The sequence below is a fragment of the Ylistrum balloti genome, unplaced genomic scaffold, assembly GCF_031769215.1.
Source record: "Ylistrum balloti isolate Yb309-2 unplaced genomic scaffold, AGI_CSIRO_Ybal_v1 Utg369640, whole genome shotgun sequence".
NCBI classification, from domain to species: domain Eukaryota; kingdom Metazoa; phylum Mollusca; class Bivalvia; order Pectinida; family Pectinidae; genus Ylistrum; species Ylistrum balloti.
The window spans coordinates 2,536,993-2,681,171 of record NW_026781901.1 but is presented as its reverse complement, the minus strand read 5'-3'; the positions used below and the strand labels follow the sequence as shown (position 1 = coordinate 2,681,171).

General features: G+C 37.6%; 2 protein-coding genes across 3 annotated transcripts; both read right to left on the bottom strand.

Moving 5' to 3' along the window:
* Positions 1–23,909: 23,909 nt before the first annotated feature.
* On the bottom strand, positions 23,910–35,191 carry LOC132553952 (activating signal cointegrator 1-like). Of its 2 annotated transcripts, none has more exons than XM_060218250.1 (11): positions 35,115–35,191; positions 33,700–33,844; positions 33,045–33,191; positions 31,967–32,069; positions 31,161–31,461; positions 30,570–30,909; positions 29,676–29,851; positions 29,313–29,434; positions 27,444–27,541; positions 25,966–26,062; positions 23,910–24,124 (listed from the first exon to the last, which is right to left on the bottom strand). In XM_060218250.1, the coding sequence occupies exons 1-11, from the start codon at positions 35,189–35,191 to the stop codon at positions 24,075–24,077; spliced, it is 1,656 nt and encodes a 551-aa protein (XP_060074233.1). In that variant the 3' UTR covers positions 23,910–24,074. The 2 variants fall into 2 exon arrangements, with proteins under 2 accessions (XP_060074233.1, XP_060074241.1); XM_060218258.1 differs by having other exon boundaries at positions 35,111–35,175.
* Positions 35,192–41,745: 6,554 nt separating this feature from the next.
* On the bottom strand, positions 41,746–126,867 carry LOC132553659 (myocyte-specific enhancer factor 2C-like). Its single transcript, XM_060217922.1, has 9 exons — positions 126,805–126,867; positions 80,192–80,324; positions 65,230–65,433; positions 55,160–55,300; positions 52,323–52,518; positions 51,922–52,103; positions 51,131–51,242; positions 50,750–50,873; positions 41,746–50,320 (listed from the first exon to the last, which is right to left on the bottom strand). Exons 2-9 carry the CDS (start codon positions 80,243–80,245, stop codon positions 50,032–50,034), a joined length of 1,302 nt encoding a protein of 433 aa, XP_060073905.1. The 5' UTR covers positions 80,246–80,324; positions 126,805–126,867; the 3' UTR covers positions 41,746–50,031.
* Between the last annotated feature and the right edge of the window lie 17,312 nt (positions 126,868–144,179).

Below are 144,179 nucleotides of genomic sequence, written 5' to 3'. Positions count from 1 at the left end.
GCTACAGACTTCGTGATATCGAGCTGTACTGCCAGAGATTGAAAGCTACAGACTTCGTGATATCGAGCTGTACGACCAGAGATTGAAAGCTACAGACTTCGTAATATCACGCTGTACGACCAGAGATTGAAAGCTACAGACTTCGTGATATCGAGCTGTACAGCCAGAGATTGAAAGCTACAGACTTTCTTCGTGATATCGAGCTGTACGGCCAGAGATTGAAAGCTACAGACTTCGTGATATCGAGCTGTACGGCCAGAGATTGAAAGCTACAGACTTCGTGATATCGAGCTGTACGACCAGGGATTGAAAGCTACAGACTTCGTGATATCGAGCTGTACGGCCAGAGATTGAAAGCTACAGACTTCGTGATATCGAGCTGTACGGCCAGAGATTGAAAGCTACAGACTTCGTGATATCGAGCTGTACGACCAGAGATTGAAAGCTACAGACTTCGTGATATCGAGCTGTACGACCAGAGATTGAAAGCTACAGACTTCGTGATATCGAGCTGTACGCCCGGAGATTGAAAGCTACAGACTTCGTGATATCGAGCTGTACGACCAGAGATTGAAAGCTACAGACTTCGTGATATCGAGCTGTACGGCCAGAGATTGAAAGCTACAGACTTCGTGATATCGAGCTGTACGACCAGAGATTGAAAGCTACAGACTTTGTTCCTAGATTTGCTAGTCAGGGTACAATGTAATTTAGTGTATATACATGAAGATTGTGTAACATATTATATCTCGTTGTTTTGTGAGTTAAGTGTGAGAGTGTGGTGTATGGTATGTCTGTTGGAGTTGCTTTTATGTAAGAAAATAAAAATATATTATTGTATTTAGCTGTTATTCATGTGTTGTTTCGTAGTTCTAGCAATCCATTACATTAACACAGCAGTACGAACATATGTTTGTGAACTAAACTGAAGCGTGTTCAGTGAATAAGATGTCCAAACGAAAGAAGGTTCTTCGATGTCACAATTAGATGTACAGATGATGTCTTTAGGTAACACGAAACATATTGACCATGCCAATCATAAATACCCAACATAATTGGATATCAAGAACACGACCTACTCTTTTACATCACCCACTCATCTCGATCTTCTCCTACAAGGAAACCAACAAGGTAGCTTTCCGCCAAGCCGTGAAATAAACGTGATAATTGTTATGACTTTTTTTCTTTTTCTATAAAGCAGCAAGGAAACTTACCCACTTTATGTATGCATGGTGTTTATATGTCGTAGTTAATTATGTATTTAAGACATTGTTTCCAATATCACAGTTCGGTACAAGGTGATAGATACACTCGTTATACAGGATTTCAAGCGATGCAGGTTGATGAAATATACGGCGAACTTTTATGGTTGCCATAATGATCTTATTGGGAGTTTGTTTTTTGTTTTACGATATGAGCGTGTTTGATTCTTGTCAATGTACTATAGACTTTTGTTCAAATATAACCTACTTGGAATGAACAACATTGACATGACAGGTGTCGTTGTTTGAACAGAAGACGCTTAACCTTCCGGAACAGTTTCAGAGGTCGTCATGTTGTTCTTTCCATTGTTTATCTTTTGTCCTAGATTCTGCCGGTATTTGTTTAGTATCGGATACAAAGGTTTTTACTTGTTTGAGTTAAAATTTATCACTAAAAAATCATTTCTAGTTGGACCAACTCAATTCTCACCATGGAAGTGAATCAAGTATGAGGGAATAAAACGTAAAATCAGAATATTTTGTTATGAAATAAAAGGATTGAAATAAAACAAATAAAACAGATAGCCGACAATGATTGGAATGGAGAAAACCCAGAAAGAATGATCAAATTATAGAAACAAAGGAGAGAGCAAGCAATTACGAAAATCGTTTTTGGAAGTGACGAATTTAATTGCCTAAAAAAAAGAACTTGCTACTTGAATTGAATTAGAGCTGAGATAGCTGATAATTCGATTGTTTTAGAATAATATATATATTTTCCAGATTCATTTAAGCAAGCTTAAGTGTACATAAACACGGTGCACGTGTACCAACACACCAGGTACCTATTGTATTGTATTGTAAAAATCAATGGTACAAGTGTTTATTAAGACAATTCTAAGTGCATGGCAGCAATTGTTTCCAGAGTTAAGTAGAGTTACTAGACCAGAGTTCACGACAGGGAAGCCCCGAACGAGCAAGTCTATCGCACACACAACACATGCTCACTTATCTCCAGGCAACGAGTCGACTAATCGGAGTTGACGTTTCAATAAAGAACACATCGCGGACCAGTAATGTTGTATATTAGGTCTGCCTGGCTCTTCATATTGAATTTTTACAATTTAATGTAATTGATAGAGGCCATGGTATCTTGAAGTTCTGTTCTCCTGTCACGCGAATTTAATTGAACAAGTTTCTGAAACGTGGAACAAACATAATGCAATATAAGAATTTGTAAGGTAAACATGCCACAGTTATTGTATTAGGCTGCGGACTCCTGTGCAGGCGTAATTTCCAAGACAAACGACAAAGCTAATGTCTGGTTTTTCACCGAATGCAAATTTTCGCTTTACGATATAATTGGATGAAGAACATCAAATCAAATGTGAAGAAGTAGGACTACAGAAACAACAAGGGGATACCGAAATGTCTATGTGTTGTGATTCAAATATACAATAGGTTAACGGGGACAATTCATGAACAAGTGAAGATTTTACACGCAGACTGTCGAAAAATAACAAGATGTATACCAAGTGTTCTGCAAGGGTAAGCGTCTTCTACTTTATAGACGACAACCAAATAATTAAAGTTCTGATATAGAATTTTACAGTGTGATCTCATGAACGATAAATTACACGATTTCAGCTGGAAAACATATGTCTTCGTAGGTTCATTTGTCCTTCATTTGCTTTGCGATGAGATCAAAAGGGCAACGTAAACATGTCCGTAAAGATGGAAATGATGTGAAAATGCCAATATCTTAATGTAATATAATCAATATTAATTAAAAATGAAATATCAGTTATTCAGATTTTGATTGATATTTATTGCACTATTTTCTACAAAACATACTGTCAACCTGTCAAACACATTGCCTGTCCTGTTTGCTCATTTTTCCCCTTTCCTCTCTATGAGATTTGGTCTCGATTCGATGTTATTTAATTTTTAATTAATTAAACATAGGAGTAGTGAACTCCTCATCTGGCTGGTCTTCAACAAATTTAGTTTTTTCTTGATTAGCTCTGAAATTTCAATACTTTGGTCTCTCAGCATGCCAGCACTCGTAGTTGATATATTATTTGGTTTCAATGTATCTAATTCTACGTTAATTTGTATAGGAACATGTTATATACTCATGTGCTGTTTGTACATAACTATTTCAGTAGTATCTATTTACTTCTAAACAAAGGAGACCAAGAACTTCAGGCTAATAATTGGAGTTTAATTAACAGCCGATGACTTCCTAAATAGTTGCTCAATTTAATTATATGAACATATAATTAGGCTTCAACGTAAATTTTAACTATGTGTGCTTTATTGGAGTTGAACAGTACCAAATTCTCCATAACTTTAAATCAGGGAACGACTCGGTGCCCCTGTTACTGTCGTTGGCTTAGTAGCAAACATATTTCCTGAGTAGTTTACCTTGAGAAACATTATACAATAGCCGTGGCTGACATTAATGATGCTCTTTTGTTTTGTTAATTAATTGCAACGCATTAGCAAAATTCAATACACGGAATTTAGATAAAATAACTTTCATTGTGTTCATAATCTCCGCCACGTGACTTTTATATCGTTTGGAACAAAAGACTGTAATATGTGATTTGTACCACTTCCTATCTCTTACACTTCGTAAGGTGATATAAAGACATACACAGTGGCCATTTTATCAGTATCACGATTTCATATGAGTTTATGTTCGAAGGGTTCAATACATAATATATCAGTTTGTTACTTACTGGTATTCCAAGCGCCTTTATGAACAAAACATCGATAAAGCTTTACTTTGTTAGAGTTAAACACGAAGAAGGCAAACATCCCCATGAAGTCCTTTAAAATGAAAAGATGAATCGAACCACGTGTCCTATATAAGTACGCGTTTGCTGTTTCTGCAACAACACCTGGCATATACCGTTTAATCTCAGCAAGACCATGATGCCCTTGAGGTGGAATAAGCTTACCGAGAGCATTGACATTCCTAGAGGTATTATTATAATGGTACAAAATGAGCTTGTTCTGCAAGAGCGGACATCTTACCAGAAATTCCGATGTTCGCAATCAACCATTTGACACTGACCCAACTGCAATGTGAACATGGCGTTTGACAACAAGATCTTAGAAATCGTCAAGGAGATTATACAACTTCGAAGTAAGACGTGTCTGTTGCGTAAGATGGCAGCGAAGGTTGGTTTAAGTAGCTGACTTAGAAATGTCCTGGACATTACCAGCAATCATCAGTACCATCAGTTCTCAGCCATGTTTTTTTTCTGTTTATAGTTTGTCAATCTATGAATGTACATGTAAACAGACATTGACATGTATAAGAGTATTGGCATTTTATAAGCTTTTAGTCAGGACAATGTTTCCTGATCTCCTGATCAGCGTCTTCTATGCTTGAGTGCCAGTGAATCCAGGAAGCATGAGAAGATGGTGTGTAATTGATTATTTGTAATATCACCCTATGTATGTACCATCCCTAATCAAAGCTTGGGCGCACTGCATGTGGTGTTGTGACCGACGATAATGGCTATTAGCTGTGTTTGGACATCCTTTGATTCCAAACTCGCTACTTCTCTCTTCCACTTGAACGGATAAATCCTTTTGATGGAGTTGAAATTATTCACCACCTAATGTGTTCATATTCTTGAAACGTCGGATGAACTGCAGAGATTAATTGAGTAGAGTATATCTGAATATTCCCGGAGGATTAAAGAAGACATCTTATAAAACCTTGGGCAGTCTTATTGAGAATGTCTAGACCATATACATACGTTGTTGTGTCGATCAAGCCAATGTATAGCTACAAACACTAAATGTCGGTTAACGAAGAAAGTGTGTTATTGAAAATGCTAAAATACTATTAACACTATCAGTGCCCTTTTGAAGAAGTTTGCTGATATATTTACTAATAATCTTTTCAAAATCGGTTAATTGTCTATGGAGGATATTATATCTAGTAATATCATACTTTTTCTTACTATGTTTAACACTAATCACTGTCTACAATCATATTGTATTGTGTCTTTAGTAGATCTGTTTAAGACGTATCACTGTCTACCATCATGTTGTATTGTGTCTTTAGTAGACCTGTTTAAGACGTATCACTGTCTACCATCATGTTGTATTGTGTCTTTAGTAGATCTGTTTAAGACGTATCACTGTTACCATCATGTTGTATTGTGTCTTTAGTAGATCTGTTTAAGACGTATCACTGTCTACCATCATGTTGTATTGTGTCTTTAGTAGATCTGTTTAAGACTAATCACTGTCTACCATCATGTTGTATTGTGTCTTTAGTAGATCTGTTTAAGACGTATCACTGTCTACCTGCATGTGGGAATTAGAAGTTAGAAGATCTGTTTAAGACGTATCACTGTCTACCACCATGTTGTATTGTGTCTTTAGTAGATCTGTTTAAGCGGTATCACTGTCTACCATCATGTTGTATTGTGTCTTTAGTAGATCTGTTTAAGACTAATCACTGTCTACCACCATGTTGTATTGTGTCTTTAGTAGATCTGTTTAAGCGGTATCACTGTCTACCACCATGTTGTATTGTGTCTTTAGTAGATCTGTTTAAGACTAATCACTGTCTACCATCATGTTGTATTGTGTCTTTAGTAGACCCTTTTTAAGGCTAATCACTGTCTACCATCATGTTGTATTGTGTCTTTAGAAGATCTGTTTAAGACTAATCACTGTCTACCACCATGTTGTATTGTGTCTTTAGTAGATCTTTTTTAAGACTAATCACTGTCTACCATCATGTTGTATTGTGTCTTTAGTAGACCTTTTTTAAGGCTAATCACTGTCTACCACCATGTTGTATTGTGTCTTTAGAAGATCTGTTTAAGACTAATCACTGTCTACCACCATGTTGTATTGTGTCTTTAGTAGATCTGTTTAAGACGTATCACTGTCTACCATCATGTTGTATTGTGTCTTTAGTAGATCTGTTTAAGACTAATCACTGTCTACCATCATGTTGTATTGTGTCTTTAGTAGATCTGTTTAAGACTAATCACTGTCTACCATCATGTTGTATTGTGTCTTTAGTAGATCTGTTTAAGACTAATCACTGTCTACCACCATGTTGTATTGTGTCTTTAGTAGATCTTTTTTAAGACGTATCACTGTCTACCATCATGTTGTATTGTGTCTTTAGTAGATCTGTTTAAGACTAATCACTGTCTACCATCATGTTGTATTGTGTCTTTAGTAGATCTGTTTAAGACTAATCACTGTCTACCACCATGTTGTATTGTGTCTTTAGTAGATCTGTTTAAGACTAATCACTGTCTACCATCATGTTGTATTGTGTCTTTAGTAGACCTTTTTTTAAGGCTAATCACTGTCTACCACCATGTTGTATTGTGTCTTTAGTAGATCTGTTTAAGACGTATCACTGTCTACCATCATGTTGTATTGTGTCTTTAGTAGATCTGTTTAAGACTGATCACTGTCTACCATCATGTTGTATTGTGTCTTTAGTAGATCTGTTTAAGACTAATCACTGTCTACCATCATGTTGTATTGTGTCTTTAGTAGATCTGTTTAAGACTAATCACTGTTACCCTCATGATGTATTGTGTATTTAGTCTTTAGTAGATCTGTTAAATACTAATCACTGTCTACCATCATGTTGTATTGTGTCTTTAGTAGATCTGTTAAAGACTAATCACTGTCTACCATCATGTTGTATTGTGTCTTTAGTAGACCCTTTTTAAGGCTAATCACTGTCTACCATCATGTTGTATTGTGTCTTTAGTGTCTGTTAGTAAGACTAATCACTGTCTACCATCTGTTTATGTATTGTGTCTTTAGTAGATCTGTTTAAGACTGATCACTGTCTACCATCATGTTGTATTGTGTCTTTAGTAGACCTGTTAAAGACTAATCACTGTCTACCATCATGTTGTATGGTGTCTTTAGTAGATCTGTTTAAGACTAATCACTGTCTACCATCATGTTGTATTGTGTCTTTAGTAGATCTGTTTAAGACTGATCACTGTCTACCATCATGTTGTATTGTGTCTTTAGTAGACTGTTGTATTGTGTCTTTAGATCTGTTTAAGACTAATCACTGTCTACCACCATGTTGTATTGTGTCTTTAGTAGATCTGTTTAAGACGTATCACTGTCTACCATCATGTTGTACTGTGTCTTTAGTCTTTAGTAGATCTGTTTAAGACTAATCACTGTCTACCATCATGTTGTATTGTGTCTTTAGTAGATCTGTTAAAGACTAATCACTGTCTACCATCATGTTGTATTGTGTCTTTAGTCTGTTTAGATCTGTTGTATTGTGTCTTTAAGATCTGTTTAAGACTACTGTTGTATTGTGTCTTTAATCACTGTCTACCATCATGTTGTATTGTGTCTTTAGTAGATCTGTTTAAGACTAATCACTGTCTACCATCATGTTGTATTGTGTCTTTAGTAGACCTTTTTTTAAGGCTAATCACTGTCTACCATCATGTTGTATTGTGTCTTTAGTAGATCTGTTTAAGACTAATCACTGTCTACCATCATGTTGTATTGTGTCTTTAGTAGATCTGTTAAAGACTAATCACTGTCTACCATCATGTTGTGTTGTGTCTTTAGTAGACCTGTTTAAGACTAATCACTGTCTACCATCATGATGTATTGTGTCTTTAGTAGATCTGTTTAAGACTGATCACTGTCTACCATCATGTTGTATTGTGTCTTTAGTAGATCTGTTTAAGACTAATCACTGTCTACCATCATGTTGTATTGTGTCTTTAGTAGATCTTTTTAAGACTAAGACGTATCACTTTCTACCATCATGTTGTATTGTGTCTTTAGAAGATCTGTTTAAGACGGTAATCACTGTCTACCATCATGTTGTATTGTGTCTTTAGAAGATCTGTTTAAGACTAATCACTGTCTACCACCATGTTGTATTGTGTCTTTAGTAGATCTGTAATCTTTAGTCTTTAGACTAGACCATCATCTCACTGTCTACCATCATGTTGTATTGTGTCTTTAGTAGATCTGTTTAAGCGGTATCACTGTCTACCACCATGTTGTATTGTGTCTTTAGTAGATCTGTTTAAGACTGATCACTGTCTACCATCATGTTGTATTGTGTCTTTAGTAGATCTGTTTAAGACTAATCACTGTCTACCATCATGTTGTATTGTGTCTTTAGTAGATCTGTTTAAGCGGTATCACTGTCTACCATCATGTTGTATTGTGTCTTTAGTAGATCTGTTTAAGACTAATCACTGTCTACCACCATGTTGTATTGTGTCTTTAGTCTTTAGTAGATCTGTTTAAGACGTATCACTGTCTACCATCATGTTGTATTGTGTCTTTAGTAGATCTGTTTAAGACTAATCACTGTCTACCATCATGTTGTATTGTGTCTTTAGTAGATCTGTTTAAGACTAATCACTGTCTACCATCATGTTGTATTGTGTCTTTAGTAGATCTGTTTAAGACTAATCACTGTCTACCATCATGATGTATTGTGTCTTTAGTCTTTAGTAGATCTGTTTAAGACTAATCACTGTCTACCATCATGTTGTATTGTGTCTTTAGTAGATCTGTTGTAAGTGTCTTTACTAGTAGATCTGTTTAAGACTCACTGTCTACCATCATGTTGTATTGTGTCTTTAGTAGATCTGTTTAAGACTAGTCTACCATCATGTTGTAAGTAGATCTGTTTAGATCTGTTTTATCACTGTCTACCATCATGTTGTATTGTGTCTTTAGTAGATCTGTTTAAGACTAATCACTGTCTACCACCATGTTGTATTGTGTCTTTAGTAGATCTGTTTAAGACGTATCACTGTCTACCATCATGTTGTATTGTGTCTTTAGTAGATCTGTTTCTTTAGTCTTTAGTAGATCTGTTTAAGCGGTATCACTGTCTACCACCATGTTGTATTGTGTCTTTAGTAGATCTGTTTAAGACGTATCACTGTCTACCATCATGTTGTATTGTGTCTTTAGTAGATCTGTTTAAGGCTAATCACTGTCTACCATCATGTTGTATTGTGTCTTTAGTAGATCTGTTTAAGACGTATCACTGTCTACCATCATGTTGTATTGTGTCTTTAGTAGATCTGTTTAAGACGTATCACTGTTACCATCATGTTGTATTGTGTCTTTAGTAGATCTGTTTAAGACGTATCACTGTCTACCATCATGTTGTATTGTGTCTTTAGTAGATCTGTTTAAGACGTATCACTGTCTACCATCATGTTGTACTGTGTCTTTAGTCTTTAGTAGATCTGCTTAAGACGTATCACTGTCTACCATCATGTTGTACTGTGTCTTTAGTCTTTAGTAGATCTGTTTAAGACGTATCACTGTCTACCATCATGTTGTATTGTGTCTTTAGTAGATCTGTTTAAGACGTATCACTGTCTACCATCATGTTGTATTGTGTCTTTAGTAGATCTGTTTAAGACTAATCACTGTCTACCATCATGTTGTATTGTGTCTTTAGTAGATCTGTTAAAGACTAATCACTGTCTACCATCATGATGTACTGTGTCTTTAGTAGACCTGTTTAAGACGTATCACTGTCTACCATCATGTTGTATTGTGTCTTTAGTAGATCTGTTTAAGACTAATCACTGTCTACCATCATGTTGTATTGTGTCTTTAGTAGATCTGTTTAAGACTAATCACTGTCTACCACCATGTTGTATTGTGTCTTTAGTAGATCTGTTTAAGACGTATCACTGTCTACCACCATGTTGTATTGTGTCTTACTTGTGGATTACTATTTTTGCTATGTTTACATTAAACATGATTAGAAGTATTTAGGGACGAGATTGAAAAATTGAAATAAATTGATGATTATAGAAGTCGTGTAAAAGCTCACTAGAATGAGAAAACCCCGTAATCAGATAAAACAAGACACGATAAAACATCTTACGGTTTAAAAGAAGTCATATGAACGAGATAAAAATTGTCTTTTGGTGGTTCGACGTTTTTTATGATACGGGCAAGGATATGAGACCCATTATTCATTTATCTACCGTGTGAACACCTTGCAGAATTGTCGATTTATCAACCTGACTTTCCAACTGAATCCTTTTTTCTCTAGTAAATTACGTACCATCATGTGGTTCTTTGTGATGTTCAGGGCCCGAAATTCCATTCTTCCTGATGGACGGTGAAATAGAAGAATTTAGTAAAATCTTTTTCACCCTCTCTGATAGGCTCGAACTGTTGAAACCAGGCCTGAAATTTAATCATTCTCATGATGTCTCCTTTAGCATATTACATCTCCGCTTTTACGATATAAACCGCATCTCGTAACCAGTTATTTTAACCACCATTCGCTTCTCTTTAAACACTCATTGCAAAAGAATTGAAAATGTTCCTTTAATTTCGAATGGACAATTTATGTGAGAGATGTTCAAGAAGGGACAAAAGCTCTGTGGAGTTCCTTTATTTAGAGTACAAAGTTTAGCAATAGGACTTGATTTGATAAAGATTTCGTAGATAAACTAGCTGATACAACACTTGTGTGCTATTTGTATAGAAAGAGAAAGTAAAACTAATTATCCAGTTATATTGAAGGAAGATTAGTTAATATTTCGTCTCTGTGTAGGTAGAGTTTCTCAGGAAATCAAGTCGTTTTTGTAAGTCAAAAATACAACAATGCCTTCAGACGGGGATCAGGTCACTAGATGCCGTATATGTACATCCTTTAGACAATGAATACCAATTGTAATTTTAGTATTGACCTATAATCCAAGAAATACATATATGTGTTTTTGTCTTTTTATTTTCTGATTTTGTCGCCTCTAATTTTTGATTTTTGTTAAATTATAGACTGAATGAATTAAATCCAGTTTGAAATATAATCAACTGCAAGTGCTCTCATTAAAATAACATCTATATTTTTACAGTGAATCTTTAAGTATCTTAAGATCACATTCCAGATAATGGAATAAGTCTCGAGATATCCGAGATTCCGTATAAAAAGTTTTCGTAACTGCCAACGAAATAATGATCATAGCAGAAATTTATAGTGATTAAATGAAACCGTAGTTACTCGTCCTTTCGGATCTCGTGATCCCTGTTTATTCTATATGTACATTTTTTTATTTTGTTTGCCAGAAGAGTCAATGAAAATAAAATGAAAAAAAAAAAAAAAAACGGAAATAAGCATTGTAAAACTTGACATGACAGATCGGTTCTCTACATTTTAACACGCCAGCGGATATTTTAATGTGTTTTACCATCTTTATTTAGATTCAATTAGATCTCGATACAAAACAGACGTTTACATTTGATACTTCAACTACAAACTAATGTTCCGTATATATTATTTATGAGTGCGTCTAGTGTTGAAAAAAGTTCTATATAAGGTTTTGTAAAGCTGGAAATATTTTCTGATAATATAGCTGTGAAATACTCACGCATATCCTTTCAAATTTGGGATCAGAAACATTTTCATCATGAAATATACATTAGTTGTTATTTTATGAGTAGCTGAATCAATGATTACAAAGGAATTCATTCCCCTGCAGTATCACCAGAGGGGCTGCGATCGGAGTTATTAAAGGTCATAGATCACCAACGGGGCATCGAATAGGACGCACATCAGAAAGCTTTTGAAAGGTCGTTCGTGAATGATCAGTTTTCTTCAGACTTCAGATAAAAACATATATTGGAAATACGTGTTTTATTGATCGACAACATGTTGCACAAACATTCATCTTTTGTTTCCATTATGGTAAAATGTTCCTTTATTGATTAATAAATTAGAGCAAATTATTTGGCTGGATAAACTAAACACGTACCCCCGATGACACTTCAGGTCTGACCAGTTTGGCATCTAACTGTTGAATTGTTTTGGGTTGGAGTTCCCGGTAAGTTCCAAGCTACATATACAAAGATAGGTATACATACATGGCACTTCCTAAGAGTCTGCTTCAGCATGCATATCACAACTTGGGGCCGGTCATACCTCCATTGTAAAAGGCTACGACTTTTTCCATCCAAGAGGAAGATAGACTTGTGTACCGCTATTTCGTCTGTTCTGTATGCCTCTCTGCTCGTTAGGGGTTCATCATCGTATCATTCATGAAGCCTCTTTCTCCCAAAAATGGGATTGAGTACCTCATTATGTACATAACAGAATGGAACATCACAACATAAGGTTATACAACATTGTTATATTCCCTTATTCGATGTTCTATAATGAAATGTGAATTTATCATTAAATGGTACTTATTTCCAATATATAATACTAAAACATTGTCATTTGTCCAAAATGTTGCCAAGCAAGCATTCTTGGAGAGCCACTCAAACTTTCACGGCTATTAAACATCGACATGGTTTGAGTATACTGGTCCATCAGACCAGGTGTTCTAAAATGTTATTCCGTAGTCGATGTCGTACAATATTAGCGTAGACAGGCAGATAATGATGTATTCATACCAAATACGTAGATGTTATTTGGTGCCTGGAGCAGGTGCGATGTTTAAATAAGTTCCCAGTCGTGGACAACAACGTTGATTTCCCCGCGGAGATGCCACGCCTACATGAGCGGCTGTGCGCTAGTAGATATCTAGGAAAGATTTGTATTCCTCTACCCCGTACACGCACAGAGGGAGTAACTCTCGTCATTTACAACAATAATCTCCTCGTTTATCTTCCTAATTGGACCAGCGAAAGCTATAGGTATTTATTTCATCAAAAGACTTACGAGACCTAAATCCGCTTCATTGTGGAGTCGAACCGTCGACATACCGTAACTAAGTATATGAACATGAAGGCCAACTATCTGGTGGAGTATTCAGAACAAATTTTTAGAAAATTGTGCAGGATTTTAAAATGAGATATCTGTGTTTAATGAAAAAAACATCCATAAGTCCTTAAGAGATAGTGTTCATGGTTAGAAAAGTTTTCTCTCTTATTCAGTGCGAGATACTTTTAGGATACAGAAATCCCTGAGTCAGTGTAATGATGTGACTCTGGCTTATTAACTATACCAGACTGTTTGTGTCTAGATAATGAGATACACCAGACTGTTGGAGTCTAGATAATGAGATACACCATACTGTTGGAACCTAGATAATGAGATACACCAGACTGTTGGAACCTAGATAATGAGATACACCAGACTGTTGGAACCTAGATAATGAGATACACCATACTGTTGGAGTCTAGATAATGAGATACACCATACTGTTGGAGTCTAGATAATGAGATACACCAGACTGTTTGTGTCTAGATAATGAGATACACCAGACTGTTTGAGTCTAGATAATGAGATACACCAGACTGTTGGAACCTAGATAATGAGATACACCAGACTGTTGGAGTCTAGATAATGAGATACACCAGACTGTTGGAACCTAGATAATGAGATACACCAGACTGTTGGAGTCTAGATAATGAGATACACCAGACTGTTGGAACCTAGATAATGAGATACACCAGACTGTTGGAGTCTAGATAATGAGATACACCATACTGTTGGAGTCTAGATAATGAGATACACCAGACTGTTGGAGTCTAGATAATGAGATACACCATACTGTTGGAGTCTAGATAATGAGATACACCAGACTGTTGGAGTCTAGATAATGAGATACACCATACTGTTGGAGTCTAGATAATGAGATACACCATACTGTTGGAACCTAGATAATGAGATACACCAGACTGTTGGAGTCTAGATAATGAGATACACCAGACTGTTGGAGTCTAGATAATGAGATACACCAGACTGTTGGAACCTAGATAATGAGATACACCAGACTGTTGGAGTCTAGATAATGAGATACACCAGACTGTTGGAACCTAGATAATGAGATACACCAGACTGTTGGAACCTAGATAATGAGATACACCAGACTGTTGGAACCTAGATAATGAGATACACCAGACTGTTGGAGTCTAGATAATGAGATACACCATACTGTTGGAGTCTAGATAATGAGATACACCATACTGTTGGAGTCTAGATAATGAGATACACCATACTGTTGGAGTCTAGATAATGAGATACACCATACTGTTGGAGTCTAGATAATGAGATACACCATACTGTTGGAGTCTAGATAATGAGATACACCATACTGTTGGAACCTAGATAATGAGATACACCATACTGTTGGAGTCTAGATAATGAGATACACCAGACTGTTGGAGTCTAGATAATGAGATACACCATACTGTTTGTGTCTAGATAATGAGATACACCATACTGTTGGAGTCTAGATAATGAGATACACCATACTGTTTGTGTCTAGATAATGAGATACACCATACTGTTTGTGTCTAGATAATGAGATACACCATACTGTTTGTGTCTAGATAATGAGATACACCATACTGTTTGAAACTAGATAATGAGATACACCATACTGTTTGTGTCTAGATAATGAGATACACCATACTGTTTGTGTCTAGATAATGAGATACACCATACTGTTTGTGTCTAGATAATGAGATACACCATACTGTTTGTGTCTAGATAATGAGATACACCATACTGTTTGACCCTAGATAATGAGATACACCATACTGTTTGAGTCTAGATAATGAGATACACCATACTGTTGGAACCTAGATAATGAGATACACCATACTGTTGGAACCTAGATAATGAGATACACCATACTGTTGGAGTCTAGATAATGAGATACACCAGTTGGACTGATAATTACACCAGACTGTTTGTGTCTAGATAATGAGATACACCATACTGTTTGACCCTAGATAATGAGATACACCATACTGTTTGAGTCTAGATTATGAGATACACCATACTGTTTGACCCTAGATAATGAGATACACCATACTGTTTGACCCTAGATAATGAGATACACCAGACTGTTTGTGTCTAGATAATGAGATACACCATACTGTTGGAACCTAGATAATGAGATACACCAGACTGTTTGTGTCTAGATAATGAGATACACCAGACTGTTTGTGTCTAGATAATGAGATACACCATACTGTTTGTGTCTAGATAATGAGATACACCATACTGTTTGATAATGAGATACACCATACTAGATAATGAGATACACCATACTGTTGGAGTCTAGATAATGAGATACACCATACTGTTGGAACCTAGATAATGAGATACACCAGACTGTTTGTGTCTAGATAATGAGATACACCAGACTGTTTGTGTCTAGATAATGAGATACACCATACTGTTGGAACCTAGATAATGAGATACACCATACTGTTGGAGTCTAGATAATGAGATACACCATACTGTTGGAGTCTAGATAATGAGATACACCATACTGTTGGAGTCTAGATAATGAGATACACCATACTGTTCGAACCTAGATAATGAGATACACCAGACTGTTTGTGTCTAGATAATGAGATACACCATACTGTTGGAACCTAGATAATGAGATACACCATACTGTTTGAGTCTAGATAATGAGATACACCAGACTGTTTGTGTCTAGATAATGAGATACACCAGACTGTTTGTGTCTAGATAATGAGATACACCATACTGTTGGAACCTAGATAATGAGATACACCAGACTGTTTGTGTCTAGATAATGAGATACACCATACTGTTGGAACCTAGATAATGAGATACACCAGACTGTTTGTGTCTAGATAATGAGATACACCATACTGTTTGTAATGTACACCATACTAGATAATGAGATACACCATACTGTTTGAACCTAGATAATGAGATACACCATACTGTTTGTGTCTAGATAATGAGATACACCATACTGTTTGAGTCTAGATAATGAGATACACCATACTGTTTGAGTCTAGATAATGAGATACACCATACTGTTTGTGTCTAGATAATGAGATATACCATACTGTTTGAGTCTAGATAATGAGATACCCCATACTGTTTGTGTCTAGATAATGAGATACACCATACTGTTTGAGTCTAGATAATGAGATACACCATACTGTTTGAGTCTAGATAATGAGATACACCATACTGTTTGTGTCTATAATGAGATACACCATACTGTTGGAACCTAGATACACCATACTGTTTGTGTCTAGATAATGAGATACACCAGACTGTTTGTGTCTAGATAATGAGATACACCATACTGTTGGAACCTAGATAATGAGATACACCAGACTGTTTGTGTCTAGATAATGAGATACACCAGACTGTTTGTGTCTAGATAATGAGATACACCATACTGTTTGAGTCTAGATAATGAGATACACCATACTGTTTGTGTCTAGATAATGAGATACACCATACTGTTGGAGTCTAGATAATGAGATACACCAGACTGTTTGAGTCTAGATAATGAGATACACCATACTGTTTGTGTCTAGATAATGAGATACACCATACTGTTTGTGTCTAGATAATGAGATACACCATACTGTTGGAGTCTAGATAATGAGATACACCATACTGTTTGTGTCTACATAATGAGATACACCATATTGTTTGTGTCTAGATAATGAGATACACCATACTGTTTGAGTCTAGATAATGAGATACACCATACTGTTTGAACCTAGATTATGAGATACACCATACTGTTTGAGTCTAGATAATTAGATACACCATACTGTTTGAGTCTAGATAATGAGATACACCATACTGTTTGAGTCTAGATAATGAGATACACCATACTGTTTGAGTCTAGATAATGAGATACACCATACTGTTTGAGTCTAGATAATGAGATACACCATACTGTTGGAACCTAGATAATGAGATACACCAGACTGTTTGTGTCTAGATAATGAGATACACCATACTGTTGGAGTCTAGATAATGAGATACACCATACTGTTTGAGTCTAGATAATGAGATACACCATACTGTTTGAGTCTAGATAATGAGATACACCATACTGTTTGAGTCTAGATAATGAGATACACCATACTGTTTGAGTCTAGATAATGAGATACCCCATACTGTTTGAGTCTAGAAAATGAGATACACCAGACTGCTTGAACCTAGATAATGAGATACAGCAGACTGTTTGAGTCTAGATAATCAGATACACCAGACTGTTTGAGTCTAGATAATGAGATACACCAGACTGTTTGAGTCTAGATAATCAGATACACCAGACTGTTTGAGTCTAGATTATGAGATACTAAAATCCCTTTAAATGTTACATAGCGCGATATGAAATGGGAGCGATACTTTTTTGTTATTACCGTGTGTTTTAATGTTGATACATGTTTGTTATTACCGTGTGTTTTAATGTTGATACGTGTTTGTTGTTCCTGTGTTTTAATGTTGATACGTGTTTGTTGTTTCTGTGTGTTTTAATGTTGATACGTGTTTGTTATTACCGTGTGTTTTAATGTTGATACGTGTTTGTTGTTCATGTGTTTTTTAATGTTGATACGTATTTGTTATTACCGTGTGTTTTAATGTTGATACGTGTTTGTTATTACCTTGTGTTTTAATGTTGATACGTGTTTGTTATTACCGTGTGTTTTAATGTTGATACGTGTTTGTTATTACCGTGTGTTTTAATGTTGATACGTGTTTGTTATTACCGTGTGTTTTAATGTTGATACGTGTTTGTTATTACCGTGTGTTTTAATGTTGATACGTGTTTGTTATTACCGTGTGTTTTAATGTTGATACGTGTTTGTTATTACCGTGTGTTTTAATGTTGATACGTGTTTGTCATTACCGTGTGTTTTAATGTTGATACCTGTTGGTTGTTTCTGTGTGTTTTAATGTTGATACGTGTTTGTTGTTCCTCTGTGTTTTAATGTTGATACGTGTTTGTTATTACCGTGTGTTTTAATATTGATACGTGTTTGTTGTTTCTGTGTGTTTTAATGTTGATACGTGTTTGTTATTACCGTGTGTTTTAATGTTGATACCTGTTGGTTGTTTCTGTGTGTTTTAATGTTGATACGTGTTTGTTATTACCGTGTGTTTTAATGTTGATACGTGTTTGTTGTTCCTGTGTTTTTTTAATGTTGATACGTATTTGTTATTACCGTGTGTTTTAATGTTGATACATGTTTGTTATTACCTTGTGTTTTAATGTTGATACGTGTTTGTTATTACCGTGTGTTTTAATGTTGATACGTGTTTGTTATTACCGTGTGTTTTAATGTTGATACGTGTTTGTCATTACCGTGTGTTTTAATGTAGATACCTGTTGGTTGTTTCTGTGTGTTTTAATGTTGATACGTGTTTGTTATTACCGTGTGTTTTAATGTTGATACGTGTTTGTTGTTCCTGTGTGTTTTAATGTTGATACGTGTTCATCGTACCTGTGTGTCGTAAGGAGCGATACATGTCTGTTGGGTCTACGTTTTAGGAAGAATCTGTATTTTTTGTCCATTTAGATGTTGGGAAGATTAACTTACTGTTAAATCTGTAGGTTTAAAATAATTTGAATATAAAGTGGGATCTTTCTTAAGGTGACGGATAATGTTCCTTACCATCGTCCAGAATTGAAAAGAAATATGTAAATCGCGAGTGAATGCAGTTATTCGGAAGAACTTAACGTTCCAATTATAGACCATCTTTTTTCGATAAATCTCACGGGGTTAATTAGAATGTCTCGATTGTAATCATCTGACAAAACCATTCCCGCCAACTGTGGTAGCATTGACCTTGAGCAGAGGATCCCACACTGGGGACTGCTAGACGGAGCAGTGATAGGATATGAGAGAAGTCACATCCGCCAGCTTAAAACGAGATAGCTTTAGGAACACAGAGGCTAAACTTTCATTAGTTAGAAACGACAATGCTGTTGACTTTTAACATCACATGCGATAAAAATACAACGAACACAGAATTAAAACTATTATTGATTATACCAAAATACTAAAATCTTTCATGGATATATAGTTTGGTGCTTCGTTTGAGCATTTCATGTAGAAATATCGACTCAGTTTTCTTGTTTATAAACCGTAATGGCGCGCTTTGACCTATTGACCTTAACACGTTGAGTTAGCAAACCATGTTCAGGCACGTGTAACATTATGTATCGTATATGAATAGCGGCTCCCTACAAACTAAGGAGGCATTGGAGTCTTATACACGTTTATCGTATACGAAGCATGCTTTTGTTTAAATTCTATTACATGTTCACTTATGTGAACAAAGCCATTTCTTTTGTGAGACATGAATTTAATTTTACAAAAATAATTCATGTTAGCCATCAAGTTTCGTCCTTATTTGATAAACCTCAGGATTTCGATTTTCTTATTTTGAATTAAGACTAACAAAAAGAGTTAATCACGAACACGTTGGTAAAATCGTTATTATGTTTCCTGGTACAAAATCGACTTGCTGACCTTGTTGTGTCCTTGGTTTCAACTCAGGGGCGCGACTATAGTGGAGATTTTTATAAATAAAACAACTGCGATACATGAATAATAACCCACATTATTCCCTCTTTGTAGTCCTGACTGAAGTGAAACAAGAGTTACAGGTTACCAGATAACTTGTCACAGATTCGAGCCCCAGTCTTCATGATGTAAAGCGAATTCGTTACCGCTGCCATCAGCCCACTTTGTCGATGATTTTCTCAAAATGCAGAACGTTTTTCCAAGTCACATACGTTCTGGTAACCAATAGCGAAGTCACAATGCTTAATATTTTAAAGAAAAATATGGCGAAGGAATGTCGCATTGTCCTAACTGGCATGGTTTGTGAGTGTAAAATTGAGTTGTAAGTAGGGTTTCCGGAAAATAATTTTGCATTTCTGAGAAAATGAAGAACTTGTAGGGGTTTATCTAATTCCTCTCTCGATTCCGTACAATTTCGTTGTACCAATAGACATGGTTAGCATACTTCAGGTTTATTTTTCTTTTATCCATTCTCTTTTCTATTCTTTTAGATGTTATCAAAGCAAGGGGCCCATAGGGCCTGTATCGCTCACCTGGATCGTAAAGCCTAGCAATGTACACAGGTTGGTTATTTCTAATATTTCCAAATTAAAGTTCAGTCACTAAATCTCTTTGATGGGGCTAGACCAATGGGTAAATTCTTATATTATCACTGTCTTTTTCTTTTGATTCCTGGTAAGAGTTTATATAGTCATCTGGTTAGTATTTCAACTTAATCAAAATTATGACCCAGAAATAATGTCCTTGGAGGTGTGCCACACCAAAGGGGCAATTCTTACATAACAAATGTGTTAATCTCTTGATGCCAAGCAATTCTATATCTAGTTATGGTGTGGGTACTGTTTCAAAGATATCAGCCAGAAATTAAGTCCAGAGGGGTGGGGCCACACCCAGGGCCAGTTCTTACATTGTGGATGTGTTTATGTCTTTTTGCCAGCATTGCAATATATGGTTTAGGATTAGGGATCTCGGCTGTTTCAAAGATATAACGATGAATCGGAGTCCCTAGGGTCGGGGTCAAAAGCTAATGCTCCACGATTGCGTGTATCTCTTTATGCCCCGCAATGCTATACATGGTTATAGGATTTCTTCCACACATTTCTTCCACCGAGTCCCTTCCTTGCCACCCAAGTGGGCCGGGATCCATTGTCTATACAAATAGGATTCAGACAAAATTTAGACAAAAGTCAATTATTCCTATTGGAGGAGTGGGGTTTAAAGTATTTGCACTACTTCCCCTATTGGGCCCCGCTCCTCACAACCAAGCAGGCCATGATCCACCGTTTAAACAAAATTGATTTTCACCCAAAGATGCTTCACAGACAAAATTTAGGCAAAATCCAATCATTCCTACTGGAGGAGTAGGATTTTAAAGGACATGCCAAATTTCCCCTTTTGGACGGCTTCCCTCAGGCCATGGGAGCCGCGACACGCCATTTATACAAAAAAAGGTTCTCCTTCCCCAAGGATGCTTCTTACCAAAGGTTAAAATCCCATCAGTTGTTCAGGACTAGTAGAATTTGTAGAAAAAGTTGACAGACGACAGACGACGGGCGCCGTGGTATCCCTATTGCTCAATCAGTCATTCGGGCAGAAGAGCTAAAAATGATAAAATTTCAACATGCCATGTGGTTTAGGACTGGCTTATTTACAGTGACACGTGGGCGTTTGTGTTATTTCGCGGTCCAGGGAAGACAACTCCCGCCCAAGAAATTACTAATCTAATTCATTTTACAATTTTCCCGACTGATTATGTGTTGCAGTGAACAAAACTCGAGGACAAAGAACATGTGATCGTATAGGCTGTTACAGATGGTTTATAATGTAGGTGTATAGGGAATTTTAAAAAAGTATTACACGTAAAATTTTCATTAATTTATGTAAAATCGGTTGATTCCCTTGTCTCCGAAATACTGGAAATCCAATACTGTACACGTAGCGACATTAAAATGCCATCAAACAAAAAAGTTGAATCGATTCACAATACCAAACGATTGGTGTAAGATAAAGATCGTTAGATCCCCATTTCCGACAATAGATACCATTACCGTTTGAAAGATTGATCACCAGAGGCAGATTCGTCCTCGGTATTCATGCTTTACTATCCACAGCCAACGTGAAGTAGACATAAATTGTTCTCATTATCGATTTTAATGCACACTGCACGGAAATGTCAACACGCAGGAAAATAACGAATTGTGAAATTATTATTAATAATAAAATCAATATGGGTACAAGGAAAATAACAACATTTAATCTGCAACCTTACATACACATTTCTGTTTCATCATCGCCACCTTCAATGGAAATCATGATTCAGACCAAGCAGTCCCAGAGACGACGAAACGATTACCATAGAAACAGAATATATCCCATAAGACCACTTTGGCGAACATCCAATGTATAGAACTATCTATATGGGAACTAATTATGCCCCACAGTTAGTCGACTTGGTTTTATTTTCATACCAGGCTGAATTTACCGAAGAGCTTAGTCAAAACAGGTCACACAGACCTTGCAAAGTCCTTCCATTTCTCTTTCAGATATATTGATGACGTCTTGTCTTTAAATAGCAAGAGATTTATTAATCATGCCATACATATGCATGTACCTACAAGAATAAAAAATCAAGAGCACAACAGACTCTTCTACGTCAGCCACTTATTCCCATCTTTTCCTATAACGAAACCAGCATTGACATCTCCACCCGTAGGATAAATGTGATGATCTCAATTTCCCTAGTAGGATTTTTCATATCTGAATAGCAATAATCCTACATCCCTAACATACGATGTTAACATGTGCAGTTGATTCAATATTTTAGGGCATGTTCCATATATTACGATTTCCGTGCAAGATATGTCGACAACTGATAGACAAACTCATAAAACAGGTTTCGAGAGATGCAGATTGATTGATTAGGGGAAACACATGGTCTTATTCTCATTGTACTATTCCAGGAGTCTTCGTATAAATGTTCATATTTTGCACTATTTCATAGAATTTGAGTTTGAATTATTATCCTGATCACATTTTGGTATTTTTATTATAGATCCGTGTTGTAAGGGAATACTATGAGTTAAAAGTTTGCCAATGGTATGTTAACTCTTAAGGCCACGGCGAGGCACTTCTGTAATTCTCAAAGCAGTGTACCTTCGAAAAGGTCCAATGCATATAAACTTGTATACTAGAACAATGGACAATGCCACGAAGATGCCTTTGTTGGAAACATAGGTACTAGTATCAAGTATAGGACAGTCCGCCTTAGAAACCTGAAACCTGTGCAGACTTGCCAATTACAATCTAATTGATAAAGAATTTCTCACCCAAGTCTGAAACGACCATGAGTTTTAATGCTGAGAAATTTACACACAATTGACGATGTAAATAAAGTCCATGTTTGTGCTTAATTAAAAGCAAGGCACTTGGGAAAGTTCTCATTTTCTGTCTTGATATCATCTGTAATCAAACATCAGTCGTCCATGAGATCAATGCTCTCTTGGGTGTCAACTATCACCAGGAATATCTTGTGTCTCAATTAATCTCGACATCTTGTCAATCAGAAAATCTCACGGCTGCATCCTCAAAATATCATCAACGTCTACATCCCGTAGTGCTATCGCTTGGTGAATTGATTGAATAATGACTTTGTAGAGAAGCTAGCAGAATTGATAATAAATATATAATAAATAAATATGAAATTTCACACTTATAATAGAGTAGATCCTTCACCATAGCAGTAATTATGAAGCAGAATAACTCGAATTTGGACTCTCCGAGTGTTTTCCTAAAACCCTGGATCTTTATTCAGCAGGAAACAGTGCAGACAAGGAGTTATATAACATCTTGTCTGCTGACGCCAAAACTAAGAATTTCATTACAAATATAGATCTTTGTCAGGATATTGTATGCTTCTACACTATATAAATCTTTATGTTTAATAAAATCTTTCATTAAATCTGACAATGTCAAGTTATACATTTACACAATTATTTTCAGCTCCTTGTAATCAATATGTGTGTGTCCAAGAGGCTGACAGGATGTGTGACTATTCAGAAGTAACTACGGTGACTTAGAAAGTGGTTCAGTGTCATTCATATAATCAAACATGATAGTCATGCTAACGGCAAAATATCATCACCCTTTATAATGGTTTCAAAATATGAGGATGGAACAATGCAACACATTGATATGTCTGATCTTAATGGTAATTAATTTAGAAATATTATCAGCCAAGTATCATGACCTTGGGCCATGCTTATTAAAATGATTAGTTGAAAATTTCAACATCTTTAAATCCCTCTGAACTTAAAAGTGGGCCAAGGTCATTATATTTGAACCATTTGATAATTTTTTCATCCAAGAAAAACAAAAACACAAAACAAAAAGGTTTAGAGGTATTTTTTATTGCAGCAAGTAAGTTTCTGGGCATATGTTAAATGTACCCGATACCCCGCATTGCTATAAATATTTTCTCTCTCACTTTCATTCTAAGTTCCTATCTTATCACAGTAAGCACTGTCCAACCCCATCCTAAGACCTCTGGACTGGTCATCTTAAGCCTTTCTTAGCTGCTTGATGTATATGGGATTCTAGTTTATCTGTAATAGAGAGAAAAACACTTGTTTCAATTCTGGCTTTATAACACGAGATCCCTTAAAACAGACAAATGGCAAATTCTACTTCATACAGTCATTTATAAACCTCTAGTGTATCTGAAATATAGTGTAAAACATCCACCAGTATAGTGAATTAATACTCCCTCACCTTAGAAACAAAAATTTCTAAACTGGTGTGGGAAATTTTGGGAGATTTATCTCCCTTAAGCAACTATATGACATGTTAATTAATCTCTGTTGTTTTAATACACAAGTGTATATTTTGTTAATTGTTTGGAGAGCTGGACCAGTATTCTTGATTAACAACATAAAGAAGAATCTGGGATGTTATTTTGCTTTCTTATGAGCCTAAAAAAACCTTTTAGGTCCTGTAGTGTAATAACATCTGAAAGTTGTCCTGGTAACTGCCTGAAATGTTACATTTGAAATGTTGCCTAACAGTTTTTCCACTTAAACAAAAGCAGCCTAGGTGTTTCCATATAAAAAATACTAGGATGGAAATATGAATAGCTTACCAGCTGAGGAATAAAGTTAACTAATCATAAAATGGTTACTGCACACTGTAACATACCAAAAGCATTTAACATCTTATAATGGGAAATCTATTTTGCTGAATAAACAGAGAAAAATAATGATATGTCATTGTATCTAAGGAAGTGTACAGGCATCCAAGGTTATTAAAGGCCTGTGACCTGTCAAACTTGTTATCATTACTTCAGTGACGGCGCAACCGGTTATCATTACTTCAGTGACGGCGCAACCGGTTATCATTACTTCAGTGACGGCGCAACCGGTTATCATTACTTCAGTGACGGCGCAACCGGTTATCATTACTTCAGTGACGGCACAACCGGTTATCATTACTTCAGTGACGGCACAACCGGTTATCATTACTTCAGTGACGGCGCAATGCATACATAGGTATATTGCACGAACACATTTACTCACTCCCACTCTAACAAGTGACTAAATAACCCTGACATGGATGTTAAACACATTTCTATGACAAACAGATACAATATTAGCCAAAATGCAGCAATACACATTCATTTACGTTACAATTTAAACACCTTGAGCAATGTGTTTTGGAGGAAAAAACACAAAAAATATCAACAAATGAATAACTACAGCAAACCCTACCTTGATTTTTATGATTACAGCCATAAATTCCTGTGTAATAAGTTTACTATTTCCAGTTAGGCATTTTCTTCAGAAAAAGTAAAATTTCATACAATCTATGGCATGTCACTATTTTGCACTGGTTTTACTTGTCAAGCATTTACACGATCAAGATTGAGAAAATAGAAACAAATAATCGTCATATGCTATACAGCATTTTCCAAGTGCTGCAGTATCACTGTAAAATGGACGTGTCTAGAGTTAGTGCACATGTTTTGAGATATATACGATGGACTGCAAGGAGTTAGCTATGCTTTCAGTTTTATTATATTTTTTTAATATATTTTTGAATAGCTGAGAAGTACTGAACAACATCAGGCGACTTCAAAATCCTCAAGTGAGTGCACTCTTCTTGGGTCGCATGTCTGTATAATCATATAATACGCAAGCAAGTCTCACTTTGGGCGGTCAATGTTGCAATGATAACTGGTTTGACACGTTGTAAGCCTTTTATACCCTGGGATGCTGTACTTGTTGCCAAGCAAGGCATGGACTAAAATGTTGACAGTTTCCTTAGGTACACTGACCGGAAGATATTGTTCTCATAGAGGAAGTTTTTTTTTTTAATCTCAAGGTGAAGTCTTTTTAACTTGCATTGTCTGATTTAAAGGAAATTTCTGAAAACTGTTAATTAATCAACTTACAGATTTTGTGTTTTCCCTTGATAGGAAACTTGACCACCAGTTGTTGTGGAACCTCACAGATAAAAACATATGGAGAGGCTGACTCTCCGTCTGGAAACTGTAATGTAACGTAAGCAGAAAGATATAACAGAACAACATTGCAAGTATAAATGAAGTATATAACAGTATAAAAACAGTCATAGAAAAACAACACACAGGGACACACAGAGAGGCCTCATATAGGGACTCAGGAAAGCCTCACACAGATAGAAAGGCCTCATTCAGGGACTCATAGAAAGGCCTCATTCGGGGACTCATAGAAAGGCCTCATTCGGGGACTCATAGAAAGGCCTCATTCGGGGACTCATAGAAAGGCCTCTCACAGGGACCAATAGAAAGGCCTAATACAGGGATTCAGAAAAGCCTCTCACAGGGACCCATAGAAAGGCCTCATTCAGGGACTCATAAAAAAGCCTCACATAGGAAAGCATAGAATGGTTTCCCACAGAGACCCAGACAATGCTTACACAGTGACACATAAAAAGTTTTATTAAGGAATATACAGAAAAATCTCACACTGAAACCAGTAGACTGGGCTCATACAGGGACCCATTGAAAGGCCTTACTTAAAAACCCATCGGCAAGACCTAAACAGGGACCCATACAAATGCCTCATACAGGGACCCCATTGAATGGCCTTACTTAAAAACCCATCGGAAAGACCTAAACAGGGACCCATACAAATGCCTCATACAGGGACCCCATTGAATGGCCTTACTTAAGGACCTGTTTGAAAAGACTCACACTGGGACCCATACAAATGCCTCAGACAGGGACCCCATTGAATGGCCTTACTTAAGGACCTGTTTGAAAAGACTCACACTGGGACCCATACAAATGCCTCATACAGGGACCCCATTGAATGGCCTTACTTAAGGACCTGTTTGAAAAGACTCACACTGGGATCCATACAAATGCCTCATACAGGGACCCCATTGAATGGCCTTACTTAAGGACCTGTTTGAAAAGACTCACACTGGGACCCATACAAATGCCTCATACAGGGACCCAATTGAATGGCCTTACTTAAGGACCTGTTTGAAAAGACTCACATTTGGACCCATACAAATACCTCATACAGGGACCCCATTGAATGGCCTTACTTAAGGACCTGTTTAAAAAGACTCACACTGGGACCCAACAAATGCCTCATACAGGGACCTGTTGAATTGACTAACTTACCCATTAGATAAACCTCAACAGGGACCCAAAGAAATTATCTCTGCATGTGATCAATAATACCTACTGAAATATCAATATGCATTTGTGAGGTTCTAGTTATGAAATTAGACAAAATTTTTGCTTAAATGCAATGTCATTAATACATGAATCAAACTCAGTTGATTTTCCCTAATGTGGTGTTTTCATGTTTTATCTAAGTTGTAATTAACTAATATTTTACTGGAGAATCTAATTCACTTGTATAAAGTATTGTTTACCTTTTCTCTGTACTGGTCTTGAGCCAGACAGTCAACCACATCCACACATCCTAGTAGGCATCCAACCGGGTAATGACTGGGAAATTCCAATCGTGGGTCTGAAACAAAACAGTAATTAATGGCAGGCACACTGTAGGGTAATGACTGGGTAATTCTAATCTTAGGTCTGAAACAAAACAGTAATTAATGGCAGGCACACTGTAGGGTAATGACTGGGAAATTCTAATCTTAGGTCTGAAACAAAACAGTAATTAATGGCAGGCACACTGTCGGGTAATGACTGTGTAATTCTAATCGTGGGTCTGAAACAAAGCAGTAATTAATGGCAGGCACACTGTAGGGTAATGACTGGGTAATTCTAATCTTAGGTCTGAAACAAAACAGTAATTAATGGCAGGCACACTGTAGGGTAATGACTGGGTAACTCTCAATGTGGGTCAAAGACAGATAGAACAATGTGTTTACTAAGAGGCACTCCACAGGGTAATGATTGGGAAACTCTAAGCATGGGAATGAAACCAACAGTATCTAGGCAGAGGCACCCTGAAGGGTAATGACTGGCAAACTCTTGCCATGGGACCGAAATAAAGGTCATTTCTAATTTGAAAATTGTTAGAAATATAACTGGATCCTGTGATAATTAGTATATGTTTATATATATTTCATACCTCTGAGAGTAGCGAGTGGTGTGTCCTAGACATTAATGTATATGGGTAGTCTATATTGACTTCAACATATCACAATACTAGAAAGTTCCCTGAATATATATATATAATTCTCTACAAAACAATAGAAAATAAGAATGCAGTGTTTTAAATGATTCAATGTGAAGACAAAAAGAGGCACTTTGTTAACAGAACACTCTTACAAGTGTAGGTAGGTATATAAGTATTTTGCATGTACCTGATCAATTTACATGTTTATGACTTATATAAATCCTAGGGACTGAGACAATCACAGCCTGGTAACAATGTACCAAGACAATCTTAGGGACTGAGACAATCACAGCCTGGTAACAAAGTACCAAGACAATCTTAGGGACTGAGACAATCACAGCCTGGTAACAAAGTACCCAGACAATCTTAGGGACTGAGACAATCACAGACTGGTAACAATGTACCAAGACAATCTTAGGGACTGAGACAATCACAGTCTGGTAACAATGTACAGAGACAATCTTAGGGACTGAGACAATCACAGCCTGGTAACAATGTACCAAGACAATCTTAGGGACTGAGACAATCACAGCCTGGTAACAATGTACCAAGACAATCTTAGGGACTGAGACAATCACAGCCTGGTAACAATGTACCAAGACAATCTTAGGGACTGAGACAATCACAGCCTGGTAACAATGTACCAAGACAATCTTAGGGACTGAGACAATCACAGCCTGGTAACAATGTACCAAGACAATCTTAGGGACTGAGACAATCACAAACTGGTAACATTGTACCCAGACAATCTTAGGGACTGAGACAATCACAGACTGGTAACAATGTACCAAGACAATCCTAGGGACTGAGACTATCACAAACTGGTAACATTGTACCCAGACAATCTTAGGGACTGAGACAATCACAGACTGGTAACAATGTACCAAGACAATCTTAGGGACTGAGACAATCACAGCCTGGTACCAATGTACCCAGACAATCTTAGGGACTGAGACAATCACATCCTTGTGACAATGTACCCAGACAATCCCAAGTCTTGTTATGAAGGACTACGACAATCCCAGTCTTATTCTGATTGATAAAGACAATCCTTATCTTGTGACAGTGGACTTTGGCAATCTTAGTTTTGCTATGACAGATAAAAGGATCCTTGTGCGGTAACAATATACTGAGATAATGGAAGAACACTCACTCTTTAGTAAATAGCGGTAGGTCTGTTCCATATCTGCAGTTTCCTCGGGGGAGGGGGTTTTCGCAGTCGCTGCTATCCATAGTCTCCCTCTGTGTGCAGTGTACCATGTCCTTCCTTCATGCCTTCAGAAAATCATTAGAATATGAATATGTAAAACAGGATTATTTCTAAAATCCACTAGAAATGATGGGGAAACTTTCACATCAAGTTTAATAGACACTTTTCCATAATGTCTAAAATTCCAATTGAGTGATGATTAGAATCCATTTTACCCTAAGTACTCAAGATTTCATTCCACTCGATAAATGACAAATAATGAGGTTCACTGGGATGATCATATTGATCATAATCATACAGACTTACATTTTGATGCCACAGACAAGAAGAGATGCCCAGGGTTGGTGCATACTCATACACATCCCCTCATCAGACATTTCTTGAAGCTCACGATCCTGCAGTCGTAGACCTGTCTTCTTCTTCGATTCATCTGACCAGACTTTGTTACCAGATCTCTGATCACTGGATAAGGTACTGACAAACTGAAAAAGAAAACACTTATCCATAACCCAGTGCAAGCAGTTGTGCTAAATCTATACAATGATTATTCTATTTATCACAAATTTTCACAATTCAATGTCAACTACCACTCTCTGACATGTGTGCTCAATTATCATTTATTTGTTAATATGTAGTTTCAAATCTAAGACAAAGCTGATCAAATTATTTAACATAAAGTAAGTATTTCAGACGACATATATGAAACACTTTAATGACTGATAAATAAATATTGGACACAAAATTTCAACAAAAGATCATGACTCTGTAATTGAAGGGTTGCAGGCCCTGATATTGGTACACTACACATCCTCTTAGTATCACAAATGTATACACCAAGTTTCATGATCCTCGCTTGACTTTGAATAAATTTATGCTCTGGATATGAAAAGACAAAAGAACAAAGTAGCAACTAAATGCTCCCCAAAACAGTTTTTAGGGAGCATAAAAGTATGTCTTACATGAAACCATTCATTTAAAAGCTGTCACAAATATGAAGGATTCTGTTTGATATATTGAGATACTGTATTTTTATGGGGATATTTCTGCTATACCAAACATCAATGGGATGTATTCAAGCTGGACAAAATAGAAAACTACCACTTCACTTTTAACTACTGTTTGACAGTCTTGTGAGAATTAAACCTGTCAAAACAATCAGCTATATGATATGAAAGGAACACATACTAATGTCAACTGTACCTGTGGTGATTGCACATTGATTAGGGGATTGACTAAATCACTGAAGTCTGCTTCCTCCATTTTGAAACTTTCAGACTTTGGTTTAACTCCATAGTGAACTTGCTGAACTACTGCATCATTCATATCATACATTTGTTTACCAGCTTCATGTTCAGCTTCCAACACACGACGACCTGCAAAGTCTAATGTCACTTTCATGTCCCTTCGTGAAGCAAAACGTTCTGCACGTAATTCCTCATTGCGTTTTCGTAGTGCCTCTCGCTGTTTTTTACTTAGCCACTGGTTAGAATCGGTGGAAAAATAATCCGACTCATCATCAATAACCTTAGTCCGCTGTACACTGAAAAGTAAAGGCACAAGCTGTACTTCTTATTACAGATGTGGGTTTAGTTAATTCTGTTTCATCTACTTTATTTCTTATCTATTTATATGTACCTTGTATCCTCTGATGTCTATTTATAGATTATAGAGGAGAATTTGCTTTATCCTATTTCATCTCTTGTATATTTTTTTCAGTAAAAGTACAACATCTTTACCAGGTTACTTCTTGTCAGTATTTATACTATTTTTCACCATGACCCACTACTGTACCTGGTCTTGTCATAGTCCAACAACTTGTTTTTATGTTGTATGGCCTTCTCAAGCCCAGCATTGACCCGACTGTTCTGGTGAGGTAATGTCTTCTCTCCTGCATCCTTCATCAGTCTTTGACGAAGCTGTTCACTCTTACGTGAACCCCGCGATAACACTTCCTGTTCTTCCTGTGTACATACCAGATTACCACAGTGAAAACAAGGTCCCGAGCCCTCCTGGTCACAAACTACACGCCCACACTGGAGACAGTTGTTCACTAACTTGTGTTTTGCAGCCTGGCACTCACAGCTGTGTCGACCTATTTCAAAAAATAAATTAATTCAAAATTCGGTTTAAATGACTATTGCTTCAAATCTTTAACACAAGTAATATGAATAATGTGATCAGCACTAAAACAGAATTTATTACATGATAAAAACAAGCATATCTTTATCTATTTTCATTAAAATATTTAGGTGAATACCTTAATTATTTCAATAATCTTGGTTCTAGATATTTACATTTCATGCCTTCCCTTTATACACTAAACAAACATACATGTAAACCAGATAATTTTTTTATCAGAACCATACAAGTGGTTGTCAGAGTTCAAATGTTTTCCTGTTAAAGCTTTTTGCTAAGTTTTTTGTAACTCCCTCATTACTCGCAAAAGCTTCTTACAGTAGGAGTGCTTCTACCTACTGAATAATTTGTAAGCGTTTTCTGAAATTTTGACTTTTTCAAAGTTATATATTCAAGAACAGATTTAACAGGAAAAGATGGCAGCTGAAAGTCTTGATGTTATCTTTAAACATTCTGTATACCTGGCAGCTGAAGCACAGATTTCTCCTGTCCCTCCTGGCTGTACAGGGGAACAAACTTGGTCTTTTTCTTTGGGTCCACTACATTGGTAAGAGGGGTGTTGTCCTACATAGAGAACAATTTGCAATTAACACATTAAAAATATCTAAAACCTGTTACCAGTGAAGTGTCTTTGCTTTCTGTAAAAATGTTTTCAGTATGATAGATGGGAGATAACTCTAACTTTTTTATCTGAAAAAAATGTAATAATTTATCTTATAGGTCATGAACATAATTTTTGTAACTCAAAACGTACTGTACATGGCGATATTCCTCTTAACTTTACAATCCAAATGTAAGCTTTTCGAGAAGCAATTTTTTGTAAGTAGTAAAGGTGACCTGACATTCATACTTGGCCTCTGTGCTGGTCATTCAATTCACAACATTGAGAAAGACCCAGTAAGGTACTCAATTCTCAGTGGTGTTGTAACATCACTGATGTTAAACAAAGCTCTCTTCAGCAGATTTGGTAATGTCATTGATGGCTTACAAAATCATTTGATCTCTTTTGTAGGATAGGCGTTGCTACTGATGGCTAACAAACTATTAGATCTCTTTTGTAGGATAGGTGTTGCTACTGATGGCTAACAAACTATTAGATCTCTTTTGTAGGTTTGGCGTTGCTACTGATGGCTAACAAACTATTAGATCTCTTTTGTAGGTTTGGCGTTGCTACTGATGGCTAACAAACTATTAGACCTCTTTTGTAGGTTTGGCGTTGCTACTGATGGCTAACAAACTATTAGATCTCTTTTGTAGGTTTGGCATTGCCATTGATGGCTTACAAAACTATTAGATCTCTTTTGTAGGTTTGGCGTTGCCATTGATGGCTTACAAAACTATTAGATCTCTTTTGTAGGTTTGGCGTTGCTACTGATGGCTATCAAACCTTTAGGCTTTGTTTTGTGTATTTAGTGTCACAACTGATGGCTAACAAATCTGTAAGCTCTCATACATAAGTTTTCTATTGTGATTGCTGATAAAACAAATCTGTAAGCTTTGTTTTATGTGTTTGATGTTGCAATTGATAATTAAACAAACCTGTATGCTTTGTTTTGTGTATTTAGTGTTGCCATTGACGACCTGTTTACTAATGGAAGGTTTGCTGCTCTTGTCATTGGCCTTCTGTTTGCCTGTCCCACCTCTGCCACCAAAGTAGATATCATCGTCTGTTGATTTACGGTACACCTGAAGTTTAACATTGTAGATATAATTAACTTGTCAAAATATTGACATGTCAAGTAGTTTAAGATATGTAAAAAGTAATCAACTTCAAATTGAGTGAATTCAGTGATTTTCCTGATCCACAAGGAAGGAAAACAAATGTTATCCATTACAGTGAGCAGGCAAAATAGCCACCAAGCAGGAAAAGAATCTGTTCAATGTTTGATGTAAACTTCTCCTTCAAAATAAAACAATCATACTCAATAAAGTAACAGAGAAAGGTAACCTTGCAAAAACTGATAAGTAGTTATGATTTTATTCACGTAAAAGCCTGTTAGTGAATAGATTTGAATTAAATCAGGATACTCTTTGGCCTTGAAACTGAAAATTTAAACTTAAAAAAAAACAACTGCATAAATAAAAACCCATTACTGACATGAAACACCAACAATTTTATATTGGAAATAATCATAAATAACATTATCATCCATAGACAAATTAACAAGATTTTAAGAACACTAATTCAAACAACCTGTATGTCCTCTGGTACAGACACTGTCGCTCGCCACCTAATCAGCAACTCTTTGATAAAAGCTAGTACTTTAGGATTGCTATTGCCAAGCAACTCATGCATATACTCCTCTAAATCTTCTGCAGTTTGAATACTTAGTATGTACCTGAAAATAACAAAAAAGAATGTTGCTTCCTGAAAAGTACACTTTTATTATTATAGCACCAGAAGCAAAACACTTGGATATAGTTAACTATGAGTCTGTAAATGTATAATATTGAAAATTAGAAGACAATCAGGTCATTCTGCATATAAAAAAGTGTCTGTACATTACACCACTTAAACAAGTTACTAACTATTAATTCATTAATCTAGATGTTCCATCTTTGTTCATTATAAAGTTCAAAGTTGTAGTAATGGGGAGAAGCTTGTGTGCCAACAGAAGAAATTAGGGGTAAAAATCCAATGAAAAATAACAGAATAATGCAGCTATGCATCAAGCAATTAAAACTGTGCCTATTTTGAATCAACTTACCTTTGCTTTTACGTAGTGCCTATTTCATATCAAAATATATGTAGAAAATGGCCTATTTGTATTATATATATTCACATATTACCTATTTGCATTGTATATATATTCACACTATAAGACATGGTGATTAACTCAAACTGGATTTCTTGCTAACCAAACAAAATATTGTCTCAACATCGGATCCGTAATGTTTTGTGTGAGCCATTTTGTTAAGCTGTATCACAAGGCAAGTCAACTATTGACCTGCGTGACCTGACAGATGAAAAAATAACTTTATTTAAATAGTTTGTGTTATAACGAAGAACACTACCAAGTATGACTCACTTGAGGGAAAAGGACCAAACTATTAATATCCGATCTCACTGGTGATATTTGGTTTGTGTTATGACTGAAACTTACATTGAGTGTTTTTATATTTTTTTTATTTCATCGCCCTGCATACCTTTCACTGGTCAGTCTTTCACATAAATCAATTCAATTCATTTTGTGTATTTATTTAGTTTCAATTCTTCGATGTAACGTAGCTAACGAGATAAGATTATTAAGGGACCCGAAACAAATAATATAATTCGCCAATTGTAGTTATAATGTGTAAATATGTATAGATCTGTTATATACCAGGGACGTGGATATACATATCTAACCTTAATCGAAACTTTATGGTCTGCATAATCTTTATAAATCATATGTACCTCCATCTTATAAGAAGTTTCATTTTGAGATTCTGGACATATCTTTTCCCAAGCATAGTAAAAAAATCTGCAAGATTGCACAACCAGCTGGCCACGAGACCGCAATGGGATAACGCAACCTCCCTAAATACAAGTTTACGCGCGAAATTGAAATACGAACGTCATTTTCCGAAAAGTCGTAACATTAAATAAATACAATAAATCATACAAACTTAGCGTTATCCTCTGAAGCTGGCAATCCAAGCTTTTCCAGTTCCACACACATCCACTCTTCTACCGAAGTCGACATGTTTCCTCCGGAACCACTCGGACCTCTCTTACTTCTACAAAGTTTTGGGTGAAATATATTAAATTTCCGAACAGTAAGGCCAACAGCAGACGATATATTGATGGTAACTGTAAGCTTAACGGTTATACCGGAGACATGACAGAAATGATGTGACATCTATTACAAAGGCATGCGATTTTGATAACAAAACCTTTAAAGACGCTTAAGCCAGTGGTAATGGGAAATTATTATTTAATCACAGGCGTGTAAGCTCATTTTAGCAAATAGACGGGGTGTACACAAGGTTTCATGACTAGATTTATATGGACAGGCACCTTGGGCCAAGATGATTTAAACAAATCAGGCCATCATATGTACGTACATTTAGAAATGCTTTTTGTAAACAGGGCCTTTACCGGCAAATATGTGATCACTATAAACCAGACCTTTATAGACAGGTAGTTGATCTGTAGACACCTACAGTATATATATAGACATGTTTGGTAATCATACTTTATAGACAGGCATGTGACTTTGATAAAGAAGACTTTTGTATACATGTATGATGTTATGATTAACAGATAATTTATGAATAGGTATTTGATATTTATAAACCAGACCTTCATAGGCATGTAGGTATTTGATATGTTAAACCTACTGTTATGTCCTTGGCACATTAGTTTCAGACCCCATGATTATTTTTTGCTAGCTACACTATGTTGATGAATGTTAATAGTAAAAATTTCTTTATGTTCAGAGGACAACATGTTCAGTACAAGTATAATTATCTTCCACATGGCCCTCTCAAATGATTAATCATAAACAAATACTAACAATCAATCACATTTTTACATATCAAACATCGTCCTAGATATCAATTCATCCTCAGACGCCAATGTTTTGTTGTCATCTGTCATGTAAATAAAAATTGACCACAAATAATGGGCCAAGCCTTCTTACAATGTTTTGGCTATGAAAGTCCCAACTTGCATGTCTTTTATTGAAAAAAAGCAAGAGGTCCAATGGGCCTGCAGCACTCACCTGGCATGTGTATATATATATATAAGCAAATTTGACCCCTGTGATCTTGAAAATACGCCAAGGTTACTTCTTTACACAAAGTTTGTCGGGCTGCATCCTTGGAACATATCTGCCTAATATCTTGCCTATAGCTCTAGGCCTTTGAGTTAATGAGAAGAAGTCATTTGAATGATTTAACAGTGTCCTTGAATGTAAGTCAAGTTCATTTCTTTTAATAAATTTTTGTTTGGCTTGATCTTAGGAACATGCCAGCCAAATATAATGCCTTTAGGCCTTTTAGTTCATGAGAAGGAGTTGTTTGAATGTTCTAACAAGTCTGACTCTGTGACCTTGAATATATGTCAAGGTTGTTTCTTTTTGCACACTTTGTTGGGCTTCGAATGTGTGATCCCATTCAAATGATGATTATATGTAATACATGTGTATTTCTGGGTCACTGTAAGCTATCTTAAGTGTCTCTGAGATTATGTGATGTCATAAGCCAGACCTCTAGTGCAGGTGTCATGCATCCAAACTAATCTTTACAGTGTAAGCAGACCTTATGACAGGTGTGATCTCCAAATATTGTTTATCTATAATATGACATATTGATTAATCTTTACTAGTGTAAGTTAGACCTCTATTGACCTCTATTGACAGGTGTGATCTCCAAACTAATCTTTACTAGTATAAGTCAGACCTCTATTGACAGGTGTGATCTCCAAACTAATCTTTACTAGTATAAGTCAGACCTCTATTGACAGGTGTGATCTCCAAACTAATCTTTACTAGTGTAAGCCAGACCTCTATTGACAGGTGTGATCTCCAAACTAATCTTTACTAGTGTAAGCCAGACCTCTATTGACAGGTGTGATCTCCAAACTAATCTTTACTAGTGTAAGCCAGACCTCTATTGACAGGTGTGACAGATCCCCAAACTAATCTCTACATGTGTAAGCCAGACCTCTATTGACAGGTGTGATCTCCAAACTAATCTTTACTAGTGTAAGCCAGACCTCTATTGACAGGTGTGACAGATCTCCAAACTAATCTTTACTAGTGTAAGCCACCTAATGTGATCTAAACTAATCTTTACTGTAAGCCAGACCTCTATTGACAGGTGTGATCTCCAAACTAATCTTTACTAGTGTAAGCCAGACCTCTATTGACAGGTGTGATCTCCAAACTAATCTTTACTAGTATAAGCCAGACCTCTATTGACAGGTGTGATCTCCAAACTCTAAAGCCAGACCTCTATTGACAGGTGTGTCTCCAAACTAATCTTAAAGCCAGACCTCTATTGACAGGTGTGACAGATCTCCAAACTAATCTCTTCTAGTGTAAGCCAGACCTCTATTGACAGGTGTGACAGATCTCCAAACTAATCTCTTCTAGTGTAAGCCAGACCTCTATTGACAGGTGTGACATATCTCCAAACTAATCTCTACTAGTGTAAGCCAGACCTCTATTGACAGGTGTGACAGATCTCCAAACTAATCTCTACTAGTGTAAGCCAGACCTCTATTGACAGGTGTGATCTCCAAACTAATCTTTACTAGTATAAGTCAGACCTCTATTGACAGGTGTGACAAATCTCCAAACTAATCTCTTCAAGTGTAAGCCAGACCTCTATTGACAGGTGTGATCTCCAAACTAATCTTTACTAGTGTAAGCCAGACCTCTATTGACAGGTGTGACAGATCCCCAACCTAATCTCTACATGTGTAAGCCAGACCTCTATTGACAGGTGTGATCTCCAAACTAATCTCTTCTAGTGTAAGCCAGACCTCTATTGACAGGTGTGACAGATCCCCAAACTAATCTCTACATGTGTAAGCCAGACCTCTATTGACAGGTGTGACAGATCCCCAAACTAATCTTTACATGTGTAAGCCAGACCTCTATTGACAGGTGTGACAAATCTCTAAACTAGTATAAGTCAGACCTCTAACTAATCTTTACTAGTGTAAGCAGACCTCTATTGTGTAAGTGTAAGCAGACCTCTATTGACAGGTGTGATCTCCAAACTAATCTTTGTGTAAGCTCTATTGACAGGTGTAAGATCAGTGTTATTGACAGGTGTGATCTCCAAACTAATCTTTACTAGTATAAGTCAGACCTCTATTGACAGGTGTGATCTCCAAACTAATCTTTACTTGTGTAAGCCAGACCTCTATTGACAGGTGTGACAGATCTCCAAACTAATCTTTACTAGTATAAGTCAGACCTCTATTGACAGGTGTGATCTCCAAACTAATCTTTACTAGTGTAAGCCAGACCTCTATTGACAGGTGTGATCTCCAAACTAATCTCTTCTAGTGTAAGCCAGACCTCTATTGACAGGTGTGACAGATCCCCAAACTAATCTCTACATGTGTAAGCCAGACCTCTATTGACAGGTGTGACAGATCTCCAAACTAATCTCTTCTAGTGTAAGCCAGACCTCTATTGACAGGTGTGACAGATCTCCAAACTAATCTCTTCTAGTGTAAGCCAGACCTCTATTGACAGGTGTGACAGATCTCCAAACTAATTGGTACTTGTGTAAGTCAGACCTCAATGAACAGTTATGACAGATCTCCAAACTAATCTTTACTTGTGTAAGCCAGACCTATATTGACAGGTGTGACAGATCTCTAAACTAATCTTTACTAGTATAAGTCAGACCTCTATTGACAGGTGTGATCTCCAAACTAATCTTTACTTGTGTAAGCCAGACCTCTATTGACAGGTGTAATCTCCAAACTAATCTTTACTAGTGTAAGCCAGACCTCAATTGACAGGTGTGACAGATCTCCAAACTAAACTGTACTTGTGTAAGTCAGACCTCTATTGACAGGTATGACAGATCTCCAAACTAATCTCTTCTAGTGTAAGCCAGACCTCTATTGACAGGTGTGACAGATCTCCAAACTAATCTTTACTAGTGTAAGCCAGACCTCTATTGACAGGTGTGACAGATCCCCAAACTAATCTCTACATGTGTAAGCCAGACCTCTATTGACAGGTGTGACAAATCTCTAAACTAATCTGTACTTGTGTAAGCCAGACCTCTATTGACAGGTGTGATCTCCAAACTAATCTCTACATGTGTAAGTCAGACCTCTATTGACAGGTGTGACATATTTCCAAACTAATCTCTACTAGTGTAAGCCAGACCTCTATTGACAGGTGTGACAGATCTCCAAACTAATCTCTACAAGTGTAAGCCAGACCTCTATTGACAGGTGTGACAGATTTCCAAACTAATCTCTACTAGTGTAAGCCAGACCTCTATTGACAGGTGTGACAGATTTCCAAACTAATCTCTACTAGTGTAAGCCAGACCTCTATTGACAGGTGTGACAGATCTCCAAACTAATCTCTTCTAGTGTAAGCCAGACCTCTATTGACAGGTGTGACAGATCTCCAAACTAATCTCTACTAGTGTAAGCCAGACCTCTATTGACAGGTGTGACAGATCTCCAAACTAAACTGTACTTGTGTAAGTCAGACCTCTATTAACAGGTGTGACATATTTCCAAACTAATCTCTACATGTGTAAGCCAGACCTCTATTGACAGGTGTAATCTCCAAACTAATCTTTACTAGTATATCAGACCTCTATTGAACTAATCTTTACTAGTGTAAGCTCTATTGACAGGTGTGACAGATCTCAGACCTCTATTGACAGGTGTTATCTCCAAACTAATCTTTACTTGTGTAAGCCAGACCTCTATTGACAGGTGTGACAGATCTCCAAACTAATCTTTACTAGTGTAAGCCAGACCTCTATTGACAGGTGTGACAGATCTCCAAACTAATCTTTACTAGTATAAGTCAGACCTCTATTGACAGGTGTGATCTCCAAACTAATCTTTACTTGTGTAAGCCAGACCTCTATTGACAGGTGTGACAGATCTCCAAACTAATCTTTACTTGTGTAAGCCAGACCTCTATTGACAGGTGTGACAGATCTCCAAACTAATCTTTACTAGTATAAGTCAGACCTCTATTGACAGGTGTGATCTCCAAACTAATCTTTACTAGTGTAAGCCAGACCTCTATTGACAGGTGTGACAGATCTCCAAACTAATCTCTTCTAGTGTAAGCCAGACCTCTATTGACAGGTGTGACAGATCTCCAAACTAATCTCTTCTAGTGTAAGCCAGACCTCTATTGACAGGTGTGACAGATCTCCAAACTAATCTGTACTTGTGTAAGTCAGACCTCTATTGACAGGTGTGACAGATCCCCAAACTAATCTCTACATGTGTAAGCCAGACCTCTATTGACAGGTGTGACAGATCTCCAAACTAATCTTTACTAGTGTAAGCCAGACCTCTATTGACAGGTGTGACAGATCTCCAAACTAATCTTTACTAGTATAAGTCAGACCTCTATTGACAGGTGTGATCTCCAAACTAATCTTTACTAGTATAAGTCAGACCTCTATTGACAGGTGTGACAGATCTCCAAACTAATCTTTAAGGACAGGTGTGATCTCCAAACTAATCTCTACTAGTGTAAGCCAGACCTCTATTGACAGGTGTGATCTCCAAACTAATCTTTACTAGTGTAAGCCAGACCTCTATTGACAGGTGTGATCTCCAAACTAATCTTTACTAGTATAAGTCAGACCTCTATTGACAGGTGTGACATATTTCCAAACTAATCTCTACTAGTGTAAGCCAGACCTCTATTGACAGGTGTGACAGATCTCCAAACTAATCTCTTCTAGTATAAGCCAGACCTCTATTGACAGGTGTGATCTCCAAACTAATCTTTACTAGTATAAGCCAGACCTCTATTGACAGGTGTGATCTCCAAACTAATCTCTTCTAGTGTAAGCCAGACCTCTATTGACAGGTGTGACAGATCTCCAAACTAATCTTTACTAGTATAAGTCAGACCTCTATTGACAGGTGTGACAGATCTCCAAACTAATCTCTACTAGTGTAAGTCAGACCTCTATTGACAGGTGTGACAAATCTCCAAACTAATCTCTTCAAGTGTAAGCCAGACCTTTATTAACAGGTGTGACATATTTCCAAACTAATCTCTACTAGTATAAGTCAGACCTCTATTGACAGGTGTGACAGATCTCCAAACTAATCTCTACTAGTGTAAGCCAGACCTCTAGTGTGATCTCTTAATCTTTAGGTGAGACATCTCCAAACTAATCTTCATGTGTACAGGTGTGATTTTATCTTTACTAGTATAAGACAGACCTCAAACTAATTTTCCATTGTGAGCCCTTTTTTCTGTATATATATTACCATATAAATATTTGAAGGAATATTTTAAAAGTCAACTTTTTCACCAATTCAATAGGTCGGAAAATCAGTCTTCTCTGCAAAGTGTCAGTGAGTCACCTGTCTAATGCTGCATGATCATATTTGCATTTTGTTTCAGTGTATGAAGGTCATTGTCATAGGTTAATATAGTTTGATCATTTCAGTAAATTTATGTCAACATCACTGGACAACATAGCCTAAATATATCAGTGAATGTAGGTCACAGGTCATAGTTCAATATGGTCTGAATATAAGAAATAACAAGACAAACAAGGCAGATTGTGTTACAACAATTTAATGACCAGGATATCTTGCAATAAAAACAGGTACAACACACAGCAATATGTTGATCCATAAAAATAGTTATCTAACGTCCACAGACATGATGATGACCTATAGAGAGACGGTGGTACAAGGGTAAGGCAGAACAGCTTTGTGTCATCATACTAAAATAACCGTCCCAGTGTCTGTGCAGTATCTAAGGCATCGGACACAACACAGTGTGTGAACAAGTCGTTGATGAACTCACACTAACAAATGTTCAGGGGAAGTGCTACCCTTTCAAATAATCCTTTACAAAAATGATATACAAATCATGTAACAGTGATCCAGCATATGTAATTACACATATTCAAACATTTGATTTCTCTTTATCCCAGAATACAAAGTGACATTTTATATAATGTATATATAGCCTTAATAAAAAATACCAGTAGAGTATGCTAATTTGTTATCTATATATAGAACATCCTTTCAATCACATATTACGCTACTGTAGACACACAAAGTCAAACAATAAGCAGTTATGTCAGCAATCGGTCTCGGTGTTACAAGAAAATAGTCTTACTGTTAAAAACCAAAATTTCAATAAAAATCCATTAATTCTCTGATCTACACCATGACAACCAACATGAAATACTTTTTCAAACAAAACATTCAACATTTGAAAATAATTCCATTTCAAAAGTTTACAATAAAAACTTAACAATTACCAGGTAAATGTTTAACATTGTTAAAATGATAACTGTAACCCTGATCTTTAGACATCTAAACAAAACACTTCATTTTTCAAAAAAAAAAAAAAAATCTGGTGGTAAAAGCAAACAATATTGAATTATAGTCTGAATATAAAAATATCATTCCCTGTAAAATGATTAAGAACTAATTATCTAACAAGCACTGTTTTGTAACAAGTAACAAACCTGACATGTATACCATCAATGTAATGCAGGCCAGTGAAACCTCCAAAATCAAACACCGTTATGCAGGCCAGTGAAATCTCCAAAATCAAACGCCCTTACACAGGCCAGTGAAATTTCTAAAATCAAACATTCTTACACTGGCCAGTGAAATTTCTAAAACCAAACACCCTTACACAGACCAGTAAAATTTCTAAATTCAGACACTGTTACACATGTACAGGCCAGTGAAATCTCTAAAATCAAACACTGTAACATTGACCTGTGAAATCTCTAAAATCAAAAACCCTTGATAAATAACACAATCAACATCTAATATGGTATACAACATCATCAAAGCTAATCTGTATGACAGTGTAACTGACCAGACATACTGAGTTCAGGATCTATATTATCTTACATTGATAGCATCTCCATTCCAAAAGAGTTCCCACTTGGACATATGTATATTTTGCAAACTAAATGCAACATTTTTTGTTGATAAACTTTTTAAAAATTGTCTAAAGATCTGAAAGAATATGAGAGCCAATCATGCTTAAATGACAGTAATTGTTCTGAATATAACGCTTTTAATGTTTTTAACAAAATAGCTCAAAATAATAACTTCAAGGTATATGATGGCAAATTCTCTTATACCATTAAGGTTAAATAACAAAAAAAAAAAAAAAAAATAATATCCTGGAAAAATCATGTGTGACCATTGGATGGTTCAGTGAAAGTCTGTTTCAAAATCATCTAATGCCTGAACAGGTGAATTAAAACTGAAATTTTAAAGCAACCTTTTTTAACATAAAAGTATGGCACGTGCAGATTAAGTAGATTTCTTTCCCTTGACTAACATATCCTGTTAATGAATATTTTCTATCTGAATTTCATACATCAGATAATCATGATTTTATTTTTTTGATTTAAATGATAATAAAGGTGTGACTATTGAACACTTCATGAATATTCCTTTGAACATTTCTTGAGAAAACTTAATTTTCCAGTGAGTCCTAACTACTAACACCACAAAAACTAACAAGTACAACTTAATAGCAAAATAATATGTAAAAATGAGGAAACACAAACATAAGTCCAGCTTATGTCATGAATTACGCTTACACATATATCCAAATATTTTAATGTTACATCGTCAACATAATTTCTACTGTATGTAACCCTTCAAGGTAGATAACATCACTATGATTTACATACAATCTTGTCAATGAACAGGTTACTAAGGTAGATAACTCCTCTGTTACGTAAACACAGGTGGTACGAAAGATCTCATCTATGTATCAGTTACTAAGGAAGATAACTACCCTGTGACCTATACACATGTGTTACAAGAAATCTTTGTATAGGTGACTAAGGTATATAACTCCTCTGTGACCTATAAACATGTGGTATGGGAGGTCCCATCTATGTATCTGTTACTTAAGTAGATATCTCATGAGTGACCTATACACACACATGGTATGGGAGATCTCATTTATGTATAGGTTACTAAGGTAGATAACTCCTGTGTGACCTATAAACACCAAGTGGTACGGGAAGTCCCATTTATATATAGGTTACTAAGGTAGATAACTCCTGTGTGACCTATACACACCAAGTGGTACGGGAAGTCCCATTTATATATATATATAGGTTACTAAGGTAGATAACTCCTGTGTGACCCATACACACAAAGTGGTACGGGAAGTCCCATTTATATATAGGTTACTAAGGTAGATAACTCCTGTGTGACCTATACACACCAAGTGGTACGGGAAGTCCCATTTATATATATATAGGTTACTAAGGTAGATAACTCCTGTGTGACCCATACACACAAAGTGGTACGGGAAGTCCCATTTATATATATAGGTTACTAAGGTAGATAACTCCTGTGTGACCTATACACATGTGGTACGAGAGGTCCTGTCTATGTATAGGTTGCTAAGGTAGATAACTCCTGTGTGACCTTTACCCACCAAGTGGTACAGGTGGTCCTGACCATGTATCGGTTATTAAGGTAGAACTCCTTACTGATCTATACAAATTAACAACTCTTGCCAAAGTTTCACATGAAAATATAACCTATTAATCTTCAAAAGGGCAATTAAATAATACATATAACAAACTACCTCCTGCACAAAATTAATCAACATAGTTATTACAATAAATTAAGTATCAAGCATAAATATATTACAACTCGCAAAAAAAAACAACTTATAAGTCGCTGTATCACCTTTAAAGTGCCACATTCTAATGATACAGTGTATGTACAATCAGCAACATATTCCTAGAATAACTTTTTGAAGTCTTATGATAGGGAGGATCAAGTTGCAAGTGATCCTGTAGTCAAATGCAGCAATTCAGCCATACAGAGGTAACAAACATACACATGGCACTACGATATGCAAGGAACTGGTATGATATGCAGGGTATACAGCACACAATATGTTAGATACTTGTTGAATAGGCAGAGCATGTTAAAATGTGAGATACTGGTACAATACCCAAAGTCCTGGTATCATTCCTAAGGTGTTGGTACAACTTTTGGTAATGCTGTTACTTTTATATGAAATCTTCCTACAGTTTCAATGGTAGACAATTAACTGTAAACTTATGTTTTGAATAACTGATTATCATACAATGTGCACTACTTTGAAAACAGGTGCTTGTAGTATGTGATAACCAGTACGGACCACACATTTAGTTGACACTGTTTATCTTGGAGATTTGACCCCAACAACATATTCAGAAAGATGGTATTTTCCCATCAGGTAACATACACAGTCAATATCAGACAACAAATATTGTTAATGGGACACTTGTGGCAACTACTCTCGTATGACACAGTTTGTTTAAACATTTCTATAGAATAACAGTCATTATACTTTATAAATAAGCAGTTGTCGCTTGTGGGAAAATAAAATATGAAGTGAAATGTTTATGATAGACAATTTACAATAATAAATATTCTCCTGTTGACCTTAACATATGTCAAACACATGCTAACCTTGACCTTCAACCTTTACATATGGTATTTCTATACATGGTAAAGTACCAAATGTTTGCTTGTGATTTTTGTATATGTATTGAAAGCTTTTATTGCGAAATAACCAAAATTATGTACTTTGTAGTTTAATGCATGCCTATCTTGTGACTGGTTAGGGCCAGTCTACCAGTAAGTGTTTGGATATTTGTATTGGGAGTCAAACAATTTCCATAAAATACAGGTATCTGTGGTCTGGGGATAAGACTAGAACTGTGCCTTACTTGCAGGATTTCTGGTGAGGAGGACAAGGTCAAAATTGCAGCTAGTGCTTATGAGTGCATTTTTGGAAAATAAGGGTGGCCTGTCTATGGCAGATTATTTGGAACTATGCCACTGTGCTAGGGGTACATGAGCTATATGTGGCATAATGACATTGCGCACTGGGGACATAAACTATGTGATATGAACTATATGATAGGAATGCTTCTGTCTAATTCAAAGTCAAATCTAAACTTCAAAATTTACATATTTGGCACAAAGCATAATGTTCTGCATTTGTTGTGAGAAAACATGATGACCTGGTCTTTGATAGGATTACATGTGGGGAAGATGTGAATTTTACTATTACAGTCATAGACATATGAAATGGCTCATCAATAATGTTCCACATGCATACCTACAGTTCTCAGTATACATAAAAATAATATTGAGTTTTCCTTTTAAAGATAAATAGATTTTGATTAAGACTATTACACCTGAGCTCTAGTGGCAGTCTTTGCCTCTGATAATCACAGCAGAGTCTGCCCAAAATACTCAATTGTATTCTCTTTATGTTATGTAAATGTACCTGATGTACTGAAGTTTTCTTTGCCAAAATGCTTTAATGCTCAATCTAATGGGATCAATTTGTAATTGAATGACTGAGTTTGGAGTCACACACCATTTTTTAAACATTTTGTATGACCTTCACCTCGAAATTTAAAACACATTTTTTTAATTCAATATCTAGAAATATACAAGGTCATGGTCATTCCATTATAAATTTGATATGTGACCTTGAAGTACATTATCAAAAATACTAACACAAATGTACGACATGTAGTTAAGTGCTAAATTTTAATTGATTACCTAATGCCAACTGTATAATGATATAAAAAACAGGAGGCTTAAGGGCCTTAACGGTCACCTGAGTTCTATGAAAATAACTGTCATTTCAGCTATCAAATCATGTGATCAAGAATAACCTGAACTACGTTGTACACCTGACATTACAGTTTCATATCATGTTAATAATTCTAACCAAATCTGAATTATTTCCAATGGAAATTAAACGATCATATAAATGAAAATGGTAGGTAATTTTACCCTCTGCTGGGATGAGGAAGGGAATGAAATTCGACCCTGGATTCAAAGAATGCCCAATGTGATAATGCACCTTTTGACCATTTTCGCTACTTAGCCCCTGGAGTTCATCCAGGGTCATTTTGTACATATACTTATAATTCACATAAACTATAGTAAACTTTCCCTCCTTTTCAGGGGTCATGAACTTCACAATTTTGGTAACACATCTCAAGACCCACAGAGATTATTGAATTCTACCTACCTAAATCTAAAGAAGAAAATTTGTGAAATTTCAGTCAATTTGATACTGTTTGACTCCGCCTATGAGTTCCTAGGGGTTAGCCTGAGTCAATATGTGCATACCATCAAACTGCTATCCAATATAGTATTAATTCTTACAAAGTTTGAATTATTTCCAATTAAAATATTTTCAGGACATTTTATAGTCTGAAGTAGAAGATTGTTGAAATTTTGGCCAATATTACTCATTTATAGCCTGTCCTGTAATCCAGAGGCCAGGTCAGGGTCAAAACTGACAAAGTATCAAAGTTTCATTTCATTGGTTAAATACCAGTCAAATATGATTGATTAATGACAGGAAATAAATAAAATATAACCAAAAGGATCATTTTCTTATAGAGAAATAAATAGCTTTGATATAAATAACCTTAAGACCCTCCCATCTATTCAAGCCATTTTGACCCCATTCCTCAGAAACCCTCAGAGATGAGGACCATACAATAAAAAAATTGGTTGCAACTTTGACCAAGGAATGTTCCCACCAAATTTCAATGAATTGGTTCAAGTAGTTTATTAGAAGATCAAAAATGTAAATTATTTAAAAATGTATGATGGATGACACACGACAGACAAAAGGTGATTAGAATAAGTCACTTGAGACTTAATCTCAGGTGACCTAAAATCCCCAACAGTTAACATATTGGTCTCCTAAATTGTGTATGTTGTTATAACTAAGGCCGATGTTCCAGGAGGATGCCCTGGATATTCAGTGATGTTATGCCTGAAGGTTCAAGGGTCTCGGTCACCAAAGAGACCATGACCTACTGATATGTTGTCGCTATTGACTTCTGGTAGATGTATTATAATTGAACAAATTTGGTAGCACTTCATTTTTCGGGCAGGCACTTGTGAGAAACATTTTGATCCTGCAGTATAAAAGTGTGTAACAATGATGTATTTACAGGCTTATGTTTTGATGAGGGCCGTGAGAGGAGGGAACCCCATAAACATTGAGGCACCACAGTCAATGAGGCTTCATTACTAATGAGGTACCACATTACTAACAGGAACCAGATGATCATTGGGCATCACTTAACTGATGCAGCAATATGTCATGAATGGAAAGCACATCACCATTGAGGCACCACATCACCATTGAGGCTCCACATCACAGACGAGGCACCATAATACAGACTACAGGTACCAAACAACAGCACAAACAAAACACTACATGACTACCATATTTTACCCTTGTCACAGTATATTTAGTTCAAACATTACTGTATGTTGTATGTCATAACCTTCCTGTAGAATTCACCTCATGTACATAATATTGAAACTTTAACATACTCTTAAAGTCATCAGAATCACAGAGAATGTGTATACTGAAAAATATTAAACTAATTTGTCCAGATTGATCTTTATCGTTGTGGACAAAAAACAAGTCATCAGTATAGAACCCTCAGTCAGTCATGACAATCATGTTTTACCTGAGGTGGAAATAAAGGTAATAATAAATTGATTGACTAAAGATAACTTGTTGATGGAGTGTCGCTATTTCTAAGATAACAGTCTAATAACTTCCAATGTCAGATATCAACATTATTACATGATATTACTGAGGAAATAGTTGAGGAAAATTTTGTGAGGTATGAAACACAATACAACACCTTCCTGATACCACCAACAATAATGTGCAAGGGCCACAACAGGGACAACCATCATCACAGGATTTATGAAACATCCTTCATAGGATTATCTCATTGAGTCATACAAAAATAGGCAACAAATCATTTCTCATCATTAATGGATAAAATTTGATTAATGCAGATTCATATTTTTGGCAGCATGCACTTTCAAATAGCACTGTGTTTGAGAAATATCTGTTTACTGTATAGAAGCACTATTAAACAATTGAAGAGACATGTCTATCATATCATATTTACAAAGGCATTGTTGTCACTGCTCAGGAAAGCCAGATCTACACGTCTGCCACATTATATATATTACTGAACCATCTAATCAAAAATGTCTTTCATCTGCAATTCTTACATTGTATCCTGTGCAATTTTTTCATTCATACTGATTTAAACGACTTTTTAATCAATACTTAAGTAATAATTGTCTCAAAATTCTGAAGGAACACTTTTCAACCATGCATTATGGGATAGATTTTCAGGTCATCGTGACTACACAAGTCATCAACACAAATACCTACAAACATCGATTACACATTGAGTTATTTCCCCTCACTAACATTATGTATACAACCAATACAGTGGTAATGACATTACAGGACCATGTTGGTCCATTAATTATGGCATTATCCTTAATTGTGTTTTTTTTTTTTACAAAATGAATTATAAAGCTGACCTAAGTACCAAAACTTATGACTGGTGACAGGTGAGAGTGAAGGGAACATTGTCGACAAACATGGTTACTATATACAATGAAATACACCAGGATGAAGGCACATGCACTTAAAAATGTAACCATGGTAACACAAAAAATATACGTAGCAAAGGGGTCCAAATCTCTTTCTTCCACATGGTAAAGGCCAAGGTCAATTCAAGGTCAGGACAAGGTCAAGTATCCAGGTATGTACTCTGGGTTTTACCCAGCAATCTTTCTACATTATATATTTTTACATACATGACAAGCACCCTGCTGACCTCAAGAATCTTGTGATCTCGCACTTTTTATACCCCAGGAGATCCAGCAACCTTGGCACCCACTGTCATTCTCACATACAAGTTTATTTATATATATGTTACAGAGGAGAGACATTTTTGACCCCTATAATTGACACGGGTCTCAGGTTGTCCATCCATGGTCTACACGAGTCCGCTTTAATAAAGGTCCATCATATTCCAGAGACTGTGAGTTTGCGTTTGGAGATGAATTGTTACTATGTGTGTGATTCATGTGTACAGGTGATAGATGGCCTTGACCTGATGAAGGTGGTCGCAGTGAATGGAGATTTGATGGTGTTGTTGAGTCTCGCGGCGGCGATATTGGCTCACTCTTGATGTGCATCGGCATGTTGTGATTCATTGTGTTGATAGCCAGTGGAGATAGATGCCCGCCACCAGGGTTATTGGACCTGTGGAAACAGAATTAAAAATGTTTATATAAAATTCTTGGGTTATTAGACCTAGAGTCTTGATTAAGTAGAAAGTAAGAAGAAATACTATGAATATAATAGTATCTTAGAAGAGTTATGCCCCTTTAGTTGATAAACTAAGTGCCTAATTGAACAACACTGGATTAAACCTTTACTTCAGTTTTTTGATAGACTTTCAGTTTGGAACAATGACTGTTGATGTCATTTGTAGTGTAGGCAAAGAATCCTATTACAATCAAATTCTATGAAATGAATAACACCTATACTAATGTATATATAAGCTAGATACAAATATGAATTGCAATTATCACTTATTCCACACATAATCATTCATTTTTTTCTTGAATGATCCAGATTAAGTCATTCACTCTGTCTATCTTTTTGAGTGATTTTCACTGTGACACCTACCCAGGCGGTACTTGGAGGCCCCCAGGAGGAATCCCTGAACACAGCGACCCCTGACCACTCCAGTGTAGGTGTGAATAGTTGGACATTGGAACACTCATGTCGGAATTGTTTAAAGGATAATCATCTGAAAGAATTAGCAACATTCTAATTACTTAACATGAAACAAAATTTTCAAGAATAAATTTTAACTTGCCATACATGCCTTAACAGGCAAACTCTAAGCCAATTGGAAGTGGTGAACCATATCTTCACACTGAACTCTAAATCAATGAAAATGGGTGAATCAGATGATAGTTTAACAGAAATTGCTTAGAAAGTCAGTGAACAACTTTTAGCATTCAATATGGACTATCCGTACTAACAATAACAACAAGGACTTACTCGAATGGTAGGTGGTAGGGAGAGGGGACGGATAGTTGGAGCCTTGAATACTGGGTGTTGTTAGAGATACGGCGGGTGTGTGCATGGAGGCGTTCGTAGGTCTGGCTTGTGGCTAAAAAAAAAAAAACATTCACGTAAGCGTCATAATTCATCAACATTTAACCTGAGAACACTGTTGAAATCCATCTATAATATCATCTCCTGTGATTGACATTGAAAATCCAAACAATATTATGTTGTATATGTGATTACATGTGTTCAGTGTTATAGCATATCTGTAGTTGTCACATTCTGTGTGATTATTCTGGAAGACTTGAACAACAGAATTTCTTCTGTCTGAAGAATTTTACTTTTTTTCTTTCTAATATTACATATGAAATGTAATTCAGCAGGTTGTTGTCTCATGGTAAAGTCAATTCTTCAAGTCAACAATGTTTGTAGCTGTCTACTTAGCATTCTAGTACATCAGTTGTGTTTGTGTACATGTACTAGTCAGTGTTTGTTAAATAACTCCTCCAACAATTTTCTTGCGGCCACACATCCTGAGGTTCTCTGAAGGTCATTCACAATGATAAGTAACAAACATCTCAAAATTCTCTTATTACTGTTATTTGCAATCGTAAGCACCAACATCCTCAAGATTCTGTGACAGCTATTTGCAATCAAAAGTACCAACATCCCCTGAAATCTGTGACAGCCATTTGCAATAAGTTACAAACATCACTTTAGATACAGACATAATACATTATGGATAACTACACAGAGGATAAAGAAAGATAACTCTGGCTTACGTCTGGGCTCATCATGTCATTTCTGTTGCTGTGGATCATAGGTCGTACACTGTGGGGCCCTCTTGAAGGAGGTGATTGTCGAGACATGCCTTTGTTTCCCATCGCCCCTGGGGAGGGGCATGGAGAATTGTGATGATGGTAACCATTAGCTGGAGAACTCACAGACATATCCACCATTCCACCTATATCATACAAAGTAACAAAACATTACTGAAGAAACAGTCAGTGGTACACATCTATGTGGTACTTGTAAAATATATCATGTGCTATCCAACAATGATTGAAGGAGTTGGATTTGAAAAGAAAGACATCTTGATTGAAAATTTCCTCTTTGTTACAAGTTTAGATGTGATGATATATTTCTGTAGAAAACATCTTGGTCATTGGAGAGGTATACTAACCTGTGGAATTTGGTCTGGGGCTGCCACTGGGGTGTACCACGGGTGGGTGGAGCAGGTTAGGATTACCATTGGGGTTAGGAGACATCCCATGACCCTGAGGGATAGGTGACTGACTCATGTAGGTGGGGTTGTGTATAGGCATCCCTGAGGTGACACCAGGAGGCATGCCTGGGTTAGGATACGGTGACATTCCGTGCTGTAAAACAATTCGTAAAGAGTTAGACACTAAGGAAGTTTTTTTGTGCTAATAACTGAAAAATCAAACAGTAAAATGATATGGCTTCTTGTCAAGGTGACATTACTAACAAAGATTCTTTTATCATTGACTATAAGATAAAACTACAGCCTGATTTATTAGCCTGATGCTGTTAAATGTTTGGTTAAGGTTAAGGTCTGATTCTTCTGGGAATGACACCATTAAGACTATAGTGCTGGTAGTCCTTACTCAATAGGGTGTGACACTGTTTTATGTGAAACAAGAATGAATTTTTGAGGGTTGTGTCCCTTAATATGAATTAGGTATCTCTGCATTTGTATACCTATTGATCAAAATCTAAGTAAACTGTTAGTGGGAGATTGTAATCTATGTGCCATGAATGTATGGCATATGTAGTTTGAGAGAATTTGTGTATTTTAGAAAAGTTGAGAGTGATAGCAGTTGAGTTGTACGGGTTGTGATATGTAACATCATTATCCTGAATATGTAACTGAATATATGAGAAAAATGTATTGAAACATGGGAAGCAGCTGAGGAAGCTGGGAAACTATACAGAAGCTAATGACTGGTATTTCTTCAATGTTTGAAGTGTGGTGTTATTCCCTGGATGTTAAGCTGTGTGGTTTTGATTGTCTCAGTTGGTTTTTCTTTGTGTTGTTGTAAGTTGCCATTGTAGATGCTGTTCTGTTTAGTAAATAAAATGTAGAAGTTGTGTAGACATTTTACCTTCAGTAGTGTGCATATCATTCATTGAGTAGATGCTTAAAAGGAAAACTCCAACCTGGGTTGATCTAAGTACAGTACAGTATTTCACAGCTGAGTTAGTTGTGAAAATCAAACCAAAAGCTTATGTATGGTGGTGGTATACCTGATTAGTGAATGATACTATTAAGCGTTTGGTATTGGTGTAACTGATTCTTTGGAATACTGTTAAATACTGCAGCTGCCCTCGTGAAAAGTTGTCATCATCTCCATAGTGACTGAAGAAAATGGTAAGGAGCAGACAATAGCAGGTGTGTGCATGCAAGTATAGATGGCCCACTATCTACCATGTAATAGTGTTTACTGAACACTAATTCTGTATGAAAAAATGACAGGATCAAGTCCTTTGGCCCCTAATTGTCCTAGATAAATAACTTGTCCCCTTCAGCTTGTCACAGGTAAACACCATGAACACCTCTGAGCCAATATTTACCAAGAATGTGTACAGGACTCTCATGGCCTCTGTGTTCCTTTCTCAGGCTAACAAAAGATTTTCAACCCTTACAAGACACTCTACACCTAAGTTATGCCGATGTCCAACCACGGGCAAGATCACCCAAAAAACACTCCTACAAATATTGACCTTCACCAGTTTAAACAATATTTACCTGAATTTGTACAGTGACTTTGTTCTATGGCCTATTAAAATTCACCTGGTTTCAATAACCCTAATCACTCATTACACATTACTTGTCAGACCACAGTTGTCTTTGCTTAGTAGCTGTGCTCCTACCAAGGGTTAAACCCTTGGCATCTGGATCAAACTACAATGTAGTATAGAGGTGACATGTTATAAACATGAATATAAAGATGAATAGAGCCACTAGCAAAGCTAATCATTTTCACAGCCAAACTTATGGAACCCTACATCAAATTAGAACACCATAATCAAAATTTTCAAAGAATGTGTTTGACTTAAGTGTAGTATCAGTTGTGTTGTATACCTATCCTCATAGTTCTGTAGTGTACTTGTCCCTAATGAGTTATGCTGTGTATCTACACCCACCGAGTTGTGCTGTGTACTTATGCACATTGAGTTGCATTGTGTACCTATCCCCATGGAGTTGTGCTTCGTGCCTACACTCCAATTGAGGTAAGCTATTAACCTTTCCCAATTGAGTTGTGCTGTGTATCTACACTCACTGAGTTGTCCTGTGTACATTGAGTTGCATTGTGTACCTATCCCTATGGAGTTGTGCTTCGTGCCTACACTCCAATTGAGTTAAGCTATTAACCTTTCCCAATTGAGTTGTGCTGTGAACTTGCACCACTGATTTATGCTGTGTTCCTCTACTCATTGAGTATATTGTTGCGTACCTATCTCCAAAGAATTGTGCTGTATATCCTAATGAAGTTGTGCTGTCCACCTATCCCAAATGTACTGTGGTGTGTAGTTATTTCATTAAATTATATTGTGACCCTACACTCATTGAATTGTGCCGTAAACCCTACACTCTTTGACTCGTGGAATTGCTGCTGTGTACCTACACTCAATGACTCATTGAATTGTGCTGTAAACCTTATACTCCTTAACTCATGGAGTTGCATATGTGAACCTAAACTCATTGACTCATGGAGTTGTTGCTGTGTACCTACACTCATGGAGCTGTGCTGTAAACCATGGAGGAGAGCTTTGTATCTGCATGTTTAAACTTGTACTGTGAACATGAACTTTTTAAGTTGTACAGTGTACATGAACATTTTGAGTTGTACTGTGTATGTGAACATTTTGAGTTGTACTTATATGTGAACTTTATGAACTGTACAGTGTATGTGAACATTTTGAGTTGTACAGTGTATGTGAACATTTTGAGCTGTACAGTGTACGTGAACATTTTGAGCTGTACTGTGTATCTACCCTCATTGAGTTCTGGTGCATGGCTCTCTGATACTCCTCATTCATGCGGCTGTATTTCTCCTCTGGGGTCAGTGGGTGGCTGTAGGGGTCAGTATCTGGGTCTGGGCTGTCGCATCCCTTGTGGTCCTTCTTGTTTAATGACTGGAACATAGAAGGTTTGCAATTTCTGTGAGTAAGCATCTAGTGACTATTACCATGGTCAATAATTCATCTACATGACTAACTTCCAACCTATCTTAATCACAGAAGAGTGACGTATCTTATTCTAATTGTATCTCAATCAAAACATATAGTGATTTATTACATGGCTGCCTTGTTATTCAGTGAAAATACCCATGTAATAATTTGGTGTATTACACATGTATAATATGGCTTATTGTGACATCACTTGAAGATAATCAATTGATGCCACACTTTTACAGATGTCATTGTGAAGTAACAATGGTGACCATAGATATAGTGCAGACAAGACTTCCATTTTGATGCAGAAATGTCCATTTTCTACTACATTTGCTTGTTAAATTGATCGTGTGTTAGAAAGGATCTTAAAACTGTTTGCATTTATATATGTGATTTATGAAAAGAGTCACAAATTTTCATTATAACATGCCAAGGGGTTGCTTGAATGGAAGATTCTTTAAACACATTTTCATAGATTCACATCTCAAACGGAAGTTCATGTGAAATCCTATATATGTATGATATATAGTTGTATCATCAAACATAGGTAGCACTCAATTATAGTCCTGCAGATACACTAATAGACCCTGAATTAAATTGTGTTGAGTAATGTTTTAATTTCATATTTACAATGCCATCTCCCACTTGATTATAAGGATAACATCCATTATGATAATGAATGACTTGATCAGCTATCTACTTTCTTGCATGGCAGCGTAGAAAATGTCTCTATAACTCACCGCAGTCATAACAAAATTCTGAGAATTTATAGACAGGTGTGACCTGGAGCTCTCCTCCCTCAAATATGACAAGGTGCTGTTCCGTTATCATTACTTAATCAGGACTAATTTTTCTCCATTTGTATTCACTAATTACTGTATAATTTGTCAGGTAAATATATCCATCACGATAACACACTTGCTAATGAGTAAACGGTGGCTTTCTAATTGTCACACGCAGTCTAGTGACTTATGAGTGTTGATCATATGCATATTAACACCATAAATTCCAGTTTTATATCTCCATATAATAAACAAACAAGATGTCTGTTATTCCTAGAATGACGGCTAATACGACACCTGCATACAAATGTGACTATCATATTTTATTACTTCATCGTCTACCTGTACCTTCAGGTTCATGATTTGAGTTTCGTTAAAGGCAGGTATCATATATCATACTGTGGTGCATTAAAGTTACCCACCACAACAGGTGTTATATCAGACATTCTAATGAACATGCCATTGTAACATGCATGTCAAAAAAATATTTGATATTAAGATCAGTTTCAGAAATGCGCAGATATTCTTGTCCAGTTTCAAAATTGCCAACAAATGGTGTATTTAACATTTAGTAGCAATTTTACATCTTTTCATGATAGAATGAATTCAGTGTAAAACAAGTCCTTGACATAGTATATCAATTTGTATTCCAAAGAATTAATGTAATTTTGTGGTAAATATCAGTCACTTCCTCAAAGTAAACTTATCCATTGAACATGACTGTGAAATGCAGTACTGAAACCCTAAAGATTGTTGTGGTTTACCACAGCATCTGAATGTCTGCTATCAATTTAAGACATCTCTCTATAATGTATCATTCTATTCTGAATACTCTTGAAAATTTACTGGTTTTAGACAGGAAACAAAATTACAAATTACAGGTGTGACAATTCTTGTGGACAAGTTCCATGAAATTGATAAATAGATTTCTGCCAAGGCTCACGAAACCATGCCTCATTTTAATCGTTAAGTCATTCTGAAACCAGTCAGGTGGAATCACCCAGCACCAAAGCTTGTGCAATAGTGAACCTAATGCAAAAATACATTAACGGGGAGACAGGTTCTGAGCGGCGATAGATCACGGCAGCACAGAGCATCAGCCACATAGTCGCCAGAGAATGCTCTGTCAAAGGTCACATTAATTAGCACCATCTATGTCCCCATCCAGGGGACATAACTCACATTGACAAGTCTTTAGCATTGGACTTCTGCGTGGCAATATGTTATCCGTCAGAATGCCTTCCTGGAGAGGGATAATTTCAGGACGGTGTGAAGATAATGTTTTTGTGAGTTAAAGCTACAAACTTAATTGCTGCGGTGATGAAGAAATTAAGTATTGTAATTTCTACCGGTGTTTCTGCCCAAGTACACACATCTACTTTTTAGTAAAAACAATGGGTACTGCATTAAGGCTAATGCAACAAATACACACATGGAAAAATTCAGGATATCTATCACTTGTAATTGAGCAGGCTTTTATCTACGAATTCTACATTTCCTAAACAACAAAAGGATTTTCGCATTTAGACTGTCCTAGCCACCCTGCCTGATTGGTTAGAAGTAATGTTTTACCACTCCAGAGAGGAGAAACTTTAGTGCTAGTAATTAACAAATATTGGCAAGATTGGTCTGGAGAGGGTCAGTATAATCATGGACTAGGACATAAGCCATCGGGTGTCCTTGGGGATAATTCCTAGGTTTTAAATCTAAGTAGCAAGTTTGGGATCTGAGTAATATTTGTTAGTTCTGTCAAGTCATGGTAATTTTTTAAAGGCTTTATTAACTCCACACTACTGCTGTAATACTTATCTTACAAAAACAGGTTTTTCAGTGATGCGATGAGAGTGACGATCATACAGTTGAAGACACAGACTGTCATGCTTATATAACATGACACCAAAGCGATATGTCTACATGTTTATTTATCAAAAGGATCAAAATCATAGAAGATGAAGGATTCTGTACCATTGTTTAATGTGAATGTGGGATAAATAGGGTTACTCCACAAGATATTGTCAAAAGGGCCTGGATGCATATATAATGATCTGTATACCATAAATATGTATCAGAATTAGAATGCTAAACCATCCAGAAGGGTATTTGTGTTTCCTTAAATAAAGCTATCTTTACAACACCTAATTTTTAGAACAAAAATCTTTGGGGCAGACCTTGGAAACTAAGCTCTGCAAACAAAACAAGAATGAAATAAAGAAAAAGGGCTTGTAAGTCTAAACTGATGACAACTGGTTGGAAAAGTATTAACTACAATTCATGTATTACAGCAAAGTTTAAAGTAAGTTGTATGAATAAAACATTGTCATAGTTGGACCTATGTATTATAAATCTGTGTCAAACCTAACATAAGTATACACTGAATCTAAAAAAAGGGTGCAGGTTCATGGTTGTCAACAATTTACTGATATTTTTATAAATGTAGAATCTCCACAAATATTATGTAATGTCTGCTAATTAATTGCATGTTAACTGTGAAAGTAGTGGCAATCAGCACCTCATTTAGGAGGCAGGCACACCTGCTTACTGTAGGTTCAGGTAAATCAACAAGACACATGACAGGTGTTAATGGGCAGGTACAAGGACTGATGGCTATTTGGCATGAAACTCCTACAAAACATGCAGGTAATGGTGCAGCAAAAACAAACACACACATGCACTAGATAGTCCACCTTCCACTAATGTTTGAGTCACAGGGAAGCTATTTTAGACATCCGAAACTCTTGGGTGTAAAAATAGATGTTGCTCAGAACTCTAGTGCCTGTTTTAGGTCTCGAGCTTGGCCTATCTTGGCAACTATCTCAGTATACCGGATCTGTCTGTAGCTGGTAACGCTGAGGTAAACTTATATATAGCTTCTCTTCCAAGCTATATTAAGATGCCAGTTATTTCTGTCGTCCCAGTTTCCAAATTTTCTTTATTGCATATTGAGTAAATCATTCTGTCATAATGGGTAGGATTGTATACAAACACTGGGCTACTTGTACCAGACTGCCTTGTCATATCATTACACCTCTGTTTTAACCAGGTGAGTTGAATACCTTGTGTAATGTTCCACTGGCATTTAACAAAAACATCACACAATACTCCCACAACTTATACAATGACTACATTATGGTTAATATAGAGTGTTTGAAATCAGCCAACACTGGTCCAAATAAATAACTCAATAAATATACAACATTTATCCAATTTACATTTCTGCTACCTTTATAATGTCCATGTCTGGAATACATTACAAAATGGCCAACATAAGACTACTTGTTCTTTGAAAACCATATTTCACAGAAGATAATTTTGTTTCAGGATATTGAATAAATCATTTGGAAGTAATTATATTTGTTGTGTATACAGTGCAGTAAATCTATCAGAAGAAGCTTAATGAGGACAGTTTGACAACATAAATTAAAAAAATTATCATATCCCACTCCTTTTAAAAACATCTTCCTGAATGGGGTTCCTGTCGATAACTTGCTAGCTCACAGGATCTAACCTTCCAAAAGCATTGTTAGTTTACTAATAAAAAGATATACACTGGATACTTAAATGACTGTATAGTAGTATAGATTTGGTGCTACCCTTCAACTATTCTATTCATAAAATAACTAATAAGATTCAAACCATGTTACCATTGCTTGTGACTTGAAATGTGGTATTTGTACAAGAGTTGCTCAAACATTGACAAAACCCTGTTTGAAGCCTAAATTACATTACTGGTTGCGACCTCATCGGTTGTGTTTGGATGGAGGCATGACTTTGGTACAGAAACAAGGTATACTGGCCACTCCAATTCAATATCAGTGCCACCTGACTCTGGTTGTATACAGCCCACTCCAGGTGAGGGAGGGTCCTGCAGAGAGTGTGTTCCCACCAGAGAGTGGAAGCCCTCTTCACCTGATAGTTAGTGAGTCATACATACACTTCTTCTACTGATGCTCTCAATACACTTTTTTCATATTTTTTTTTATCCAAATTGTTATGTGTTGAATGTTTGTGTTCACTATCACATATTTTATATCCCATCATTCTGACCTTCCATTAAAACATAATAAAGCAAACTTTTAAAATGATGTTTGATTTATTTTCTGTTATAAAGGTTTACAAAACCAAGTGTTGTCTGAACATTATCTGATCTGATCCCCTGTTCTAACACCTTTCATCATAAGAATGCAATGGATCTTTCATAATTAATTGGTTTTCATGCAGTCCTTAAATTCAGCAACTATACCTTTACTTTAATTCTGGTTAAGATTTTCGAAAGGTAGTGGTTTGATTATCAAGGCTAGAATGCATTGCCAGGCTTTGGAATTTTAAGGCAGACTTAAAATAAACATGTATGGCCATTATCTGGGAGCAATTACCAAAGTTCCTATAGTGTGAGAAAGGGTTGATGTTTAGAAGTACTATGGTACTGTAGTATTTCTGCAGTTGTTAGCTTGAGCTGGTTACTTTAAGAGTATTACGGTAGAATTACAGAAGAGACTGAATTACAATAATTCCATACATAGTTATTTATGCCTAGTAAACAACTAAGGTAGTTAGTAGTTAGTATTATGGTAGAACAATGATTTAGTGTACATTACAATAATTCTTAGACCAGACTGATGACTTTATATTCATTATAATAGTTCTGTATGATAGGTAACCTGACATGGTAAATGTTTAGGAGTATTACGGTAAGAGCAATCAGATGATTTTTGAGTAAATTATGGTAGTTCTATACAGCTGGTAGCCTTAGGTGGTTAGTTGGCAGCTCGCCTAGTTGACATGCCTTACTGATTTGTGTTGGATTTTGTTCCCCTGCCTATAAAACAACAAGATACCTTCTGTTTTCTATACCGAAGTAATCTGGTGCCTTCAATTAATTATACACACAAGATATCCACATTGACCAAGTTGACAATACTTTACATTTATACAATGTTTACATCCCACCACTACCACCACCTCCCCTAAATGCTAGACATCTCAACACTACAACCTAGAGATGCTGGCATTATCAATTATGTAATATCCAATAGACTATGTTTCATAAAACTCCAATGAAAATTGATGACTGTTCCTACAAGCTGTGTTGGAACCATGCATTTATTTCCATTTCTTGCTCCAATCAACTCCACACGATAACCATATAAATTAATTGACAACTTTAAAATGTAGAACATCACAAATTTCAGCTGACATTGTGGTTAGTTGTCTTCACACCTCTATAATTGTAAGTCTCTTTTCCAGTCTGCCCCTGACAGGTTGTCTCCTGACAGTGTTGCAGTGACTGGTTCCATTGGGATAATGGAGTCAGTATCTCCACAAGATACACCTCAACATGCATTTTCCGGTCATAATATTCCCTAGGCGATTACAGAGGAAGATATCGGCTTCAGACATCTCAAGTTTAACATTTTATGGTTGAACTGTTTGTCTCTCCAGAGTGAATTACCAGTTATCAGCTTATGTCAAAAATAACTGCTTAGAATAGTTAGGTGAAGACAGAATATTATCCATTGTCTTTTCATTATTATTGTCTCCAAGGCCAAGAAATTCTAAACACAAATGACCTTCATCATGTAAAAACCAACATCGAGATAAGGAAGAACAACTTTCATGCTACAACTATACAACAGACTGCAAGACAATGACCTTCACATTATAAAAACATTGACCTTCACCTTGTTAAAGCTAACATCAAACACTTGAACAGGACAATGACTTCAGTGTGTCAGTGTTTAAAAAACTAACAGCAAATAAGTGCCAATGACCATTATCTTCAAACAACCAGATACTCACAATGGAAATAAAATTCACATTTTTGACACTATAATTACATTAAAGAAATGGACAATGACCTTCACTTGATTACTATAGGACAATGACCTTGTTGAACGGGACACCAGAGGAAATGTTTTTATTCATCTTTACTTAAAATCAATAATTGTTGATTAACCTCAGGCTAAACGACTTTTAAATGAAGATCACTTTTAGGTTTAAACTCAACCTTGGTGATGACACGAAAGAAAAAGATATTAGCGATATCTAGGATATCTCCAGTTCCTTTCTATCCTTGCCTTCCTGTATGAAGTTCCTTTCCTCTTAATATTACTGATCCTGGTTAGATATGTAGGAATCTAAACATACCACAAACAGTGAAAAACTAGATTTGAATTGCCTAAATGAGTTTACTGGGCCAGAAGATAAGCCCTGATAGGAGCTTGAGGTCAGAAGCAGGAGGATCAGCAGGCACCAAAGTGGAGAGGAGATAGGCAGAACATTGGATAATTACTGACTACATGTGTGCTTAAAATTACAGCCAGTTCTGTACCTTCCAAAATTGATTTGTCAGATAGCCCTTGTGTCAATTAGGACTCCTTAATGAGTATAGATGGCATTTCCGAACACATCATCTCATGGCTTTCAAATGCAATACGTTTTTTGCTTGAAACCATAGTCTGCCACTCCCAGATAATTCATCATCAACAGGCTGGCTTCTACTTGTACTTAGACATTTCTAAAATAACCTTGAAATGACAGCAAGATTTTCATATTTAGTTAATGGTTGATATTGTATGACTATTTTGACTTTTAACTTCCAAAGTACTACTAAGTTTGTATAATTCCTTCACATGGACCATCCCATCGCCTCCCTACCTCTTAACACATGATTTTAGCAATAAGTTTATCGTATGACAAGCACTCATATACTTGATAATTACTCCAGGTTGTTAATTACATGTACACATATTTGACTTCAAAACACACCTGAACATAAAAAAAGTTACAATTAAGAATGGACAACGAAATTACCAAAGTGAAATTCAATAGCTAACTGCAACCTTTATTGTGGTTTTTCTTACAGTAACAATTACAGCAATATTCCCTGATCAGTACACAGAAATTACAGCAAAAAGTTATGACCATTCCCAATATTACAGCAATAAGCCCTCATTAGAATCAGAATTAGAGCATGAAGACATTACTATACTCAATATTACAGCCATAAGCTCTCATTAGGATCAAAATTACAGCAAAAAGTTATGACCATTCCCAATATTACAGCAATAAGCCCTCATTTGGATCAAAATTACATCAAGAAGACATTACTATACTCAATATTACAGCCATAAGCTCTCATTAGGATCAAAATTACAGCAAAAAGTTATGACCATTCCCAATATTACAGCAATAAGCCCTCATTAGGATCAAAATTATAGCAAAAAGACATTACTATACTCAATATTACAGCAATAAGCCCTCATTTGGATCAAAATTACATCAAGAAGACATTACTATACTCAATATTACAGCAATAAGCCCTCATTAGGATCAAAATTACAGCAAGAAGACATTACCATAACCAATATTACAGCAAGTAATGACTGTAATATCAGAACAATAATTAAGCCCTGATCATGAATACATCAATATAACAAAAACACCAGATCAATGCTAGCAAAAATCTCCAATATTTTTTCTTCACTGGCAGCCAAGATTACCACATCATTGATACATGTATATAAAAATATTTTTGTTTTCTAAATATAATGTGTAAGTGCAGGAAATCACTACCCACAATTCCTCTACCACGTTTCCAGTAGGAACACTAACATAAATATATGACTATCGTTGTTTTTTCAATTAAAGTAACACCGATTTTATGAGGATGTTTTACAGCAAATATTAATGGGCAATATTTTTTTTCCCACTACTTGTTTTGAAATAAATGTCAACATCAAAGGTCTTTCAGACCATTTCAAAGTGAAAAAATAAAACATGATGACATTTATCATGCTGTAACATGAAATTTAGCATAAAGAAATATATTATATTTTGAAATAAAACCTGTATCATTCAAAGATACTAAATGGCTGGTTTCAGGGGGGAATAACCGAAATAATCGTTACGTGTTGTAAAAATTTTACTAGGAATATGGAAGTTTTGTACTTATTCCCTTTAAAACAAGGTTATTGTCAATGGTAAAAAAGCTCTCATTACATTGTTGATCATTAAAAACTTAAATTAGCATTATGCTGTGGTTTCAACTACTAAAATCTATATCCCAAATATACCAATAGATGAACAGGAAACGACATCTTTCAACACTGGCACCAGTTGGTTTGAAAAGATTAGACTTGACACAAAAAGTTGAAGTCCAAAAATTAAAAAAAAAAAATAAAAATAAAAAGGACTTGTTTCCAAAGAATTATTCTGACATAAGAAAGTAACAGATAACCCCCACAGTAACCCTCAAACCAAATATCAGTACCCTCCTACACTTATAAAGGAGTTTACTGATGCCTTTCAACACTTGCACAGAGACATTTCCATTTAGAAACTAACACTGATGTCAATGTTAGGTTGACAACATTAGCTCCCTGTCTCTTTGAGAGGCAAGCTAAAAGCGCTTATAAGCATCTGTTTGTAAATATTTTTTAGGCACTGTGGGTGCTAATCATAGTGAATACAGTAATAATTTTTACAATTGCAGCAAGCCCTGATCCTAGTTAAAATTACAGAAGTAAATGCCAAAAACACTGATCATTAACTAACATGTAAAAGTAAGCCCTAATCATGCTTTATAAAGAATGCCTAAATTTCACAGTCACATGTGTCTCCCCCTAATTAGCCTAATATGGTGCTTACAATCAGGAAGACATAGTGTAAGAAAACCCTCCCAACGGGCGACCCTTCCTCTGTACATGGAATATTAGACCTAGGGGGAGAGTCATACAAGTAGGTGACAGACAATCTATCAGATGGCACTTCATTTTCTACATCACAGACCTTGAAGCTTTCTTATTTGAGTGATTTATTTCATCTTCGAAAAAAACAGCAAATAGCAATGACATTACCTGTTTTATAAGTTTTTCTCTTGTTTGATTCAGGTACAGACCCCCCCCCCCCCCCCCCCCCCCCCCCCCCCCCCCCCCCCCCCCCCCCCCCCCCGAGTCAAATATAAACATATTAACTGGAAGTCTGGCAGCATATTGGATAAACAAACTCACCTTTCATCAAGAGAACTGGGGTTATATTCTACATGGAAAGGACTAGAAAGAAGACATGGGTAATGTTAAAAGTTTAAAAATGAAACACACTCAACCTTACCTCAATGATATCCTTGTTTGTGCGACTTTCGTGTGGTTCGTTGTACTCGGTGTACTTGAGGAGAACTTTGTCCATGTCAGTACTTGCATACTGAAACAACTTGTTGGCACTGTTGAATATGATGAGAGCAATTTCACAATCACACAACACACTCAACTCATAGGCTTTCTTCATCAGGCCAAACTTGCGCTTTGTAAATGTCACCTACAAAAAACAAAATTCAAAGCTGTTTACTAATTTTAATCTCAATTAAAAAACAAAACCTTAGTTAATATCATCTACTGCAACATTTTAAGTTAAAATTCAATTTTCTAAGTTTTGATGATTATTTTTTTCAACACTTAAACTAATTTCTTCATAACCAGAAAATATCTGTAAGATGTGAATACCCATGCTCCCATTCTCGTATTGTTATCATTGTATGGTGAGTTTGGGAAAGTTATCAGATGTGACCTGTGACCCTTTAGCCTTGGCTGATGACAACCTTAATGTGAAAAGGTGTAGAACACGATGTTATGATACTATGGTGATGACAACCTTAATGTGAAAAGGTGTAGAACACGATGTTATGATACTATGGGCGAAAGCATTGACTAGATCTGTTGAAACTGGTTTTTAAGACAAACAGATCAGAATGGGAGGCAAGGAACTGATCTGAAGGTAACACAATATGCATATGTCCAAACCCCCATGAACATAAAGGGGACATAATAACCCAATTGGATACTGCTTATTAACAATTCATGCCATAGTTTAAAGAAAAATAATTGATTCCTTCACATTTAAATGAAATAACAAGGGGAGTCACAAACTGTCTGGCTAGACAATTTAGTCATGATGGTTACAAATCTAAATTATCAAAGAGGGCAAACAAACTTAGTAGTATTTTGGCAGTCCCTTTAACTTCAACTGTGTAGTTTTCTTTTTGTTACTTTCAATATTCACAAAATGTAAAATTGTACATGATTTGATTTAGAAGTATATAATGGAACCTCGTCTTAGTTAAGTCAGAAATTTATGAAACTTGAACCTCGTCTTAGTTAAGTCAGAAATTTATGAAACTTGAACCTCGTCTTAGTTAAGTCAGAAATTTATGAAACTCGAACCTCGTCTTAGTTAAGTCAGAAATTTATGAAACTCGAACCTCGTCTTAGTTAAGTCAGAAATTTATGAAACTTGAACCTCGTCTTAGTTAAGTCAGAAATTTATGAAACTTGAACCTCGTCTTAGTTAAGTCAGAAATTTATGAAACTCGAACCTCGTCTTAGTTAAGTCAGAAATTTATGAAACTTGAACCTCGTCTTAGTTAAGTCAGAAATTTATGAAACTTGAACCTCGTCTTAGTTAAGTCAGAAATTTATGAAACTCGAACCTCGTCTTAGTTAAGTCAGAAATTTATGAAACTTGAACCTCGTCTTAGTTAAGTCAGAAATTTATGAAACTTGAACCTCGTCTTAGTTAAGTCAGAAATTTATGAAACTCGAACCTCGTCTTAGTTAAGTCAGAAATTTATGAAACTTGAACCTCGTCTTAGTTAAGTCAGAAATTTATGAAACTTGAACCTCGTCTTAGTTAAGTCAGAAATTTATGAAACTCGAACCTCGTCTTAGTTAAGTCAGAAATTTATGAAACTTGAACCTCGTCTTAGTTAAGTCAGAAATTTATGAAACTTGAACCTCGTCTTAGTTAAGTCAGAAATTTATGAAACTCGAACCTCGTCTTAGTTAAGTCAGAAATTTATGAAACTTGAACCTCGTCTTAGTTAAGTCAGAAATTTATGAAACTTGAACCTCGTCTTAGTTAAGTCAGAAATTTATGAAACTCGAACCTCGTCTTAGTTAAGTCAGAAATTTATGAAACTTGAACCTCGTCTTAGTTAAGTCAGAAATTTATGAAACTCGAACCTCGTCTTAGTTAAGTCAGAAATTTATGAAACTCGAACCTCGTCTTAGTTAAGTCAGAAATTTATGAAGTCAGAAATTTATGAAACTTGAACCTCGTCTTAGTTAAGTCAGAAATTTATGAAACTTGAACCTCGTCTTAGTTAAGTCAGAAATTTATGAAACTTGAACCTCGTCTTAGTTAAGTCAGAAATTTATGAAACTTGAACCTCGTCTTAGTTAAGTCAGAAATTTATGAAACTTGTTGAAGGCTGATCCCTAAAACTTTGATGCTCCATAGCTTATAATTTGAGATCTTCAGCCTTACAATCCAATTTAGTGGTCTCTTGCTTCCTAAAACTCTGATGATATCCAACTATTTCAGATCTTCTGCCTTACAGCACCTTTCAACTCTTTCCTGATTAATAAAACTGATCCTAACTAATTATTTGAGATCTTCTGCATTACAATGCCATTCAACTATCAATACAAGCACCTTTTGCCTCTGTAAAACTGGCTGTAGTTCTACCTTTACCGGCTACCAAGTGAAATAGTTACACCAAACCTCTACTTACTATTTTTTTACCTTTAAGCATTAGCTGTCAAAACAGAGAGACAAAAGACTTCAAGGATGGTTGCTATGGAAATGATTAGTTTGAAGAATGATTTCTTGTGAAACAAATTTCCATAGAAATATACATAAAAATATGAAGCCCACACTTATCAATATTTCATGATGTATTTTGTGGGTGACATGTGCATTTGTAAGAATAATATCTCTACAATATGGTACTGTAATCAGTTTGAAGGTCGGTTACCATGGAAATTCATAATATTCAATAATGATCTCTTTCAGTAAGACGTAGTCAATTTTTCATAAATTTTTTTATCACAAGCACTCAAATCTATTGTTTATCATTTCTTTTATTACATCTAAATCTATATTAGAATAACAAGTCTCAGTTATCCTTGCCATTCATCCTATGATTGTCAACAACAGGACACAGACAAGTCTGGCCATTAGTCCTATGATTGTCAACAACAGGACACAGACAAGTCTGGCCATTAGTCCTACTACCATAACATATGATTGTCAACAACAGGCCTCAGACAAGTCTGGTCATTAGTCGTACTACCATAACATATGATTGTCAACAACAGGCCTCAGACAAGTCTGGCCATTAGTCCTATGATTGTCAACAACAGGCCTCAGACAAGTCTGGCCATTAGTCCTATGATTGTCAACAACAGGCCTCAGACAAGTCTGGCCATTAGTCCTATGATTGTCAACAACAGGCCTCAGACAAGTCTGGTCATTAGTCGTACTACCATAACATATGATTGTCAACAACAGGACACAGACAAGTCTGGCCATTAGTTTTACAACCCGAACATATGATTGTCAACAACAGGACACAGACAAGTCTGGCCATTAGTCCTATGATTGTCAACAACAGGACACAGACAAGTCTGGTCATTAATCCTATGATTGTCAACAACAGGCCTCAGACAAGTCTGGTCATTAGTCGTACTACCATAACATATGATTGTCAACAACAGGACACAGACAAGTCTGGTCATTAATCCTATGATTGTCAACAACAGGCCTCAGACAAGTCTGGCCATTAGTCCTATGATTGTCAACAACAGGCCTCAGACAAGTCTGGTCATTAATCCTACTACCAAAACATATGATTGTCAACAACAGGCCTCAGACAAGTCTGGCCATTAGACGTACTGCCATAACATATGATTGTCAACAACAGGCCTCAGACATGTCTGGCCATTAGTCCTATGATTGTCAACAGGCCTCAGACATGTCTGGCCATTAGTCTAACCACCCAAACATAATAACTGTCAACAATTGGTCGCAGATGAGTCTGACCATTAGTCCTACAACCCAAACATAAGGTTGTCAACAACAGGCCTAAAAAAAACATGGCCATTAGCCCTACTTATGTCTCTGATCAGACGGCAGGCTTGGCCATTAGCCCTACTAAAGTCTCAGATCAGACACATACATTTATTGTTGTGTACAATCAAGGAATATAATAACGAAAGCCTCATTATGAGATTATAATGTTAAGACTTAAATATTTTTCATTTTCAATTTGAATCAATTTAATATGTGCAATCTTCATGCTTAATCAAGTAGAAATAAGTTCAGCTTTCAAACAAATTTAATTTCACACAAATATGTTAACAAGGCTGTCGATTATTCCTCTATTGATGTAGGGCTGTTACTCAGGTGTCATGACTCCAGATTGCATGCTGTCGTAAATAAACCAGAACAGCTAACACATTTATACACAACTAACTGCCCAGTCAACCAGTCACCATGTTATCTTATGTAATGAGATTTTCTCTAACAGGTATATGTATGTTTGTATTACTTTTCTTGTACAGGTATTCTGTGTGAAATGAGAAGGCAGGATTCCTAACAATATAACACCCAATGCAGTGCTACAGATGACGCGTGTTCGACCTTGGCCGACATTATTCATCATCAGTTCCGTATCAAGGTTAATCAATATTTTTCAATAAATCAACATGTATCTAATCTTTCTCCTTTTTTTGTGAAATAGCTAAGGATTAAGTTTAAAGTAATCAGCAAATGAATTTCTTCTTAAAGGATAACAGAAACTTAAAGAATAGGTTCTTCTGAAAACCTAGTTTTACATCTGAAAATATTTAATGGCATTTACTGTGATTTCTCCTTTTCACATATCTGTTTGGATTGCCAGCTTAGCTATTGAATGTGTTAAAAGGAATGACATGTATCCGGATACAATTACAGTTTTTGAGTAGGTTTTAAGATTTCTATCGATATGACTGTGCATATCCAGCTCTTTCTGAACAGTGAGCTCAGAGCATTTTCTACAATATGTACAGGATCCCAGATATAAGGAAGCAATCTCTGCCAAAGTTCGCAGACAAAAAAAAAAAAAAACATCAAACACCTCCTTAAACTCACAAACAAGGAGTTGCCCATCTCATAGTTCCCAAGGCCGTGTAGAAATTTAAGAAGTAATGTGTAAAACCTTTAAAGAAAGTCATATATGTATTGGAAGATATTCATTTCACAAAGGATAGTGTGTTTTCCTTGTCTCTTAAATCTGAACATCGCAAAACCTTCCCACCCTACCTAAAGCTTGTGTCTCCTTCCCACCCAACCTATGGTTGGAGTCTCTTCCACCACTCCACCAACAGCGAGTGGCTCTTCTCCATGCCACCTACATCTGTGTAATCTATCATCCCACCTACAGCTTGTGTCTCCTTCCTAATCCATCCACAGCTGGTGTCTCCTTCCCATCACACCTACAACTTGTGTCTCCTCACCACCCCACCTATAGCTGGTGTCTTGTCACCACCTCACCTACAGCTTGTGTCTCCTCACCACCCAACCTACAGCTGGTGTCTCCTCATCACCCCACCTACAGCTGGTGTCTCCTTCCTAACCCACCTACAGCTTGTGTCTCCATCCTAATCCACCTACATTGATGTCTCCTCCCTATCACACCTACTGTAGGTGTCTCCTCCCCATCACACCTACTGTAGGTGTCTCCTCCCCATCACACCTACTGTAGGTGTCTCCTCCCCATCTTACAATGACTGGTACCTGGTTCCATTCCACCACTGTATTACACACAGCTTATTACCTGCTCTAACTAGGTCAACCTGCAGAATGCTTTTAGACAGTTATACATAGTACAATATATCAAAATAGATTTATCCCTATATTACTTACTATTTGTAGCAATGGTGTGGCTATTCATAAGTCTAATGAAGTGTATGAATGGATAGTTATAATATACCTCAACATGAGTGTATTGTATCCTTAACTCCTGTGTACTTTTGTATAGAATTGTATTTACAAAGTGACTTTGACCTTGTGTAAATTCAAATACGACACTGAATCAATTATTACATAAATGAAGCATTATTAGCGTGTGAGACTGGAGATAATGGCACTGAGAGTTTTACACTGGTAGTCACCAGTATACCAAGCCATTGCCCTTCTCTACCCACAAGGTCAATATTCTATGATTTTATGGATTATATCAAACCAACTTGTCAACCTTCCAAGCTGCTATTGACATGAATGTCAGGCAGTCATTCACAACATGGCCATCATGTTAGAACAGTACAACTTGGGTCTGTAAACTCAGCAACACAGCCATTGTTTGTTAGGATCAGTGCAACTCGGGTCTGTAAACTCAGCAACATGGCCATTGTTTGTCAGGAACAACAGGAGTCTACAAACTCAGCAACACAGCCATTGCTTGTAGGGATCAGTACAACTGGGGCCTATATATACTCAGCAACGCAGACATTGTTTGTCAGGATCAGTACAACTGGGGCCTATATATACTCAGCAACACAGACATTGCTTGTCAGGATCAGTACAACTGGGGCCTATATATACTCAGCAACACAGCCATTGCTTGTAAGGATCAGTACAACTGGGGCCTATATATACTCAGCAACGCAGACATTGTTTGTCAGGATCAGTACAACTGGAGCCTATATATACTCAGCAACACAGACATTGCTTGTCAGGATCATTAAAACTGGGGCCTATATATACTCAGCAACACAGCCATTGCTTGTAAGGATCAGTACAACTGGGGCCTATATATACTCAGCAACACAGACATTGTTTGTCAGGATCAGTACAACTGGGGCCTATATATACTCAGCAACACAGCCATTGTTTGTCAGGATCAGTACAACTGGGACCTATATATACTCAGCAACACAGACATTGTTTGTCAGGATCAGTACAACTGGGGCCTATATGTACTCAGCAACACAGACATTGATTGTCAGGATCAGTACAACTGGGGCCTATATATACTCAGCAACACAGCCATTGCTTGTCAGGATCAGTACAACTGGGGCCTATATATACTCAGTAACACAGACATTGTTTGTCAGGATCAGTACAACTGGGATCTATATACTCAGCAACACAGACATTGTCAGGATCATTAAAACTGGGATCTATATACTCAGGGGTTTACTAACAAAGTAGGAACATTTTATTTACAGTTCTTTTTACAATTTTCTATGTCTATAGCAGTATCTTCTAGAACCCTACATACAAAACATGCTGAGTGGCAATGTCTACAACAATGTCCTCTAAAGCTCTACATACAAAACATGCTGAGTGACAATGTCTACAACAATGTCCTCTAAAGCTCTACATACAAAACATGCTGAGTGGCAATGTCTATAGCAGTATCTTCTAGAACCCTACATACAAAACATGCTGAGTGGCAATGTCTACAACAATGTCCTCTAAAGCTCTACATACAAAACATGCTGAGTGGCAATGTCTACAACAATGTCCTCTAAAGCTCTACATACAAAACATGCTGAGTGACAATGTCTACAGCAATGTCCTCTAAAGCTCTACATACAAAACATGCTGAGTGACAATGTCTATAGCAGTATCTTCTAGAACCCTCCTAAAAAACATGCTGAGTGGCAATGTCTACGACAATGTCCTCTAAAGCTCTACATACAAAACATGCTGAGTGGCAATGTCTGCAGCAATGTCCTCTAAAGCTCTACATACAAAACATGCTGAGTGGCAATGTCTATAGCAGTATCTTCTAGAACCCTCCTAAAAAACATGCTGAGTGGCAATGTCTACAGCAATGTCCTCTAAAGCTCTACATACAAAACATGCTGAGTGACAATGTCTATAGCAGTATCTTCTAGAACCCTCCTAAAAAACATGCTGAGTGGCAATGTCTACAGCAATGTCCTCTAAAGCTCTACATACAAAACATGCTGAGTGACAATGTCTATAGCAGTATCTTCTAGAACCCTACATAAAAAACATGCTGAGTGGCAATGTCTACAGCAATGTCCTCTAAAGCTCTACATACAAAACATGCTGAGTGGCAATGTCTATAGCAGTATCTTCTAGAACCCTCCTAAAAAACATGCTGAGTGGCAATGTCTACAGCAATGTCCTCTAAAGCTCTACATACAAAACATGCTGAGTGGCAATGTCTACAACAATGTCCTCTAAAGCTCTATATACAAAACATGTTGAGTGGCAATGTCTACGACAATGTCCTCTAAAGCTCTACATACAAAACATGCTGAGTGGCAATGTCTATAGCAGTATCTTCTAGAACCCTACATACAAAACATGCTGAGTGGCAATGTCTACAACAATGTCCTCTAAAGCTCTACATACAAAACATGCTGAGTGGCAATGTCTACGACAATGTCCTCTAAAGCTCTACATACAAAACATGCTGAGTGGCAATGTCTACAACAATGTGACAATGTCTAAAACAATGTCCTCTAAAGCTCTATATACAAAACATGCTGAGTGGCAATGTCTACAACAATGTGACAATGTCTACAGCAATGTCCTCTAAAGCTCTACATACAAAACATGCTGAGTGGCAATGTCTATAGCAGTATCTTCTAGAACCCTCCTAAAAAACATGCTGAGTGGCAATGTCTACAGCAATGTCCTCTAAAGCTCTACATACAAAACATGCTGAGTGGCAATGTCTACAACAATGTCCTCTAAAGCTCTATATACAAAACATGTTGAGTGGCAATGTCTACTACAATGTCCTCTAAAGCTCTACATACAAAACATGCTGAGTGGCAATGTCTATAGCAGTTTTTCTAGAACCCTACATACAAAACATGCTGAGTGGCAATGTCTACAACAATGTCCTCTAAAGCTCTATATACAAAACATGCTGAGTGGCAATGTCTACAACAATGTCCTCTAAAGCTCTACATACAAAACATGCTGAGTGGCAATGTCTACAACAATGTCCTCTAAAGCTCTACATACAAAACATGTTGAGTGGCAATGTCTAAAACAATGTCCTCTAAAGCTCTACATACAAAACATGCTGAGTGACAATGTCTAAAACAATGTCCTCTAAAGCTCTATATACAAAACATGCTGAGTGACAATGTCAATATCAGCATTAATGATTTCCAAGCAAATACAATCATCAAATGTTAACCTGACCATCATCATATCATTATAAATTCATGACTACATCAGATACTAATGGGCTGTACAACCCTCCCTACCATACCAATATCATTTTATCTTGCAAGTGTCACTGACATGGTCGGAATGCATCTGCCACATATATTTTTGCTGTATTTGGTAGCACGTGTATTAATTAGACAGAATTCCTTTCTAAATTTACTTAAACATTATTCTTAAAAATATAAATAACTGTTGTGAAATAAACTATTTTTCATGTTGTAATGAACAAGTTTATTTAGGAAAATTCATAAAATCCTCACTGAAGTTAATTGGAGCTATATTTCTACATGAAGAAACAATTCAGCAAACCACGAATGTAAGGTAACATAGATTGAACAACAAAACTGCTGAAGTGTTAAATGATCTGATTTTCAAGCAATGTTACAGGATAAACAGAATAAATGGTCAATGTCTTAAAATGGCTTGCCACATTTGTCCTTCTTCACCAAAATATAGCTTATATTTCAAAACAATGAACTTGTACTTTCTATGTATTAAATCTGGGAATAAGAATTGTGATCAACTGCAATAAGATAATCTATAATAATACACCCATTTCATTCCATAAACAATGAATATAGTTTTCAATGTTAAATGACAGAAACAAGGGTAGACAGAGACGCCTTATGTTCCCTGATTGTTACAAAATTTATGTATAGAAATAACAAAGGGCAATAACTGCTAAAATATTGAAAAGAGTGTGATGGTTCTGGTGCTCTGCACTTCTCCTTGTTCATATTTATCTACTTATTAAGTTCTATGTTGATACCTCTAATAGTTTTTTTTTAATGCTCCACACAAATTTAAAGTATGAAATATAACAAAGGGCAATAACTCCAAAATTACGCAAAAGCAAGTGATGGTTCTGGTGCAGTGCACTTCTCCTTGTTGAGATTTATCTAGCTATGAAGTTGCATGTTAATACCTCTTATAGTATTTGTGTTATGCTCTGGACAAAATTATGATGGATGGAGCGACAAAGTGGCGACTATATGCTCTCCCTTTGAGGACATAAAAGGTAAATATTAGGGTGCTTTCTAAACCCACGAAAAGTTGGATTGATGAGTTTGATACAAGTTGTATTTCCTATCAGGAATTTTGTGCAATTTCTACCAGAAGAGATGGCATTGGAGAGAACAGGTAAAAAAATACACTGACCATCTTCACTGTCTGCTATTGCTCGGAAACAGAGAGGAAATCTCACACTAACAGAACCTTATTGGATTGTTCCCAACCTTGAGTCAATGTTTTGTAATTTCTCTATCTGTCCTGTAAATCAGAGGAAATGAATAGCATTGCAGTCCAAATGTCATTACACCCATCATCTACAGTTACAGGGACCTTGGTTCAAATCCTAGTCTAGCCTATTACATTTTAATCTCCAGACAGATTAGCTCGATGCCTGCATATACTGTATGTAATGATAAGAGTTCAGAGGTTACAGAAATGTCTGCACGATCAATAGCCTAAAGCCATCCAGCAGCTCAACAACACAGCAATATCACATTCTTCAACTCGGCTTTTTAAGCGAAATTTGAAAGGCAGAATAAATGGAAACATCCATCTTCTAACCCTGTATTAGTTTAAGACACATCAAGTCTTGCTTTTACAGCTGAATTTCTGTGTTTTCAAGATATCATTGTGGCATCATCTCTACAATGACTGCAGAGTGACAGAAATCAAAGCATCTGTGGCTGTAGGTATGATGGCTACCTCCATACACAGCACAGCCTGTCTGCCAGATCTCTAACATTTTAATTTTATTGATGTTACCATTAAATGCTGTAACACCGGCTTGTTAGTATAATTACGTCTTTAACTTTGAGAATTAGTAGCCTCCAGTTTGTCAATCGTTATGTTTTCAGTTGTTGACACAGTCAGTACTTTTGCGTGTAACAGATTGTTGAACAAATACATTTCAAACTTCATTTTAATTATTTTTTCAAGCTTGCATCCAACTGAATTCATAAAGTGTTGTTCAGATTAAAACACCAGTAAACTTAATTCTTAATTTTCTTTCATATCTAGAACTATATCTATATGTAGGAGTTGACCAGAGAGATCTTCAATTAAGGTGCCTACCATTGCATGACCATCAGTAGATCCAAGACCAATCTTTATTCTTCTGGATCATAACTGTTTTTTGTACTGATAGTTATAATATAAGTAGTAGTCCTTTAACCACTAGTCAACTAAAATTTGGTCATAGTACTTCAAAATCAAGGGTAACAGGGTGTTTTAAAAAGTCAACAACAAAGGAAGACCCTGTAATTGATTCTAATGTATTGTCATCACATTTATATTTAGATGATGTTATGTTTAGGTTTGAACATTCCTTTGACTCTATCTGATCCAAAAATTGTTTTAAAAATTTTTAAATACTGATAAAAATGTCAAGATATTATCAGAAATGGATGCTGTAAGAGACTGAAAGTAGATACATGGGGATAGTTGACCTTTGAACATGTGGAACTTTGACCATAAGCAACCATATCTTTGGGTATGCACTGAACAAACTATGTTCTGAAGATAAATTAGCTAATTAATTATTCCACTCGGTGAAGCGAAACGCTTTAGATAACATAACCTGTTGTAGGTTTATAGGTAAATCTGAGGTGCCTAATTAAATTGTATCAAACAATTAGAATTTGTGCCTTGCGTAGAGCACTGTACTGGGTGCCACCCTGATAGGGAATCACAGGTCTCCATAACAAGTTTAAACCATGTGTCAGCCTTGTTCTTATGTAGGATATGTTACCATATTACACCTAACTATTACCGTAACAGTGTATAGTGTCAGTATAACAGGCGTCAAGAAGTTGTGAACTGGTGCTTAGCCACTGAAGTACTTAATGGAAATGCATTAGAAGTAATAAAACATCAGAATGAAAAAGGACATCTTCATTAGTTCTACTCACTGCTAGGCTATAGCAATTATAAAGAAACAGTTTGATATGGTGGCTTATATTACAGTTTAATATGTTGGTTGGTGGGTCAGTTTGATTGGTGGTGTCTGGGACAGTTCAACATGGTGGGTCGTGGGTCAGTTTGATTGTTGGTGTCTGGGACAGTTCAACATGGTGGGTCGTGGGTCAGTTTGATTGGTGGTGTCTGGGACAGTTCAACATGGTGGGTCGTGGGTCAGTTTGATTGTTGATGTCTGGGACAGTTCAACATGGTGGGTCGTGGGTCAGTTTGATTGTTGATGTCTGGGACAGTTCAACATGGTGGGTCGTGGGTCAGTTTGATTGGTGGTGTCTGGGACAGTTCAACATGGTGGGTCGTGGGTCAGTTTGATTGGTGGTGTCTGGGACAGTTCAACATGGTGGGTCGTGGGTCAGTTTGATTGTTGATGTCTGGGACAGTTCAACATGGTGGGTCGTGGGTCAGTTTGATTGTTGATGTCTGGGACAGTTCAACATGGTGGGTCGTGGGTCAGTTTGATTGTTGATGTCTGGGACAGTTCAACATGGTGGGTCGTGGGTCAGTTTGATTGTTGATGTCTGGGACAGTTCAACATGGTGGGTCATGGGTCAGTTTGATTGGTGGTGTCTGGGACAGTTCAACATGGTGGGTCGTGGGTCAGTTTGATTGTTGGTGTCTGGGACAGTTCGACAAGGTTGGCGGGTCAGTTTGATTTGGTGGTTGGTGGGTCAGTTTGATATGATGGTTAGTAGAAAAAGTTTGATATGGTGGTACAAGGAACAGTCTGACATAGTGGTTGATGGGACAGTTTGACATGGTGGGTCGTGGGTCAGTTTGATTGGTGGTTGGTGGGTCAGTTTGATTGGTGGTGTCTGGGACAGTTCGACAAGGTTGGCGGGGTAAGTTTGATTTGGTAGTTGGTGGGTCAGTCTGATATGATGGTTAGTAGAAAAAGTTTGATATGGTGGTACAAGGAACAGTCTGACATGGTGGTTGATGGGACAGTTTGACATGGTGGGTTGTGGGTCAGTTTGATTTGGTGGTTGGCAGGTCCGTTTGATATGATGGTGGGTGGGACAGAGTGATATGACAGTTAGTTGTACAGTTTGACGTGGTGGTTGGTCGGATGATTGATATGATGGCTGATGGAACAGCTTGTAAAGATTATGGTTGGTTGAAAGTTTGATATGGGGATTGGTGAGAGAGTTTGGTAAGACAGTGGATTGGTGGAACAGACAGCTTGATAAGATGGTGGTAGTGGTTGGTGAATGATTAAACAAACTGCATTTTAGCATGGTGGTTAGATAGATAGGGTGGTTGGTTGGGCAGACTACATAATGTTTGTGCTGCCGACAGTTATTATTATAGACAATGTTTGATTACAGAGCAGGACAATTTGATGGAGCTACACTGACTTGATGCAATGGTTATAGAATCCAGGTTAACCAGCCATGTTCTTGACTACTAGTGTCACACATTTCATTTCACATCATTACAGAGGATGACTTTCAGTCTAATATCTAATGATGCTGAGAAGCCATGCTATTTCTGCTCATTCTCAAAAATGTAATCATAAAATTTGTGGATGAAAGTACTTTTTTTTTCTGCAAGATGTCATGTTTAACTGCAGGTGGATGTGAGGTCAGGAGTGTGATAGGCACAGATTTAGGTATGGAGGTTTTTGAAGCATTGGTTCATAAGAATTGGTTTTAATACATGGGCTCTGTGAAAGAAGTTTGTGAGAGATAGCTTTGTGAGGCCAAAGTTTCTGAAGCATGGGTTTGTGAATAATATATCTACAGAATTCAAGCTTTATGAGGCAGACCTTTGTGAAGGGGTTAAGCTTTTAGAGGCAATAGTTTGTAAATGATAAATATTTGTTGAGTCTGAACTTCATGAGGCAGCAGTTTGCCAAGGATGTATCTCTTGAGTTGGAGCTTTGTGAGGCAGTTGTTTGTGAAAAATGTGTTTGTTGACTTGGAGCTTTGTGAGGCAATAGTTTCTGAAGGATGCATCTGTTGAGTCGGCAGTTTGTGAGGCAGTAGTTTGTTTAGGATGTGTCTGTTGAGTTCAAACTTTGTAAGGCAGTAGTTTGTGAAGAATGCATTTGTTGAGTCAGAACTTTGTATCTGTTGAGTTCAAACTTGGTAAGGCAGTAGTTTGTGAAGAATGTATATGTTGAGTCGGAACCTTGTGAAGCAATACTTTTTTTAGGATGTATCCTGTTGAGTCACAGATTTATGAGGCAGGGTTTTGTAAGGATGTATTTGACAAGTCCAAACTTTGTGAGAAGGGTTTGTAAAACACAGGTGTCTGATGCATAAGTTGATCTACATGTTTGCTGTAGTATGATTTATTACATTAAATCAATAGGTGTCCAACAACAGTTGATGTGGTAATCAGATTCTGATCATTAGTTTTACAAGGGAGCTGCAGGTTCCATGCCAGTAAAACATTTGTCTGATGTAGACAGGCTCCTTTCACCTTAAGCAGAGAAATATAGTTGTGTTTCCAACTTGGAAGTTTCTCTGTACTTGGTCTGACCTCATATGACCTTGTGTTCAGACACAATTCCCATGACACTAGATTCTTATCAGGCCTTGGAGATAGCAAGCAGGAGAATGAGACATTCAGAGAAAGTAATCAATAAATTCACAGTTGATTGAGTGCTTTATGTAAGAAATGATTATAAACAAACCATGATGTAAACTAGTTGTAGTGTCTTTGTTAACTATCTAAATAAGTAAGTCAAATGTGAGATCTGATCCATGATCACATTACTATGGTTAGTGTAGTGATGGTCAAAGAAATCTGACTCTAAAACTAACAACAGGTACAATTATACATGACCTGGGTCAAATCTTGAATTTTGCATGATTAAAGCAGGGAGTTTATATAATTACACATCTATAGCAATGTTTGTGACTCTATAACAAAGTAATGAACATCAGAATATTTGTTTTCAATAATTACACATCCATGTAACTGTCTGTATGTGACTCTTATTTTGTGCTGCTATAAAGAATACTACCCACACTTACGTATGTTCGTTGTCACTGTAAAATAACCTTTTATAATATTGTAAACACGAAAGTTAATCTGAAACACTTACCTGTCGGTTGCGTTCATCGCCGATGCGGGATATTTGAATTTTTTTGCGCCCCATCCTGACCTTATCCACCCCACTCCCAGTGTTACTGCGTTCCTGAGCCACTATTGAAGTTTCTCCTACTGAACTTACAATCCTGAAATATACAACACAAACAGCTCTTCATTCCTAGAACATTCACAGACAGTAGGATGCACTGTATTGTTTAATATCATAGGGCTAAAGATTTGGGTAGTTCACAGATGTTAATTTTTGAGTATATCTATACAATCAAACTGGTATCCATATATAAAGGCATATAGCATAGATTTCTCTTTATTTCTATTAATGTTTAATGTATGCTGTGTGTCAAATGTTGCATATCATTGATAACCATGAATATAGCCAATTTAAACCTCCCCAGAATATTACCAACAATATAGAACCATATGCACTGATAGAGATTTCTGTAGACAGTACAGTAGAATGTAAATGTAGAATGTAAAGATTTCTGTAGACAACACAGAATGTACCAACACAGCTGATACAGATTTCTGTAGACAACACAGAATGTACTAACACAGCTGATACAGATTTCTGTAGACAACACAGAATGTACCAACACAGCTGATACAGATTTCTGTAGAAAACACAGAATGTACCAACACAGCTGATACAGATTTCTGTAGAAAACACAGAATGTACCAACACAGCTGATACAGATTTCTGTAGAAAACACAGAATGTACCAACACAGCTGATACAGATTTCTGTAGACAACACAACACAGCTGATACAGATTTCTGTACAACACACACACAGCTGATACAGATTTCTGTAGACAACACAGAATGTACCAACACAGCTGATACAGATTTCTGTAGACAACACAGAATGTACCAACACAGCTGATACCGATTTCTGTAGACAACACAGAATGTACCAACACAGCTGATACCGATTTCTGTAGACAACACAGAATGTACCAACACAGCTGATACCGATTTCTGTAGACAACACAACAGAATGTACCAACACAGCTGATACAGATTTCTGTAGACAACACAGAATGTACCAACACAGCTGATACAGATTTCTGTAGACAACACAGGGTGTACCAACACAGCTGATACAGATTTCTGTAGACAACACAGAATGTACCAACACAGCTGATACAGATTTCTGTAGACAACACAGAATGTACCAACACAGCTGATACCGATTTCTGTAGACAACACAGAGTGTACCAACACAGCTGATACAGATTTCTGTAGACACCACAGAATGTACCAACACAGCTGATACAGATTTCTGTAGACAACACAGAATGTACCAACACAGCTGATACAGATTTCTGTAGACAACACAGAATGTACCAACACAGCTGATACAGATTTCTGTAGACAACACAGAATGTACCAACACAGCTGATACAGATTTCTGTAGACAACACAGAATGTACCAACACAGCTGATACAGATTTCTGTAGACAACACAGAATGTACCAACACAGCTGATACAGATTTCTGTAGACAACACAGAATGTACCACAGCCGATGCAGATTCATGAAGACAATACACGAGAATTAACCTCACTTCATACAGAATTCTGCCATAACACTTTGAGTGCTCTGGTCAATAGATTCTGGTCATGTCCGACATGAAATATATGATTTTTTCAACCTGAGCTAATAGCTGTTATTGCTGGGTATGATTAGGTAATAGAGAAATACACAATATTAACCCAACAGTCGATGTTTTTTATCAGACTTTACTGTTATATGTTCGTCTGCAACCAAAGTACACATGACCAGTAAGCACAGAGGTCCAAACAAAATTTGCAGTCAATTATGGTGGTCAGGACAATATGTGTTTAAAAAATCTCAAAGATATGTTGATATAGGCAGTACTGTAAATGTTTTTTTTTAATGATTCTTATTTCTCCTTTTTTGCAGCAAGCATTAAACAAAACGCTGATGTTTTAATGTATGTAGCAGTCAGAGGTTATAACCAGACAGTGTATACAGCAGTCAGACATTATAACCAGACAGTGTGTACAGCAGTCAGAGGTTATAACCAGACAGTGTATATAGCAATCAGACATTATAACCAGACAGTGTATACAGCAGTCAGAGGTTATAACCAGACAGTGTATACAGCAATCAGACATTATAACCAGACAGTGTATACAGCAGTCAGAGGTTATAACCATACAGTGTATACAGCAGTCAGACATTTTAACAAGACAGTGTATACAGCAGTCAGACATTATAACCAGACAGTGTATACAGCAGTCAGAAGTTATAACCATACAGTGTATACAGCAGTCAGACATTTTAACAAGACAGTGTATACAGCAGTCAGAGGTTATAACCAGACAGTGTATACAGCAGTCAGAGGTTATAACCAGACAGTGTATACAGCAGTCAGACATTATAACTAGACAGTGTATACAGCAGTCAGAGGTTATAACCAGACAGTGTATACAGCAGTCAGAGGTTATAACCATTATAACAGTAGACAGTGTATACAGCAGTCAGAGGTGTATAACAGTCAGACCAGTGTATACAGCAGTCAGAGGTTATAACCAGACAGTGTATACAGCAGTCAGAGGTTATAACCAGACAGTGTATACAGCAGTCAGACATTATAACCAGACAGTGTATACAGCAGTCAGACATTATAACTAGACAGTGTATACAGCAGTCAGAGGTTATAACCAGACAGTGTATACAGCAGTCAGAGGTTATAACCAGACAGTGTATACAGCAGTCAGAGGTTATAACCAGACAGTGTATACAGCAGTCAGCAGTTATAACCAGACAGTGTATACAGCAGTCAGACATTTTAACAAGACAGTGTATACAGCAGTCAGAGGTTATAACTAGACAGTGTATACAGCAGTCAGAGGTTATAACAAGACAGTGTATATAGCAGTCAGAGGTTCTAATACTTGAAACAGTAAAATCCAGGTCTACCATTTTAACAAAAAGGCTTGATTTATATTCCAGTACTAATCCTGAAGTAGTGTAAATTTTGATTTCTGCTGTATCAAAACAAACAGGGAGTAATCGGAGCCTCCCACTCTGTCAACATTGGTAATCAGATGTCCCTGATCCCTCCGCTATATCTAGGGTTTCATTAGTCTGGTCACACAGTCTGGCCTATAACTATGGGGTCACACAGCCTGGCCAGGAACTGTGTAGTCACACAGCCTGGCCATGAACTATGTAGTCACACAGTCTGGCCTATAACTATGTGGTCACACAGCCTGGCCAGGAACTGTGTAGTCACACAGCCTGGCCATGAACTATGTAGACACACAGCCTGGCCTATCACTATGTGGTCACACAGCCTGGCCTATAACTATGTAGTCACACATCCTGGCGATGAACTATGTAGTCACACAGCCTGGCGATGAACTGTGTAGTCACAGAGCCTGGCCAATAACTATGTAGACACACACACAGCCTGGCCTTTAACTATGTCGTCACACAGCTAGACCTATAACTATGTAGTCACCCAGCCTGGCCTATAACTATGGGGTCACACAGCCTGGCCAGGAACTGTGTAGTCACACAGCCTGGCCATGAACTATGTAGTCACACAGTCTGGCCTATAACTATGTGGTCACACAGCCTGGCCAGGAACTGTGTAGTCACACAGCCTGGCCATGAACTATCTAGACACACAGCCTGGCATATCACTATGTGGTCACACAGCCTGGCCTATAACTATGTAGTCACACATCCTGGCGATGAACTGTGTAGTCACAGAGCCTGGCCAATAACTATGTAGACACACAGCCTGGCCTTTAACTATGTAGTCACACAGCTAGACCTATAACTATGTAGTCACCCAGCATGGCCTATAACTATGTAGTCACACAGCCTGGCCTATAACTATGTAGTCACACAGCCTGGCGATGAACTGTGTAGTCACAGAGCCTGGCCAATAACTATGTAGACACACAGCCTGGCCTTTAACTATGTAGTCACACAGTTAGACCTATAACTATGTAGTCACACAGCCTGGCCTATAACTATGTGGTCACACAGCCAGACCTATCACTATGTGGTCACACAGCCAGACCTATAACTGTGTAGTCACACAGCCAGACCTATAACTATGTGGTCACACAGCCAGACCTATCACTATGTGGTCACACAGCCAGACCTATAACTATGTAGTCACACAGCCTGTATCAACAATCATCAATCTGCCTTGATGATACTTTAAGATAGACATGTAACACAACCTGCCTAGTTGATATTTTACACACATGTCAATACAATCTGTCTTCTTGTTTATAACCCTTTATAAATAGTATGAAACTTTTGAATTTTATCAGAAAAGGCTTTAGAATTACATTTACATGAACAGATAATGTATGTTGATAAAAAGTGGTCATTGAATAAATCATACATTGACCAGTATGACAAATACTACGAATTAATAGTACAGATGTCTAAGATTTAGTCCAGAAAGGTCATCATAAGGTGTGACCTTAGGTTTAGATGATCTACCTGTATATAAGAGAACAATAGTGAAGTAGCCACTCAACTACTGGATTAATAGTACAGAGTACTTTATTTAAATCCTCTTCTAATCCTATTCTTTCATCAAAGTATACAAATCTACTCCAGCCATATAAATATGTTAAGTATGTACCACCATGTTTAATGTTCCTGGGCTCACGACCTTCTATCAACCCCAAGATTTAAACCAATTTCACTAAGACACCAACAGATCATGTATGCTACAACCATTTCTTCTTTTTATGACAGAATACAAGCTGACAGATATGTAAGGATGCAGGTCTCTCTGATGGCCTAGATACCTGATGTTGGAGCTCTGGGGAAAGCTCTGTCAGTGTCATCAATGTCTAAATTAAGTTGTTGCCATGAGATCACAGCTACGTGGCTGTAATGTCTGAGGCAACTCCAGAGGTAGTATCAAATTCTGAAAATTCACACATTTCTACTGCGTCTCAACTACCTATTAAAGTTTGTACTAATTCTTCAGCTACTATACTCACCCTTCCTCTAGAAAATGCATAATTATATAAAAATATCTCCTAGAAAATCTGCTCAATCTGACTTCTAACAATATAATGAATGAAAGTGATAATTAATGTTGCATTCATTAAGTAACAAACTATTATCACCTCTGTTTACAGTTCTATAAAAGTTGCTAATTAACAAAGAATATTTTCATGTGATAATCCCACCACTGCCACACCCCCCTCTGCTTGCCTCTGTTCGATGAACTAGTTAATGGACAGAAAAAAGAGATCAAGTTTATACAAAAACTTTGTTGGAAAATTCACATTTCGATAACACATCAGTACCAGGGCTACAAAATGATATATCAGAACTCCATGTATTAACAGTATAACGAGGTATTTTTAGTAAAGATTTCAATATTTGTTTATAACGGTAATGATACATTACAACATACGTTTTTTATCGGTTACAAAACATCCAAGCATTAAGAAATTCTATGGCCATTATGTGGGGAGTCTGGAATTAAGCCTGTAAAGATGTTAGTCCAATGAAGTCTAAGTGTGCAGCACAAAACCTGGGATTAACTTACAAAGTCTTACCATAAAAGACATAACCCTGTATCCCTGCACATGTAATGTTCATCGTTAAAACTGACATGATTTATGATAAACTTTTATTCCATCAAGCATCAGTTTTGGTTAAAAGTGAGTGTGATTCGGATTACACAATACTTTCTCATTACTAGCCAACATAAATTACATTTGACCAATCAGAGAAGACTGGATACATAGGTAACAGGTTATCATAAAAATTTATATCCATATAAAATATTAATATATCATCATAAAAAAATTTCAAATCATAAACTGAAAAGATATTTGTCAATGCAAGTTTGTTTATGAGAGATTAAACTTGTGAAAAACTTCTGCATACTGAATGTTTCAAATAACTTCAGATCGACAAACTACTAGGTCTTCAACCTCCTTCACTTTTATTGGAATGTCAAAATGACTTCTGACCTCAAAACACCATGACACAAAAAAACTGTCAACACATAAAAGTGATCTGCATCTCAATAGATTTGTTCTGAGTTTCCTTGTTGACCTATGTTGACCTCTGTCATGGTGGCTGGTAAAAGGTGACACCTTCCAACGTAATGATATAAACCTCACTTTATCCCCTCCTTACTTTCCAAACCTCATGAATATTCACCAACTCTAGTCTGGTGATAAATCAGCACTGAGTTTGATGTGTAGAGGGCTGGCGGCTGCCTCCATGAGAACTGTCATCCGTTACCCATCACCTGGTACTAACCAACCTTTTAATCAAGGAGCTAATGAGTGACATGAGAGCCCTTTGATTTATCTCCCCTCCAATAACAGGGCTCACAATGTCACATATCCATCAAAAGCTTCAGCATTCTTCCTACGGCACACAAAGATTTCCTGTTGTTAACACCAACTTGTTTTAAACAAATGTATGTATGTATGTATGTATGTATGTATGTATGTAGAGTTGTATGTATGTTATGTATATTATGTATGTATATTATGTATGTATGTATGTATGTATGTATGTATGTATGTATGTATGTACTGACCATTCCATATTACCGATCACTATACTTATTAGGGACCACCACAGAATTAAATGGCCACCAGATCTTTATGAACATTGTATTGTATCACTGACCACCTCATCTAATACATATTATTGACAAATTGAACCAATGGACATAAAATACAGTGTACAAAATCTCTGAACATTGAGCTGGTGGACGTACAGCATTGAGTTAATTGTACCTACATTGAGCTATTGGTATATACATTTAGCTGTTGGATATATAAGTTTAAGTTTGTGGTACATTGAGCTGGAAGATGTAAAGCATTTGAATCAATTGAGCTGATAGATGTAAAACATTAAGCAGGCAGTACCTATATTGACCTATTGGTACTACATTAAGCATGTAGATGTAAAAATTTTAAAACAATAAGCTAGTAGATGTAAAAACATTTAAGATATTGAGCTAGTAGATGTAAAAACATTTAAGATATTGAGCTAGTAGATGTAAATCATTGAGCTAGTGGTACCTACATTGAGCTGGTAGAGGTGACAATTTAAATCTCTTGCTACTTCCTGTAATACCAGCTCTAGGTCTCCTACTGTGCATTCAAGTCATCTACAGCTTTACATCTATAGATGACAAAGTAAAGGTTGGATGTTGATTCTGTTAGTGATAAGTTGTAGGATACTATAACACAACAAATCAGTCACCACTACATAATCCTCAGTGATCCAGTTGGAATTGTAGACAATGGTTTAGTTATCCACTATGAAATATAGTTCGCCCAGTGTTGTGCAGTTTTACAATACTCATAAAATTGCATTTCCAGCATTTGGAATTGAACAAAGTGTTGTTAAAATATTATATCCGTTGGAGTTGACTTGGCATAAGGACACGTGTATAGTAGACTAATATTTCTGAACTGACAGCAGAATTTTTTCAGCTATAACTGGTGATGCCTTAGAAAGAGCAGTGGGGCAGTGTCAGAGAACGTCCAGCAGAGACATGCCATAAAACGTTATGTCACAGAATGTCCGGTAGAGCAGTGTCACAGAATGTCCGCCCAGTAGAACTGTCACCACCAGCTATGTGAGTAGGACTAGTGAGTACAACTGCCATGAACAGCTATGATAGTAGGTCTGTCTCCGTGTCCTGATGCTGGCCTCACTGAGGGTACCAGATCTTACCTATGTATACACATGTGAGACTGACCCATATATATTACCTGCAACTGCCCAGTCTTACCTGTACACTCAGATACTAATGTATCGACCCTATCCCTCGTGTTCCTTATCTACAGCGGTATAAAATCCCATACACTTTACAGCAGTTAAAGGTTTAGAAAACAAAACTGGTTTTCTTAAGCACTTGCTCACCCTAGATATAATAATTTCCACAGAAATTCTGAAATCTATTTAGTCTTCCTTTCCTCTTGTCAGGTATTTTTTCAGGTGATGGTTTGGTGGATTTTGCACACATTGATACACCACAAATTTATAGAAATTTATATTGCTGATCATTAGCGAGGCTCCCACCAGACCTGTCTGGGCTCTGCTGCTCCTTACTCATACCTGCAAAAACACGCTAATTACCCTTTGCCACTCTGCAGGTACCAAACTGACTAACGTCTTTATGCTAACATCTGGTACTATTCTTATATAAATTTTCCATTTCATATCATACTGAAAAGAGTGGAAATTTTTTTTGGTATGAAGAAACTTGTAACCTTCCTCATTGGTTGAGTTCAAAAATATGAAACATATACATTTTTTTTCAAGAATATTTTAAATCATCTGTTTTAGTAGATGAAAAACTTTTATTAAGAACCAATGTTTTATTAGTCAGTATGAGAACCATTTGACCTGAAGGTTGTATAGATATCTGTGTTGTGGACTATGATTAGTGATGACCAGCAGACATTGATGACCTGATAACACTGCTACAGGTATATCTGTTGAATCAATGTACTAATTAGAGCTAACTCAGACCTCCACAGCTTTCCTAGTCCACCTGACCCATCAACAAATACAGCACAGTGAATGACAGATACTTGTCAATCACTGTGACCATTACAAAGGACATTAAAAAAACATTCCTATTGTAAAGGTGGTATACCATTTCCCAATTTTTAATTTGCTAATGAACTGTATCAGTATGAATGTTGGTGGTGTTAAGTTAACCATGCTTTACATCCGGCTATCCTGACCCTGAGGTAAGAAAGCTTCATTGTATATTACACAGAACCAGTCAGGCAGGAAAATAGAAAAATTTCTTAAATAGGCTCTCTTTCTTCACAAGTTTTTCTCTCCCTTGTCTATCAACTTGTCACAGCCATGTTTATACTGCTGATGAAGGTTCTTCTCACATAACATTTTTATAGTGATGACTACAGTCAATAACATTAACTGTTTAAGTTTTAGTAGAAACACCGGATGTAGCAACAGGCATTCACTCAGCATCAGTATAAAACAAACTGAAATTTTTGCATATTATCTCCTACATCTCATTTTCCACAGAATATTAGATAAAACCTGAGAAAAAATAGAGAATAAATGAAATATAATGTTTGTCTTTTTTCTATTAAATTTCACTTTCTATTCCAACTCTCTAAAGCCTTCTATAAAATTCATTAAAATTTTCCCATCTACAAAGTTCATACTTGAGTCTTAGCCACTGCCTAAAACTGCATGTACTTTCCACCCGCATTCCAGACTTCACAGTTCACTCGAGCTTTTCTGACTACAAAGTTTACTTGAGCCCTTTTGTTTACATAGTTCACCAAGTTTTCATGCCAATAAAGTTAATTTAAACGTTCCTGTCAATGAAGTTCATCAGAGTTTTTGTGTTGAGTAACTAGTTCACTTGGAGCCTTCCTGCCTACATAGTTCATTTGGGCCTACCCAATTCATTGGAATTCATTCTGCCTACAAAGTTCCTTCAGGCCTTTTCGTCTACCCAATTCATTTGAATTCATTCTGCCTACATAGTTCATTATGGCCTTATTACCTACACAATTAACTTGAGGTTTTCCGACTATAATGTTCACTGGAGCCTTCCTGCCTTTACAAGTACTTTGTTCTGTGTGTGAGCCTTTGCTACGTTATTGTATTGTATCCTATCTACAGGTTGTGCAGAAGTTTTCAGATTGCTATCTGAGCAAATATCACTTTGAAACAATGTGTAAAAACCAAGGTGCTAGATGATAAGATAATAAAGGTTTATGCCTCTTTGTGTATCCAACACAAGGCATGTCCCTCTCTCTACATCTATACATCTCACTCCAAACACACCTGACAACATTGCTCAGATGGTTTCCACCAATGTACCGCCATCATGTGGATCCCAAATATTCTTCGTTTAATCAACCTGGACAAGGATTATGCTAGATCTAATTTCCATCCTATTTAGTCATTGCATTTATGACAATGAGGTTCTCTGGTCATACAATAAGATGGTCATGAAATGTCAGATTTCTTGCTCCTAGCAGGCACACCATATTCTGTTTTATTACACTTTTGTTTGTATTCATCAGTGACTGTTTATAATTATAGCAGTGACAGTGAATGTAGGTAGTACAATACACAATGAGTTCATCTCAGACGGAGTAGCTGACAGTGTGGTCCCAACAGGAAGAAAAAAATAACACTACTTTTAACAACAACTGCATTGCAAAATAAAAACAAAGATTATGTTGGCTGTTAGCATTAACAGGTCAAACTAACAACCAGCAGTCGCTAGTTGGTCAGAAAATCTAATCCCTTGTCATTACAAAACTAACAGTTTTCCTATGTCAGTATGTAATTCTTTGGGGAACAGGAAAATTTGTGTCAAAATCCTATTAAAGTATGGTGTCTTGTACCAATCATGTGAAACAGCAATTCCATGGGTGATATAATTTGTTATATCCACAATACTCCTGTTATTTACAATTCAAATATAGAACTCTATGTTTGTGGTATGTAAACAGAAATAGAATGTTTCTAAATATGAATTTGCAGAATTCTAAAACAATTTCAAGCCGGCCACAACACCCTTTTATAGAAACCCTATCTGTGGTAAATGTGTGAGAATCACTTTTGTATGTAAAGCTACTGTAGATTCCTCTCACACGTAGTACTCAGAGTACCAATCACACTGATAAGGGTACAGTATTATCAGAGTCAGTGTAATCCTGACAGGAAGTTAGTACTCAACCCTGTCCAGGCTAATATCTACATCACAGGAAACTGCTCCTCCAAAGATGGTTTGGTCTTGTCACTGACAATCACACAATAACATCTCTACAAGGTATCAACACTGTCGTTCAGTCATTAACACGACCATTTTATAATAATAAATTTATCCCCTAACTAATCTCCAATTCATCTTATTCTCAAAAATTTAAATCTAAAATAAATGTAAGCAAAGTTCACAAATAAAATTCAAACAATTTCATGTGTAATTGATCATTCTAAACTCAAAGTTCACTTATGTACTCTCATGTTTAATTTATCATTCTAACCTCAAAGTTGACTAACCTCATCTCCCGATTATATCACTCTTGCCTCAAGAAGCCCATGTCTGGTAATAAGCCCATCCATCTACTGCTCTCAGCAGATTTACCAATCAATGAGAGGTAATTTGTTGGCACCTGGGCTTATTACAGGACAGATATGGTAATTAGAGGATACTTATTGGTATGTGAGGGTACATATCCTGTATGGGTTGTTGGGCTTTCCCCATCAAGTGCTAAGGCTGAGCTTTCATACATTCAAGTAGGTATTTTGTTGGTCACTGAGGAAACTTTCAAACTACTCTGTACAAACATGTTGACAGGTCAGAAACTAAGTCTGTGTAAACTGACAGGGGACTGCACAGGTAGGATTTCCCAATAGTATTGAAATGTACCCCCTGTATTTGCTGGGTGAGAAGATTTGACTGTGGCAGGTGAAATAGGGAAGTTAAAGGGATCAAGGACTGTTAGAGCGGAAAGAGGTCAAATCAAGTAAAATAGATCTTACCATTTACTTAAGTATAAAAAAAAAAAAAAAAAACAAAGCATGAATGAAACAGAAATTAAAGCTAGTGTACTCCCTATTTGTGGAAAGAACGTATGTCTGAATATTTCCACGATATAAACCACACAACAGTACTGACAGCCACACAAGAATCTGATTGGCTTGTAAGTCCATACCATCCCATTTCTTCTGCTGTGGAAGATTTTTGTTGATTCAAGGACAGACAAGGGGTTATGTAAGATGATGCTCCCTCCCTCTTTTCTTTTTTCCATCCCTACAATGCATACCACCCACTGGAAGCTGACCTTGCTTTGTGAAGGTCACCATCTGGTTCGTGTTTTGTTGCCAGGTGGCAGATTATGACCAGTGAAAAAGATTCAGTTAGTTTGTTGTCGGCAAAAATTATATAGATAATAATTGTCATCATTACGAAACAACTGCTTAAATTTCTTTCAGCCCAGTATTTCTTGGTAAAGATGACCATCATACAGCTTGATGATGGTGAAAAATGTCCACAGACCCTCCCCCCCACTTCTGTCCCTCTGATTAGTGTTACAGATAGCCTGACAGGAAGGGTTGGGTAGCTTTGCCACCTGTGTTTGTGGGTGGTACATCACATTTAATATCTGTTAAAGGTATTTGCACAGATTCCAGGCTCATCATGACGATCAACAATTCCAAAAATTACTTTAATGAAAAAGGACACTGCATTTATTCAAATACACAGATATTCAATTGTAATTCTGTATTACACATGTCATCATCAGGGTTGTTATGTTCTGTGTTACACATGTTATTATCAGGGCTGTTATGTTCTGTGTTACACATGTTATTATCAGGACTGTTATGTTCTGTGTTACACATGTTATTATCAGGGCTGTTATGTTCTGTGTTACACATGTTATTATCAGGACTGTTATGTTCTGTGTTACACATGTTATTATCAGGGCTGTTATGTTCTGTGTTACACATGTTATTATCAGGGCTGTTATGTTCTGTGTTATACATGTTATTATCAGGGCTGTTATGTTCTGTATTACACATGTTATTATCAGGGCTGTTATGTTCTGTGTTATACATGTTATTATCAGGACTGTTATATTCATTGTTACACATGTTATTATCAGGGCTGTTATATTCATTGTTACACATGTAATTATCAGGGCTGTTATGTTCTGTGTTATACATGTTATTATCAGGGCTGTTATGTTCTGTGTTATACATGTTATTATCAGGACTGTTATGTTCTGTGTTACACATGTTATTATCAGGGCTGTTATGTTCTGTATTATACATGCTATTATCAGGGCTGTTATGTTCTGTATTATACATGTTATTATCAGGGCTGTTATGTTCTGTATTATACATGTTATTATCAGGACTGCTTTTAATTTTGAATTTGAAATAAACAATTATCAAGCATATACAAGGATAAGAAAATAATGAAGTGGCCCATCCCAGTGAGTTGCAGTAAATTGACTGGTAATACCATGATTTCCAACAATATTTTGATGAGGGATCAATTTGCACATGAATATGATACAGCCATTAGACAACACTACAACACTAGCCAATAGTAGATTTGAAAACAGTAATGTCACATTATCTCCTGCCTAAATTGGTGACAGGCTTACATCTGTGGTTAGGCGAGCGACCAATTTCGCCCTAATAAGGCCGGTATAACACCCACACACAGCAACAACAGCTATAATTGGACACTGCACGAGTGCAATGGAGTCTATATGTGTTACCTTTTCAATATGATCGGCTCTAGAATGATTGTGACTTGGCGGAGGTGGGAAGACTTAATTAGGGTAGAGTCAGAGATGTGCTACTGAAGCTGACAGGAGTCGAGTGGACAGTTAACATCACAACTGCAATCAATAGAACAATACTGTCATACAGCGTCCATCCTGCCTACCATGCAACTTTCATACAGCATCCATCCTCTCTCTACCACACCAATGTCATACAGCATTCATCCTCTCTCTACCACACCAATGTCATACAGCATCCATCCTCTCTACCACACCATTGTCATACAGCGTCCATCCTGCCTACCATGCAACTTTCATACAGCATCCATCGTCTCTCTACCACACCAATGTCATACAGCATCCATCCTCTCTCTACCACAACATTGTCATACAGCATCCATCCTCTTTCTACCACACCATTATCATACAGCATCCATCCTCTCTCTACCACACCAATGTCATACAGCATCCATCCTCTCTACCACACCAATGTCATACAGCATCCATCCTCTCTACCACACCATTATCATACAGCGTCCATCCTCTCTCTACCACAACATTGTCATACAGCATCCATCTGCTACCACACCAATGTTATACAGCGTCCATCCTCTCTACCACATGACCATCATACAGCGTCCATCCTCTCTACCACATGACCGTCATACAGCGTCCATCCTCTCTACCACATGACCATCATACAGCGTCCAAATCTTGTTTACCATCTCACTGTCATACAGTGTCTGTCCTGTCTACCATCTCACTGTCATACAGCGTCCGTCCACCATCTCACTGTTATACAGTGTCTGTCCTGTCTACCATCTCACTGTCATACAGCGTCCGTCTACCATCTCACTGTTATACAGTGTCTGTCCTGTCTACCATCTCACTGTCATACAGCGTCCGTCCACCATCTCACTGTCATACAGTGTCTGTCCCGTCTACCATCTCACTGTCATACAGCGTCCGTCCACCATCTCACTGTCATACAGTGTCTGTCCCGTCTACCATCTCACTGTCATACAGCGTCCGTCTACCATCTCACTGTCATACAATGTCTGTCCTGTCTACCATCACACTGTCATACAGTGTCTGTCCCGTCTACCATCTCACTGTCATACAGCATCCATCTGCTACCACACCAATGTTATACAGCGTCCATCCTCTCTACCACATGACCATCATACAGCGTCCATCCTCTCTACCACATGAGCGTCATACAGCATCCATCCTCTCTACCACATGAGCGTCATACAGCGTCCAAATCTTGTTTACCATCTCACTGTCATACAGTGTCTGTCCTGTCTACCATCTCACTGTCATACAGCGTCCGTCCACCATCTCACTGTTATACAGTGTCTGTTCTGTCTACCATCTCACTGTCATACAGCGTCCGTCTACCATCTCACTGTTATACAGTGTCTGTCCTGTCTACCATCTCACTGTCATACAGCGTCCGTCCACCATCTCACTGTCATACAGTGTCTGTCCCGTCTACCATCTCACTGTCATACAGCGTCCGTCCACCATCTCACTGTCATACAGTGTCTGTCCCGTCTACCATCTCACTGTCATACAGCGTCCGTCTACCATCTCACTGTCATACAGTGTCTGTCCTGTCTACCATCTCACTGTCATACAATGTCTGTCCTGTCTACCATCACACTGTCATACAGTGTCTGTCCCGTCTACCATCTCACTGTCATACAGTGTCCAAATCTTGTTTACCATCACACTGTCATACAGTGTCTGTCCCATCTACCATCTCACTGTCATACAGTGTCTGTCCCATCTACCATCACACTGTTATACAGTGTCTGTCCTGTCTACCATCTCACTGTCATACAGCGTCCGTCCACCATCTCACTGTCATACAGTGTCTGTCCCGTCTACCATCTCACTGTCATACAGCGTCCGTCTACCATCTCACTGTCATACAGTGTCTGTCCTGTCTACCATCTCACTGTCATACAGTGTCTGTCCTGTCTACCATCACACTGTCATACAGTGTCTGTCCCGTCTACCATCACACTGTCATACAGCGTCCGTCTACCATCTCACTGTCATACAGCGTCCGTCCCGTCTACCATCTCACTGTCATACAGTGTCTGTCCCGTCTACCATCTCACTGTCATACAGTGTCTGTCCCGTCTACCATCTCACTGTCATACAGCGTCCGTCCCGTCTACCATCTCACTGTCATACAGTGTCTGTCCTGTCTACCATCTCTCTGTCATACAGCGTCCATCTACCATCTCACTGTCTTACAGTGTCTATCCTCTTTACCATAGTAATACCTTATATTGATGTTGTCATTGTAATGTTGATATGTGTCCAATATAACATATCTTCAGCTTTATGTAATGTTAAATAAACAGTGGTATGTGGTTGACAGTCATCCGGCCCCCTGATTTCTAAGAGCAGAATTAATTTCTCAGTTACTAATTACTGCACATGCATAAATACACTGCCTTGTAATTATCAACAACCCACAGTACAAACATGTGGATCTAACCTTCACAACAATTTCGGACACAATGGATTGAAAATTGTTCATAATATTCAATACATGGTAGAGGTTAAAATGGATACAGGAAAAAGATGACTATATAAACCTCATTAAAAATTCATATCAAATCTAGAATAGCTTGCACAATATAATACACCAGACACGTCAGTGTGGCCACTACACCAGACACGTCAGTGTGGCCACAACACCAGACACGTCAGTGTGGCCACTACACCAGACACGTCAGTGTGGCCACTACACCAGACACGTCAGTGTGGCCACTACACCAGACACGTCAGTGTGACCACAACACCAGACATGTCAGTGTGACCACAACACCAGACACGTCAGGTCAGTGTGACCACAACACCGGACACGTCAGTGTGACCACAACACCGGACACGTCAGTGTGGCCACAACACCGGACACGTCAGTGTGGCCACTACACTGGACACGTCAGTGTGGCCACAACACCGGACACGTCAGTGTGGCCACTACACCGGACACGTCAGTGTGGCCACTACATCGGACACGTCAGTGTGGCCACAACACCGGACACGTCAGTGTGGCCACTACACCGGACACGTCAGTGTGGCCACTACACCAGACACGTCAGTGTGGCCACTACACCGGACACGTCAGTGTGACCACAACACCAGACACGTCAGTGTGGCCACTACACCAGACACGTCAGTGTGGCCACAACAACAGACATGTCAGTGTGGCTAATACATAAATGTAGTCGTGAGAAGGTTTATCAAACTAAATGGTAATATGCTTAGATGTAGTTTTACATTGGCTAACCTCCTTAATTTGCAGGCTTCAACATGGACAGAGGATGACTCACTAATTCGTAGAAGTTATCAAGTGTTTTCTTCACAACCGACCACAACTGACATGCACTCCTCGTGCAGTGTTTCTGTCACTACATCTTACTCTACCTGGCATTTCAACCTACAAACTTATAGCTAAGGTCAACATGTCATCCATTTGACAAATAAACTCACCCCTGGCTCCCTCATTGTTATCAACTAGTGTGATTGATTCAGGTGAATCCAACATGAAATTAAAGGTGATTCCCAATCAAAAGAAATCTTGTCCATCAATAGCCTTGTTATGACTTTTTAAAGAGATTATGATGAATTCTCCATTATATACAAAAACATCATACCTATAGTACATGTAGGAAATATCAAGAACAGCCATGCTATAAAAGTCAGAATTGAATACCAATTTACTACATAATTTACAGCTGATTTTGACAATAAAAACATATAAATTAAACATGAAATTCATTTTGTTTGATAACATGTCAGACAGACCACAAAAGACAAGAAGAGAGCAATACGCCTAAAGGGTCAACACTGGAATCACTAATAAGTGCAGGTTCTGTTATGTAAGATACAGGGACGACAAATATGGATCCTCTTACACATCCAGAATCTCACTACCACAGGTACATACCTGAAATCTCTACCACAGGTACATACCTGAAATCTCTACCACAGGTACATATCTGAAATCTCTACTTCTGTGAGGCACATACCTGAAATCTCTACCACAGGTACCTACCTGAAATCTCTACCACAGGTACATACCTGAAATCTCTACCACAGGTACATACCTGAAATTTCTACCACAGGTACATATCTGAAATCTCTACTTCTGTGAGGCACATACCTGAAATCTCTACCACAGGTACATACCTGAAATCTCTACCACAGGTACATACCTGAAATCTCTACCACAGGTACATACCTGAAATCTCTACCACAGGTACATATCTGAAATCTCTACTTCTGTGAGGCACATACCTGAAATCTCTACCACAGGTACATACCTGAAATCTCTACCACAGGTACATATCTGAAATCTCTACCACAGGTACATACCTGAAATCTCTACCACAGGTACATACCTGAAATCTCTACCACAGGTACATATCTGAAATCTCTACTTCTGTGAGGCACATACCTGAAATCTCTACCACAGGTACATACCTGAAATCTCTACCACAGGTACATACCTGAAATCTCTACCACAGGTACATACCTGAAATCTCTACTTCTGTGAGGCACATACCTCAAATCTTTAACACAGGCACATATCTGCATGGAATCTCTAATACAGGTACATATCTGCATGAAATCTTTAACACAGGCACATATCTGCATGAAATCTCTAACACAGGTACATATCTGCATGAAATCTCTAATACAGGTACATATCTGCATGAAATCTTTAACACAGGTACATATCTGCATGAAATCTCTAACACAGGCACATATCTGCTATGAAATCTCTAACACAGGTACATATCTGTATGAAATCTCTAACACAGATAAATATCATACACCTCAAACCTTCAAAACAGGTACATATCTGAAATCACTAACACAGGTACATATCTGAAATCTCTGACATGGGTACATATCTGATATCTCTAACATAGGCACATACCTGAAATCTCAACACAAGTATATACATCTGAAATCTCTAAGATATGGATAATTAGAACACAGGGTGTACTTGGGAGGAAGTGGTGAATATCTGATAGAAGAGGTACCTAACATCTATAATAGTAAATCTAGCTGACATGGAAAAACCATTATCTGTGACAAGGTTCTCCCTGGGGAGCCTCTCCCTGGACCTGTGGGTGCCCCATATAGGTGATGAGAACAGAAGAGTGGCTTGCTTATCTTTCCTCTCTAACCTGACAACAAAGCAACCACCCTCCACAACAAATCATCCTAACATAACCCACTGTCTGTTTATCGAGCAATCTCCATTGTCTGCTATCATATGTTTTATTGATAGTTCATTCAATTAAAGCAAACTTTTTACTTTTGCAAAATAAATCGTGTTCATGGTATTTTATTCAATTACATACATATTGAACAAAAAAAATTTCATAGAATCCTTTAGAGAGTTATGCTGTGCCTCAGGAAGACTGCCCAATATACGACAAGAGAAATAGATAGAAAGAACCTCACAGGAGTTCTCATATATGTGAGATTGATGAAATGGGCTTAGGAATTTTTCATTTTACTAGCCTCAGGTGAGGTAATATGAAAAATTTGTGAGGGGTGTCGTAAATCTTATATGAACCAAAATTAATTTATCACATAATTCGTTTCTTATCCAGTGAATTCATCCATGTAATACTTTTGCATATATGTCACCCTTGTTTTACTTCCTGGAGTATCTTCATTGGCTGTGCCAGTCTGAAATCAATTGTACTATCATAACAAGGACTATAATGTTATCAATAATGGCTGCCTTTGTTTAATAGTCCTCCATATTTTGACTATACTAGCTGTCAAAATGTAACTTATGTACATTATGTAATAAAAAGTACTACAAAACTGATTATTTTGGCAGGGATGATATTTTCACTGTTTCGAGGTACATCTATGTGATTTTGAAAAATGTATCCATCAAATAATTAGGCATGAGTGTGTAAGATGTCTATTTACATCCAGATTATGAAATCTTGAATTGCATAAAGATTCTGTGGACAATTTGAAAGAAAATTGCAAAAATTCTGTCAGTGAAAATTACCAGTTTTATGTCATCTTAAATTTGTTTTTATTTCGTTTTATGAAACTCTTTTACAGGTACAGGTCCCACTTAGATGAAAAGTAATCATGTTGTTATAGGAAGGAGTGAGTCTCGTACACAACAGCAACCCAGGTTAAATATCTCCAAGGAAGCATCTCAATCTCCTATCGTTTCTACCCTTGGCATGTTCAACAGCACTAAATCTGTAATAGGAGTAATGAAAGACACCCTGCAATTGCTGCAGTTCGGACTAGCATCCTTTCAGTCACTAGCCAGACACTCTTCTGTTGACTAAAGGGAAATTCCCATTTAAGGACGAGGCTAGTGAAGTGATCTGTACACTCAACTTGAACAATGTTACCACCCACCTAACCAACATAGATCTTTGCCATTTTAAGTTATAAAATAATTTTAGACTTGACCTGTGCAGTTTACGTTTTTTACACCTCAGTCATGTATCTCCCTGTTTCCTTCTGCATACAAGATAGCAGTATCAAGTAGTATTCTGGGTTTAAAAACTTGACAAGCAGGATTTAAAAACTTGATTGCCTCCATGCAGCATAATTAGCCAATGAGTGTAAGTAATGGTAAGTAAAATCAATATGCGACTGCCTTCTGGGTATAAACAAGTTGTCTGCTAATACCAGCCCAGTAAGCATTGTAGGCAAATCTGGTGGACTTAACATGGATGGGGTAATCAAGTGTAGGGAGTACACAAGTTAATCAGGTGAGGAGGGCGCCAGCTTGTCACATCATCGAAACATTGACCTACATCTTCAAAGTCAAAATGTACAGACAAGATCAGGTAGTACTGAGTAATACATGACATCATGATGCATTTTCATGTAAAAGACAGAAAATGTTCATTACCTACAGATATTAACACTTTTCAATCCTCCTCCTCCCTATATACACCTGTAAACACATTCTAGCCAGTACATGTCCCCCACAGTGAGTTTTATCTACATCTCCAAGGGCCTCCAAACCTTTCATTTTAACTAATCTTTTTAAGATTGTGCTGGAATAAAATTTTGGCAAACTTACATTATTTGATCATGCTCAGATTTGTTTCTCCTTGCCTGTATACCTGAAGAGTATTGTAGTAAATTCAGCTAAATAACTATCTCTAAATTCCAATGAATGAAAAATGATATCCCTTTCTAAAATTCTAACATGTGAGCTATAGTCTATGAATCCTGTTGTACATATACATCATGGCAAGGTGGATACTTATCAACCACAGCATAATATTATATATGTGGTTACCAAGTGTGTCATGAAATATTTGTAATTTTATGTAAAATTGACCTTGTTAGGTCATCACGTATCCATGGTTACATGTAGAGCTGACCTTGTGAGGTCAACAAATATCCATAGCTACATATAGAGCTGACCTTGTGAGGTCACTAAGTATCCATGGTTACATATAGAGCTGACATTGTGAGGTCACTAAGTATCCAAGGTTACATATAGAGCTGACCTTGTGAGGACACTAAGTATTCATGGCTACATATACAGCTGACCTTGTGAGGTCACTAAGCATACATGGCTACATATACAGATGACTTTATAAGATAACCAAATATCCATGGTTACATGAAGAGCTGACCTTGGAAGGCACATCAATTTCAATGTTTATTCGGACTTAACAATTATTACTTTGTGGGGTCCTTTTGCCTACATAATCTTACACATTTGTGTGACTTTAACTATATGCTATCATGTTTATCTCCTGGTAACAAAATACCACAAGTAGGTATTACCTGCTTAACACCTGTATGTACAGCCCAGGCACTACTAATTTTTACCTGAAATCTAGAGGCAAATTTAGGAGGGTGTTTTATGACATAATGTGACAAATATTGGCTAGAAACACAATTAAACAGCCATAATGTTTACTGAATGGATAATTTTGCAGGCCATAAAGTTGTGTACAGTGTGTTGTTAGGTTTATGAAGAGTTTTCACAGTGAGAGAATCACCTGAGCAGGGTGTTAGCACACCACTTGATAACATAGGTGGGTCTAGTTCATGAGGCCATGTAATCTGGATACCACCAGATAGGCCACAAAAACAGGAAACACATCCTATCCTCTCACAGAAACCATGTCAATGGTTATTACAGAAACAACGACCTTTGACCTTAAACAGCTTGACTAACTCTGAAACTGTAATGTGTGATAAATATAAACAAATAATAACAGATGAAGTTAACTATTAGTAGAATTAAAAATTTGTCACAAAACAAGATATTTTGCTGGTTTAAAGTATGGTGAGAGTCTGCCTGTCTGTGTGTGTAAGAGAGATCACAACACAAATGGTGTGTCTCTGTACCACTGCAGGACACACCACCAAGTAGTTTGACCTCAACTGACCTTCACACTCTCAAGGTTTAGGATGTTCATCATGTTAAGCATTTATCACTAGCAAATAAAACAGTAAGAATTTACATACATATATATCTTTCATTTAGACAATCTTCCTATGACATCAAAATATGTCATTTATTTTAGATGTGTTTTGTATTGGGGTAAGATAGCTTGCGTCATAATTTGGCCTATGGTATGTATTTTGATCATGTTTTTAAAGTTGGGGTTATTGTAAAGCACGAACAGTACAAAGGTATAATTAAATTCTGGCTCTTTGACAGTTGAGGTAGATCAATCAAGCTGGTATGTATGTCTGACAGCGCTTTACTCCTTTGAAATCTCAATGTTATACTAACAATAAGGCTACTACAAATTATCTGATATACATCCTTACATATACACTGCCGTTCTGCTTGGCTGAGTAAATACGGTCAGAGGCTCCACATATAGACAAGGCGGTTTCTAAACTTAGCCCCAAGTCTTCCAAAAATAGCTTCCTGCTCTGGGTGACCCTACATGCCGTATATACTTATGAGAATTTGACAAGTTCACAATCTTCTAGCTATCACCTAGAAAAGGTCAACATTTAAACAAACAGACACTCTAATATTTAAATCTAAATATTTTGAAACTTGATTTTTATAGGCCTATAAATCTTTGTCTGGGGACGCCTGTCTAAAATGACAGTTAGATTTCTGGTCAAAAGATTTCTATTTGATTTAACTACAACACATTTTAATAGCTGATTACTCATGAAAACAGAGAAATTTAAGCCTAGATAAGGCTTCAATCTTCAAACTGATTTACACATCACCACCCCGCCACATTTAAATATCACCATGTCCACATCTACACATCAACACCTCCAAATTAACACATCAACATGTCCTCATCTACACATCACCACCCCCACACATTTAAATATCACCATGTCCACATCTATACATCAACATGTCCTCATCTACACATCACCACCCCCACACATTTAAATATCACCATGTCCACATCTATACATCACCACCCCCACATCTACACATCACCACCCCCACACATTTAAAAATCTCCATGTCCACATCTACACATCACCACCCCCACATCTACACATCACCACCCCCACATCTACACATCACCACCCCCACATTTACACATCACCACCCCCACATATTTAAAAATCTCCATGTCCACATCTACACATCACCACCCCCACACATTTAAATATCACCATGTCCACATCTACACATCACCATGTCCACATCTACACATCACCATGTCCTTATCTACACATCACCACCCCCACATCTACACATCACCACCCCCACACATTTAAAAATCTCCATGTCCACATCTACACATCACCACCCCCACATCTACACATCACCACCCCCACATCTACACATCACCACCCCCACATATTTAAAAATCTCCATGTCCACATCTACACATCACCATCCCCACACATTTAAATATCACTATGTCCACATCTACACATCACCACCCCAACACATTTAAAAATCTCCATGTCCACATCTACACATCACCACCCCCACATCTACACATCACCACCCCCACATCTACACATCACCACCCCCACATATTTAAAAATCTCCATGTCCACATCTACACATCACCATCCCCACACATTTAAATATCACTATGTCCACATCTACACATCACCACCCCAACACATTTAAAAATCTCATTGTCCACATCTATACATCACCACCCCCACATCTACACATCACCACCCCCACATCTATACATCACCACCCCCACACATTTAAATATCACCATGTCCATATATACACATCACCATCCCCACACATTTAAATATCACCATGTCCACATCTACACATCACCATGCCCACATCTACACATCACCATGTCCACATCTACACATCACCACCCCCACACATTTAAATATCACCATGTCCACATCTACACATCACCATGCCCACATCTACACATCAACATGTCAGACACCCCCTCCCCCCCCCTTCACTCCCCAAGACATCTACATATTATCATCATCTCCCATTAACACATCACCACCTTAATATTTACATATTCTCACCTGCACATTAACTTTTCCCCACCTCCACCTACACACATTTACAACTGCCCTTTCCTCTCCCCACAACATTGAACAGCCTAAGACCTCACATACAGGTCCTATCTTTGTTGGTACTCAGTATTTTACACAGCCTGACACCTCACCTACAGGTCCTATCTTTGTTGGTACTCAGTATTTTACACAGCCTGACACCTCACATACACATCCTATCTTTGATGTTTAAACATCACCATGCCCACATCTACACATCACCATGTCCACATCTACACATCACCACCCCCACACATTTAAATATCACCATGTCCACATCTACACATCACCATGCCCACATCTACACATCAACATGTCAGACACCCCCTCCCCCCCCCTTCACTCCCCAAGACATCTACATATTATCATCATCTCCCATTAACACATCACCACCTTAATATTTACATATTCTCACCTGCACATTAACTTTTCCCCACCTCCACCTACACACATTTACAACTGCCCTTTCCTCTCCCCACAACATTGAACAGCCTAAGACCTCACATACAGGTCCTATCTTTGTTGGTACTCAGTATTTTACACAGCCTGACACCTCACATACAGGTCCTATCTTTGTTGGTACTCAGTATTTTACACAGCCTGACACCTCACATACACATCCTATCTTTGTTGGTACTCAGTATTTTACACAGCCTGACACCTCACATACACATCCTATCTTTGTTGGTACTCAGTATTTTACACAGCCTGAGACCTCACATACAGGTCCTATCTTTGTTCGTACTCAGTATTTTACACAGCCCGACACCTCACATACAGGTCCTATCTTTGTTGGTACTCAGTATTTTACACAGCCCGACACCTCACATACAGGTCCTATCTTTGTTGGTACTCAGTATTTTACACAGCCCAACACCTCACATACAGGTCCTATCTTTGTTGGTACTCAGTATTTTACACAGCCTGACACCTCACCTACAGGTCCTATCTTTGTTGGTACTCAGTATTTTACACAGCCTGACACCTCACATACAGGTCCTATCTTTGTTGGTACTCAGTATTTTACACAGCCTAACACCTCACATACAGGTCCTATCTTTGTTGGTTCTCAGTATTTTACACAGCCTAACACCTCACATACACATCCTATCTTTGTTGGTACTCAGTATTTTACACAGTTTAACATCTCACATACAGGTCCTATCTTTGTTGGTACTCAGTATTTTACAATACATGTTTTTTATATACCTGAGTTTTATTACTCAAATATAAACTATAAAACAGTTATCCTGAACACCATGATGTACATGTAAGCCCTAAGTACCCAACTACTGTCTTTTTCACAGCTGCAACCACAGTCAAGACTTCATTTCTAAAATACTGTGATGTATGATTTACCAATAGGCATTCACATATTAAAGTTTGAGTTGGTTAGTTTCTGCTTTGTCATCAAATAGCCTGTTTTGATTATATAAATCTGTGAGAGAATTGTTGGTCTTGAGTATTGAGAACAACAAATACTTGTGATAAGGCTCTGTGATCAGAACATTATGGTGTAATTTCCAGCAAGTGGTCCCTGATAACACCCACCCCATGGGCTGCCTATTCATATATTAATTAAATGTTTGTTTACATGTCAAGAAGTACACTTAAACTAACTCCTATAATTTCTTATAAATAATTTGATACTTAAAAACAAAGTTACAAAAAATGTTTGATTACTAAATTCATGAAATGATCAGAATATTAATGCCAATACCATTTATGGAGACTCATGTTAAAGGCGAGACTATTTTCAATTAAAAAGATTTTTTCTTGCATTTTCTTTTTTTTCTCTTTGCGTTAATAGTGTGAACAGGTTTAATTTTTTTCTATTTACCACACAGATCAGGTAAAAAAACGATGAATAGTTACAAGAAAACACTATTGGACAATCACAAAGTGCTAATATATCTGATCAATAGTGTAATGAACCTTTTCTGAGTAACATCTGCGAGGCTGTCTAGGAATATTAACTTGATTTAAAATATGGTTATGATATCCAATCACTTATTTGACCGACCAATAAGTTGGATTAACTGTGTAATCTGATCCACTGGGGTTAACTTACCTATACATTCAAATAAAGCATCTTTCTACAACCTTACTAAAATACTTTGTCACTGATACTCAAAATTAAGTCTTTTAATAAAACCAGTTTGAAATGTTTCTTCAAGAGTTTTGGCTTGTAGAATACAAATGTAAACAAAATATGTGTGTCAAGCAGTGCTATGAAAGCAGTTAATATACACCTATAATCTATAGTTGTACCAAAATTACCACAATCTGAGTAGTTTGGGCTAAATATGCTTGCAGCCATGGCTAAATATACACCCACGAGATCCAAAAATAAAGCTTGATCTCTGTAACAAAAATCGCTTACTACTATACCAAAATAGCATGTAAGATAAATATATATATATATTCTCTGTCTATTTGTGTCTATAGAAATGCAGACATAAAGAGACTCACTTAGGCAGTGAAGCAAGGTCTCGCCACCAGGCAACATGGTTGTTTCTCACAGGTAGATACAGGTAAGATGTTCCTCCTCGTAAAACAAAAGTGTTTTGCACAACTTTTCTGGTTCACAAACTTCTATTCAGTGCAATTAAATATCCAGATGTGCCTCCTTTAAAGTTGTTTTTGTAAACAATGTTCCTTCTTTTTACAGTAGCATTGTGTCAGACAGATCAAGGAATAGTGTTCTACAGGATGAAATGTCTGCGAGTTACACTGACTCGGAGAACTACGCACTTGGATTGCCAAACACTCTCTCCCTACACTGATTCCATTGGATTACAAACACAAATCACAGAATTCCTAGAGTACCTGTTCCTCTGGAAAGTAACAGTGGAATTAACTGAGTTTTCCACCACAGTAGCCTTCATGTGAATATGTGCATCAAAACAGAGGATGGCGTTGTCAAGTGTAATGTTAGAGCTGATGTAGAGATTGGGGAGAGCAGCAAGATTGGGGCTGTGAGATTTGTTAGCTGTAACCCCCTAGAGCTGTTCTACATCATGCTCTAGCTAATGTTGGGGGCGCCATGGAAATTCCAGAGCCTGGCATCACACGGAACTGGGGAGGAGTGGAACAGTCCCCTCTAATTACCACAGACAACAACAGTCTTATCTAGCTATCTCTGCCAGGCACACACTCCTAGCTTCCATCACTAGGGAATCTCCAAGCCACCATCACTAGGGTATTCCTAGCCACCGTTACTAGGGTATTCCAAGCCACCGTTACTAGGGTATTTCCAGTGGCCATCACTGGGGTATTCCTATCCACAATTACTTTGGTATTCCAAGCCATCATTATTAGGGTATTCCTAGCCACCATTACTGGGGTATTCCTATCCACCATTACTAGGATATCTCTGAGCCATCTCCCAAACAATATTACCAGGGCATTTCCCAACTATCATTACTAGGGTACTTCCCAGCCACAATCACTTGGGTATCTCAAGCCACTTCCTCTAGGGTACCTCCAAGCCACCACTGGGAAATATAGCCACCATCACTAGGCTATCTCCCAGCCACCATCAGTAGGGATTCACCCATCCACCATCAATAGGGATTCACCCAGCCACCATTAATAGGGCTTCACCAAGCCACCATCAATAGGGATTCACCCAGCCACCATCAATAGGGATTCACCAATCCACCATCAATAGGGATTCACCCAGTCACCATCAATAGGGATTCACCCAGCCACCATCAATAGGGATTCATCCAGCCACCATCAGTAGGGATTCACCCATCCACCATCAATAGGGATTCACCCAGCCACCATTAATAGGGCTTCACCAAGCCACCATCAATAGGGATTCACCCAGCCACCATCAATAGGGATTCACCAATCCACCATCAATAGGGATTCACCCAGTCACCATCAATAGGGATTCACCCAGCCACCATCAATAGGGATTCATCCAGCCACCATCAGTAGGGATTCACCCATCCACCATCAATAGGGATTCACCCAGCCACCATTAATAGGGATTCACCCAGCCACCATCAATAGGGATTCACCAATCCACCATCAATAGGGATTCACCCAATCACCATCAATAGGGATTCACCCAGCCACCATCAATAGGGATTCATCCAGCCACCGTCAGTAGGGATTCACCCATCCACCATCAATACGGATTCAGCCAGCCACCATCAATAGGGATTCACCCAGCAACCATCAATAGGGATTCACCCAGCCACAATTAATAGGGATTCACCCAGTCACCATCAATAGGGATTCACCCAGCCACCATCAATAGGGATTCACCCATCCACCATCAATAGGGATTCACCCAGTCACCATCAATAGGGATTCACCCAGCCACCATCAATAGGGATTCACCCATCCACCATCAGTAGGGATTCACCTATCCACCATCAATACGGATTCACCCAGCCACTATCAATAGGGATTCACCCAGCCACTATCAATAGGGATTCACCCAGCACCCATCAATAGGGTATCACCCAGCCACAATTAATAGGGATTCACCCAGTCACGCTCAATAAGGATTCACCTATAGACCATAAGTAGGGATTCACCCAGCCACCATCAATAGGGATTCACCCCATCCACCATCAATAGGGATTCACCCATCCACCATCAATAGGGATTCACCCAGTCACCATCAGTAGGGATTCACCCTGCCACCATCAGTAGGTATTCACCCATCTACCATCAGTAGGGATTCACCCAGCCACCATCAATAGGGATTCACCCAGTCACCATCAGTAGGTATTCACCAAGCCACCATCAATAGGGATTCACCCATCCACTTTCATGAAGTGTACAACCTCATTCTGTATATATATATATATATCCGTAGCTCTGTATCACATATTACATTTTCACAAGGTTCATGTGTATTGAATACAAAGTCCATTATTTGATATATTTTGGAGTATCAAAAGTTTTTTTTAAAAAAATTTGTTTTCAGGAAAAGTAGGCATGCACAATGGCAAAAGCTTGTCAGCAGTATTTGAGTGCTCATAAGACTACAATGAGTTCAATTCTTGAGTAAATCCTCAGGAAGCAATGTTCTTGTTACTTGTACTACACTCGTGCACTAATTAATAACAATTGATGAATGTTTACCATGGGAAATTATACAGGGAGCTAGCAGTAATTTGTACTTGTAAAAATCCAAACAAACTAAAGTATTGGGAATGCAGGCAAGGTTGAAAAGCACCATGCGTTTCGTATCACTGAGATAAAGACTACAGAGGTGAGTGTAAATATTGGTAAAGTCTTACTCTGAGATAAAGACTACAGTGGTTGGTGTAAACATCAGTCAGTCTTACTCTGAGATAAAGACTACAGTGGTGCGTGTAAACATCTGTCAGTCTTACTCTGAGATAAAGACTACAATGGTGCGTGTAAACATCTGTCAGTCTTACTCTGAGATAAAGACTACAGTGGTGCATGTAAACATTGGTTAAGTCTTACTCTGAGATAAAGACTACAGTGGTTGGTGTAAACATCTGTCAGTCTTACTCTGAGATAAAGACTACAGTGGTGCGTGTAAACATCAGTCAGTCTTACTCTGAGATAAAGACTACAGTGGTTGGTGTAAATATCTGTCAGTCTTACTCTGAGATAAAGACTACAGTGGTGCGTGTAAACATCTGTCAGTCTTACTCTGAGATAAAGACTACAGTGGTTGGTGTAAACATCTGTCAGTCTTACTCTGAGATAGAGACTACAGTGGTTGGTGTAAACATCTGTCAGTCTTACTCTGAGATAAAGACTACAGTGGTGCGTGTAAACATCTGTCAGTCTTACTCTGAGATAAAGACTACAGTGGTGCGTGTAAACATCTGTCAGTCTTACTCTGAGATAAAGACTACAGTGGTTGGTGTAAATATCTGTCAGTCTTACTCTGAGATAAAGACTACAGTGGTTGGTGTAAACATCTGTCAGTCTTACTCTGAGATAAAGACTACAGTGGTTGGTGTAAACATCTGTCAGTCTTACTCTGAGATAAAGACTACAGTGGTGCGTGTAAACATCTGTCAGTCTTACTCTGAGATAAAGACTACAGTGTCTGACAAATGTGACCTACAGTAGAAATGCTGACAGACAGGAAACCCTTACCAAGCTTCTCCAATCCCGTGTCCATTCACTAAATTTACAAAATCAATAATGTGTTGCTTCTTGTCAGCGACAAGCATAAGTCAGGTAAAGCCAGTAAAAACTAAAGGCAGATTTCAGAAAAAGTATAAAATTCCCACACATAATTGGCCTGTCATATATCTATGCATATCTATGAATTATTACATGTTAGCAGAGAAGGGAAGGAAGTTGTCAGCCCATTGTATCACTAAAATGATGTAGCAACAGAGATAATACAGATCTCAAAATGACATTAATGTCATCCAGCAATACCAACCAGAATCTTGCTGTGTCACCAGTAGGGTACCACTGTACCAGACTGATCCACTACACTGTGTCACCAGTAGGGTATCACTGTACCAGACTCTGATCCACTGCACTGTGTCACCAGTAGGGTATCACTGTACCAGACTCTGATCCACTGCACAGTGTCACCAGTAGGGTACCACTGTACCAGACTCTTATCCACTGCACTGTGTCACCAGTAGGGTACCACTGTACCAGACTGATCCACTACACTGTGTCACCAGTAGGGTACCACTGTACTAGACTCTGATCCACTGCACTGTGTCACCAGTAGGGTACCACTGTACCAGACTGATCCACTACACTGTGTCACCAGTAGGGTATCACTGTACCAGACTCTTATCCACTGCACGGTGTCACCAGTAGGGTACCACTCTACCAGACTGATCCACTACACTGTGTCACCAGTAGGGTATCACTGTACCAGACTGATCCACTGCACTGTGTCACCAGTAGGGTACCACTGTACCAGACTGATCCACTGCACTGTGTCACCAGTAGGGTACCACTGTACCAGACTCTGATCCACTGCACTGTGTCACCAGTAGGGTATCACTGTACCAGACTCTGATCCACTGCACAGTGTCACCAGTAGGGTACCACTGTACCAGACTCTGATCCACTGCACTGTGTCACCAGTAGGGTACCACTGTACCAGACTGATCCACTACACTGTGTCACCAGTAGGGTACCACTGTACTAGACTCTGATCCACTGCACTGTGTCACCAGTAGGGTACCACTGTACCAGACTGATCCACTACACTGTGTCACCAGTAGGGTATCACTGTACCAGACTCTTATCCACTGCACGGTGTCACCAGTAGGGTACCACTCTACCAGACTGATCCACTACACTGTGTCACCAGTAGGGTATCACTGTACCAGACTGATCCACTGCACTGTGTCACCAGTAGGGTACCACTGTACCAGACTGATCCACTGCACTGTGTCACCAGTAGGGTACCACTGTACCAGACTCTGATCCACTGCACGGTGTCACCAGTAGGGTATCACTGTACCAGACTCTGATCCACTGCACGGTGTCACCAGTAGGGTATCACTGTACCAGACTGATCCACTACACTGTGTCACCAGTAGGGTATCACTGTACCAGACTCTGATCCACTGCACAGTGTCACCAGTAGGGTATCACTGTACCAGACTCTGATCCACTGCACGGTGTCACCAGTAGGGTATCACTGTACCAGACTTTTATCCACTGCACGGTGTCACCAGTAGGGTACCACTGTACCAGACTCTGATCCACTGCACGGTGTCACCAGTAGGGTATCACTGTACCAGACTCTTATCCACTGCACGGTGTCACCAGTAGGGTACCACTGTACCAGACTGATCCACTACACTGTGTCACCAGTAGGGTACCACTGTACCAGACTCTGATCCACTACACTGTGTCACCAGTAGGGTACCACTGTACCAGACTGATTCACTACACTGTGTCACCAGTAGGGTATCACTGTACCAGACTCTGATCCACTGCACGGTGTCACCAGTAGGGTACCACTGTACCAGACTCTTATCCACTACACTGTGTCACCAGTAGGGTATCACTGTACCAGACTCTGATCCACTGCACCAGGCCAGGTAATGGTCAGTGGTCAGGTATAGGGACTAGGCCAGGTAACAGTCAGTGGTCAGGTATAGGGACTAGGCCAGGTAACAGTCAGTGGTCAGGTATAGGGACTAGGCCAGGTAACAGTCAGTGGTCAGGTATAGGGACTAGGCCAGGTAACAGTCAGTGGTCAGGTATAGGGACTAGGGCAGGTAACAGTCAGTGGTCAGGTATAGAGACTAGGCCAGGTTATGGTCAGTGGTCAGGTATAGGGACTAGGCCAGGTATCAGTCAGTGGTCAGGTATAGAGACTAAGACAGGTAACAGTCAGTGGTCAGGTATAGAGACTAGGCCAGGTAACAGTAAGTGGTCAGGTATAGAGACTAGGCCAGGTAACAGTCAGTGGTCAGGTATAGGGACTAGGGCAGGTAACGGTCAGTGGTCAGGTATAGGGACTAAGACAGGTAACAGTCAGTGGTCAGGTATAGAGACTAAGACAGGTAACAGTCAGTGGTCAGGTATAGAGACTAGGCCAGGTAACAGTCAGAGGTCAGGTATAGGGACTAGGCCAGGTATCAGTCAGTGGTCAGGTATAGGGACTAAGACAGGTAACAGTCAGTGGTCAGGTATAGAGACTAAGACAGGTAACAGTCAGTGGTCAGGTATAGAGACTAGGCCAGGTAACAGTCAGAGGTCAGGTATAGGGACTAGGGCAGGTAACAGTCAGTGGTCAGGTATAGGGACTAAGACAGGTAACAGTCAGTGGTCAGGTATAGGGACTAAGACAGGTAACAGTCAGAGGTCAGGTATAGGGACTAGGGCAGGTAACAGTCAGTGGTCAGGTATAGGGACTAAGACAGGTAACAGTCAGTGGTCAGGTATAGGGACTAAGACAGGTAACAGTCAGTGGTCAGGTATAGGGACTAAGACAGGTAACAGTCAGTGGTCAGGTATAGGGACTAAGACAGGTAACAGTCAGTGGTCAGGTATAGAGACTAAGCCAGGTAACAGTCAGTGGTCAGGTATAGGGACTAAGACAGGTAACAGTCAGTGGTCAGGTATAGGGACTAAGACAGGTAACAGTCAGTGGTCAGGTATAGAGACTAAGCCAGGTAACAGTCAGTGGTCAGGTATAGGGACTAAGACAGGTAACAGTCAGTGGTCAGGTATAGGGACTAAGACAGGTAACAGTCAGTGGTCAGGTATAGAGACTAAGCCAGGTAACAGTCAGTGGTCAGGTATAGGGACTAAGACAGGTAACAGTCAGTGGTCAGGTATAGGGACTAAGACAGGTAACAGTCAGTGGTCAGGTATAGGGACTAAGACAGGTAACAGTCAGTGGTCAGGTATAGAGACTAAGACAGGTAATTTACTTCCATGAAGGTGAAATAAGATAATTCACCCTTATAATAGCTTCAGTTGTATCAGTGCTACAATCAGAAGAAGACATACAAACTATTGGCTGCACATTGCTTCAATCTCTGGTAATGGAAAGCAATTGATGAAGTGCAGATAATAAAGGAAGGCTTAGATCAGCATGGAATGAGGTCAGAGATCACTGTCCTGTAGACTAGTGCCCCTACAACAAACCTCTTATACTCCAACCTCTGTATCCACATACACATAACTACATAGTTCCTCATTACATCAGGTTTACACAGGTAGGTACAGACACCAAAGAGCTTACTTATCAAATAACAAAAAAAGTGGGTAGTTCACACCATGTGTTATATAGGAAAATTTAATGCTTTCCGATTCTTTTTACCAGCATTATAGAATATTGATGTATTTAGGGGATAATATTCTTGTTTATATGCATATAATGGGGATTGGATTATTAATTTTGGTTTGAACATGAGACAAAGTTATGTGTTAAAACAACAAAGTTTGTGATCTAATTACTAATATATGCATGAAAACAAGCATACAACTAGAGTGTTCTAATTTCATGATCATCTGAGGCTTAAAGTGATGCACAGTCATCGGACATCATCAGAGAAATTCAGCAAAAAAAACTAACATCTTAATATTTGGTTGAATTTGCCCCTAATTCGCTATTATTAGCTTATCATATTGCTCCTTTCAACAAATGATGATGTAGACGATCAGGCAAATCTTAGTCAAGTTGTAAGCATATTGGTCAGAATGTAGGCTATGGTGGATGAAAAGATTTTACTACATTTGGATTATCTGCCAAATCATTGTTTATATGAATTTCTGGTACATACCTGAAATTCATCACCTCTTTCTGTGACTGGCAAAGATAATTGTTTGCAAATGTAGATCAATAAGACAGCAGACATCAATTGTGGGAAGGCTTGGGAGTTGATAATCAATGAGAGAAACATGCAAGTTGGCAGCACATTTATTTCAAATGGGATTTATCTATCTTTGTGAACAGAAATTTCCAGTAATGGTAGGGGACAATTCCTTAATTGTAGTTGATCCAATGGATACAGAATTTGTCCTGTCATATTTCTTACATTATGATGATTAGCCTTGACTTGAAAGGGGAGAAAAGTGAATTGGTACATGTCACCAAGATCATCATCATCATTCTCTCTGCCAGGCAATTCAGATTATGCCAAGTTACTATCACCAATTTCTCCAATGTCAATGTCTTCAACCAATATCATAGATGGTGGCCATATTTTTGCTATTGTAAGAAAGATTACCATAGCAATATATTGTTGATTCATGTCTAGATAAATAAAAACTTGTGTTATAATCACCACTTTTGAATCTGTAATACAAGTCATGTATACACGATATCCAGTGTCATTTCATTTCTGTTAGGTCTACATTATCTGTATTCAACAAAAGCTGATGCTGTGATGCTAGAAACTGCTTACATAACTGTAATCATAGGCCACTGAAAAATATGGCACTATGTGATTTGAATGAAGTGATTAGAAAGCATTCAGATGGTTGTAATGTTTAAAGTATCACAGGAAAGACCTCTAATAATACATGTCATATGTCAGGGTATGTCATGTTACTTACATGCCACTTATCAGAAAAACTGACCTGTCACTATACATGTCATGTATCACAGGTAACAAACCATCACTATACATGTCATGTATCACAAGTAACAAACCATCACTATACATGTCATGTATCACAAGTAACAAACTTTCACTATACATGTCATGTATCACAGGTAACAAAACCATCACTATACATGTCATGTATCACAGGTAACAAACCATCACTATACATGTCATGTATCACAGGTAACAAACCTTCACTATACATGTCATGTATCACAGGTAACAAACCATCACTATACATGTCATGTATCACAGGTAACAAAACCATCACTATACATGTCATGTATCACAGGTAACAAACTTTCACTATACATGTCATGTATCACAGGTAACAAACTTTCACTATACATGTCATGTATCACAGGTAACAAAACCATCACTATACATGTCATGTATCACAGGTAACAAACCATCACTATACATGTCATGTATCACAGGTAACAAACCATCACTATACATGTCATGTATCACAGGTAACAAACCATCACTATACATGTCATGTATCACAGGTAACAAACCATCACTATACATGTCATGTATCACAGAGAATGACATGTCACGTATCACAGGTAACAAACTTTCACTATACATGTCATGTATCACAGGTAACAAAACCATCACTATACATGTCATGTATCACAGGTAACAAAACCATCACTATACATGTCATGTATCACAGGTAACAAACTTTCACTATACATGTCATGTATCACAGGTAACAAACCATCACTATACATGTCATGTATCACAGGTAACAAACCATCACTATACATGTCATGTATCACAGGTAACAAACCATCACTATACATGTCATGTATCACAGGTAACAAACCATCACTATACATGTCATGTATCACAGGTAACAAACCATCACTATACATGTCATGTATCACAGGTAACAAACCATCACTATACATGTCATGTATCACAGGTAACAAACCATCACTATACATGTCATGTATCACAGAGAATGTATCACAGGTAACAAACCATCACTATACATGTCATGTATCACAGGTAACAAACCATCACTATACATGTCATGTATCACAGGTAACAAACCATCACTATACATGTCATGTATCACAGGTAACAAACCATCACTATACATGTCATGTATCACAGAGAATGACATGTCACTATACATGTCATGTATCACAGGTAACAAACCATCACTATACATGTCATGTATCACAGGTAACAAACCATCACTATACATGTCATGTATCACAGGTAACAAACATGTGACTTCATGTCAAAACAAGGGCTGTAGCGATTGGTTATGCTCCCCAATTAGGACAAAATTCAAGTATGAAAAATAACAAGATCAATAAGAGAGTTTTGATTCTTGTTCACAGCCCTCCTCATTGAGATATACCTACCTAGAAAGTTTCATGTTAATACCTCTAATCATTTTAGTGTAAGGCTGAAGACAAAATTTAAGAATGAAAAATAACAAAGGGCAATAACTCCTAAATTATGCAAAAAAAAAAAAAAAAAAGAGTGATGGTTCTGGTGCACTACACTTTTCCGTTTTGTGATCTATCTACCTATTAAGTTTTACATGGATACCTCTTATAGTTTTTGTGTTATGCTCCAGACAAAATTACGACGGACAAATGGATGAATGGATAGATGGACAAAGCAGCGACTTTATGCTTTCCCTTCGGGGAGTATAACAAAGACTAAACTAAGCTGATCAGATGTCCTTTCAATGGAACCAGACCATAACTGGCAGTGTGAACAGTTTATTAACAATCACAATGAAAACAATGCCTTAAAAGACTGATTGTGCTAGTGTCTATTTTCTAACAACTCAGAACAAAGGTTAGTTAATCTAACAATGTCTAATATTAGTGAGTTTAGTGAACAACAAGGTAATGACACAGCCTTAATCCAAAGTGTGATGTCTTGAAGGAACACAGATATGTCAGGTGTGTGACAGTTGTATGATATTGAAAGGTACAACAGCAGGAACATGGTATAACACAAAAGATAGCAAATAGAATAACATAATAAAGTTAACATTTAGACTACACTATATCATAGACTAAAGTATACAGAGCAAATCCTTTCTGAATGACATCTCTTTCTAATGACTACCTGTCTATAGAGATCATTTTTTACCTGATCCCCTGTGTGGCCTCTATAGATGGGTTGGAGTGTACTAAAGAATATCATACATAATATATTACATCAAAAAGCCTGCTAAAAATAATCATAAGAAGTAATGCTTAGGTATTAGACCCAGAAAAAAAGGACAGTTGTTCCACATCTAAAGGATAACAATACCGACACACAACTACGATGTGTACATAATGTAGTACAATTATCAACATACAGTGAGAAGAATGGCACACAATATGAACAAATCATGATACAGAAATATTACACACCGTTTCTCAGCCATATGTATATAAAACTGGTAGAATTTGTGCACAGCAATGTTGGACTACAGAGCCATGACTGGTTAACCAACACAGATTCTCATCCCTTCACTGCAACTACACAGCTGGCAGGCTGGAGGCCACAACACCTGTAAGGGGAGCTACTGGTGCCTAGGCACAGCCACTGGCAAGGTCAAAAACATGGCATTACCTGAGGATCAAGGTCAATTTGACCAGGAATTGTTTTCTCACAGAGTCTTGTAAACCAGGTACCAAAGGACTAAGTTTTTTCATATGGAATAATGGCTTAAGGACAAGTAAACTGTTTCTGTTCAAGTAGGTAATTTCAAATATATGTCACGACCTTGAACATTTTAACTTTCTGGACATAACATGCAGAATGGTCGAGATGTGGTATTTCATTAAATTGTGAATTTCACACTAAAATTTGAAAATGCAGTGATAGAAATATTGTCATCAAACATCCAATAATGAACCCTCAGGGATTAAACCTGTTTAGCACAAGATGAAAGAATAGCCTATACCCTGGAGACAGTAATTTAGTTACAACAAAAGTATCACAAGTATGTGACCACACTAAGTGTAATACCGTGTCACTCTGGACCACCCCATGTCAGTCTACCGACCATCATACCCACCCAGATTCCAATATTCACCTGAGATATCCATCTGATACTTGACAGACCCATGCCCACACTGGTACACATTGTGTCCTCTAAGGTAACCCTCCTGTAATTAGGACGCCACTCGTCACATACACTCAATAAACACCAATAAAACATTTAACTACAACACATATTTAAAAACAGATTTATGACAAAATTTAACCAGCGTGGCTGTGTTGACTACTTACTATAATGGTGTGTCGATAGTTTTCGACATATAGTAGTAGAATCCCCAAGTGATGTTTTAAATTGATTATAGATCACCTTGTTAACACATGATTTTGTGTAATCTGATCACGTAGATTTGAACAGGTTGATGTATGGGTTAGGGGACTATTGTACAGAAGACATATTTGACTATCTTTTACTTTCAGAGGGATCAGGGTCAGTGGAGCTGAACGTATTAATACTTTATGTATACATATATATGTAACACCATGACACTGGGTCACAGGACCCGGTCACCTTGACAAGGGCAGATAACTCAAAATTTGATTGCAACAAGTTACATCATTCAACAGTACAAAAGTATACAATATTGGGTTTTCTCTGTGAAATGATGACAGTTGGAAAAACTTAGTATCCTTAAGACTAATTGCTCATAAAAGCTTGGTGCTGCCTTGGATGTGGTGGCACTGTCTATACATCTGAAGTAAAACCCAGGTTGTATTCCATAACCTTGACACTGTACACCGGTGAATTTAAGCTCTAGTTAATCACTATACAGGTAAAACTTCTAAGAATATTAATGGAGTTGGAAAATATAGCTGAGAATGCTAAAGTTGATGAATCTTAACTTTAAGACCACACACCACATCACACATACCAATCTCATTGCATAAAATATTACAATCCTTGCTAATCTGATATAAAATTTGCATAATTTCTTTACATATCTAAAATGTTGATCTGGTAAAATTGCATTTTTATCTATAGCAATCGTTAATTCTATTTTTCTGCATGTGATGGTGTGTAATCCTATAAGAATTATACAGTTTTATTTTGTTAGTGAGCTGATGAAATAACATTTGTCTATATTATCAGGGCTGTTAACAAAACTAATTACAATTGACAAAAATAAATAAAATATCTTCAAATAGATTTTAAACATTTTACTGTGATTAATGGAACTTGAAGACGAACATTGCAACATTGTCTATATCTGCCAATATTTCCTACCCTACTAAATATCAGTTTCTTTCAGTTAATAGGTACACATGTACTACGGAGACAAATATATATAATACATGGAATCATCTTTATCAGGGCAGTTCACTCCATACCTGAGAAGCAAGATGCCAGTATGAAGTTTGGGATCCTGGGGAATTACATCGTAGTATGCCACTGTACATGTATTTAACAAACAGTGCATGTATTCTGTGTCTTTAAGTAATCAATCAGTTTTGACCTATGAAGCATGATCCATGCATGCCTACCGAATCAGAACAAATCAGTCATGTTCAAGGATTTACAATTACCTGGTTTGTACGATATAGATACTAATTAAGGTCCTTAAGTTCCATGTCAATCAGCACCTGATATTATTTGTAATTCTTCAACATCTTTGCTGTTATCCACTTATTTTACGACGACATTTTTAGAGAGACAGAAATCACTAGATTGTGATTTCATACAGAAAACAGTTGACAATAATAACAAATTGACCATAAGAAGACAAATTGGAATCATTTTCTAACACAGCATTTTATGAATGGTCAAACTATTGGTGTAAGGCAGTTTTACAGAATTCCTGAAATTTTACAGTAACAGTCATACTTATGTATCATTGTTGTGCTTTAAAACTGATCCATCAAGAATATCTCCCAACAGTTCTCTAGAGTTAAGCACAATGGATTGACTGTTAAGCCATGGAATCACTATGTTATATAATATAAAACATCTATGTATATTTGTGTGTCAGATAATCTGTTCCTACATTTTCTGTACAGAAATGTGGTTAAAATGTAAAAAAGTAAAGATATAATGAAATCATTCTTTTCTATGGTAACAAGGTGTTAAGTCCATGAAAAGGAGGTGGAAGAGGTTACACAGAACAGACTGGTAGCAGCTCTCAAAATTCTCCCAATGCTGATAAACTAATGACAGCACCGGGATTGACAGAATTGTAAAAAATAGCGTAGTCACTGACAGGAAAATGATTGGTAGGATAGGGTTTGACAGGGCAATGATGGACAGGGTAGGGATTAACAAGGCAATGATGGACAGGGTAGGCATTAACAGGGCGATGATGGACAGGATAGGGATTAACAGGGCGATGATGGACAGGATAGGGATTAACAGGGCGATGATGGACAGGATAGGGATTAACGGGGCAATGGTGGACAGGATAGGGATTAACAAGGCAATGATGGACAGGGTAGGGATTAACAGGGCAATGATGGACAGGATAGGGATTAACAGGGCGATGATGGACAGGGTAGGGATTAACAAGGCAATGATGGACAGGGTAGGCATTAACAGGGCAATGATGGACAGGATAGGGATTAACAGGGCGATGATGGACAGGATAGGGATTAACAGGGCGATGATGGACAGGATAGGGATTAACGGGGCAATGGTGGACAGGATAGGGATTAACAAGGCAATGATGGACAGGGTAGGGATTAACAGGGCAATGATGGACAGGATAGGGATTAACAGGGCGATGATGGACAGGGTAGGGATTAACAAGGCAATGATGGACAGGGTAGGCATTAACAGGGCAATGATGGACAGGATAGGGATTAACAGGGCGATGATGGACAGGATAGAGATTAACAGGGCGATGATGGACAGGATAGGGATTAACAGGGCGATGATGGACAGGATAGGGATTAACAGGGCGATGATGGACAGGATAGGGATTAACAGGGCGATGATGGACAGGATAGAGATTAACAGGGCAATGGTGGACAGGATAGGGACTGAAAGGCAATGATGATAGGTTAGCTATTTAACAAGTTCATGACTGACAACATAGGGTTTGACAGAGAGCTAATTGGTAAAAAAAAGGTTTGACAGGATACAATCTTACAGGGCTGTTCTTGACAAGGCATGCTTACAACATTCAGCCAATATTGTCAAGGAAAACCATATATAGATAACTAACCACGAGATGAGCCCACTGTCGAACCACAGATGATTTTACATCAACATTCATTTCAGTTTTACAAAACTACACTGTCAATCACATTCCTAAGGTATGTCTATCATAAAGTTGGTAATAAAACATGCACAACGCAATTAATTTTAAAAGACACAACAAAAAAGTCTTTCAATTTACAAAATTACAAACAGCAGATCCAAACATTGATATGTTTCCACCAATGGCAATGTCAGAAGCAACGGTGAAATGTTTTAAGTAAATAACTAGTGGTAGTCTTCACTTAAAATATTACAAACATTGTTTCTTCCTTTCTGTGAGTATTCATTAAAATATTCAAGAAGTATCTATTTGGTTACAAAGAAAATACTTCAATAAATCATTATTTAGAGTGATCAATACTCAAAAAAGACCAAACTAATGTAGGATGGATGGACAGATATCGTCTGATGGACAGATATCGTCTCTGAGGCTAAAACAAACTAATGTAGGATGGATGGACAGATATCGTCTCTGAGACTCAGCCAAACTAATGTAGGATGGATGGACAGATATCGTTTCTGAGGCTAAAACAAACTAATGTAGGATGGATGGACAGATATCGTCTCTGAGACTCAACCAAACTAATGTAGGATGGATGGACAGATATCGTTTCTGAGGCTAAAACAAACTAATGTAGGATGGATGGACAGATATCGTCTCTGAGGCTAAAACAAACTAATGTAGGATGGATGGACAGATATCGTTTCTGAGGCTAAAACAAACTAATGTAGGATGGATGGACAGATATCTTCTCTGAGACTCAACCAAACTAATGTAGGATGGATAGACAGATATCGTCTCTGAGGCCAAACCAAACTAATGTAAGATGGATGGACAGATATCGTCTCTGAGGCCAAACCAAACTAATGTAGGATGGATGGACAGATATCGTCTCTGAGGCCAAACCAAACTAATGTAGGATGGATGGACAGATATCGTCTCTGAGGCCAAACCAAACTAATGTAAGATGGATGGACAGATATCGTCTCTGAGGCCAAACCAAACTGATATAGGGTGGATGGACAGATATCGTTGCTAAGGCCAAACCAAATTGATATAGGACAGACTGAGAAATATCTTCTCTGAAGCAAAACCAAATTAATGTAGGATGGACTGAGGGATATCCTTTGTGAGGTCAAACCAAATTTTTGCCTGTATCACAACACTTATTATTGACCACAAAATCTACATCACAAAAATTCATTACTTGACCACAAAGTCTACATCACAAAAAACTCATTACTTGACCACAAAGTCTACATCACAAAATCTCATTACTTGACCACAAAGTCTACATCACAGGAACACATTACCTGACCTCTTACTCTACTCAGAAGATCTCCTGATCTGACAACTAAGTCAGCAACACAAGATCTGACATCTGAGTCAGCATCACAAGATCTAATTTGAACATAATCATTGTTTCACAAGATCTCCTAATTTGAACATAATCATTGTTTCACAAGATCACCTAATTGACCACTCAGTCTATTACATCAGACCTCTTGGTTTGATCACTACAACACAAAATCTCTTTTCATTTGACAAGTTAATCTTGGATATCAAATTTCTTAACATAACCAGTAGCTGAAACACAATGACTTCTAACTTTACCACTAGATCTCTTACTTTGACATGCAAATCTGCAAAAAAAAAGATCTTTCAATTTGACTGCAAATTCTGCAACAAAAGACCTCTCAATTTGACCACTAAATCTGCAACACAAGTTCTATGAATTTCACTTTTTTAATCTGCAACACAAGATCTCTAATTATGACCACTTAATTTGCAACACAAGATCTCTTAATTTGACCAATATATCTTTACTGCAAGATTAAAATTAATTAATATGGTCATTAAGGCTGCAACATAAAATCTCATAATTACACCACATCAAAGTGCTGTTTAAGACATCATCTAACACTTTGTCTGTGATGTGAGATCTTATTTGACCAATATGAGCTTGTAGTCAACGATTTTCATCTAAAATTTTGAATAGGGTAAGCTTTCTTTATGAAAAACTTAGCCAATCAGAAATCATATACACATAACACAAACATTAATCTGTATGCCAAGAGAGCAAATAAAAAACATTTTTGATTCAGTATGGAAATGTGGATATAAGTACAATGTTATATCTAGGGAGGGGACAACAGTTGAGTGCCAATCAGCTACTTAATACTCAAGGTGAATTACATCAGGCTGTAGTGACTGGTATAAATGTCTTCAGTCAATCATGTTGGTTAGAAATTATTTTTACAAGGCGCTACAAATTATCATAACTGTAAAAATTGGGGCTTTTGACACGTTAAGTATGTATTATGAATTTCCTTTGTCTAGTGTTACACATTACCACACAGAACATGGAGTTCTAAGGATCACTCATATGATTGTATTTCATCTATCTTATTTCTTGTTTATCACGATATGTCATTCATAAATACATAATATCAATAACTTGATGAATATCTATGTGACAAGAAAAATAATACAAAAATACTTAAACATAGAAAATTGCTGTTCTACAAAGGGGTAGAAAAATAAAAAAGTTTTATCTCTACTGTCAGTTAAAACAGTTTAATGTCAGCAGTAATGCATTCTAAACAGTGACACAGAAAGATACAGAAACAACATCAGCCATTGGTAAAATAAACAATGATATTGGTACTGAAGGAAAAGATCAATAACTTGTTAAGCTACAGAGTGACCAACTTATGTGTCACCTTCATTCACTGTACTTGTTTTTGTGTCTATCCAACACTACCAATTCATTTCATATGTCTGTGATTGACTCTAAGTGTCACCACGACTGACAAAGTGTCACTATCAAGGACACTATGGTGTCACCATGACTGACTCTATATGTCACCATGAGCCACTATGTGTCACTATCACTGACTAAGTGTCACCACGACTGACTAAGTGTCACTATCAAGGACACTATGTGTCACCATTACTGACTCTTATGTGTCATCATGAGTGAGTATGTGTCACTATCACTGACACTATGTGTCACCATGAGTAAATATGTGTCACTATCACTGACTCTTATGTGTCACCATAAATGAATATGTGTCACTATCACCGACTCTTATGTGTCACCATGAGTAAATATGTGTCACTATCACTGACTCTTATGTGTCACCATGAGTGAATATGTGTCACTATCACTGACTTTTATGTGTCACCATGAGTAAATATGTGTCACTATCACTGACACTATGTGTCACCATGAGTAAATATGTGTCACTATCACTGACTCTTTGTGTCACCATGGTTTACTATAAGTTGTTGTCATCATGACTACATGTCACTATCATTGACACTTTATGTCAACATGACTGATTCTATTTGTCAATATGAACAAATATGTGTCACTATCATCAATACTATGTGTCACCATGACTATATGCCACTATCATTGATACTATGTGTCACCATGACTATATGCCACTATCATTGATACTATGTGTCACCATGAGTGAATATGTGTCACTATAAATGACACTGCATGTCACCATGAATGACTTTATGAGTTACCATGACTGTGTCACAGTCATCAACACTATGGATACTCTATTTGATTTTTGACTGATGTGAGATTGTGAGAACCCACAATACATTATATAGATGTAATCCTCTTAGGCCCTATGTCACATACAGATAAACCATGTAACAATGTAACCACAGAAATTCTATTAGGATTTAAACAATATATCATATTGCTGTAACAGGAAGAAGTCTGTCAATCCTATCCACAGATTTTCATCCTGTGCCATGTTACCACTAAGACTTAATATACTACCTGTGTGACATCTTATGTTACCAATGACATAATGATGTGACACTGTGAGTACCACTAGATACATACATAATAATCACCCTAGCTGGTACCCTGAGTACTCTGGTAGTGTGAGTACCACTAGATACATACATAATAATCACCCTAACAGGTACCCTGAGTACTCTGGTAGTGTGAGTACCACTGGATACTCACCCTTAATGGTACCCTGAGTACTCTGGTAGTGTGAGTACCACTGGATACTCACCCTTAATGGTACCCTGAGTACTCTGGTAGTGTGAGTACCACTGGATACTCACCCTTAATGGTACCCTGAGTACTCTGGTAGTGTGAGTACCACTGGATACTCACCCTAACAGGTACCCTGAATACTCTGGTAGTGTGAGTACCACTGGATACATACATAATAATCACCCTAACAGGTACTCTGAGTACTCTGGTAGTGTGAGTACCACTGGATACTCACCCTTAATGGTACCCTGAGTACTCTGGTAGTGTGAGTACCACTGGATACTCACCCTTAATGGTACCCTGAGTACTCTGGTAGTGTGAGTACCACTGGATACTCACCCTAACAGGTACCCTGAATACTCTGGTAGTGTGAGTACCACTGGATACTCACCCTTAATGGTACCCTGAGTACTCTGGTAGGTTGAGTACCACTGGATACTCACCCTTAATGGTACCCTGAGTACTCTGGTAGTGTGAGTACCACTGGATACATACATAATAATCACCCTAACAGGTACCCTGAGTACTCTGGTAGGTTGAGTACCACTGGATACTCACTCTTAATGGTACCCTAAGTACTCTGGTAGTGTATCACTTGATACTCACCCTAACAGGTACCCTGAGTACTCTGGTAGTGTGAGTACCACTGGATACTCACCCTTAATGGTACCCTGAGTACTCTGGTAGTGTGAGTACCACTGGATACTCACCCTAACAGGTACCCTGAGTACTCTGGTAGTGTGAGTACCACTGGATACCCACCCTTAATGGTACCCTGAGTACTCTGGTAGTGTGAGTACCACTGGATACTCACCCTAACAGGAACCCTGAATACTCTAGTAGTGTGAGTATCACTGGATACTCACCCTTAATGGTACCCTGAGTACTCTGGTAGTGTGAGTACCACTGGATACTCACCATTAATGGTACCCTGAGTACTCTGATACTGATGTACTACTGGAATACCTGCAAGATTATCACATATTTTTTTTTCACTGAGGTAGACTCATACACACAGTATACATAATGTGTACACAGTTTTGCCATTAGAATCATCAACTACACACAACATTATATGTGTCTGGATGAGTATTCCACCTGGTCCTAAAGCCAGGCTTAAATCACCACATGCTTGGTATTAAGTCTAATGTAAACATAACAAACTCCAATGAGATGAGCAAAATTACACTGGTTACATCAACAAATCAGAGCTGTACTAATATCTACTGCTGAATTGCTGAGTAAAACAATGCTAATTTATCACAGAAGGTTGTGGCCATATCTGACAGACAGAAAGTGAAGAGAAAAAGACTACATAAATCAATGTAACATAGCACCTATAGACCCTGTCAGGTCAAACATTAACCTACAGGATACCACAGAGACAAATATTAGTCTTATCATGAATGAAAATTCAATGTATTTGTGGGTAAGTGAAGAGTGTGTGGGATAAATGGTACGTACCGTGCTGTAGACTCCAGCTTATATAAGATGGTGGTCAGTAGGTATTAGATTCCATGAAAGAGAGACTGAGGGTTGATGAGCACGGAACACAGTAGTAGGTCTGTGTCTCCCTCCGCTGGCTACAACACTATACCTATGTATGTACCTTGTGTGTAGCCTGCTATCTACCAGCCTGCTAGCTCATGTGCCGATCTATGACGTCAAAGGAAAAACAAGGTCAGAGAGCCCATACCTAATCAACAGTGCTGTATTATTAATGACTCTAATTGCATACACACTCCAGGCTTACCTACACACTGCTGCTTGCACATTACTTAAAGCCTGTTTCAGAAAACCTCCATATTATATATAAATCCTTAAAATAATCAAGCATTTGAATTTACACGGTGTAAATACACAGTAAGCTACAGTAGGAATTTCAACACTGGGTTGGATCAGCTGTGTCCATTTCTTGCAGCATGGATGTGAATACACTAGCAAATGCATAAAGAAATCAGGAAGGGAAACATGATTGTGATTAGAGGGAACTTCAATCCTTGTAAGCTTTATCTAGGTAGGGACTGCCAATACACATACAGACAGGCAATATCTTTAATTCAATAAACCGATAGCTTTACACCTCAACTTTTATGTCCCATTAAATTCACATTAGCTCTATGGTATCAATCATACTGCTCTATCTGTGTGATTGAAAATTATAAGTACTGACTTCATTTACAAATGAGAATAATATTCATGCTTACATATAATTTATGATATTGATAAATTTGCTCATAATAGTTACATAAAAGCTTGATGTATTTTTTTTATTAAAATATGCCAGTCTAATAATGTTTTTAGAAAACATAAAATTCATTTGATAAAGTGTTGATACTGTGTGTGTGTTGATACTGTGTGTGTGTGTTGATACTGTGTGTGTGTGTGTGTTGATACTGTGTGTGTGTTGATACTGGGTGTGTGTTGATACTGTGTGTAAGTGCTGATACTGTGTGTATGTGCTGATACTGTGTGTGTGTGTGTTGATACTGTGTGTGTGTTGATACTGGGTGTGTGTGTGTTGATACTGGGTGTGTGTTGATACTGTGTGTGTGTGTTGATACTGTGTGTGTGTTGATACTGGGTGTGTGTTGATACTGTGTGTGTGTTGATACTGTGTTTGTGTTGATACTGTGTGTATGTCCTGATACTGTGTGTGTGTGTGTTGATACTGGGTGTGTATTGATACTGCATATGTGTTGATACAATGTGTGTGTGTGTTGATACTGTGTGTGTGTTGATACTGGGTGTGTATTGATACTGCATATGTGTTGATACAATGTGTGTGTGTATTGATACTGTGTGTATGTGCTGATACTGTGTGTGTGTGTTGATACTGGGTGTGTGTTGATACTGTGGGTATGTGCTGATACTGTGTGTGTGTGTTGATACTGCATGTGTGTTGATACTGTGTGTGTTGATAATGTGTGTGTGTTGATTCTGGGTGTGTGTTGATACTGTGTGTGTGTATGTGTTGATACTGGGTGTGTGTTGATACTGCATATGTGTTGATACTGTGTGTGTGTGTGTGTGTGTGTTGATACTGTGTGTGTGTTGATACTGGGTGTGTGTTGATACTGTGTGTGTGTATGTGTTGATAATGGGTGTGTGTTGATACTGCATGTGTGTTGATACTGTGTGTGTGTGTTGATACTGTGTGTGTTGATACTGTGTGTGTGTTGATACTGTGTGTGTGTGTTGATACTGGGTGTGTGTTGATACTGCATATGTGTTGATACTGTGTGTGTGTTGATACTGTGTGTGTGTTGATACTGTGTGTGTGTGTGTTGATACTGTGTGTGTGTTGATACTGGGTGTGTGTTGATACTGTGTGTATGTGCTGATACTGTGTGTATGTGCTGATACTGTGTGTGTGTGTTGATACTGTGTGTGTGTTGATACTGGGTGTGTGTGTGTGTTGATACTGGGTGTGTGTTGATACTGTGTGTGTGTTGATACTGTGTGTGTGTTGATACTGGGTGTGTGTTGATACTGTATGTGTGTTGATACTGTGTGTGTGTTGATACTGTGTGTATGTCCTGATACTGTGTGTGTGTGTGTTGATACTGGGTGTGTGTTGATACTGCATATGTGTTGATACTGTGTGTGTGTGTGTGTGTTGATACTGTGTGTGTGTTGATACTGTGTGTATGTGCTGATACTGTGTGTGTGTTGATACTGTGGGTATGTGCTGATAATGTGTGTGTTGATACTGTGTGTGTGTGTTGATACTGCATGTGTGTTGATACTGTGTGTGTGTTGATACTGTGGGTATGTGCTGATACTGCATGTGTGTTGATACTGTGTGTGTGTGTTGATACTGCATGTGTGTTGATACTGCATGTGTCTTGAAACTGTGTGTTGATACTGTGTGTGTGTTGATACTGTATGTGTGTTGATACTGTTAGTGTGTGTTGATACTGTATGTGTGTTGATACTGTGTGTGTTGATACTGTATGTGTGCTGATACTGTGTGTGTGTTGATACTGGGTGTGTGTTGATACTCTGTGTGTGTATGTGTTGATAATGGGTGTGTGTTGATACTGCATATGTGTTGATACTGTGCGTGTGGGTGTTGATACTGTGTGTGTGTTAATACTGTGTGTGTGATGATACTGGGTGTGTGTTGATACTGTGTGTGTGTTGATACTGTGTGTGTGTTGATACTGTGTGTGTGTTGATACTGTATGTGTGCTGATACTGTGTGTGTGTTGATACTGTGAGTGTGTTGATACTTGATGTGTGTTGATACTGTGTGTGTGTGTGTTGATACTGTGTGTGTGTTAATACTGTGTGTGTGATGATACTGGGTGTGTGTTGATACTGCATGTGTGTTGATACTGTGTGTGTGTGTTGATACTGTGTGTGTGTTGATACTGTGTGTGTGTTGATACTGTATGTGTGCTGATACTGTGTGTGTGTTGATACTGTGAGTGTGGTGATACTTGATGTGTGTTGATACTGTGTGTGTGTTGATACTGTATGTATGCTGATACTGTGTGTGTGTTGATACTGTGTGTGTGTTTATACTGTGTGTGTGTTGATACTTTATATGTGTGTTGATACTATGTATGTGTTGATACTGTATATGTGTGTTAATACTGTGTGTGTGTTGATACTGTGTGTGTGTTGATACTGTGTGTGTGTTTATACTGTTTGTGTGTGTTGATACTCTGTGTGTGTTGATACTGGGTGTGTGTTGATACTGTGTGTGTGTTTATACTGTGTGTGTGTTTATACTGTATGTGTGTTGATACTGTGTGTGTGTTTATACTGTGTGTGTGTTGATACTGTGTGTGTGTTGATACTGTGTGTGTGTTTATACTGTGTGTGTGTGTTGATACTGTGTGTGTGTGTGTGTTGATACTGTGTGTTGATACTGTGTGTGTGTTGATACTTTGTGTGTGTTTATACTGTGTGTGTTGATACTGTGTGTGTGTTGATACTGTGTGTGTGTTGATACTGTGTGTACGTTTATACTGTATGTTTTTCGATAATGTTTGTTGATACTATGTGATATTGCTTTTGTGTCTATACTGTATGCATGAAAGGCTAATCCATCAGAGGTATGGATAATCAAGAAAATACCAAGAGAAACAGAGATAGACAGAAAGGATGACATAGAGTTAGACTGAAGTTGGATAGAGATAATATGGAAAGACAGGAAGGCATGAGACAGATAGAGAGAAGAGAGAAGGTGGATGCATAGATGGACAGAAAATGGAGAAAGAGAAACAGAGAAGGTGGATAGAGAGGAGGATGGTGTAAAGAGAAGAACACAGATGCTGGATAGAGAAGACAAGCAGGATAAAGAAGAAGACAAAAGGTGGATATAGAGGAGAAAAGAAGGTAGATAAAAAGGTGGGAAAAGGTTTGAACAAGCGAGAAAGAAAGATGGTGAAAAATAGGTGGATAAAAGAAGGAGAAAAAAGTGGACAGATGGTGGATAGAGAGGAAGATAAGGAGTATAGAGAGAAACACAGAAGCTTGATAGAGAAGACAAGCATGATAAAGAGGAAGACATAAGGTGGATATAGAGGAGAACAGAAGATAGAAAGGTGGACAGTAGGTGGAAAAAGAGAGGAAAACGGAAGGTGGAAAAATTGGTGGAAAGAAAATAAAGAGAGAAGAAGACAAGCAAGTTAAAGGAAGACAGAAGGTAGATAAATAGGTGGACAGAAAATAAAGAGAGAATAAGACAAGCAAGTTAAAGGAAGACAGAAGGTAGATAAATAGGTGGACAGAAAATAAAGAGAGAAGAAGACAAGCAAGTTAAAGGAAGACAGAAGGTAGATAAATAGGTGGACAGAAATTAAAGAGAGAAGAAGACAAGCAAGTTAAAGGAAGACAGAAGGTAGATAAATAGGTGGACAGAAAATAAAGAGAGAAGAAGACAAGCAAGTTAAAGGAAGACAGAAGGTAGATAAATAGGTGGACAGAAAATAAAGAGAGAAGAAGACAAGCAAGTTAAAGGAAGACAGAAGGTAGATAAATAGGTGGACAGAAAATAAAGAGAGAAGAAGACAAGCAAGTTAAAGGAAGACAGAAGGTAGATAAATAGGTGGACAGAAAATAAAGAGAGAAGAAGACAAGCAAGTTAAAGGAAGACAGAAGGTAGATAAATAGGTGGACAAAAGATGGAGGGAGTGGAGGACAGAAGGTGGATAGAGAGGAAGACAAGGTGGAAAGATTGAACACAAATGTTCAAAAGAGAAGACAAGCATGATAAAGAGGAAGACATAAAGTGGGTATAGAGGAAAAGAGAAGGTAGATTAGAAAGGTAGGCAGTAGGTGGAAAAGTGGAAGACATGCAGGATAAAGAAGAAGACAGGAGGTGAATAGAGAGAACAGGAGGTAGATAGACAGGAAAAGAGGTAGACAAAAGGTGAAGACAAGGTGGAGGGGAAGACAAGCAGGATAGAGATGAAGATAGAAGGTGGATTATGAGAAGAACAGAATATGGATAGACATGAGGACAGGAGGTAGATAGGCAAGAAAAGAGGTAGATAAAGGGTGAAGACAAGGTGGAGGGGAAGACAAGCAGGATAGAGAAGATAGAAAGTGGATAGAAAGGAAGGGAGAAGGTGGATTATGAAGAGAACAGAATATGGATAGACATGAGGACAGAAGGTAGATAGGCAAGAAAAGAGGTAGATAAAGGGTGAAGACAAGGTGGAGAGAGAGGAAGATAGAAGGCAGATAGAGTGGAAGAAGAAAGGTGGAAAAAATGAGGAATGGTATAGATTGGGGAGGACAGAAGGGAAACAGAAAGGTGTTGATAAGGTAGAGAGAGCAGGGGGAAAAGTGGAACGACAAAGATAATGAGAGAGAAAGTGGATAGAGAGAACAGAAGGTGGATACAGAATGGATAGAGAGAAGGACAGAAGGGATATTTAAAGGTGGAGATAAGGTAAAGAAAGAGGACAGAAGGTAGATAGAGAGGTGTAGAAAAGAGGGAGGTGTAAAGATGGCTGGGGAACAGAGAGGTCAACATAAGGTGGAGAGAAGAATAGAAAGTGGAGAAAAAAGGTCAGAAGGCGGATAGAGAGGAGACCAGTAGGTGGACAGGAAGGAGGAGAGAAGGTTGATAGAGAGGAGATCAGTAGGTGGACAGGAAGGAGGAGAGAAGGCGGATAGAGAGGAGACCAGTAGGTGGACAGGAAGGAGGAGAGAAGGCGGATAGAGAGGAGACCAGTAGGTGGACAGGAAGGAGGAGAGAAGGTTGATAGAGAGGAGACCAGTAGGTGGACAGGAAGGAGGAGAGAAGGTTGATAGAGAGGAGACCAGTAGGTGGACAGGAAGGAGGAGAGAAGGCGGATAGAGAGGAGATCAGTAGGTGGACAGGAAGGAGGAGAGAAGGCCGATAGAGAGGAGATCAGTAGGTGGACAGGAAGGAGGAGGACAGGAAGGAGGAGAGAAGGCAGATAGAGAGGAGACCAGTAGGTGGACAGGAAGGATGAGAGAAGACAGATAGGGAGGAGACCAGTAGGTGGACAGGAAGGAGGAGAGAAGGTTGATAGAGAGGAGACCAGTAGGTGGACAGGAAGGAGGAGAGAAGGTTGATAGAGAGGAGATCAGTAGGTGGACAGTAAGGAGGAGAGAAGGCGGATAGAGAGGAGATCAGTAGATGGACAGGAAGGAGGAGAGAAAGTTGATAGAGAAAAGAAGTTAGATAGAGGGGCAGACAGAAAGTTAAAAGAGGTGGACAGAAGTTTGACATGAGGACAAAAGTTGGATAGAGAGACAGATAGAAGGTGCTGGAGTCTATATCAGAGTACGTGATGATAGGAGGTCCATTACACTAGATCACTACAGCACTATCAATAATAGATGAGACTCACACCTCTATTCCACACCAACACTGGGTCAATACCTGCTAGCACATCCGACAGTCAGCCTCCTCACCTAATTAAACCTGTACAACAACCCCAGTAAACTCTTTTTAAATGTTTCAATATATTTATCAGATTGCAATCTTTATTTAAATTTACTTCTGACTATGATATTTTTCATTTAATGTCATATAAATGATGATTTTACAAAAAGAAACTGGAAATAATCATTTTTTATAACAGATCCAATTTAAAATAACAAACATAACTTATAATGGACTGTTAGACATCTCGGTCAGATTCACCTGTCTAATCTGACATCGTGTTAGACATCTCAGTCAGATTCACCTGTCTAATCTGACATCGTGTTAGACATCTCGGTCAGATTCACCTGTCTAATCTGAGATCGTGTTAGACATCTCAGTCAGATTCACCTGTCTAATCTGACATCGTGTTAGACATCTCGGTCAGATTCACCTGTCTAATCTGACATCGTGTTAGACATCTCGGTCAGATTAACCTGTCTAATCTGACATCGTGTTAGACATCTCGGTCAGATTAACCTGTCTAATCTGACATCGTGTTAGACATCTCAGTCAGATTCACCTGTCTAATTTGATACTGTTAGACATCTCGGTCAGATTCACCTGTCTAATCTAACATCATGTTAGACATCTCGGTCAGATTCACCTGTCTGATTAGATACTGTTAGACATCTCGGTCAGATTCACTTGTCTAATCTGACATCGTGTTAGACATCTCGGTAAGATTCACCTGTCTTATCTGACATCGTGTTAGACATCTCAGTAAGATTCACCTGTCTTATCTGACATCGTGTTAGACATCTCGGTCAGATTCACTTGTCTAATCTGACATCGTGTTAGTCATCTCGGTCAGATTCACCTGTCTTATCTGACACAGTATAGAACATATTGGACTGATTTACCTGTCTAAACTGACACAGTATTGGACATATTGGTCTGATTTACCTGTTTAATCTGACACAGTATAGAACATATCGGTCTGATTTACCTGTCTAATCTGACACAGTATTGGACAGACTGTTCTGATGATTTACCTGACCAGGTAAGTATAGGACAAACTGTCCTGATGATTTACCTGACCAGGTAAGTACAGGACAAACTGTTCTGATGGTTTACCTGACCAGGTAAGTACAGAACAGACTGTTCTGATGATTCACCTGACCAGGTAAGTATAGGACAGACTGTCCTGATGATTTACCTGACCAGATAAGTACAGGACAGACTGTCCTGACGATTTACCTGACCAGGTAAGTACAGGACAGACTGTTCTGATGGTTTACCTGACCAGGTAAGTACAGGACAGACTGTCCTGATGATTTACCTGACCAGATAAGTACAGGACAGACTGTCCTGACGATTTACCTGACCAGGTAAGTACAGGACAGACTGTTCTGATGGTTTACCTGACCAGGTAAGTACAGGACAGACTGTCCTGATGGTTTACTTGACCAGGTAAGTATAGGACAGACTGTCCTGATGGTTTACCTGACCAGGTAAGTACAGAACAGACTGTCCTGACAATTTACCTGACCAGGTAAGTATAGGACAAACTGTCCTGATGGTTTACCTGACCAGGACAAGCTGACTCAGTTCTGAGGACTTACCTGACCAGGTGGGTATATGACAAATTAAATCTGGACAGGTCAATTTTGAGAACGAGTAACAACAATATCTCCCATGTTATTCACTCTGCAATCATTGAAATCATTTTAAATACACGCCCACGATCAAATTAATGTTCTGGCTACTTGTACTGCCTGAACTGGTTTGTTCTATCAGGGTACCCTGATCTATGTTTACCTTGTGACTGGGACAAGGATAATACTACAAGACATCCCGTAGTTTGGGCTGCCTTTTCAATAAGGGCGTCATGTTTAAAGAATTGACTTACAATCCATCCAAGGTCGACTAAGGTACTGGGTTTCCTTTACTGACGCTTCAAGTCTAAACACTTTATACAAAGTGTGGGGAAATATGTTAGTGAATCAGGTGTACTTTAGGATCTTTTCACTAATTACCTGGTGACAGGAACATACAGGTGATACATATACACTCAGCAATATCCATTTTCTGCTGTGTAACCATAGAGTATGGTCCTGCCACTCAACAAAAGGTAGGGACGACCATTCATAACAAACATAACAACAAAGTAGTGACAGACATACCAAACATAACAACAAAGTAGTGACAGACATACCAAACATAACAACAAAGTAGTGACAGACATACCAAACATAACAACAAAGTAGTGACAGACATACCAAACAAAACAACAAAGTAGTGACAGACATACCAAACATAACAACAAAGTAGTGGCAGATATACCAAACATAACAACAAAGTAGTGACAGACATACCAAACATAACAACAAAGTAGTGACAGACATACCAAACATAACAACAAAGTAGTGACAGACATACCAAACATAACAACAAAGTAGTGACAGACATACCAAACATAACAACAAAGTAGTGACAGACATACCAAACATAACAACAAAGTAGTGACAGACATACCAAACATAACAACAAAGTAGTGACAGACATAACAAACATAACAACAAAGTAGTGACAGACATACCAAACATAACAACAAAGTAGTGACAGACATAACACCAAAGTAGTGACAGACATAACAACAATGTAGTGACAGACATACCAAACATAACACCAAAGTAGTGACAGATATACCAAACATAACAACAAAGTAGTGACAGACATACCAAACAAAACAACAAAGTAGTGACAGACATACCAAACATAACAACAAAGTAGTGGCAGATATACCAAACATAACAACAAAGTAGTGACAGACATACCAAACATAACAACAAAGTAGTGACAGACATACCAAACATAACAACAAAGTAGTGACAGACATACCAAACATAACAACAAAGTAGTGACAGACATACCAAACATAACAACAAAGTAGTGACAGACATAACACCAAAGTAGTGACAGACATAACACCAAAGTAGTGACAGACATAACACCAAAGTAGTGACAGACATAACAGCAAAGTAGTGACAGACATACCAAACATAACACCAAAGTAGTGACAGATATACCAAACATAACAACAAAGTAGTGACAGGCATACCAAACATAACAACAAAGTAGTGACAGACATAACACCAAAGTAGTGATAGACATAACACCAAAGTAGTGACAGACATACCAAACATAACACCAAAGTAGTGACAGACATACCAAACATAACAACAACGTAGTGACAGACATACCAAACATAACAACAAAGTAGTGACAGACATAACAACAAAGTAGTGACAGACATACCAAACATAACAACAAAGTAGTGACAGACATACCAAACATAACAACAAAGTAGTGACAGGCAACAAAGTAGTGACAGGCATACCAAACATAACAACAAAGTAGTGACAGACATACCAAACATAACAACAAAGTAGTGACACACCAAACATAACAAACATAAAACAAACAAAGTAGTGACAGACATAACCAAACATAACAACAAAGTAGTGACAGACATACCAACCAAACATAAAAACAAAGTAGTGACAGACATACCAAACATAACAACAAAGTAGTGACAGACATAACACCAAAGTAGTGACAGACATAACACCAAAGTAGTGACAGACATAACACCAAAGTAGTGACAGACATACCAAACATAACACCAAAGTAGTGACAGATATACCAAACATAACAACAAAGTAGTGACAGGCATACCAAACATAACAACAAAGTAGTGACAGACATAACACCAAAGTAGTGACAGACATAACACCAAAGTAGTGACAGACATACCAAACATAACACCAAAGTAGTGACAGATATACCAAACATAACAACAAAGTAGTGACAGACATACCAAACAAAACAACAAAGTAGTGACAGATATACCAAACATAACAACAAAGTAGTGGCAGATATACCAAACATAACAACAAAGTAGTGACAGACATACCAAACATAACAACAAAGTAGTGACAGACATACCAAACATAACAACAAAGTAGTGACAGACATAACAAACATAACAACAAAGTAGTGACAGACATACCAAACATAACAACAAAGTAGTGACAGACATAACACCAAAGTAGTGACAGACATAACACCAAAGTAGTGACAGACATAACAGCAAAGTAGTGACAGACATACCAAACATAACACCAAAGTAGTGACAGATATACCAAACATAACAACAAAGTAGTGACAGGCATACCAAACATAACAACAAAGTAGTGACAGACATAACACCAAAGTAGTGACAGACATAACACCAAAGTAGTGACAGACATACCAAACATAACACCAAAGTAGTGACAGATCTACCAAACATAACAACAAAGTAGTGACAGACATACCAAACATAACAACAACGTAGTGACAGACATACCAAACATAACAACAAAGTAGTGACAGACATAACAACAAAGTAGTGACAGACATACCAAACATAACAATAAAGTAGTGACAGACATACCAAACATAACAACAACGTAGTGACAGACATGACAACAAAGTAGTGACAGGCATACCAAACATAACAACAAAGTAGTGACAGACATACCAAACATAACAACAAAGTAGTGACAGACATACCAAACATAACAACAAAGTAGTGACAGACATACCAAACATAACAACAAAGTAGTGACAGACATAACAACAAAGTAGTGACAGACATAACAACAATGTAGTGACAGACATAACAACAAAGTAGTGACAGACATACCAAACATAACAACAATGTAGTGACAGACATACCAAACATAACAACAAAGTAGTGACAGACATACCAAACATAACAACAATGTAGTGACAGACATACCAAACATAACAACAAAGTAGTGACAGACATACCAAACACCAAACATAACAACAAAGTAGTGACAGACATACCAAACATAACACCAAAGTAGTGACAGGCATACCAAACAAAACAATAAAGTAGTGACAGACATACCAAACATAACAACAAAGTAGTGACAGGCATACCAAACATAACAACAAAGTAGTGACAGACATCACAACAAATTCGTGACAGACATAACAACAAAGTAGTGACAGACATAACAACAATGTAGTGACAGACATACCAAACATAACAACAAAGTAGTGACAGACATACCAAACATAACAACAAAGTAGTGACAGACATAACAAACTTAACAACAAAGTAGTGACAGACATAACAAACTTAACAACAAAGTAGTGACAGACATACCAAACAAAACAATAAAGTAGTGACAGACATACCAAACATAACAACAAAGTAGTGACAGGCATACCAAACATAACAACAAAGTAGTGACAGACATAACAACAAATTAGTGACAGACATAACAACAAAGTAGTGACAGACATAACAACAATGTAGTGACAGACATACCAAACATAACAACAAAGTAGTGACAGACATACCAAACATAACAACAAAGTAGTGACAGACATAACAAACTTAACAACAAAGTAGTGACAGACATAACAAACTTAACAACAAAGTAGTGACAGACATACCAAACATAACAACAAAGTAGTGACAGACATACCAAACAAAACAACAAAGTAGTGACAGACATACCAAACATAACAACAACATAGTGACAGACATAAGAACAAAGTAGTGACAGGCATAACAACAAAGTAGTGGCAGATATACCAAACATAACAACAATGTAGTGACAGACATAACAGCAACATAGTGACAGACATAACAACAAAGTAGTGACAGGCATACCAAACATAACAACAAAGTAGTGACAGACATAACAAACTTAACAACAAAGTAGTGACAGACATAACAAACTTAACAACAAAGTAGTGACAGACATACCAAACATAACAACAAAGTAGTGACAGACATACCAAACAAAACAACAAAGTAGTGACAGACATACCAAACATAACAACAACATAGTGACAGACATAACAACAAAGTAGTGACAGGCATAACAACAAAGTAGTGGCAGATATACCAAACATAACAACAAAGTAGTGACAGACATACCAAACATAACAACAACATAGTGACAGACATAACAACAAAGTAGTGACAGACATAACAACAAAGTAGTGGCAGATATACCAAACATAACAACAATGTAGTGACAGACATACCAAACATAACAACAAAGTAGTGACAGACATACCAAACATAACAACAAAGTAGTGACAGACATATGAAAGTGAGTCAAGAGCATTCATTTGAAAAAATTAGTAGCCCTTAATGACAGTATTCCATTGGTGTAATGTCAGTGCCTTGGATCTATGGGTTGTTGAGAAGAAGTTGTTTGAAGGTATTAACATATCTGACCCCTGTATCCTTGAAAGTAGGTTAAAGTTGTTCATTTCTGCATCCAACATGTTCAGTATCAGTTACATAAGCAACTTTGTTATTGACAAGAAGTTGACTGAAAATTTTAAGTCAAGCTTTGTTGCCAGTCCTTCCAGCATGCTACAGGCCCAATATCAGTACCCGGAGTTTTTGGTTTTTGAGAAGAAGTTGTTTGATGATTTTTACCTATTTTCGACCCAAGTGACCTTGAAAAGGATTCAAGGTCATTCATTTGAACAAACTTGGTAGCCTTTAATTCTAGCATGCTCCAGACCAAATATACAGTACCCTGAGCCTTTAGGTCATGGAGAAGAAGTTGTTTGAATGAAAAAGTTGATGTTGGAGGGATGAACGAAGGACGTGCACTCCATGGCATAAGTGTGTGATAGATCTTCAACCAGGTGAACTAACAACAAACAAGAACCATCTAAGATGGGTTATGCTCCCCCATTGGGACAAAATTTAAGTATGAAAAATAGCAAAGGCAATAACTCCTCAATTATGTAAAAGGGAGTGATGACTCTTGTGCACTGTACTTCTCCTTGTTGAGATCTATCTACCAATGATGTTTTCTGTTGATACCTCTTATAGTTTTTGTGTTATGCTCTGGACAAAAATATGACAGATGGACAGACGTATGGACTCAGCGGCAACTAGATGCTCTCCCTTTCGGAAGTATAAAAAGTGACAGACAAGGATTGGACTACTAATGAATGGCAATTTGAACAGCCCAACATCTGATGATGTTGGATTTAAAACTTGTGTGAAAAGCAAAAAAAGCTGTATACAGGCACACAACGCAGGTAAATGTCTATAAGGAACAGGTGTGACAAACTGTTAGATATAGTCTAGCATTGGATTTCCTGAAGGAGTCTTTATCTCAATCTATAGGTACATGGACTTTCATGCAAGAGACCTTGAGTTTGATTCCTGTCGCTACGTCGGAAGTGTTTTTCTCTGATTCATTACATTGATTCATGTAACAATAGATTCATTAAAATTTTGTTTAGGATTTAATCATCTGGAATTTTTTCAAAATACTTCAGTTATTTGCAACCATATATTGTATCAATATTGTTTGTCTGATATTTACATATATGTGATAAATGCACTGACATACATTTCAACTTATCAACTTTTTCAGAACTTTCTCCCTCTAAAAAATAAAGTTAAGCTGAATGTTTACAAATGTTCTGACAAGTTTCATTTTTCCATCATTAGTATATACAGGGAGAAACATGTGTATAGTGACCAAGTTTATGTCTAGAAAAGTTTACAACTTAATTGCCTCTCACCACTGAATAACTATGGTCTGATGAGTGGTCAGTCTGTCACATATTTGGACATCAAGTACAGGACAGTTCCCCAAGGCACAGTATTCACACATGTCTAAAACAACCTTGTAGACTGAAGTGTGCAGATGGCATATTGTAGGTGTCAAGATAAAAACAACAGTGTCAACACACAATGCACATTATCAGTACACATATACAAAAACATATACACAGTGTCAATACACAATGCACATTATCAGTACACATATAAACAGAGTCAACACACAATGCTCATTATCAGTACACATATACACAGTGTCAACACACAATGCACATTATCAGTACACATATACACAGTGTCAACACACAATGCACATTATCAGTACACATATACACAGTGTCAACACACAATGCACATTATCAGTACACATATACACAGTGTCAACACACAATGCACATTATCAGTACACATATACAAAAACATATACACAGTGTCAACACACAATGCACATTATCAGTACACATATAAACAGTGTCAACACACAATGCACATTATCAGTCCACATATACAAAAACATTGCACAGCCTCAACATACAAATATCACAGTGTCAACATACAAATATCACAGTGTCAACATACAAAAATCACAGTGTCAACATACAAATATCAGTGTCAACATACAAATATTGGTGTCAACATACAAATACCACAGTGTCAACATACAAATATCACAGTGACAACATACAAGTATCACAGTGTCAACATACAAATATCACAGTGTCAACATACAAATATCGCAGTGTCAACATACAAATATCGCAGTGTCAACATACAAATATCACAGTGTCAACATACAAATATCACAGTGACAACATACAAGTATCACAGTGTCAACATACAAATATCGCAGTGTCAACATACAAATATTACAGTGTCAACATACAAACATCTGTGTCAACATACACATATCACAGTGTCAGCATACAAATATCACAGTGACAACATACAAATATCACAGTGTCAACATACAAATATTACAGTGTCAACATACAAACATCTGTGTCAACATACACATATCACAGTGTCAACATACAAATATCACAGTGTCAACATACAAATATTACAGTGTCAACATACAAATATCACAGTGTCAACATACACATATCACAGTGTCAACATACAAATATCAGTGTCAACATACAAATATCATAGTGTCAACATACAAATATCACAGTGTCAACATACAAGTATCACAGTGTCAACATACAAATATCGCAGTGTCAACATACAAATATTACAGTGTCAACATACAAACATCTGTGTCAACAAACAAATATCACAGTGTCAACATACAAATATTGTAGTGTCAACATGTAAACATTGATCATGTAGGATGTTTCTATAGGTTGTGGACAAGAAGTATGTTGGTTGCTACTGTACGATGTTGAAAACAAATATATATATTGTTCCTGTAGATTGTAGACAAGTATGTGTTTTGCTCCTATAGTTTGAAGAAAAGTATGTGTATTGCTGCTGCAGAATGTTGAAAACAAATATGTGTGTTGCTGTTGCAGGATGTTGAAAACAAATATGTGTGTTGTTTCTGTTTTTTTACCAATAATAAAAGTTGCTACTGTTTACTAGTGTAACAGATGGCCATCAGTTGTATATACAATGTAATCAGGACAGAAATCTGAGCATGAGTCTACATCAAAGGCTTGAGGAAGGATGTCTTATGTAAAAACCACCTGTAAATCCTAGATACACACTTACAACAACGTCCAGATATATGCCAATCATACAGATCAACGTTGTAAATTCTCCCGTACAAACTGTATCTCTAACTTCACCTGGCCTTGTCTACAAGTTTGTTACTTATATCAACATAGGACAAACACATTAAATGTCACTGTCATGTAAAGTCATCGTAACAACCGATAATAAAAAACAAGAAGGCTCTTAACAGTCATCTTACAATTGCAGATCGAATGGACGAACCAAAGATCAGGCTATTTGTTCAAAATGAATTATGTTGGGTTTTGAACCAAAGCAAAACTCCCTGATAATGTTTCAGGTCAAATTTGGTTAAAATCTACCCAGGCATTAAGAAGGAGTAGTGCTTTTCAACAAAAAAACTCCTTTTGGGGCCCTGCCTTCATGTTCCTGAGAGTCAAATCAACCTCCTGAAGAGTGAAATGATTCCCTACTCTCAATGATCTTTCAGACCAAATTTATTGAAATCAATTCAAACATTATTGAAGAATAGCTTTTTGAAGCATATTATTGACTAACTTTCCCAGTAGGTGCCTAAAACCCAGGTCCCTAGGTCCCTAAAACTTTCTGAATTTAAGAAATGACAACCTTCCTGCGATAATTTTTTCAGACAAATTTTGCTTCAAATCCATTCAGGCATTAAGAAAGAGAAGCATTTTGAAGCAAATAATTGACTGACTTTCCCCGAAGTCCTTTAGCGTCAAATCAACTTTCTGAATTTCGGAATTAATTGCCCATCCCTAATGATTCACACGAAATTTGAATGATATGCATTCAAACATTATGGAAGTGTAGTATTTTGAGACAAAATACTGACTAACTTCCCCATTTGGGGCACTGACCCAAGGTTCCTATAGGTTGAATCAACTTTCGGAATGTAAGAAACGATAATTCACCTGTAAGAATGTTTCAGATCAAATTTTGTTCAAATCTACACAGGCATTAAGAAGGAGTAGCATTCTGAAGCAAAATAATCCAAAAAACAAATTTGAAAAGAACACTTGTAGAAGTTAAAGACTCTAGATAATACAGTGTAATACAATGAAATGAAAAAACTGCTATAAAACATGATGATACATCACTATCACACGCTGGGATCAATATGTGTCTAAAATCTGATTGGATGAAAGAGGGGTAAATCTCATTGGTTGTAGGAAAGGGTGAAATTAAAAAGTGTCAAATCTTATCGGAAAAACCTATGTAATGTGCGCACCTATGTAATGTGCCCAGCTATGTAATGTGCGCACCTACGTAATTTGCGCAGCTACGTAATGTGCGCAGCTATGTAATGTGCGCAGCTATGTAATGTGCGCACCTACGTAATTTGCGCAGCTATGTAATGTGCGCAGCTATGTAATGTGCCCAGCTATGTAATGTGAGCACCTAGGTAATGTGCGCAGCTATGTAATTTGCGCAGCTATGTAATGTGCGCAGCTATGTAATGTGCCCAGCTATGTAATGTGAGCACCTAGGTAATGTGCGCAGCTATGTAATTTGCGCAGCTATGTAATGTGCGCAGCTATGTAATGTGCGCACCTATGTAATTTGCGCAGCTATGTAATGTGCGCAGCTATGTAATGT

Coding starts and splice junctions, on each gene's coding strand:
- LOC132553952 (XM_060218250.1), bottom strand. CDS start 35,191: ATGTCGACTTCGGTAGAAGAGTGGATGTGTGTGGAACTGGAAAAGCTT. Junction 29,852..30,569: donor TCAATGTGCAATCACCACAG/GTACAGTTGACA, acceptor TTTCTTTTTCAG/TTTGTCAGTACCTTATCCAG. Junction 24,125..25,965: donor CAAGGGAAAACACAAAATCT/GTAAGTTGATTA, acceptor TCTCTATTACAG/ATAAACTAGAATCCCATATA.
- LOC132553659 (XM_060217922.1), bottom strand. CDS start 80,245: ATGGGGCGCAAAAAAATTCAAATATCCCGCATCGGCGATGAACGCAAC. Junction 52,519..55,159: donor TGCACCAGAACTCAATGAGG/GTAGATACACAG, acceptor ATTGTTTTACAG/CACGGAATGTCACCGTATCC. Junction 51,243..51,921: donor ATGACATGATGAGCCCAGAC/GTAAGCCAGAGT, acceptor TTTTTTTTTTAG/CCACAAGCCAGACCTACGAA.